Raw genomic sequence first — 144179 nt, forward strand, 5'->3', positions numbered from 1 at the left:
CCATCATAAATCAGTCAGAATTAATACATTGGGATGATGGTTGTTCATGATCGTCCCAACAGTTGATTTCTAAGAAAGTATGATGGAAATTTCTTATGGTTCAGCAAGAACAGACCATCAAAACAAGTTGATATTTTTATGTTGAACCATCATAAATCAGTCAGAATTAATACATTGGGATGATGGTTGTTCATGATCGTCCCAACAGTTGATTTCTAAGAAAGTATGATGGAAATTTCTTATGGTTCAGCAAGAACAGACCATCAAAACAAGTTGATATTTTTATGTTGAACCATCATAAATCAGTCAGAATTAATACATTGGGATGATGGTTGTTCATGATCGTCCCAACAGTTGATTTCTAAGAAAGTATGATGGAAATTTCTTATGGTTCAGCAAGAACAGACCATCAAAACAAGTTTATATTTTTATGTTGAACCATCATAAATCAGTCAGAATTAATACATTGGGATGATGGTTGTTCATGATCGTCCCAACAGTTGATTTCTAAGAAAGTATGATGGAAATTTCTTATGGTTCAGCAAGAACAGACCATCAAAACAAGTTGATATTTTTATGTTGAACCATCATAAATCAGTCAGAATTAATACATTGGGATGATGGTTGTTCATGATCGTCCCAACAGTTGATTTCTAAGAAAGTATGATGGAAATTTCTTATGGTTCAGCAAGAACAGACCATCAAAACAAGTTGATATTTTTATGTTGAACCATCATAAATCAGTCAGAATTAATACATTGGGATGATGGTTGTTCATGATCGTCCCAACAGTTGATTTCTAAGAAAGTATGATGGAAATTTCTTATGGTTCAGCAAGAACAGACCATCAAAACAAGTTGATATTTTTATGTTGAACCATCATAAATCAGTCAGAATTAATACATTGGGATGATGGTTGTTCATGATCGTCCCAACAGTTGATTTCTAAGAAAGTATGATGGAAATTTCTTATGGTTCAGCAAGAACAGACCATCAAAACAAGTTGATATTTTTATGTTGAACCATCATAAATCAGTCCGAATTAATGAATTGGGATGATGGTTGTTCATGATCGTCCCAACAGTTGATTTCTAAGAAAGTATGATGGAAATTTCTTATGGTTCAGCAAGAACAGACCATCAAAACAAGTTGATATTTTTATGTTGAACCATCATAAATCAGTCAGAATTAATACATTGGGATGATGGTTGTTCATGATCGTCCCAACAGTTGATTTCTAAGAAAGTATGATGGAAATTTCTTATGGTTCAGCAAGAACAGACCATCAAAACAAGTTTATATTTTTATGTTGAACCATCATAAATCAGTCAGAATTAATACATTGGGATGATGGTTGTTCATGATCGTCCCAACAGTTGATTTCTAAGAAAGTATGATGGAAATTTCTTATGGTTCAGCAAGAACAGACCATCAAAACAAGTTGATATTTTTATGTTGAACCATCATAAATCAGTCCGAATTAATGAATTGGGATGATGGTTGTTCATGATCGTCCCAACAGTTGATTTCTAAGAAAGTATGATGGAAATTTCTTATGGTTCAGCAAGAACAGACCATCAAAACAAGTTGATATTTTTATGTTGAACCATCATAAATCAGTCAGAATTAATACATTGGGATGATGGTTGTTCATGATCGTCCCAACAGTTGATTTCTAAGAAAGTATGATGGAAATTTCTTATGGTTCAGCAAGAACAGACCATCAAAACAAGTTTATATTTTTATGTTGAACCATCATAAATCAGTCAGAATTAATACATTGGGATGATGGTTGTTCATGATCGTCCCAACAGTTGATTTCTAAGAAATTATGATGGAAATTTCTTATGGTTCAGCAAGAACAGACCATCAAAACAAGTTGATATTCTTATGCTGAACCATCATAAATCAGTCAGAATTCCTACATGGGGGTGATGGTTACTTATGTTGGTCAACCATCAAAATAAAATGGTTCATGCTGGAATTATTGATGGACACCATCAAGATTATGTTGTTCCATCCATAGAAAACCATCAAAAATTTTGAGTTGAGTTACATTTGATACAGGGTAGATAATTCTCCAAAGTTAACTAAGTTAAAAACTCAACGTAACTGCCCTGATGTAAGGTAAGTTTCTTTCTTCTCTCAAGTAACAGTTTGCAATTGATTAATCTTATTTTAAATTTAAGCGCCACTAATGAATTCGAAATTAAAAAATATATATTTATATGACTAAAATCCTTAAATATACGATTTTGTTTTTGATAAAGATATATTTCTAATTATGTATCCACAAATTGCAATTTCGAGCTCAAATTATTTTTATTCTTAAAAATTGAGATATGCTATCAAAATAATTAAATTAGACATTGCAAGATTTTAGTCATTTATATCAAATTAAATCTATGCATTAATTCTTTTTCATCTGAAGTTTTATTAGATGAGGAAAAATCACACTATATTTTAATTATTGAAATATGATTTTTTCTGTTTTGTTGTTGCCAAAAATATCTGAATGTTTTTTTAATTTCAAGTTTCTTTGTTTTCTATTTTAATTCCACCGTTATTAATTTATAATTAAAAAAATTGTAGAGTGGAAAATTTGAAAAAAACAAACGCCATTAATCTCGGACCAAAATTTATTTAAAAAGGTATTAAGACGACAACAGTGAAAAATGTGATTAAAAGAAAAATTTTCTTCAAAAAAAAGTTATGGAAGTTGAAGAGTGCGATTTGAGGAAGTGGAAGATGGTAGTTTATAGAATTTGTGCTTCTTAAAAAGTATCTTTTATTGATAAAGCTTTAAAATCTATTCCCAACCAATGGAGATAGTTAAGATATTAACTTTCATTTTATCCATGGAGTAACTATTTGGTAACTGTATAGACAGACAGTATGGATATTTCTGTAGAATCTAAAAAAAAGAACGCTTGTGATCACAGTAGATTTAATTTTGCAAGGAATTTTAACAATAATATTTTCCTCAAAATAAAACAGATAATTTTTAGATCCTAATAAAATTTCAAAAAATACTTTTATTGCTTGAAAATTAAAAAAAAAGCAATTTTATCAAGAAAATTGGTGAGTTTCTCATCAAGAACTCTAAAGAAATCATTGGTTTTAGGTACTATAAAATGCATACACTCTTCACTAAAATAGAATAAATAGAATTTTATTTTTAAAAAATAGCTATAAAACAGCAATAAAAACAAAAGTAGGCTAAATTATCTAATTATCTTTGACTTGAGATTTCTTTCTGAGCATTCTAAAAAAAAAACTCTCAGAATTCATTAAGCTTTATTATGCATAACAATATGAAACACTATTCAAAAATTATTAATTTCTTAATGTATATTAAAGCAACTCTCCATTTCGAAGGGTTTGTCACATAAAATAAAGCTTTTCTTTGCAAATTATTAATCATTTTAATAACAGCTATTTATTGGCAACAGTTATTCATGACAGTTATCCATTTTTAACCAGTGCTCTCAATGCTAAATGAACCAAAAGCGTCATTCAGAAATTTTGTGAGATTATAAAGCGTTTGTGATCATTTAAAAAATTACTCTAATGCAGCATTACCTGGACTCATAAAAATTCTAGATAATTGAGAATTACTACCTGATTTTGATAATTTTCATCTAGGTGAAAAAAATCTCGCCACTTTGCCGATTTTTTTTTTAAAAAAAGGTTAATAACCTTTGACTAATCCAAAAAGAACCTAATTATTTAAGGCAAGATGTACTGCAAGTTAAAAATTATAATTTAGCATCGCTTAAACTGCAACATTTTTTACTGTGCAGTTTAATTTCCTGAGTGAAATCAGGGCTAAAGAGAATAGAAGGGCTGGTTCATTCCTTTAAAGTATCTCTTGCCGCGCCGATCCTCCGACGTCACTCTAGTGACGTCACTTTGGCGCAAAGCTCGCACTTTTACTTCAAGAACGGAGCGTTTGGCCTTGCTAGCTCTAACTAATATTGGATCATTTCTTTTTGCAAAATATTCTAAGACACTTGTTATTTTCTATAATGACTTTCCTCAGTTTTTGCAGTGAATTTACAAGAATTTAAAACTATTATCGAAATGCCAGTTTGCGCGATTGCAACTTGCAAAAATTCTGATATAAAAACAAAAGGAAAAAGTATAATTTTTCGCGTGTTCCCTAAAGTAAATGAACAACTATGTAAAGAATGGATTCCGAAATGACACAGTTAATATAAAACAGCAATACGTTTATTCTGTCGTAAAGAACTTTTATAAAAATTCATTATCTAAATAGAAACCGCCTCGTTACTTCAGAAAGAAAGGCAGGTGAAAAGAATTAAAAAATAGATAAAGTCAAAGAAAATTAAAATGTAAGTAAAAAGTATAAATAAAATATATAGTATATAGTTGAAATTCTCCTAATTTCATAACATATTTTTTAATGTAGTTATTCTAAATATTTATGATTTTTTTTAAAAATTATATTCTCTTCAATTTAAATATCTATAAATTATATCATCGTAAATTTAAATGTCTATAAGCAATTGTAAAATTTCTAATGTCATTATGAACCTAAATTATTATTTTGTTTCTGTAATTAGCGTTTAAGGTTGATGTTTCCTAATGATGAAGTATGAACAAATTGCTATTAACGACATATTTTAAAATCAGGGATTCTAAATTTAACTTAACTTATCTTTATAAAAGAATATGTAGATAAAAAAAAGTGTCGATATATGCCTTCATTTTTCTTAATAGTTAAAGTTAAAACTGAACTTTTTAAAATAAAGTATTTATCGTGTCATTTTCACCAACTTGCAAAACATTTTTATAAGTTTAAAATGGTATTTTTTTAATATAATAACCAAGAAAGGTTTTTTTGAACTATGTTTATGAACGGAAATAATGTGTTAATTACGTAAAGTTTGAAGGCTAATAACCAGAAAAAGTCTAACTTATTTTTACAAAGAGAAAGATGCAAAGTTATCATATCTTTGCTTGCGATCTCCGAGATCTGTGGACACAGTGACGTCATGAGGAGGGAAATCGTAGCTTCAGCTCTAAGAGCGGAGTGAACTAGCCCTTGTATTCTCTTTAGCCCTGGAGTGAAATAGCCTTGGCGAGAGAGCTTGGCCGAAAACACTGTTAACCGAAATCAAATATGCTCGCCCAAACTCGTCATGTCTTGCCTTGGCGGATATCCTTAAAGTGCGCTTCTCCACAACTCTAATCACGTTGCAGTGGAAACATGTGTACAGATCCAATTTTTGTTTTGTTTCCTCAGAATAAAACTATTGAATACAAAATTGAAATAATTTTTGTGTTCTCGTTATTAATAAATTAATCTCAATTATTTACTGTTTGCATTAATAAGTATCCGAAGTATCTATCGAAACAATTATTTGAAAACTAATTATGAGTAAATATAGTTTTACGTGAAGAAATAATATGTTAAAAAAGTAATACGCTGTAGATGTAAATAATTAAAAACTAATTTTTAACCGAAATTTGTCATTTTCAAGAAAAAAAAAAAGGTATTAGATAGCTTTAATTCGAATTCAATTTTAATTCAACTAGTTTTCATAATAATTATATTAGAATTTATTTTTAAAGTATTCCGTAAGTTACTATAAATATCCCCAAAAGAGTGTTTATGTTTAAAATCACAAAAATAATAATTTACTAAAGAAACGTAAACAATTTCTGCCTACTATAATTCCATAATTGCTTTCTAACAATAGACTTCCAAATATTTTTTTATAGTACTTACTTGCATTTATCCTGCCCGGTGGCACATTGGGTCCTCAGTTTTTTAATAGTAAAACGCGAAAAATTTTCAGACTGTTTTTCAAAAGCTTCGTCATCACATTAAATAACGCTTTTTAACTAATAATATGCTGTCTTATAACTTTTTTTCGTTTTATAACAGTCGTCTGTGACTGTAAAGTTTCTCATGTGTTTATACAGTGTGCCTGTATAATGAAAATGTAGTAAAACATAGCTATGAGAAAAGCCCCTGCTTTGTGACAATGAAAAACGTTTTTGATCCAAATTTTCAATTTAGAGATTACTCCAGCGTTAAATAGTTCATAAATGATATTTCATGCGAGTTTATATAAAAAATGATAACTTTGAGAAAAAAATTTTTGCCTCATATTTTTTAAATGAACTTTTTTTTTTTCAGCAGAACATTTTAACGTTGCTAATTTCAAATCTGCAATCGGTTTCTCTCTCCCAGTTTTGACATTCTTAGTACATTTTTTGGTCAAAATGTACAATCGTGTAAATGCTGCGATAAATTAGAGCACATCTTCTGGATTAAAATTGCATAGGAACCCCTGACTAAAAGTGTCGTCATACGCCACTAAGAGTAATTCCCTATTATGGACTGCGTTGTGTGTTTTTCAACAAGTCTTAATAGGGAAAAAGCGCCTAGCTACGTACAGAGACATAGGTTTCTATGCTATTTTAATCCTTATGATGTGCTCCAACTAACTTAGAAGTTTGTCTCCACATTTATGCTGCACCCTGTAATATATAACGTTTTTAAACTACGTTGACAAAAAATGTCTTTTCAAAAAATCTGTAGTTTTAAGAGCAAAACTAATTTCAGATTTCTTATTTCAGTAGAAAAATCTTGCCAAATCAGCAGTTTAAATAATTTTTTTTAGTATTTAAGCTATCTTAAATCGTCCTAAATCCTAGATAATTCTTTAATGCAAGATTCCATTTGCACACTACCCTAAAATAATGGAAAGAACAGTTTCAGTTTTTGAAATTTTTTTAAATTTCACAAAAAATTATTCTATTATATTCATGCTTATCCATAACGGTTTAATATTTCAGAGATTTGAGGTACCAGTAATAAAATACGAACATACAAGAGTGTTTTTGAACACCCTATGCTAGGGCAAATCTGTTTGTAACTAGTATCAATTAATTTAGTTATTATATGCGGTAACTGAAATAGAATTTTGTAAACTTAGCTTAAATGTTCATGCAGATGTGGACGTTTCCTTTTTAATAAAATTTGGCCCGATGTTTTTATAACTTTATTGATAAGTATGCGTAATCGTGTGATCTAAACACAGCTAAAGTTCTAAAATATTCTTTTAAGTATTTTATGAGAATTTAAAAAATGAAAAAAAAACAAAAACTGAAAAAGTTCATTCCATTTTTGTTGGGTAGAACAGTTTAAAATTATAGATTTACATCGAATTTAAGGTACTTTAACTGTGACTTCTTTTATTATTATCAGTGTTTCTTTCTTTTTTTTTTTTTTTTGGCAAGAAAGTTTTGAAAAATATCTCTTAATGGATCTGGGAAAAATAGTTACTATAATATAGGAATATAGTTACAGATTGAACATTTAGAGATTTTTTTTTATTGCTATTTGAAAAACAAATAAAAAATGCTAGTTATAGTTATCTTTCATAACTTTATCATACTATTTAGACCTCTTTCAATGCTAGAGTAGTACTTGAATCCATCTTAATGATCCATCTTAGTTTAGAGTTCCGTTTTTTATTTTGATCGAATTTCTAGTGATGCTCTAGGTTTGAATGATTTTTTCTGTGTGAGCAAGTTTTTCATGTTTTCTTTTTAATTAAAAAAAACAAAACTCTTAAAAATTGAAAGAGATAATACTGAATAATACTGATACAAGATAATGACCTGAAATTTCGAGAAAGTATATTTTAGATATTTTACATTAATTTGATTTAAAAAAAGTGACATTTTATTCAGTTTTGATATGTAATTTTTCGAAAAAATTAATCTAAAGAAACAATAGTTCAGTTTTAAAATCACTTGAAAAACTTTAAATGCTGAAAGCCAATTCACAATATTATAGGAATATTTTCTTTTGTAAAAAAAAAATCATTAGCAAAAAATTTTAAAGCATAATATTTTTAGGTATATAATTAATTAAAAATTTAATTTATTTTTCTTTGATGTCTCAAATTAGTCTTGACAACAAATTTTGCATTTTTATTGTCGAAAAAATTCAAATGATGTATGCATTTCAAATAATAACAATAATAATTCAAAAATGCGTCTCAGACGCCTTAAATAATATTCAATTTATGTTACTTATTTGTATACTATTTTAATTTATAGCGAAGAAAGTGTACCGACAAATCATTTATAATCGAAAATTTTTTTACATGGGTTGAATGCATATTTCTTTTTTCTTTTTTTTGTAGGTGTTTCTATTATATTAATCACTTGATGAAAAGATTTCATCCAGGTTGAAAATATGCTTAAAACTTACCAATTGCTGACCAGAACTTACAAATTGCGTTGAATTAATAACATAAATTTATTTCAAAATCTTAAGGGGATGCTTCAGTATCGTCTTACTGTCTGGCAAATGGGTAGTTTGAGTGGTGGACATTAGCTAAAGCAAACCCCCCAATCGAAAACTATTTTTTAGTCAACGCGACTGCCAAACCAAAGCATTTTCTTCAACTGAAAATAAACAAGGAAGTTCCTTATCATTATGTCTAGTGTCGGGAGCTTACCAGTGAGTAAATGTTTTCAGAAGCCTAGTGGAAGAAGAAATTTAGTGACAATTGTGAGAAAAAAATGTACATTTATTGGAAGAAAATCGTATTTTAATTTTATTTAACTATTTCACATCGATTTATTTTGTGAAAGTTATTAAATTTCAGTGATCTTAGTGGTATTAAGTGACAGTCTTTTATATTTATATATATATATATATATATATATATATATATCCATAGCCTTGCAATTTTGAATCCTATCCAGAAGACAAGGGACTATCTGGATCAAATATTGGGAGAAATTTTGCCTTCGTGGAGGACTGACCCGCATTTGCTTTACATGGAGGGGAGAACCTCCCACGGTTAGCTTGAGGACTCTAACCCAAGATCCGTCTACCACTGTGGTCGGTGAGAGCCTGGTGCGGAATTCATATCGACCTGTGTTTCGATCCCGGTTCAACTCATTGGAAGGCGAACTCTCGTGAACGGCTCAAGTGACAGTCTTTGAGTGGAAGAAGATGGAAAGAGCACTTGACAAATAACCTTAGTATCTTTCAGCTGCAAATTAGAACGCCAATGATGCGAAAGCTGCGACGCGAACAGTTTTAGCGAGTGTTGGAGATTTATTGATTTTGCCCTTTAGAAGTTTGCAGACACGAGATAAAGGAAAGACAAATTATTTATAATCACTTATTGTCCGTGTATAAATTCACTAAAATTTATACCTTTTAGGATTTCTATCCACTCAGTCCTTCATTTGGTGTAGTGGTCAAAAAGCAAACTTTATTTAGTAAGGAGACAGATGATGCAAACTAATAACTACCAAAATAATGATTTTTTCAAATATATTTATTAATTGATGAATAAAAATTATTTGAAAAAACATTGTTGAAACTAGTTTTCACCTGAAAAATGAAGTGATGCGTGATGAAGGGCGATTATACCGAATATTAGTGTTTGTGCAAAGGAGGAGCATTTAAAATTGCTGACAAGGTTCCTGTTGCAACGAACGGGGTGCAGCCTTAGAGGAGATATTAGGGTAGAGAGAGCTAGTCTATTGTTTGGGCTCTGAAAACTTGTTCCAAGATGGGGTTTCCATTTTGGCGAAAAATTCATAGCTGGCGGTCGCATCGTACAGGAATATTTTCAAGAGTACTAAAGACTTTTTCTTCCTTTTATTTTATTTTGAATGCTTTCCCAATTTTATTCGTGATTGTAAAAGATAAGCTTTCAAATAAAAATACATTATAGTATGTGTGCTACATTTAATTATTTACTTTTAATTTCTTAATCGTAAAAAGCTAATAATATGTTATTTAAGTATGGCTTTGCCAGACAATGAAATAAAAATAATGATTTTTTGAATCAAACATACATTTGAAAGCATTTAAAATATAAAGAACTAATTGCAAATGATTATAGGTATTAATAATTTTTGTCAAAGCGTCATAAGAGTTAAATTAAAAAAAAAATAACTAGTTCCTTCAATAGAATTTAAAGAACAGCAAGAAAATATTTGGATATCAATATTTTATTTTAAATAGTTATCATTTACATTATCATTATACATTATCAAAAATACATTATCATTCTGTTTTATATTACATTACGGCTTGAACTAAGAAATATATTTTCATCGTCAATCTTTGTTTAAAAAAAATCATCTTATCCATTTGATACAACAATCTGGCTTGATATGCAAAATATTTTAGTGAGTTAACATAACATGATGAAAGTATTTAAATTAAAATACCAAACTTTTGTTTTGTTATTTGTCCCCTTATCTTGTTTTTAAAAAAAAGTATTGCGAAATTCCATATAAGAACATACTGTCTACCAGTTGTTTGAAACATTGATAGCTCTCGACAGCTACTTGTAATTTTATATTAAAAAAATTAATTGATATTCAAAAAAAGAATGATTCCCTTTTAATTTCTCGAAATCAAAATTAAATACATATAATGATAATAATAAATAGCCACACCTTTTATAATCCTATAACAATTATTTAATAATAGGACCTATTATTAATAATAGAACCTATAATAACCTAGTTAATATTTTCTTCAATAATAAATGTACGGTAATAAATATAAAGCTTCCTTAGTAAATATGAATATCCAAACAATTTTTGCTATATAATAAAATAATAAGAAATATATTCTTCGGCTTATAAATTTTATTTAATAACGGAATTTCTAAAAGATAATTTTAGTTTTGATCCAAAAAATTATTTTTTGCATGAAATGTATTAAATATATAATTAAATCATTTAATATATATAATTAAATTCGCTTGAAATTATTACAAAAAATTATTTTAATGCATCAATAAAAGTTACAGAGCGAAAATTAAAGCGATCTGTTTGCAAACATTGGCGTGAAAGAAATGCGCCAAATCCGATGCACGCGCTTTATCAGAAAAGGAGTAAAAATATCCGAATATTTGTATCAATATGAAATTTAATTGTAATGAAAATGCCTATCAATGTTAACTACATTATAATCTATTAATTTAAATAAAAATATAAAAAAATAATTGCTATTTTGCTAGTTAAAAACCAATTAAATTCATTCCATAACTTGACGTGCTAACATATAAATAGAAAATAAATGTTTATAATTGAATATAAAAGAATAAAAATCTTTCTTGTGAAATGTAAAAGGTCCTCCTTTAATGAATTTTTCGTTGCATCCAAATGCACAGCAGTATACCACCATTTTTTTTAAATTTTATGGTTAAAAACACAGCTTATCAATTCACCTCCATAGGAAAAGAATGGGGAGAGGGTTTACTGGAGGGAAAATCGTCCAGGAATCACGTGACGATGTTCTTTGCAACGAGGGATGGGGGACTGGTTCTCTCTACCTAAATTACTCCTCTAAGGGTGCAGCTGGAGCAGGCGTCTGCGACAAAAGGGAACTGCGGGTCACGCGTGCGGTCACTCGGAGCGCGTGCCTAATGGCCTGCAACACTTTCGGTACACCCCCTTCCTTTCCTGTACCAAAATAGGAACTTCTGTCATCCCTTTCCTCTCTCTCATTCATTTTGATTCAGATACTCGGAAGATATTTGTCGCCATTTCTCCTACACATGACATGTTCAGATGGTTATGCAATGGACACAACCATGTGTTGCACGCCCTGCAGCAACAACAAAACTTATTTGTTATGCAGAAAACGTTACGCAACTTAAAAAACTGATTAGCGCAACAGAATCTAAATTCTTGAAGAGATTAGGTCTCTAACAATATACAGTGTCTGAACATATAATGAGACGTACTATAAGGTTCTATGTAAAATTATAATGATCAGGTGATATACTATACAGCTGTATTGTTTTTACTCATTTGTTCATGCTCCTGTATAGATGGGTTAACAATGTAACGCAATACTTTAAAAAGGAATACAAAGAGGCAGTGCATAAAAAAAAAATCTCTTGAACAAAAACCCATCACATGTATATTTAAATATAAAAGTATTGCGTATAAACTCGTCTAAAACATGTCACTATTAAAACACTACAGTGCGTCTAATCATTTGATCTAATTATTATAATATACTATTCTTGTATAATGCTTGATATAATAAATATTCTATATTTATATAATATATCATCTCATTTTACCAATGGATACACTAACGTAAGCGAGTGCAAATAGTCTCGTAATAACACTAAAGCTGTATAGAGTATAATCTGATAATTAAGATTTTGCATAGAAACTTATACTGTGTCTAATAATTAGGCCAGAAACTGTAGATATTTTTATAGATTGAATTTTTAAGTTTTCACGAATTAGAATTTTTTTTTTTTAGCATCTAAAATTTTTGAAAAAAATTTCATAACAAGTCTGGATGTTTTGTAGTGACTATAATACGTATGGGTGTCCCTCTATTTTTTACGTCAGTACTATTTCATATAGTTGTCCTGATCTGAAAACAGTTCTTATTTATCAGCTCCACTTTTTTAGTAACATTTAAGTGATTAAAAAAGGAAGAAAGAGTGGACATGTAGAAGCAAATGGTTTAAGGTTAGTAATATTGTTGGAATAAATGTAGCAAAATTGCGGGCACAGTTCGCTAGAAAGTGTGAACTTCAGTTCAGTACTCTGATGTGAAAACTGATTTTCATTATCAGCTCCCCGCCAACTATTGGGTGTGCTGATATGAAAATAGTTTATTTTTTATCAAAATGCTTGGTTGTCACTGATATGAAATCAGTACTAATACTGATATAAAATCAATTATTCTTTATCAGTTCTAACCTTGGCCAAAGCCTTGGCCTTTTCTGATTTTAAAAGCAGATTTTTTATCAGCTCCACTTCGACTACTTTTTGGTATTCTTTAATGAAAAAAGTTTTTCTTTATCATCTCTACTTTTTTTTTAACTATATTTTATTTTATTTTATAACCGTCGTTGAATAGCCAATCCAATTTTATGGGTTTACGACTTCTCATGTTCAACTCCGTATCATTCTGAACCCAATCCAGAAGACAAGGGAACTCCTGGATCAAGTTTTGAGAGAATTTCGCCTTCGCGGACAACTTTTTGATGAAACTAACTCGCTTTTGCGCTACATGGAGCCACTGAAACCTCCCATGGTTAGTCTGATTCTAGGGGACTCTAATCCATGATCTGTCTTCCATTCAGAATTTTTACTTCAGCACTGTGGTCGGTGCGAGTTGGGTGCGAAAATCGTATAGTCCAGCCATCGCTGGGATTAAATCCCGGTTCACCTCAATGGGAGGCGAACGCCAGAGCCAGTTTGTCAGACACAATCAATTTTAGTACCCTTAATGTGTAAACATCGCCCACATTTAGGTATATGAAGACAGTTTATCGCAATTATGAGAATCCTCCTGATTTCAGCTTTCATATGACATTTCTTTTGTATCCGATCAAAAAATGTGGATATCACGGAAATGATTTCCGGAGTTATGCGATTGCGGTGGCATTTCACGAAATCAAATATTGTTTCGCAACGCGGAGCTTTTAAAAATGGAGTGAAAATCTGTTTTAATTGCTACCGAAAAAAAAAACGATCGACAAAACCACGCGGATTCACTGTTTAATAGTGGCTGGAGAATTTATTCTTCATTCAAATGTGTAGTTCGAACTACATTACATTGACCTTTTAAAATCTCTATATTTTGAAGACCATGGGGAACTCTGTAACAATAGCTGCGAAAACAGCAACGAACAAATTGGGAGGAATCATCGCTAATAGAGTGAGTCAAAATAAATAGTGATCACTCAAATGTATAATTCGAAACTGGCAATACACTCTAAAATAGTATGAAGTCATTGAGATTTTAAAAGGCCAATGTACACTATAAAATAGTATTAATTCATTCAGATTTTACACGCTTTGTTGGAATGTGTGTCGCAAAAATTGCCAAGCAATGCTAGTGTCATAAAAAAAAATTAAAAATTTATGTTTGACTTTGCTCATTACCATGCATTATGCTAAGTCCCAGTACGTTAAAACAAAATTTCACTAATGGGACACTTGCGAGTGACGTAGTGTGAGTATCTCGATACTGATTGGTTGTTGAAATAGGGCATTTGTTTACGTTAGCAACTGTTCATTCCATTCTATTTCGAGTAAGTCGAGCCTGTCAAGTACCAATTCACTTAAGTAACACAGCCTATATTCTTTCACAAAGATTACAATTCTGTATATTTACACAAAAACTTAATACAAAGACAGGCCACGAAACCATGTAGAACATAAAAAAACTTATTATACATCGAAGTTCACAAAACAAAAATATATCACGTGTTACAATAAAATTCATAAACAAATAATAAATCTAAGTTGAGTAAAAGACTAGAAAGAATTATGTTTGAGCAAATCCGATGTGATATACGGCTATGTTTAAAATTAACGTTAATTAACATGACATGAAAACAGTTTTTCTTTACTAACTCCACTTTAACTATTTAGGTATTTCGATGTGAAAGCTATATTTCTTTATTTACCTCTGTTTAAAAAATAATCTTCGCTTTTTACGATAAAGTACTAGAAGGAATAATTAGATCTAAGCAAAAATCTTTATTGTATTTACAGCTATAGTGTGCGAAACGACTTTAGTACATTTTATACTGTGATTCTCTTTTCACAGATGTTAACTTAAAATATATTAATTTCTTAAGTGAAATTTTCACGACAATTTCACATCGCATAGAACATTCAAGTTTTCGCGGAAAAGTTTTATTTGGCTCATTTTTTCTGGACAAAACTTTAGAAATTAAACAGAAATTGAAGGTATCATTTTTAACATAATCCTGGAATGCGTTGCATTCTGACTTTAAAAATTTAACCTCAGTTTTTTTTTTTTTCAGTAGGAATTTATCAGAAATCAAAGAAAAATATTTTTTTATTTCTTTTTTTTTTTTTTAAGAAAAAAAATAATAATATTGCAATTTACCCATGAGCAGTTCTTCGTTTATCATACCTAGAAAAAATTAATAACTTTTCAAAGTTTTTGCTTTCTTTTCCTTTAAAAAAGTCTTTTTCATTTTTAGCCCCTTCAACTTCCATAAAATCTTTTCCATTTCGCTTTTTTTATTTTTTTTTATTCCTCCACTCCTTGATCAAAGTTCTTTTTTCCCATTTCTTTCTTCCCCCCTTCCAATTTCTTCCCTAGTCATAATTCCACTCTCCGGCACCCCCCTCTAACCCAACATGAACTGAATTTTTTCTTCAATCCTTTTTTTATCAATCACCGCTTTCTTTCTCCCCCTACCCCCCCTTACATCTCTCCGAGTTCTTTTTTATTATTTTTCTTGTTTATTTAAACTCATACAGATATATATATATATTATTCCAGCAGCCCCTGCAATTCTCCGTCGAACGTATACCACATTATTTTACGCGACACATTCAGACGCACATATATATATATATATATTTTCTTCTTTACCCCGTAGTTCAGAACGAAATAAATAATGGGGGGGGGGGCTGAAATAAATAATAAAAAAAATTCTCGATAGAACGAAAAAAAAATATTGTTGGGGGTGTATTTCGTACAGCGAAGAGAAATATACAATAAAACATAAAATGATAAAAGAGCAAGTTACGAGGGGGGTGGAGAGGGGGCGCGAGCGAAAAAGAAATGAGTCGGGACAACCTCGTGCCCCCCCCCCCATCACGGTATGGGACGGAAAATTATTGATTTTTATATTGAAAACTTTATAGCCTTTATAGATTTTCATTTTGCAGTCTGCGTTAAAAAAAGGAGATGTGAGGAGTATAAAAAACCAAGAAAGAGGAGGAATTGTAGTTTTCTTTGCGCCCCTGCTGAGGGGCTGAGAGTAGCAGGTTTAGGGCGCAATCGACCACACAATAAAGCCCTTGGAGTAAAGCTATAAAACTTGATTAAGCTGCGAGCACTCCGCGATAGGGGTGGGGGGTTGTTCAACTTATGGCTTCGATAGCGGAGTGGACCCCACCATCGCTCTATACAGCCGGCAATCATATGTGGGGTATTTTCTTCCAGTCCCTGAGGTCACTTTTGTTTTCCGTTTTTTTTTTTTTTTTTTTTTTTTCACTTTCGTCTCTTTCGATTTACTCCGAAATTTCATTGTTTAGCAAATTTTTTTCTCCGTCGTCTATTTTTTTTAAAAACCCTTTATTTTGCCCCATTGAGTTTTTTTCTTCTTCTTTTTTTGAATCCACAAGCAACGAAAGGATTCATTTCGGAGGCATAATTCCCAAAAGAATTCTTTTTAATAATTCTAACTACTTATTATATAATATATCTGTTACTGTGAATGACCGAAATCGGTGGTTGTTGACAATCACACAGTCGCATTTATAACTGGAATTCACGCGCAGGTCGTTGGGCTGCAGAAGCGGGGGTGGCAATCCCTCTACAGAGGATCAGAATTGTCTTCGGATCATCCTCGGGGATGCTTCCTAGACCGTCGGCAATAGCCCACTATGCAGTTCTAGTGCAACCTAAATGAACTACTACAACAATCGCTTTTATAAATGTCCGAAATATATACTAGTTCTAGTGAACTGCCAGGTATACCTTACAATGATGTTTTTTTAAAAGTTCAAAGCCACAGCCCGGTATACATTTGCCTGGTATTCCCTATATCAATGTCTTTTTTTTAGGTCAAGTGCCACTCCGAACAATGATGTTTCTCCTCATTTATCTTTATCAGATATTAAAAATCGAATAAATATAATAATATCAACAAATAAACTAACATCAAATCGGATATAACGCATATTTCGGACATTCACCAAAGCGACTATGTGATTGTTGACATTCACACGGTGAAAGTCGACGTTCTCTAGATTTCTATCATTCACCATGAAATATTCGTTGCAGATAAAGAGTAGAATTATACAGATTATCAAATAAACTAGGGTGATTCGTTAAATAGTTTCATTTCTCAAATTGACTTGTCATCCGCAAACTACATCTGCACATTGACTCCGTTCAAAAAATTAAAAAACCGGAGCAGCCTTCCCTTACGCTTACTCTTTACATAATGCTATTTATTTATTTTTCGCTATCGACAAAAATCAAGTGACTACAATCAAACAATCAAAAAAATTAGTGGACAGTATTAACACTAAACATACCAACACTTAATCCATACCTATTTCTACCATTGCCTGTCAAATGTTGGGAAGAAACGGATGTTGGGAAGAAAATAAACTAAAAACACTTTATTATAATTAAACAAAATTGTATATTGCTAATTTTTATGTTTCACAAACACAAAGAATAAGAAATTTTTAATTCATCGCTCAACACATTTTTTACATATACAGGGTGTTTCCATTATACATTTTCCGCAAACATATTTCTTCCAATTATCTGCAAAATTTGCAGAATAGTGAAAATGTTTGGGAAGTCACAGAGACCTCATATCCTGGAGACACTGGGCAGGGATTCACACGTGAAATGTTTTTGTGGGATCTGCGAGTTGTTATCAAGTAACTCTTTTGTAACTACATCGCAATTATAACGACGAAGTACATTAGACGAAGTACGGGACGAATATTGAAAAATTTATAAAGGAAATGCGAGATCCAAGGCCTGTAAATATGCTTTGTTAATAATAATTAAATGCAAATATTCTTTATTGAGTATGTGTCAAATGCATTAGAGACGCATATTTTATTATTTTATAGGCATTACGGCTGTGAAAAATAACTAAAGAGGCGTGCGTTTGTTAATGGGCCATTTTCGATGTCTTTTCAATACAGAGTAGTCCATTTTCTTTGTAACAATATTATAAGAAATTTTATGAAATAACAACTTTCAGGTACAAAACTTTCTTCGGGCTTTATAGTTATTATTTTTTTTTTTTAAGTAATGCCCGTCTGAAAATGGGTAATGTTAAAATGTCTATTTTAAAGATTTTTTTTTCTTTTTTTTTTTGAAAAATTACTGAATTAATTTTCAAATACTTTACTCTATTGTGAATGAGAATACTTCATTAGAATACTTAAACTTTTTCTTTCCTTTTTGAATTACGGTTATTTTAACTTATGAATAAGTTTGCAAAACATAAAAAAATATTGCAAAGTTTACTTAAAACTTAAATAGTATATACAGATAGTAAATCAAATACTGAAAATTAAAAATAAATATATTAAACGTTTTTTTTTTTTTTTTTTGGTGCCTTAGTCAACTTTAATGTAACTTTTCCTTTCTTTTCTTTTTGCTAAACCTCATTAGTGCCACTATTAAATGATATCATATTGTTGAAATTTTTATGCTCAGTTTTAAACATAAATTAAAAAACCGACTGCTAAACAATTCAAAAGACGAAAAAAAATGCGTGAAAATTTAATGAAACGAAGAACAAAGTAAAAGTTTTGGGACACCGATGAAGTTGCTTTTCAGGGACGCTAAATTGAATTTTGATTCGAACATTCTCGAACTTCTGTAATGGATAAAATATGTAATTCTGAAATCACATTATTTTTTATCCATTTTTAAATTGTTTTTAAAACTATCTCTTTTCATACGATTTCCGTGTACTTAAAAATGAAGAAAAAAAATCAAGGAGAGGTAGAAAAAGAAGTAAAAAAATTATTACTGTCCTTGTCCGTAGAATTTTTAAAATAAGCATCATTCATCCGATCCTTATTTTGTTTTCAAAACAAATACTATTCACTCGATTTTTGCATTTTTCGTTCGATTTTAATTAAAAAAAGAAATAAAACGTGAACAATTTTCCTGATTTTCTTTTTTTTTTAAGAAAAAAAGGGATAGGTAAACGAAATTAGTATAATTTTTTTTTTCTATTTTATTTTCAAACCTAACACTATTCTTCATTCAGTCCTATCTTCTACTTACAAAACTGATACTGTATATCAAATTTTCGTTTTAATTTCAAAACAAGCACTATTCACCCAATTTTCGTTTTGTTTAAAAACAAATCCACTCCGAATTCGATTTTAAGTTCACTTTCGAAACAGACATTTTTCATCTGGTTATTATTACGTTTTCAAAACAAACTATATTCGTCCGATTTTTATATTGTTTTCGAAGCATTTTTATAGTGTTTCATTTTTGAAGCATTTTGAAACGATAATCCTGTGCAACATTGTAGATAATTTGATTCTATAGTTTCACTAATATGAAAGAAAAATCAGTCGAATTGTTTCTGGTTGAAACAAGGCGGGAAAAGAAAATTTGTTTGAAGTTAGAAGATTCGCATTTGGTCACAGTATTTGTCTAAACAATTCTGCTTGAGTCGCTGTAAATTAAATTTTAATCCAAAATTACAATCCAAATTAAATTCACTGTAAATCCAAATTTCCAGAGACTAAATCCAAGAATTTCAGAAAAAGCAACAGAACATATTTTTTTTACACGCGTAAACATTTCGAAAGGTTCAAATACGGAGAAAAAAATAATCGATTTTTTGATGAAGTTCAACTTTGTACCCCTTCCCTAGTAGACAAAAAGTTTTAAAATTTTCTTTTTTGTGTACACCTCGACATGCACCTGTACATAAAAATTATCCAAATTATCTTTTTCAAAAATAAATTACATCCCCCTCCTCCCCTTCCTCCAATAAAGAAAATTCCTCTTCTTTTTCGGTCTCTTCTTTTTTAAAAAAAGAAAACTTTCCCTTTTCCTCCCCCTCTGTCCCCGTCATAGAGTTTTCGACTACTTCCAGATAAAAAACACTCTTTTATTTTCTCTCTCTTTTTTTCTTTTTGTTCCACGCATATTTTATTTCTCTTAAAACTCTTTCTTCGTAGTTTGTGATTAATTTATTTTAAAACAAAAAAACACCAGGTCACTGAACTACCTCTCCATTTCGATAAATAAACACAGTTAAAAATCTTCTTTAAAGAGATCTGAAACATTTCCATGCTTTAGGTTTAGCCAATGAGCGGCTCCAAGCATCATGACGTAATCGCATCTCGCGCATCTTTGTGTTTTCCTCGCTCTTTTCTTTAGGTTGGTGTGGGAGTGTACGGAATCTTGTACTTTTTTTTTGTTTTATTTTTATTTTTTATTCTCTTCTTCGATTCTCCCGCGAAAAAAGTATTTTAATTTTGGATCATTCGTTTCGATGATGTGTTGTGGAATGTAGGAAGGCCCCATCACTGATGAATGAATTAAAAAAGGAAGTATTTTTTGTGGTAAGTCTCAGTTTTAAACTTACTTTTTATCAGTTTCTTCAGCTGATTGAAGATGCAATTTTTAAAAAAATGAGTCTACTTTTAATCACTCACACTTATAATGTATTTAATACTTTTGTTTTTTTACTTACCGCTATCAAAATGATGATTATTTTTAAATATGATGTACAAAATCATTATTAAAATAATAAGAGTGGTTGTTATAATATTACGAGGGGCTATTTAGATATTGCGTAAGCATATTTCGCACCTCCTCTCATGCTTGCGTAAGTAAGATGAAACTGCCCGCTGTTTTTCTGCTCTTAACTTCGACTTTTTCTATAATAATCGAATTTTAGGATTCAATTAAAATGCCCGTTTTAATTTGCCTTAGAAAGTGTTTAAGTAGATTAATCTTTCATAATTTCTAGTGTTTTAATTTTGCTCTCAAAGCTCTCCATACTTGATTTTCTTTGTGTAATTTGTTTACAATATATAATTTTTTTTATTTTTCTATTTTAAAAAAACTGAAAGTAGGGGGGATTTTAATTGCTCATATCCTCCTCCTACCCATATTAGATCTTCAGCTAATACTTATTTGTATTAAGGATGGGCAGAACAAAAAAACAAAAAGGATATTTAAATCGCCTGAATCACTATTGAGGAAAGAAGAACTGAAAACATCAAAACCAGTTTGATCAATTCAGTAAACTAGAAGGCGTTTTTAATAACCGTCTTCCATCATCAAACCCTTCTACGGTCCACCCTCTACCGTCATCTACCCATCAAACTGGTTAACTTATATACTTATAACCCTTTATAAGTTCTTTTTTCACTTCATTGTTTAGAAGGAAATTATTATTGAAATGTACATTAAAGAGTGGTGATTATGGAACACCATGCTTTGATAAAGACAAGACAAAATGTTTAACTGAATATGTAGAAAGCTTTTTTAATTTCGTATGAAAACGTATTGCCAATATTATTAAAAACATGCTTGTACGAAATTACCTGTTTAACGAAAAAACTCCTCCCTCCTAAGAAGCCTTGCTGTATTGCATCTCAAAGAGGCTTAATCCTCACCTAAATAGCATAACCTCCATCGATCCCCGACAGTGCTATGGGGAGACAGGCATTATATACAACCGCTTTCTTACGAGGCTTTTTATGGCATAATAAACAAAGCTTCACAATATTGGCAATTATAAAATGTTGTTGTTGTTGTTGTTAATTTACGTTGCACTAGAGCTGCACAATGGGCTATTGGCGACGGTCTGGGAAACATCCCGGAGGATGATCCGAAGACATACCATCAAAATTTTGATCCTCTGCAGAGGGGATGGCGCCTCCGCTTCGGTAGCCCGACGACCTGCACGCGAAGTCGAGCACTTTACGGTAGCACAGTTTAACGAGGACCAATACCGCACACCATCGGTCCCCTACGCAGACTCATCCAAGTGGTCACCCACCCGCACACTGACCGTAGCCAGTGATGCTTGACTTCGGTGATCCGCTGGGAACCGTGTCTCAACGATCAGTCCACTGCGGGACGCAATTATAAAAAAATAACGAATTGTAAAAGCAGGTAGCTTGAAAAGTTGGCTGAATTTTCTTGAGAAGAGTTCTTGTTGTGTTTTTGTTCGAGGGCATTCGTGAGTTAGGGAAATTGACCTTCCACCATAGAGTTAACAGGTTCAAATCCTGCCTTAAACTTGAATGCATTTTTGTGCCAATTTTTTTTTCAAATGTGACAAGGATCACTGTTTGTAGTGAGTACAAAATCATGCATATGTAGGGGTGTGGGTGAATATAATAACTTGATGAAAGATTATTTCATCTGCGGTTCAAAAGGCTTAAGTGCTGAGGCTTTCTGACTTGAACCAGCGACCCGCTTTGCCTCGAAAGCACCGAAGAACATGCATTGTTTATTTTCGAGGAAGTTTATATACATGACTAATTGATTAATTACTTAATTCTACTGGTCACACAGTGGACTGGTCATTAAGACACGGTTCCCAGCAGATCACCGAAGTCAAGCATCACTGGCTGCGGTCAGAGTGCGGGTGGGTGACCACTTGGATGAGTCTGCGTAAGGACCGAGGGTGTGCGGTATTGGTCCTCGTTAAACTGTTCTACCGTAAAGTGCTCGACTTCGCGTACAGGTCGTCGGGCTACCGAAGCGGGGGTGCCATCCCCTCTGCAGAGGATCGAAATTGTGATGGTATGTCTTCGAATCATCCTCCGGGACGGTTCCCAGACCGTCGCCAATAGTCCATTGTGCAGCTCTAATGCGACGTGAATGAACTACAACAACAACTTAATTCTACTGAAAGTTGATTTTGATCAAGTTAGATACCTCGACATCCCCTCACCCCGGTATTATTGTGGTCGGTTAAGGCGTCGCTCATAGTGCTGGATAGGGGTTTTGCGTTCGATCCTGGCAACCGACTAAATAGCCGAACTAAAACGCAGCAAGATGCAACTTAAATCTTTTATCCTCGTTTTAATTGTGTTGTGGAGGGGAGAGAGGTGAATCCGCTCAGGCACTGCATACGTCATCTGACTGATTCCTATTATCATTCTCACCTTGCCTGTTTGAAAATAAAGACCCTAAAATGTACTAAATGCTTGATTACGGTGGGATTATGTGATTTTTTTATTATCTACTACAAATACATTTAAAAAAGATAAGAAATAAAGAAACTGAAAGTAAGTTGGGGAAAAAAATCGATAAAGGATCCGATAAAGGAAACTACGTGAGTTAATGAGGAAAATTTATCTCTGAGTGGTTTCAGGTTTGTTTTGAATTTAATAATGAATTGCAAAATAGTTTATATATATATATATATATATATATATATATATATATATATATATATATATATATATATATATATATATATAACCTGGATGTATTCTTAGTTTTCTCTTTCTTTAAATTGTTCTGTCTTTCTACTTAACAAATGTTTATAAGCTTAAATTATTTAGCAAACAAGCCTGCAAATGAATGTAATTTCAATAAAGCAATGTATATACATATGGTATATGTTTGATTTTGGATTTAAAAAATATATATTTCAATCGAAAACTTTTTTAAAAAATTCTGAAGCTTCTGTTTGTAATAATTGTCATTAATTGAGTTTAAAACTTTCAAAACTAAACTAAAATCGTAAGCAAATACATTTTGTTTAAGTAGAATGCTAATAAACTGAAATAATTTCTTAAAATTTCAAGTCAGAATTTAAAGCATACTTTATGCATATTTTAGTTCACCCACATAATTGAAAATGATTTAACGCATTTCACACTGACACGTGCAAATGAAGGGAAATTATAACTTTCTTAAAATTTGCCGTATTGATAATTTTTTAATTTTTCATTCGATTTTATAATAAAAATTCAACAGCATACATATTAATATGGTTTTCATTGCAAGTAGGATTTCTTTAAAAATCGTTTCTCGATATTTTGACTAATTAAATAATAAATCCTGAATTTTAAGGCAATGCGTCCAATAGTTTACAAACTTTCATGACATAGCCCTCTTGAAATTTTAGAAGTTGAATATTAGATTTCCTCTTCTTAATATTTTTTGCTCTTAAAAAATTTAAAATACCGTTAAGCAGAGCAACGCCCCTGGTAGCAAAAACAGCCCAGCACGGCGATGGGCTAACTTGCAGATTACCACAGCATTTGCAAATTACTTTTTTATTTTTTTAATCTCAGATTAATAAAAAAAATGGGGGGGGGAAATAAACTACTGTTTGTCTAAACAAACAAATTTGGATAATTTTGTATATCAGACTTGATAATCATTTAGAACAACAAATTTCTAAGATGAAATGTTTCGTTTAATGAACATTTTTTTAGCATGAATTGAGTTATTTTCACATCTTATGAAAGAATTAAAAACTGATATGTGACTGAAATTATTCCTAGCTAAAAAACTTTGAAATCATATCAAGTGTTCCTCTTCAAAAAGGAACTTGCACTAAATATTTATATTTTGATAACGTTGAAACAGACGAAATTGTTTAACAATTTGTTTATATATATATATATATATATTTGCGGTGTGAGTGTTAATGTATTCCTGTTGTTCATATTGTTAATACACAGGGTATTTCATTATGACCTCCCTTCAATTATATGTTTTAAGTATCCTTGTCAAAAATAAAATCAAAGTAAACGCATAAGGTGATTGAAAATTAATATATAATATAGGAAAAGAATGGAAATTCTATCACTTACAGAGCATTATGCAATTACTATTAAAGACTAAAAAGGGTGAAATGAAGAAAGAAAATCAAAACCAGTTTGATTGATGAGGAGACTAGAGGTGTCCCTAACATTCAAATCCTTTGTTTCAATTAGTGTAGCAATGATTTTTAAGAATGTATATTAAGGGTTGTCATTGCGGAATACTCTGTACCATAATCACTTTAGTTAACAAAAAAACTTTTAATTTCTATAATTTAGTTTAAGGTATAATGTAATTAAATTTTTCATTAAGGGTAACTTAGTGGTTAAGGCACTGAACTGTTATTGTAAAGGTCTGGGGTTCGATCACCAGTGACTGTTTGAAGCCCAAGAGCTTCATATGGATAAGAACCAGTTGTTCTGAAAAGTAAAGCTGGTCGGTTCGTAATGTTGATCATATTGCCGTTATGATGCCGTTGGTTATGAAAGTATGAAGACTTAAACTCCATGATCCACCTTACAAAGCAGAGAGGGTAAAAGTTTTGAGGGGAAGGCCGGGCACATTATAAGGAGTGGGAATTTCCTAGGAACCCTTGACTGGAAATTTTTCCCCACTATGAATTGACTGTTCCTTTGCATTTGAAATTTTACTTTCATTTTAAAAACTTTTCGTAGTTTTACACCAGTGTTACGTTTCCTCCAGGCAAAGTTTTTAAATAAGCCAAAATAAATAAGAATTTTAGCCTAATTTATTAATTTGGCGAGTAACCAGGAAGAGCTCCGAACCACCTGAAGCAATTTTTTATGTGCTTAAAAACGTAAAATTCAGCTGCAGCAAAGGTATCGAAAACTAAAAAATATATATGTAACAAATTTTTTATAGATTTAAAAACTTGATGAAGAGGACACTATGCTTGAGCTTATGTCATTAATTTGTACCTTTAAAGTTACACTTAAGAAACGTTTCTGACTATTTGGACAGCCTCGAAACAGCTGAAAATCCGATTACTAGATCAAAAGTTATTCAAATGCTTCATTTTTTTTTTTTTTTTTTTTTTTTTTTTTTGAATTTTTGTTCTGCCAATTAATCTAAATCTAAACTCAGAATTCTTTTTGCGTAAGTCAAATGGCAGCTCTTAAAATTTAATTTTTCTAAAGCTACAAAAAAAAAAGTTTTGGTAAAAATACAAAAAGAAGTTTTTTGAAGTGCATTTTGAGGTGAAATACAAATTTCGATAGATAAATACATTGGTAATTGCATTAGTTGCGCAATTTATTTATTTTCAAAAAGAAACAAATAAAATTTAATACAAATAATTAAATAAAACTTGTGACTAGTCATTCATGTTAATCTGAAATTTCCCCCGTATTTTAATCAACGTATTTAGTGTGCATTTCTTTTGGCATAGTTTCAAACAATTATTTTCCAGCTAACCTAATGTTTCTAAACTTTTCAAGAAAAAAAAATTGATTACTTTTTCCTTCCCCCTTTCTTTATAGTGTATGCTTCCATATAAAGTAAATGAATTACTCTAAAGTTATTACCCCACTTTCACAATTTTACCATAAAATTCATTTTTATAATTTGGCGTCTTTTTCTTGGCGAAATATTATTGAAGCAACCTCTTTTTTATAAGGATGGGAGGGTGTGGTGGAGACCGAAAAAAATGAAATAGGGGGAAAGGGGGTTAGGAATGAGGGGCCTAAAAAACAATCGTTCCTGTAGCAGGGACTCCTTCCACGAGAAAAGAATATAAAAAAAAATAATAAAGAGAATTGCATAACAAAATACAAATTCGAAATTGATGACAAAGTAGCGCAAGACAGCGTCGCATTTTTTAATATTCTTATTCCATCTATTTTTTTAGCATTTATTTATTTCAAAATGATTTCCCATTTTGCATTCGTGCTTTTTTTATGCGCTTTTCTGTGTACATACGTGGGACAGGGAATGTAAGAAAGGGAGGGGAGCAAAACGCAATTTGTTGTTCGAAACCCTCCAAGAATAGATAAATAAATAAAAAGCGAAGACTTCGTCAAAATTCAACTTTATGCCGATAAAGTCGAAATCTGCTTCGCATTTTTTGTTGTACAAATATAATCAGGAATAGAAATGAAGAGAAACATCGAATGCAATTTTATTTTTTATTATTATTATTATTATATATTATACGTTCTTCGTTTCGTGGAATGAAATAAGCTTGTCTCAACTTATCGTTATATTTTTCACCAAATAATACGAACCTATACGAGATTGCAGGAAAAGTAGTCCAATTAGAATGGAAACCTATATGTTCTTTTTATTTGTAAAAATGGCAATTTCGAATGAAATTTAAAAAAAAAAAAAATTTCGAACATAATAAAAAAAAAGCAGCGGGATTTGTGTTCGAAGGATGAAGCAGTGACGGAGATTAGAATATCAAGCTATTAGGTTTTTCCAGAATAAAAACAGACTACCCCTTCGTTATAAAACCTATTCCATCCCCCCTTTTTTTTCTTCAGAAAAAAAGCTAAAGAAAATTTTTAATGAAGTCTTTGGAGATATGATATCTAATAGAAGTAAATAACAAGATTTTGGAGCTACAAATCGTAACAGGTTTCTATTTTTTTCCTCTACATCTAAAAGCAGGATGATATCGTATTGTAGGATCAGATCAACGAATGAAGATCATGTTGCATATTTTTTTGCTACTGAAGTTTGGATTGAAAACGACTAGGAAAATATTCATCTAAAAACTTTATTTCAATTTAGATTGGGCTATAATTTGAAGTTATTTTTCCATGTTATTTGAAATGTCGTCTTCTATAGTATTTTCTCGTGAATAGTCCAGGAACTAATTCTAAAAATCAAACCGCGACTCAAGACACACAAGGCACGTGTTCCATCGTTTGCGAGTTTCTTTTTCCTATTCTCGTTAACTAGATATAGAAACTATAGATACTCTGGTACAGACATTTTCACATTAAACATCGTTATAAAACAAATGCTAGTGCTAAAAAATTTGTATTACGGATCATAATCATATAATTAACTTATTAAAAACCAAATTGTTGGGAGTTATCGCCTGCTTAATTTTTAACTTTTATCTAGTTCGTTAAATTAAGTTTCTATGGTAACAGTTTGTTTTGCTTTTTTCTGAGATTGTTCGTTCTTTTTTGCAGAGAAGAAGTAAAATGGCTTTGAGTTTATATTTATTTATTTTTGAGCGCTAATATATTTATATTTACGCCATTTTATATATTTAAATTGTTTCGAGTTTTATTGATGAAGCTAATATATTTAATATTTTTGTAAATAGAACTGTAAAATGAATCATTTCGAGTGTTGTAAGCTGTTTTATGGAATAATCAAGAACACACTGACATCGTTAACATATTCTGATTCGAAGTGCAAACGGAATGCAAATTTTTAAGATTCAAAGTGATGATTAAATCAGCGATTCTCTATTTTTCAGCTGTGCAATCCTAAATGATCGAGCTTCTTTTTGCTGAACTCCGGTATTATATTAAAACGCTCATTAGTAGCAGGGAAAAAAAGAAAGAAACTACCAATTATATCGCAAATATTTAATGTGAATAATGAGATAATTTAGCATTTTAAATTTCCTTGGTGTATGTGCAAGTTAAAAAGGAATTAAATAAATTATGTCTTTCAAAAAATAATTTTTGTAAACATTAAGAATAATTATCACAAAAACATAATTTATTACGTTTGAATATAGCAATTTTATTTTGAATTGAATACTTCATCAGAAATACTTATTGACTTTTTTTTTCCTTCAAAAAAATTCATATCCTCTTATAATTTATTCAATACAAGGGGGCTGCTGATCCCCCTGTTCACTGTCGCTCACCAACCCCGATGATTGCCTCTCAATAATTGAACCTTCTTGTCATAAAACAGTTGAAATTATTCAACTAAAAATATATGTACTAAAAAGAACACTTGTGCCCCCATTTCCCACGTTCAAATATTTTCCTTACGATAAGATCTATAAGTGATTCCTTTTTCGAATTTTTTTTTCTCCAATGCCCACCTGGAGAATAACCTAGGTCATACAGGCATCTGAAGGACAGATTTGTTGACCACTTTTTCAGTGGCACCTTATTAGGTGAGCCAACGTTGCTCCCACAATAAGGACAGATAGTACATGGAATGAAAGAACATTCATGCCTTGCCCGGGATTCGTACCCAGAACCTTTCTCATGCCAGCCCCTACACAGGCCGGTCGGCTCATTTTTCGAAATAGCATTTAAAATTAAAAGTATAGTGTTATAACAAATTTGGTGAGTTGACAACTGTGATTTAATATATTTGCTTACCAAACGGACGGATGTATTTTAAATACAATTTTTGCATTCATCACTTTGTGTGCCATGAAGCTGAAAGTTAAGTTCTAAATCATTTATCGAATCTCTTTTACCGTCATTCATAATGGTATTATTAATGTAATTTCCACCAAAAAATAATAATTGTATAATGGTTCATAAGATCAGACACCGGTTTGAATAGCTTTATCTCAAAATGTAACTTAGAATTACAATATTATGACAATAGTAATAAAAACAATCTTCCTAAACTCTTGATTTTGAAATTAAACAAAATCAGAAACGTGATAGCAATAGTACATGTCATTTTAATCTTTAAATGAGGGATACAAAAATATTTATGGGAAAACAATAACTTATACCAATTTTACGCTGATGACAAGCAAACCAATATGAAAATGAATGTTAGAAAACCGAATCGTACCATGTGATACTCTAGACTCTAGACAATAAAAAAGTATTGGCAACAGTGGAAAACTGCCCCACCATCATTAGATTATTATGCATAGTAATATATTGTGACTAAAGAAATTTAAGTTTTGTTATCTTCTTTTTCATTGGTATTTTGCTTAAATAAATTCCTATAAACAAATATTAAATAAATTATTAATCGACGAAAACCTAGGGTTCTGCAGAACCCTTTTTGCGAACTGCTGTTTAACTGTTACCGCAGACTGCAAATTTTGGAGTTCGAAAGATTAACAAAGGCTCCGTATTATAATGCGCCTGTCGAAAGGGGTGGGCAGGAAGAAAAAACAAAATTCAATGTGTTTGAATCCACGGTAAAAAAAAAGATCATTAATGTAAATCAACAAAAAGGATAACAGTTCGCAAAGTGAAAAAAAAAGCGGATACTTTACTAACTTTTGATTTATTGATTGAATTTCACCACTTTCATGCAATAAAAACGAAAAAAAAAAAATTTTTTTTTCTTAATTGGCTAGTTGATTGTACCTTAAAATAGTAATCTCTGCTTATTAGTGAAAATTAGTTTTCGAAATTCTTGGAAATAGAAAATTTTTCTAGAATTCTTATTTATTTATTTATTTTTTAGCGACAAAAAAGCAGTGATGCAACTGATTCCGCGATACAGTAAAGCGTGATATAAATAAGAGATAAACACAATTTTTTTAAGAAAAAATACCGATAACAATGTACACAGTTCCTCGTCTTCTTCTTTCTTTCTTTTTTAAATTTTAAATATTTTAAAATTAAGAGGCTTTTTCCCTCGCTATCGAACTCAGCCGTCAGAAGGACGTAAATGATCGAGGAGCGGGGGGGGGGGGATTTAACACATACTTTGATTTTTACATAACCTTCACAAATATTTTGATGAGATATCTGCTGCTGTTCTAGACAATATGTTACGGAATACGTAAAGAAATTACTATCAGAATGGAAGAGTTATTCTGGAATCTCTAGGGATTTTTCAGATAAATTCTCCCACTACTAGTTGTTTTCAAAACGTTCTTTTTTTAAAAAATAAATAAATAAATATCCGTAGTTTACTTTAAAATAAGTTTTCTGTCGTATTCCAATCGTTTCTATTTGCTTACATAAAAAGATAATTTGAAAACTTTTTAAAACATACAAATAAATAGTTTTAACTTTTTAGATTACTTATCCAACTTTAGCAACCGTAATTTTATTGTTTTAATCCCTGAGAAAAAAAAATCGATATCTTTCGAATAATTTTTAAGTTATCAGCGAACTTATTTTGTGTTCTGTAATCTATTAAATTATTACTTTAAAGCTATGGAGGGCTATTTTTTTTCTCGATCTAATAAAGAAGCATTTTTATTTACCAGCTATTTTGTATTTTAAAAAAATGCTGTTTTCAAAATAAATCAAAAGTTTGATCATCAAAAGTTTGTTAAGATCAAAAAAGATGAAAAACATTGAAAAATCAAATGTCTAAACTAAACTTCAGAAGTGGGCTGTAAAGGAGTGGAGGGAAGACATCATCCCGAATTTTCCCGAATCCAATTTTATTTTTATTTAATCGCGCTTTTTAGTATTCGATGTCTTAATATAAGTTTCTGAAACTAAGATTTATTGAAGAATTGCTGTGACCTATTCAGAGCTTCTTCAAACTGCATCGGTTTTTTTAGTAAACCTATTTTTTAACCCTGTTTCATAGATACTCCTAGAAACTATTAGACATAATTCCAATTTTAATTTAATGAGATTCTAAACAATAACATCCTTTACTGAGCTATGAAGGTTTATTTATTTATTTATTTTTGTTTTGTTTTCTCTCTCTCTCTCTCTCTCTTTTTTCTTCTCAATGTTTGTGCCCAAGTTTTACATTATTTATATTTAACACTAAAATAAAATGAGTAATCTACATCGCATGTCTGTAAAATATATTTTTCAGATAAAAAATATATCATTTTCAGTTTTTTATTGTTACATTGATAAAAAGAAGTATGGTCAAAATTTACCATGTTTATGGCACTATGAGAGGACCAAAAATCACGGTAATTTTAACCGTGAATTTCGGTTAAATTAGTAATAAATTAGTAATAAAATATGGTTTTATTACAATGCTGTCTGATAGTAAATGAGGCATATTTTGTGAATTTTATCATGAATTTTATTATGAATTATTTTAGAGCATGACATAAAAGCCATCATTAAATTTACCTCTCAGTTTTGTATTTTTAGTAAATGTATTGTAATAAGTGTGATAGTTTCAGTCCATGAAAGTAATTTTTTTTCTTATTAAAACAAAATTATCTAAAAAAATTTTTGTTTCCAAATTTTGAAATTTTTTCCAAAAATTATAAAAACTTTTACATGATATTATTTAGAAGACGTGCAGAGAAAAAAAAAAGGGAAGGAAGTAATGGCCTGAAGCATCCATCGAAAAGGGTTCAGTTTCAAATTTTTGAGCCGCGATAGCTCAGGGGATAGAGCTTTAGCCTTCCAACGAGGTGAACCGGGTTCGAATCCCACCAATGGTTGGTTGATACGAATTCCGCACTCGCACAGTGCTGACTTGAAATATCCTCAGAGGTAGACGGATCATGGGTTAGAGTCCCCTTGCCGTCAAGATGACAGTGAAATGATCTCGTGGTCTTCCTCTCCATAACGTTTAACATTAGTAGCCGTAAACCCAAAAAATTGTATCGGCTGTTCAACGAAGGTTATGAAACAAAATAAGTATAGTTAAAAAACATAAAGTATTCTTAGTGGTAGACGGATCATGGTTTAGTGCCCCCTTGCCGTCTATCTAACCGTGGGAAGTTTTCGTAGTTTTCCTCACCTCGTAACGAAAATTCAAGTTAGTTCCATTATAAAGTCCTCCACGAAAGCAAATTTCTCTTAATACTTGATCCAGGAGTTCCCTTGTCTTCTGGATTGGGACGGAGTTGAACATTAGTAGTTGTAAACCCACAAATTGGGACGGCTGCTCAACGACTGCTATTTTTTTTTAAAAAAATAAAATAAAATACATAGATTTGGACTTTTATAAATATATAAATATTATAAATATATAAATGTTATAAATATATAAATGTTATAAATATATAAATTTTATAAATGTATAAATATTATCAATATATAAATATTATAAATTTATAAATATATAAATATCGTAAATATATAAAAATTGCTCTTTTGTGTCTCTTTCAGTGATCATACTACTTTTTAGCGGCATTTAATTCTAGAGTTAATCCACACACCTGCAATATTTTGAGAAAAAGGAATCGAATCTTTTACTATCTTTTTTTTTTAAAAAAACGCTCCTCTTAAATGCTCACAAAAATTTTATTAAAAAATAATCAGTATTAAAACTTTTTATCGCAAATTCATTACATTTTTCTTTTTAAATCAACAGTTCATGCACGAAAAAATACAGTTTTATTCGCGCAAAATTTAATTTATATCTTCTCCTTCAAACTTTATAAGCCTTTTGCAAAATATTTTAATTAAATGAAATAATTTAAAATTATCCTTTTTAGTAAGCCTATTTTGACATTTATTGTAGTCTTTGTTTACATAATTATTGCAATCATATTCATAATTACCTATTTAATATTGCATTCATTATAGGACTTAATGTGTTTTTTATAATGAATTGCTCTGAAATTCATAAATTAATGTTATTGAAATAATTTTGTTTTCTATATTTTAAAATAATTTTCAAAAGTAGAGCGTTTTATTTCCACTGGAAATTAACGAAGTTAAGAAATTTCAATTTGAAAACGTTAAAAATCTTTTGTAAAAACTTTCTTCTGTGAAGGGGGAAAAGTAAGAATCGGCCCTTGAACTTAATTAATGGGTCTTTCGTGAAAATTTAGATCACTTCCAGAAGTTTCATAGTACAATGGAATTAGTATAATGTATTTATAGAATTCTTTTGGTTTAATTTCAAAAAATATGGCATAAATTGCGCGTACAAACAAATCTGTGATGGTTGTTTGTAAATACCATTTATACTTAATTTGTGTTTGCAAACAACTCAAGAGCTGACACAATATTTAATAATTTTTAATATAATTTCCAAAGAGCTTTAACAATTTTTTTAATATGCTATAATTTTTTTTAAAATTTGCTCTTCCCCATCAAATTCCATAGAACCGGGATTTTCAATTCATTATCCAAGTGAGAAGTTTCAAAAATGAAATTCTTTAACAATTTTTTTAAACATTTTATTCAAATTTTTTCAAAAGCGGTGAAAACTAATAAGTGATAGTAATTTAAAAATTCGAAAGGAAAGGTTTCTAGTTATAAAAAAAAAAAATCTCAAAAATGAACGTATGAATAAAAAAACTTAAAGTAATATAATTTGAAGTATTTGCAGTATATAATTAAACAATGATATAATAAAAAGAAGCATCGGTGGTACATTCGATATGATACTATATAATCTTATAATAAATTATGATCTGTCGATTATCGCAAAATATCTTAAAAAGGTTTCCAGAAATTATATATCATTTTATTCTGAAAAAGATTGTTATGAAAAGGACAATAATCTGCCAAGTATGGCATACCTAAGTCTTGATCAATAAAAATGGATAAAAAAATAAAATACGCTAAAAAATACGGAATGGTAGGGAGCTGGAAGAGAGGGGTGAACGGGAAAAAAAAGGGGAAAAAATGATTCCATCGTTTTATTTCGAGACGAAAATATATGAAATAAAAAAACAGAAGTAAAAATATCTATCTTTCCAGTTGTAGCATTGAATCAATATTTAAATGAACTCGAAATAGCGTTTTCAATTTTTCTCTCTCTCTGTCTTATCCTTGGGCAGGTTTTATTTCATCTATTTTATTTTTACTCGTAAAATTGATTCCTTTTTTATGCATATTTGCATAATGTAATGCCTGCCTGCTTCAGGACTGTCTCTTGCCTCACAAGGAAGAGAAAGAAAAAAAAACAGTCTTTTCCAACGCTCATGATGGAACAAAAAAAATTAATAACTATCCCGAAATATTCGTATTTTCTTCCAGCAGACGTTCTCTTCTTGCTTTTTTTTTATTATTTATTGTTAAAATTTAGAGGCCATTAAGAATGGAATTTATATATATATATATATATATATATATATATATATATATATATATATATATATATATATATATATATATATATATATATATATATATATATATATATATATATATATATATATATATATATATATATACAGTCAATTCGCTATGACTCGAAGTACGATAACTCGAATATTACTATAACTCGATTTTTTTATGAGGTCCCGACCCTATTATCTTCAATTTCATGTTAATTATTCTCGATTATTCGAATTTCACTCCCTTTAACTCGATTTTTTTGGATCTTTTTAAGCAAGAAAAAAAAACCTAGGAGCTGATATCTTGCCCCTTCCTTTGCAACACACACACAATGTCTTTCGCACTCTTCATGGAGAAGCTAAAGCTGTCCCTCTTGAAGTATGTGAACAGTGGTTAAGTGAAACGTTACCAAATTTACTTCAAGGATGCAGTTAAAATGATGTTTTCAATATTGATGAAATGGGTTTATTTTTTAAATGTCTTCCAAATAAGACTTTGATGTTTAAGGATGAAAACTGCTCAGGGGGTAAAATGAGCAAGGAACGTTTGACTGCCCTAGTTGGAGGAAATGCGTCTGGGACAGAGAAATTGCCCTTACTTGTTATCGGAAAATACCGAAATCCCCTATGTTTCAAGAATGTAAAAACGAATCCTTTGGATTACAAGTCTTACAAAAAGTTTTGGATGACATCAGTTTTATTTGAAGACTATGTAAGAAAATTGGATCTGAAATTCTTCGCTAAAAAGAGAAAAGTGATACTCTTTATGGATAAATGCACAGCGCATAGTGATCTACCTAATTTGAAAGCAGTAAACTTGCAGTTTCTCCCGCCAAAACACAACAGCAAAGTTGCAGCCGATGGACCAGGGTATCATAAAGTGCTTCAAACAGTCTTCCCGTAAATGGCTTGTCAGAAAAATGATCTTAAATATTGTAAGCATTTAGAAGATTTGTAATTAATAAGCATTAATTAAATAATCCGGCAACATTTTGAAAGTTCAAAACCGAAACTAACGGTAAGTCGAACTTCCGATATGTCGAAGTTTATCGTCAGTCCTATCAGATTCGAGTTATCGCGAATTCACTGTATATATATATATATATATATATATATATATATATATATATATATATATATAGATTAAAATGTAGACAAAACATGGAAAATATTACAGAACAACCGAAAAAAAATTATAAAAATTCGGAAAATAAAAGATACGATCTTTTCAACAACTCACACAATTATATCTGTAAAAAGGAATATTTTCTAATATTGTATCAATAGAGCCAGAGAAAAATACATCAATAAAATAGAGTGAGGAGCAATAAAAACATTTTTTGTACCAATAGAACACATTAAATTTAAAGAAGTTTACAATTAATAGGGTTGATAGTTAATTATACAATTTTTTAATGATTTTAGAAAACTAACATTTATTTAAGAAAATAAAAAAAAAGAGAGGGGGGGGGAGGTTGAATTTGCAGTCCTGTAACTAAATTTAGTCTAGTTATGAATTTGTTTTTGGTGCATATAAAATTTCGTTAATGAATATTTCTTTATAACAAATTAAGTTTTTTTTTTTTTTTTTTTTTTTTTTTTTTTTTTTTTTTTAGAAGAAGCGGGATCAAGAATATAATGTCATTTTTCATGATTTATTCAATACATTTTTAAAAGAATTATACACTTTTTAAACAAAATTTCGTTCCGTTTTTTTTCATTGGCGTTTTACTTTTTATATAATTGACCACTGAAATATTGAGTAAATTATGGATTATTAATTGGATCTAAATATAGTTACATGTTTCCAAAATTAAAGAAGTATCGTAACTCTCGGAACCCTTCCAACTCTTCTACGGAACACAATTTGGGAACCGTTGCTTAGACCACTTTCCGATTGTTCACTTTATCTCGGGTTCATTATAGCGGGAGTTTAATTGTATTATAATAATTTGACCACACGTCCTTACTAATGATATAGATTCTCTATGCAACGTCATCGATATTGTTGACAGACTCATAAAGAGAGTCATTAGGAAAATGTTTTTATCTGTTGCAGTTTAACCTGCAGAACGGTACTGCTCCGCCGCTTGCCATATGGGGAACATTTCCTGTTTTGGGGGGTGAAGGCACCCCTTCTCACCTGTTCAGAACAAAATATAGAATAGAGCACCGAGTAAAAAAATGCATTTTTTTACAACCCCTTCCATCTGTCTTGTGAGCTTCCGGTTCGGCACGCGCTGAAGCCCCCCCCCCCCCCACTCCCTCCTCTTATTCCTGTCTCTTTCTTTATTCATTTATTATTTACTTATAATGCAATCATTTACAAGTGAATTCTCAGCTCAATCCTCGTTGGCTATTCAGAAGATTTGTTTACAGCCTGTTGTGAAGTTTTCTTTCTTCTTCTTTGTGTTGCTTCATGGAATTTTTTTTTAGAAAGATAATAAAATTAACTGTGTTTTTCGGAGCTGTTTCGTCAAGGAAAATAAAAATAAAAGTATTTTCGCTATGCTCTTACAGTAAAGAATTTGCTGAATGTTGGAATGGACAAATAACTTAATTATTATCCATTGGCAGAATGGGTCTTGTTTTGGGTTAGATCATCACACTTTTCAAGCGTCGTCATTGCATGTGTTGCTATGCCGACCGCTGCTGTTTTACTTTTCACTAGCAGGCATTTTTAATACATTTACATAATAATAATTTAAAGTATTTTTATATTCTTTTTTATTATTAACGTATAATGCCTGGCGTGACGGTGATTTTATTATAAATATATGAATACTGACGAAAGTAAAGTATTTTGTGGCGTCTTGAAATACGCATATAGGCAGGATTCAAAAACCAATCCGACAAACATCCATTGAAACAGTTTTGGAACCCATGATTTGAAATGGTGTAGGGTTTCTAGGAGTCAATCCAGGATGAAAAAGCGTTTGACCAATGGGTAACTAAGGCGATCACAACGTCTTCCCTTTTTTTTTAAATAAATTTCAGTTTTCATTTTTTTTATTTAATGGTTCATTTGGTGAAAGTTGCAGATTTTTATGAGCCTATATAATGCAGCGTTGGAATAACTCTTTAAATGTTTAAAAAAAAATTTGAATTACAAACGCTGTTCATTGTCACGAGCCTGTGACTTTTCTTTCTATTGACGTTCTGCGCCATTTTCAAAATTAGCATAACGAATTCTGGCTGAAAATAAACTTGACCATGGATAATTGCAGCATTTATGCAGCATGCAGATTCGCGAGGAAAAAAAATATACATAACCTTCATTATTCCATCTATTGACATAACCTTCGAAAAAAAGACCTAAATAATTAAAATAGCAAATGAGTTGTAAGAACTGACCATCATTGGATTTACAACATCTGGACTGTTCTACTTGTGACAGATGACTAAGCCTAACGAAAATAAAAGTGGTATTTGTGAATCGTAAACAAAAATAGCAAAATAAAATTCGCTGTCAAATTTTCAGATCGTTATCCAGCAGTGTATTCATAATGGCTGATGATGTTTGTAGGCATTCGTAATGATTTATAATTTCGAAACTTATTGAATTTTAGCTCATTCATTGTGCTCACAATGAATTGTTCAATGTGTGAATTCAATGTGTTTCACACAAATTCGTTTTTAATTTTTGCTTAAATTAAATTATTTTACTTACTGTACTTTTCCTTTTTTTTCTTCTTCATTATTTTCTTCTTTTTTTAAAGAAATTTTTATTTATTTTACAAACAAACAATGCATTATGTATTTGCACTTTGCTTTGAATCATTCTGTTGGGTGATTTACAGTTTAAAAGTGCACTACGCAAGGAGAAAAAACGAAGCAGACGAGAATAAAAACGAGAAAAGACACAGAAAAAAAAAAAAGAAGAAGAAAAAAACGATTCTGTAAATCGAATGTCTGAACTGACCAATCTGTAAGTCTAGGTGTATACTATTTAACACAATCAGTTTATTTATTTATTTATTTTTTAAAAGAAGTAAGCTAAAGACAATTAATATATTCAAAGATATTGTTCCTTCTAATTTGACGCGATTTTATTCCTTGCGCAATTCTTGAAATATTTTTTCCATACATTTTTGTACATTGGTAACGGCAGCAAAGTGTGATTTAATGTTATTAAATGCTACCCACTGGACTGAATGAGCAGTTGAAAGAGGGGTTGGTTTTCTACACCACTTCTCACGCTTCCTTGTTTCGTTTTTCCAATCAGCAAAAACTCGCCACTCATGACGTCATTCCATCTCTGACTGTCGTTGGCGACAAGTAAACAGTGATCCTCTCAAACAATGATTTATATAATGATTTATTCCTGCCGATTCAACGACGATTGCCCTCCCCCTCCACCCACTCTTGTGGTTCCCACCCATCAAATGTTCCATTTTCTCTCTCGGCTGCTGAATAACACTACCAGAAACATTTATTCTCCTGAAAAATAAAAATAAAATGTGCTAAAGTTTATTGTACATAGTTGCTCTGAATAAGAATTGAAACTGAAGAGCCTAGGGGAAGAAAGGGTGAAACGATATTCTAAAAATGCTCAAAATAATGGTTTTCAGAGGCTCTTCAATTGTCACTTAATTTTTTTCTTCCTCCATATTATACTTCAAAATTTTGAAAACTCCTAAATTATTCCTAACATTTATTTTGAAGGTTATATTTCATGATTCCAGAGGCTCTTTAATTATTCCTTAACTCTAAGCATACAGTAACCGGCCAAATATGATCGTTTAAGAACTGAAGAATCGAAAATACGCTTATCGTTTTTGCACATTTGACTTCATGACTTTTTCTAAAAATTATATAAGGTTAATATTGTATTATTATTATTTAATTTTGTTTGTTTCGAATAATAGTTGTCGTATACCTATTTCTTCCACAATCGGTCATTTGACAGGGAGAACAATTTATTGCTTTTTAAGGTTATCGGATATAACTTTATAAGGACGTATTGCATTCGATTAGTTGCAAAGACTGCTGCGTAGTTAGATCAATACAATCAGAATAACTGTTACTTCAAATGTCACGAAAGTACTCAAAATTTTAGATTGTCATTTTTGTGTCAGAAAAAGTGACGAAAACTAAATGTTTCGGTAGGTTGCTAATATTTTATTTTGATAGCTTTGCTTCATTTCTAACTGACTGTTAATTTTTACCCAGAAAAATGTCGAAACAATCAAGGCAGCTTCTCTTAGAAGAAATAATATTAATTATACGAGTAATTATTGGAATTATAATTCTTATATATATATTCTTATAATTATATGAATAATTATAAAAATTACAGAAATAATAGTAATTAGAAGAAATATGTTTGCGGAAAATGTACAATGGAAACATATGCGTTGAGCAATGAGTTAAAAATTCTTATTCTTTGTGTTTGTAATACATGAAAATTGGCAATATACAATTTTGCTTAGTTATAATAAAGTTTTTTAGTTTATTTCCTTCCTAACATCCATGTTTCATACATTTAAGTCGAGAAACATAAAGTCCTTCCATTTGACTGGTTATGGTAGAAACAGGTGTTGTGTACATATATGGCAGTACTTTTACTTTCGTTACTTGTACCGCCGGAACAAGTAAAAAGTACGTACTTTTACTTGTACTTCGTTACTTTTTAAATTTAGTACTTTTACTTGTACTTTCGTTACTTTTTTAGGGAAAAAGTACAAGTATTTGTAACGGAAATATCGAACGAAATCGTTACTTTTTTTCTAAAACTCGGTAAGCCTTCTAAAAAAAAATATTAAATTGAAAAAAAATGCTTATGTTTTTTTTTAATTTATAAAATTAATGTGCAATATACATGCATTCACATCTAACTTCGTGTTTAAATACTTTCTGTTTCAACTTATACTGCACATTCAATTATTTTTTACTAGCTCAAAGATCACAAAGTTATCTGAAACCCTGAGTTTGCTTTGTTTATGTTTGTGCTTTTAAAACGCGTCTCTAAAGAGTAAAACAATCTTAAATCAATGGTAATTTATAAATAAAAATAATAAACTAAAAATTAAAATCAATAGATAAAATTTCTTTTTATTGCAAAACCATAAAAAGTTTGAAATTAAAACTATATTTGATTTGAAAATTATATTATACTATTATATTATAAAATTATAGTATAATATTCTTTCAAATTTAAAAATAAATTTAAATCCATAACTTTCAAAATTAAAAATAATTAAATAAATGACAACAATTTGGCTAAAACTTTAAAGAGCATAAGAATATTATTCAATAAAATTTTAGGTTACTTTGAATTTTCGATTTCCTAGAAATGTACTTTTAAATCGTTACTTTTTTTGCTTAGTACTTGTACTTTTACTTGCACTTTTTACTCGTTACTTTTTAAAATATGAACTTTTTACTTTTTACTCGTTACTTTTTTTAAAAATACTTGTACTTTTACTCGTTACTTTTTAAAAGTAACGTTGCCATATATGGTTGTGTATATTAAGTGTTGGCATGTTTAGTGTTAATTACTTTTTTTCCGGGGTAAATTTTATGACTTCAGAGGCTCTTCGAATGTTCTTTTTCAATGTTAAATTACATAGTTCCCTGTTGCTCCGAATTTTCTATAAATTACTAGCTATACTATACTAATTATGCAATATTACGTAACTGTTATCTAAGCAATAATACTTTAAGAGTGAGAGATGATCTTTTAAGAATAATTCAGTTGTGATAAAAGAATTTTTTTTTCGTTTATTTTGGGATCCTTTGGAAACTTGGACAATTTTAAAATTTTATGTCTTAATTATTGAAACTAAATCAAACATTGCAAAGATACGTCTTTAAAGATATCAGATATACAATTTCAATTTTGTTAGGATTAGCACACAAAATATAGGGGGTTTCACTTTCGAAAAAGCTGGGGGAGGGGGGTAAGTGATATGCTATGTTTATGTTTTAGGTCTGATAAAAATAAAAGTGAATATTGTTTTTTTCCTTTCAGCCTGCCTAAAAGACGTGCCTGTAAAATTGCTAGTCTGTACAAAGCTTTTAAAACAATCAATCGTTTGACATTTGTAGTCCTGACAAACATATGAGATAAAATATGCAGCTGTTTGAAAACTTTAACGCTGTTTTTCGAAACTCTGTCTTCAAGGGAAAAGAAGAAGAAAAAAGAAGGCCATAGCTTAAGTGCCTTACACTTGAAGCAATGAGATGACTTTAAACTCGATATATAATCTTGCCGTGAAGAACTATCAGAGCTTTAGAACAGACAAATAACTTAAATACTTTTTAAAGTTATTTCACCTTTTTCAATATCGCCAATTTGGCGGCATTTTCCACCTAGATGAAAATAATCAAAATCACACCCTTACTCTCAGTTTTTACAAATTTTTATGCTCCCAGGTAATACAGCATCAGAGTAAGTTTCTAAATATTAAAAAATTAGACGCTTCTCATTTTCACAAAACTGTGCCTTTTCTCCATATTGACGTTTTGCGCCATTTTCCAAATAAGCGTAGACTGCGCTGGTTTTATATAGGTTAAACTTGACCTAACAAGCATAAGTAACAGTTGTAAACTCACCGAAATTATAAAAATAGCATATTATTCGCAAAAAAGTACCATTTCATTTACGATATAGACATCGAAAAACAGCCTTAAAAGTGTCGAAAACTGAAAAGAATGTCCTTTGTTGTTGTTTATTTTAAAGTTTTTTTTTCCCTCCAGGATTTGGTAATCTATTGTTTTCCAATTCCTTTTATACATTATTTAAAATTGAATTCGCTGTTGATTAAAATTTTTTTCTTCCGTGTATTCCAATGTGTAGACTTTAATAATCATTATAAGGTGGAGTCATTTTTTTAGAAAACTCTCAAATGTCTCCGAAAAACAACCAGCAATTCTTATAAATTTAAAAAAAAAAAAAAAAAAAAAAAACATGTGTTAAATTTTAAAAAATTCAATTTTTTACAACTCAGAAATATAATTAAAATTATCTTTCTAAGATTAAAAAAAAAAAAGAAGAAGAAGAAAATTGTTCTTTTTTGGGGGGGCAGTGAAACATTGGAAACATGACGAGCATGCCTCGTAATATAACAGTCAGAAGAAAAAAATGTTTACGACGTATACCCGTTAATGTAGTAAAAATAATAATGAGTTTGTAATATTAATTGTGGCAACGTAATTCTTTCATTAAGCTGGATTAATTTTTGCGTGAAACCTTTTTGTACCCCAAAATAACTTCCGTCTTCTGCAAATTTATGTCTCAGATAAAAGAAAAACAAAAGGAAGAAATGCTTTTTCGGAAAGAGCGAAATAATTAATTGGCTGTACCATCTCCTTTTAATAGCTCTTTGGACGTGTATATAGCTCCACGGGGTCGAATTATGTACCGAAAGTACTTCTTTTTTTTATTTATTAATTTGTGTTGCCACCTCCGATTGTTTTATCTCGTTGCACTGGAATAATTAATTTGTGTTAGCATACTTTCTATTGAAGTGTTATTAAGATTTATTAAACTGCGGGTTGTGTTACGAAATGAACGTAATGAATGCGGGCATTTAAATTTTATGATGTATAAGAGAAAAAAATAATAATAAAATAATGAGTGAATTGCTTTTAAATTGTTGTGTCAATAAAACTCTTTTTTAATATTCGAAAATAAAATTAATAAGCAGATTAATATATTTCTAACACCAAACTCTAACTGAAAAATATGCAATTTATAATTATCATATATTAATTTCCTTCAATTATTCATTATTATACATTAGTTTCCTCATTTATATAAGTAAAATAAATATACCTAAAAATAAATGTTTTTATATTGTGCTATGATGCTTCGTTTCAATTAAGCTGAATATAACATTAATTTAATGACAAAAGTTTTTATTGATTACAAATATTTAGAAAGCGATAAATTCCAATTTTAGTTTAACGATTTTCCAAAATAAATAAATTGTTACCAAATGTAAGGAATTATTTTAATGCAATCTCACTCTTTAACTGGGGATTTAAGATTTTTTACAGAACCCTTGGAAAATCTCTATGGAACCCTGGGGTTCTGCGATATACTTATTTAGAGAATTCCTGCTCCATGGTAAAGAAAATAATTCTTTGCACGATTCTGACTTCTTGCAATAGATGGCGCTATAATAACTTTCAATACACTCCTTACTGTTGATGCAAAAGATTCACTAGTGTATGGCAGAAAAAGTTGACGAGAGGAGCTGTCTCCTCTATGAACGACAATTTATCTCTAACGTTTTTCAAATTTAGAGTATTCTTTCAAATTTAGAGTAGATCACAAATTTTAACAATTAAATAAAATTATTGTTGTTTACTACACGTTTACTTCTAATTATAAAAAAGAAGATTTAAAACAGATTTACATGTTTTTTGAAATTATTGTAGCTTTTCTTTTCGTTATGTGTACATATTTTATTAAAATACTCGGAGACAAACTTCAATTTATCTCTTTTATTTCTGTAATTTTTATTTATTTATTTATTTTATTTACGACATGTCATCTAATTAGTCTTGAAAAATTAATAACAGATAATAAAGTATAAAAAATTCTGCAATCACGACAAAGTTTCAAGCTTTTTACTACAATTATGCTTTGCAACAATTTGTGAACAAAAAAATAAAAAATAAGAAATGCCTTGATATACCTTATTTTATTTAAAAATAGTGAACTTAAAGGGATAAAAAAAAAATCTTTTCTGGTCTACTTTGTGAAAGTTATTCAATTAATGAGGATCTTCAAATTTGTTTCCTACTTTTAAAATTTTTTTAAAATAAAGTTATCAGAGCAAACAATTATTTTAGATTTAACAATTGAAGGGTATTTTTAGTATATTACTCTTCAACTAAAATATATTCTATTGTATTTATGAAAGGTAGAGATTTTTATTTTAACGCATTTTATATCGAAAATATGGAAATCCATATTCTAACATATTATGACGAAAAAATAATGTACAGTTTTCTTATGCTAAGAACATGAAGACAGAGTTTTCAACATATTGGTTTTACATAAATACAAATATGGAGGTTTCCTATTTTGAACATATTTTATATGTAAAATGCAAATTTTCATTCGAAAAATAAAAATATGAAGAAAGACAGCGATTTCCTATTTAAATTTTTTACAGAAAATATTATTGCAGAGATTTTCTATTTTTTAATACATTTTATATCAAGAATAAGAATGCAGGTTTGCATATTCATACATATTTTTTCAGATAATAATAATTAAAAACGAAGATTGAAATAAATAAAAATTTCTACATGCTCTTCTTGCAGAAAATATGAAGGCATACTTTCCTCTCATTCTAATTTATTATAGAAATTATGAAAGCAGAAAATTTATATTTAATGTATTTCGTAGAAAAGAAAAATTGAATGTAGATTTTCATATTCAAACATATGTCTCATAAAAAAAAAATGAAGAAAAGAGAATATGCAGAGTCTTTATTATATCTTAACGCATATCTTACATAAAATATGAATGAAAACTTTTCTTGTATTCTAACATATATATATATATATATATATATATATATATATATATATATATATACAGAATTTTCTTACATTTAAACTCAGTTCTTATAGAAAAACGAATGCAATTTTTTTTTATATCTATGCATATCAATTTTATATAGAATACAATGTTTTAATTGTACTTTAACATCAGCAGGCCCTTAAACGGAGTGAAAGTTAAAATTCGTTCTGAAAAGTCTCCGTGTTGCATAATAATTCAAACAGTTAAAAGGTGAATGACCACTACTCCTACAACTTTTTCATCACCCTTCTCTAAATTCGAGTAATAGCGGGTGGAGAGACTTTTTTTTTCTTCTTCTTTTAAATCAACCATCTGCGCTATAGCGGATGGTTTTGATGAATGAAACCCCGTTAGGCATCTGCAAAGATGACGTCGGGTAGGAGAACGTGAGCTAGAGGCGAACACATTCAGACGATTGTATTCTTTACTGCTCTAGTTATGTAAACAAGATGGGATTACATTAAGATTATTTTTAAGTCCTTTGTGCGCGAATTATTCGATAATATTTTGTAGAGAAATCATAAATTGCCACGAAACAAGCGTGTAAGCGAAATACTTCAACCAGAAAATAAGAAAAATATATTATAAAACATTTGCTGCGTTGCAAACGATTCTCTTTGAGGACTGTTGTCTCCTAATATTAAAGTTCGGGGAAATTCTAACTTCATATTTTAAACTAGAAATATCTCAGTTTTTTAAATTTGGCATAATCTTTGAACTAATTCTACCAAAATTTAGTACTTTTGATGTCCCTTATTTTCCGAAGAAAAAAAATTTAAATTTTAAACGATTGCAAAAATTTATCGCTTGTCGACACGTTTGCTCCAAAAACTATCCTCTCTCTCTCTCTCTCTCTCTTAGCTTAAGATGTTAGGAAAAAAATTAATATTTCTGTTACATTTCTTTTATTTTAAGTCATAACTAACATGATTTTTATTTATTTTCTTTTGTAATTTCCATTTCCTGCTTTTTACACTCCGTTCTTTTTTTTTTTTCATTAAAAAGACAATTCAATGTTAAATTAGATTATTATTTTTCTTCTTTTTTTAACAAAACTAAATTAAAATATTTCCAAGCCACAACAATTAAAATTTGATAATGAAAATATAGGTTTCCATCATCTGCTTGCGTCACGATACTTTAAGTAACCTTTAAACTGAATTATCTAGAGAAAAAAAAAGTGTTAAATAGCATGAAAACTTCTTTGGAAATTGTACTTAGCGGAGAAGTAGTTTTGCTCTTTCAGTTAAGGAGAAACAACACAGTAAAATGTTCGAAAATTAGAAGAAAAAATAACAGTTTTTTTCTTAAGATTATTGTACCAAAATATTAAATTGACTTTCCTAAAAACATAAAAGTTACAACGTAATTTGTCGGGAGTAGCTGTGACATGTATGAAGAAGTGAACACTCAGTTGATTAATAGATTTGCTCACTCCCATGAAAACATTTTAGTAAAATACTATCATTTTAACTATTTTATTAAAAGAATTTATTTAAATTATGTAAGAAAAGGAGTTAATGGTACTTTCAAAATAAACAGTTGAAATTGCAACTTACTTAATTGCAATAATTTTAATGAGCAGTAATTTTAATGGACCAGCAGCTACAGAATATGCTCAAAATAAAGATTACAGTAGAATTTCAGTTGCTACTCTAGAAACATATGAGACGTCACCTGAGGGTATAAGAAAAAGGGCTACTTACTAGAACTTAGGCCAGCTAAAATTGATGGCGAAGAAGCATCTATTACAAGCTTTCTCTCTCTCTTTCTCTCTCTCTCTCACACACACACAATGTGCACATTACATATAGTTTTCGTTGCACGTAGGCCTTATTTTTAAAATTGTTTTGACTGGTTTAGAATAATCAGTAAAAATGTAACTTGTTTTGTGTCTTCTTTGTTTTGAGTTTTTTATTTCAAAACACTATTGTTTTGTGAAGAAAAAAGTTAAAATTCCTACTTGTAACGAAACCAACATTCGTGTAACTTAAAAAAAATCAAAGCGGAATCAAATTAGGGGGGTTTTTTTTTCACCATATGAGTGCAACAGGACATGGATAGTTCAAAAAATAAGTTTTGAATATTGTATTATATGTGCGCTAGTCTTTAAAATTTTCGTATTTGTAACATGATAAACTGAAGATTAAAATATGAGCGGTAAGATAAAAAGAAAAAAAAGAAGTCATTTAGTTAAGGTTCATCGCTATCATTGCTGAATTCGTTAAAAAAGAAAAAAAGTTCTCATTATTTACAAGCTCCTTCTATGTTGTTACCCCTTAAAAGGAAAATAATTTCCCTCAAATAAAAAAAAAAGAAGTTACCAAAATCCAACATAGTTCTGCATTTTTTACAAGAATATCCTGTGGAACGGTGTGAATAGATTTAATTAGTATTTTTACTTTTTGATTTTACCTCATTTTTATTTCTTTATACTAATTTTTCTTTAGCACTAGTTGGGTAAAATGGCTAATTTTGCCACATTCGTTCAAAATGCAAAATCATCCATTCTTTTTATATTATAAAAAGACTTACGTAAGGATAATTTTCATGTTGTTTATTGAGTTAAATTTATGATTCTGCTGAAAATATTCATGGACGATCAATTTCTTTTAAGTTTTATCATATCATTTTATTAAAGGAACTATAAATGGTCTAAAGCATATGAATATTAAAAAACATTAAAAATAAAATAAAAACTATAAATGGCATGAAGTATAACCTAAAAGAAAAAAAGTTTTGTAAGTGAAAATTTCCGGTAGTTAATGTAAATAGGTAAAACTTTACCTGATTTTGAATGTTTGTTTGCCTGATTAGTTCCTGAATAATAGAGATCTTCCCTTTTGTTTTGTTTAAGAATCCGCCAAGACTTCAGACATAATTTTTTCCTTTTTAAAAAAATCTATTCAAGCAACCTTCCTAAATAGTAAGTGCTTAAATAAATAAATCTAGTAAAGCAAACTGAAGTGTTTCCTGAAATTTAGTAAAGAAACATGAAGAAATTTAATTAAAAAAATTAACATTGTATAGTCAGTTCGAGAAATATTATTAATTAATTTTGAAGTTAAAAAAAATTACATGTGAAAAATATCCGTTCTGTAGTTCGTAGAAATGCAATTACAAAGATGAAATTCGATATGCTGAAAAGGCCATTTTCAGTTATAACGTAACCTCGAGTTTTTTTTTTTTTTTAAATCATCTTTTAATTTTAATTCTAATTTGTTCGAAAGTTTACGTGCCTTTCTCACATATTTTTTTAAAACTCTTTTTGCTTTAAATACCTATTTATCCATTGTTGAAAAAATTCAACTCTCTCGTAATCTTCATTTAATAAGCTCGTGTTTGACTTCATATCATAAGTTATTTTTTAAAAAAATGAATAAATACAATGAAAATAAGGCAAAAAAATTTTCTAAGTTTAACTATTTTTTCAAGCACAGTTGAATATTTTTCAAATCCAGATATCCCTTGCTGTTAACAAAACGTTCTTACATAAGGTTATATTTTGTATAACCTTTTAGGTTATAGGTTAGGTTATTAGGTTAGGTTAGGTCTTTTAGGTTATATTTAAGTATATATTTAAGTATATATTTTGAAAGGAAAATAAAATTTCGATTTTTAATTAAAATTAATCGACTTATAAGGGACAAAACAATGATAAATGATAGGCAAGCAGGGATTATTTTTTTTACATGGAATTAATTATCTTTTGATAAATGAATTTCATAGAATGTTAAATATTTACTTATTTAGTAAAAACAAATTTTAAATTTCTTTTGTAGTCCCTCCAGTCCTTCGTGATATTATTTGTGTAGTGGTTCATTTCATTAAACTTTTATTAAATATAATAATAAAAATAAATTATTATTATTATTATTTGAATAAATGAATTTTATAGAATGTTAAATATTTACTTATTTAGAAAAAAAATTTACGAATTTCTTTTGTAGTTCGTCCAGTCTTTTGATATATTAGTCCTATTATTAAACTACAGTTTATTTGCAAGGGAATCCACGTTAAGTAGTTTGTTTATTGTTTGCGTTTTGCTAATAGCTGTAGGTACTTATTATTTTCCAATTCAGTGACTCAGAATGAATTTATTCTTTCCACCGGTTGAATAAAGTGAATAAATCTTCGGGATGCGAAATAATTCCGTGAATAGAGAGTGAGTGACATTATTAATGCGCATTCTTGTCACTCAACCCGGGTTCATTCTGTTATGTGTGTGTCACAGAGTTGACCGGCTGCGGACATTTTTGTTTCTTTTGTGTGCAAAAGTTCGTAAGTGGACGCATCCGTAGAAGGAAAACAAGAATTCTGTGCTGAAGGGGAAGATCTCATTTCGGTCATCTGTTCTTGTTTCCATGACAACCTATGCCTTCATCTGGGATGATTTCCTAGAGGATGACTCACAGATTTGGTGCCTAACGGGTTGAGCGAACACCGCGATTCGTTGCCCAGGGATACTGGTCAACGCCCCCTTTCATCTTCCCCCCCTTTCATTCTTTTTCTCTGGAATCAGGAAAGCCGGTGTGTCCCCCGATTGGTTTAGTGAGGTCGAAAATGCCAGAAAAAGTTCTACCCGAGGGTGTCCCAGAAAGACATTGATTAAGTTCCTCTTCATTCTATCATTCTGCCAACCGAGGAATATTGTCTTACTTATTAAGACTTTTCGATTTCGTGCTTTTGTTCGAATCATAAGCCATCTCCAAGAAACTTTTGCCTCAGAAGAGTCTTTCGATTGGTCTGAGGGAGGATGGAATCGTATTGTTCTTTCCACTCGAAAAGTATTCTATCTCGTATTCCACTAGTACTATTCGAAAGTATTCTACTTTCTATCTCGAGAGAGAAAGAATTAATGCAGTTCATTCTGATGAGTTGGGGGGAGGGTGACACTGTTGGGGAACACACCAAAGTTTCTTTGACGATAGAACAACTCTTTCGCATCTATAGTATTCAAATCGCTGTATGATAAATTTGAGTGAAAAAATTTTTTTAAGCGATAATAATACAAAAACAAGTAATATGAAGGGAAAAAAATTTAAGTCAATTCCAACTTAAGTCAACAAAGAAAAATTTTATTAGCTTAAAAAAGTGGCTATTAGGTGACGAATGGCTGTTAATTAAGTTAATCTATAATAATTAATGATAGTTGAGTTAATATATCGGTACCCAACATTCCAAAATTATTGCCAAAGAATCAGTTTTCCGTGTTAGCATAAGCAGAACGGGTATGAACGAGTTCTTCTAAAGAATCAAATTTCGTGTGCTAATGCTTCAAAAATAGTTACCTATGGCTTCAATATTTCTAATGGAATCCATATAAAATTAAAATTAACTAGTGGGTTGCCCCCCCCCTGCTCGCTAACGCTCGTCTACCCCCGAAAATTGCTACGCAATCTTATATGGTTTGCTTTGCAAACCAAGATCGCTTCGCTCGCTACTAACTTAGGTACATTGCAAATGCACAAAATTCTAAGAATTCAATACAATCATTCAAATCCATAAAGCAACTTTTTTTACAAAAAAAATTGCATCTTTTTAGTAAATACTAAGTCATTAAAATAAATTTGAATTCAAATAAATGACATGTAGTTCGTTAAGCCTATTAGAAATGTGCTATAGTATAAAATCTGAAAGCGTAACAGCACGACTGAGACTCATTTTTCAATGAATAACTAATAACAATAATAAAACAAATAAATTCGTGATATAAATCAAAAATAGTCAACTAAATTCGTGAAAAAAAAAGCGCTTTCGACAAAATACTAAAATAGAGATCTATCGACAAAGACTACTCACTTCTACCTAGCTTAATAGTATGATGATGAGAATAGACATTTGGTGAGAATAGACATTTGGTGAGAATGCTCTCTCTGGTTATTGCAGTTTCCGTTTTTAAAAGCGCTATGTGTTGAGCCATCTCAGCTAGATTTGGCATGTGACATTTTTAGCGGCAATCATGGGTCGATTTTCTAGCGTTGCCATTCGCGGAGTCGTTATGAGACTTTTTTCTGTCACCGCGCAAGAGAAATATATATATAAATAATGATTAAATTTAATTAACTCTAAGTATAACAACACTCAATAAATACCTATTTCTACCATAGACGGTCAAATCACCGGACTTTGTTTCTTGATTGGATATATGAAGTATGGATGTTAGGAAGGAAAGAAACTAAAAGAACTTTATTATAATTGAACAAAATTTTTATGTATTACAACCCCAAAGAATAAGAATTTTTAATTCATTCCTCAACGCATTTTTTTACATGTACAGGGTGTTTCTTTTGTACATTCTCCGCAAGCATATTTCTTCAAATTATTATTATTTCTATAATTCATATAATTATTCTTCTAATTGTAAGAATCTATACGAATTATAATTCCTATAATTATTCTCATAAATGATATTATTTCTTCTAAGAACTTGGGCTGTTTTGATTGTTTCGACATTTTTCCGGGTAAAAACTAACAGTTAGTTAGAAATGAAGTAAAGCTGTCAACATGAAATATTAGCTACTTATTTAGTTTTTAACATTTAGTTTTTATCACTTTTTCTGAAACAAAAATGCCATTCTAAAATTTTAGGTACTTTCTTGTAATTTGAATTCACAGTTGTTCTGATTGAACTAACACACGTAACAGTCTTTGCAGAAATGTGCAACTCATCGAATGCAATACGTTGAACACGCATTACGTCGTCATTTCTGATGCGATAACCTTATAAAGCAATAAACTGTTCTCCCGGTCAAATAACCGGTTGTGGTAGAAATAGGTATACGATAAGTATTATTCGAAACAAACAAAATACAAAAAAAAAGAGAAATAATAAAAAAAAAGGGGGAATATTAATTGTATATGATTGGTAGAAAAAGTTACGAAGTCAATTGTGCAAAAACGATAAAAGATGATAAGAGCATATTAGAAACAAAAGTTCTTAAACGGTCATTTGACCAGTTACGGTATGTTTACAAAATGAGTACAAATTTTAAAAATTTAAATTATATTATATTATATTATATTATATTTTATTACCCGTTGGCAAAATGGGTCTTGTTTTGGGTTTTATGGCTTGCGCACTTTATTTAGACGTCACCACACTTTTCAACTGTGTTCAAGACTAATGGTAAACAGTGCGCATGCATCGTCATTGCGTATGTTGCCATGGCGACCACCACTGCTGTATGATAATTTTTTTAGAATTCTTTTTTTCTTCTTCTTTTTTTTTCACCAACAATCAATTCTAATGTATTTATATAATAATAATTAAAAGTATTTTTGTATTATTTTTAATATTAACTTATAATGATTGTCTTGACGATGATTTTAATATAAATATACGAATGCTGAAGAAGGAAAAGTATTTTGTGACTTTTTGAAACACGTACATAGGTAGGATTTGAAACGACAAGCATCAATTGAGATAGTTTTTGCAGCCCATGATTTGAAGTGTTGTGGCGTTTAACGGAGTCAATCCACAAAGAAAAAACAATTGTAACCAGAGATCGTAATAAAGTAATCACAATTTTTTTTTAAAATTTTGTTATTTTGCTTTGTTTTTGCATTACAATTTTTGTTTTAAGGTTATCTAATCGACGAGTCTAATCTGCGTCAAGAGTATCGTTAATACCGTTCGTCACCCTATAGGATGCGAGGAAATAAAACCCGTTCCTTTTAGGGTCCTTTATAAAATCAGGCATCGAGAACATGCATATCTGAGAAACATCTGAGGGTGTAGCATTCTTGCCATAAAAAGAAGAAGAAAAAAAATCTTGGGTACAAAATGACGGATGATGGGAAAGGCGACAAAATGACAGAGAAAGGAAAAGTAACCAGATTTTTTTTTCTTCCCCTATCCAGTTATGGGCAGTGGGTCATTTCACTTCCTTTTCAAACGGCAGTTTACCCCCCCCCCCTATCGGTCAATCATGACCATTTCATAAATGAAAAATTCGAGAGCAGCATCCAACGGTACCCTACTAAGGCACTTAACCCTTTCCACCCTGAAATCATCCCTATTGTAAATCATCACAAAAAGTTCGAAACTCCCCCCTCTTCTTTAAAAGTTCGATCTTATCCCACCTGGTATTCTATCCGACCTCAGATGACTTAGAGGACACGTGTCCAGCACGCGCTTCAATTTTAGCGGATGAAGGAAAGGGTTGGTTGACTACATTTAGTATGTACTACCAATCCCTCTGTCCCTTTATATGGGTATCTTTGGTTATGGGTCACCATTTCACTCCCCTTTAAAAGAGAAATAAATTAGAATAATATAACGCTGCCAAAGATCTAGTAGGAAAGAAGTTCTGATAATTTTGAAAATAAATGGGAATTTTTGGATAAAGTTATTATTTTAGTCTTATTTAACTACACAACAATTAAACAACATTAAGCATGAGCTATACAGCCTGAACTTAAGCTCAATTATTACTATTGACAACAGAATGATTTCTGAAGAAGAAAAAAAACTATCTGGCAAATAGGGCTATCTATGGGCTGAGAAGATTTATTAAATCTAGATTTCTTTCTAGAAAAACGAAGCTCTTATTCTGCAAAACTCTTGTCAGGCCAGTCTTGACATACGCTTCTGAGGCTTGGACAGTGACAAAACTGGAGAAAAATTGCATCGTAACATTTGAGAAAAAGATTTTACGGGGTGTAGTTGGTTGTGTAAATGACAATAATTACTGGAGAAGGAGATTTAACTTTGAACTGTACAAGATTTATAAACAACCCGATATTATTAAATACAGTACACTCTCGATTATCCGTGCGCGGATTATTCGGTTTGCGGATTATCCGTGCTCATTCCGGAGTCAACAAAAAATTTAAAGAGAAACATTTCAAGATTTAAAAAATTTGATTCATGAAAAGTTATAACACTACCCAATTTTTGGAAACAATATTCATTATTGGATTGCAGTATATGGAATATCAGCAGCATGGTCAAAGGTAAAATCGGCTACGTTATCACGATCGTGGAGAAAGATGATACCTCTTGTTGAACAATCTTCTTCAGATATTCAAGAAGAATATGATTGCAGTATTCTCGAACAAGCAAAAGAAATCTGAGGTTTCGAAATTCTCGATGAAGAAAATTTAGAAGATTAGTTTCAAAGTGATGCATGTGAGCCTGGCTTCCAGTATTTGACAGATGAAGACATTGTTATGTTGTTAAATCAAATAATGATGATAGTATCTGATGCAGAAGATGTAGTAAATGAGGGAAATACAATTTCTCATTCTGCTGCTCTGTGGAAACTTTATTAGTTTATATGGGAGTATTTGATTACGGTGACATTAGTGCGGTTCGTAAAATATGCGACAATAAATGGTGCATTACACATTTTTTTTAAAAGGAAAATTCCTAGTTTGATGTTATACAGCAAGCAAATGTCAGTAATATTTATATTTTTTGTATTGATATTGATTTTTTCTTTAAAAAAATGAGTTTTCGGATTATCCGTGTTTTTCGATTGTCCGTGCGACCTGTCCCGGTGATTAACCCGGATAATCGGGAGTGCACTGTACATAAAAATAAATAGAATGAATTGGATGTCCCACGTGATTCAAATGAGTGATGACAATAGAATGAAAAAGTTACTGCTTTTTAGACCCACTGGAACAAGAAAGAGGGGTGGGCCATGGTTGAGATGGGCTCACTCGGTGGAGTCTTTCTTGCTATTAATGAAGAGAATTGGAGATGAAAGATAAATCGGAAGTCGTTAAGGAGAAATCTTCAAGGGACGGCATTGGCCCACAGTGGGATGTCTGTCCAACTATGATGATGATGATACAGCCTTACTATATCGTACAAAATCAACAGTACAGCATCAACAATACAACAATTGTGCAACATTAACTGTGTAATAACTTAACAAAGTCTTAAATTTCGTACCTCTCATTAGATCAAGAAACTAAATTCAGGAATTTTAAAAGAAGGCTCTGAATGGATATGGAAACAAACAGACGACGTGTAACTTGTAATATGAAGAAAAAGTACTTTAAAGCTATTTTTCTCTAATTCACTCAAATATCGTTTAACCCTTTCAATGATGAAATTTAAGTAGAATTTACCCAAATTTATCAAATGCTGCAACCATTCTTACAGCAGATTCATATATTTTTTAAAAAATAGTACTGTGATTGAAAAATGCGATTTCTGTAGAACTTATGTGAGAGTCAATTAAGCAAAAATCAGGTTCAAAAAGAAAGTTGAAAAAACTACTTTGGGGCGTTTCTTCCACTTTCTTTTTGAACTCAAAAGCTATGTTCAAAATACAGTTAACTCAGTATACAGTTAAACAAACTCAAAATACGAAATAACCTCTTAATATTCATATCTGTCAAAATAATTAATACAATTCAAAACATTGAATTCATTCATTCATGCTGAAAATACATTAATGATTGGAGAAATTTGCCACCATTAGAGCGGTTTTTCCCCCAAAACAATAAGGAAACTAGAAGTGCATTGCAGGAAGAAAAACGTCCTGACTTACGTGTCTGACGGGAGCCTGGTAAGTTTTGGTTCATGCTAGGTTTGTGAAGGACATATTCTCTGCTTCCGTTTGAATCTAGAAGTCTAATACGGAAGATTTATTTCTGTGTGCAACAGAGGACTAATACGAAAAGGCCCAACAGAAGTCAAAAAGCGCCACGATGAGATTTTACTATAATATGTGTGTGGACTATGTGGCAGCAACACCAAATGGTAAAGGACCAAAAAATTTTGTATTTTAAGGATTTGACGTTTTATCGCATCTTTGATAACCCGAAAAGCAAATTTGGTGGAAAAATTTTATTACAGAGGGTGTTTGAGTGCTGCAAAATAAAAAGCAAAATTATTTGTACAATTTTACGTTTGATTAAAAAAAAAATATTTAAAAAACATCTAGGTTATACTTTAGAAGTTTCCTAATGAGTTAATCTGATACAATGTAAAGGTAAAAATTCTTTAAAGCACAACGTCCTTAAGAGGACACTATACAGTAGGAGAAATTTTACACAACAAATTCTGTTTCTCCTCCATTGCTATTAGAGGAAGGGTGTGTTCAAGAAACGCTAAAGTAAAACATGAAGTTTCAAAAGCTGACAAAAAAGGGAAAAAAAGTGTTTGGCTAATATAAAAATGCAAACAAATTATTGCAGGATAACTTCCCCAATTACATAATCTCTAGCCATAATTTGTTTGCATTTTGATGTTTTGAAGGAAAAAAATTCGGCATTTGAAACTTCATGATTTGTTTTAAGGTCATCTGAACTCTCTCTCCTCTAAACTCTAAATTTTAAAATCAAATTAGATAGGTAAAACAGAATTTGCCATGAAGAATTTCTCGCACGGTATAGCGTCCTCTTAAACCCTATATCTTACGAAATCTATATCTCATATATCATATATCTTATAGATACTATATCTAATATATCAACTGTTGTAAGCCTTAATGCCAAAAAAGAAAAATGAAAAATAAAAATAATAAAAAAAAAAAAAAAAAAATGAAAATAAAAAGTCGTAACTCTTATGTTCTTCAATCTCTGTTAGTGTACTGCAAGTCACTGTGCTAACGAATTTTTAGAGGTTTTTTTTTTCTCTCCAAAAATAGCAGGAACATGCCATGCACTGTTGTTTCAATCTCTTCAGAAACCTAAACAAAAGAAATCCTTTAAGTTAAAACAGAATTTGCAATAAAGAATTTCTCGCATGGTATTGCGTCCTCTTAAACTCTATATCTTACAGAACTATCAACTGTTGTAATCCTTAATGCCCAAAAGAGAAAAATGAGAAGAAAAAAAATGCCGTAACTCTTTTGTTCTTCAATCTCTGTTTGTGTACTGCAAGTCACTGTGCTAACGAATTTTTAGAGGGGTTTTTTTTTCTCTCCAAAAATAGCAGGAACATGCCATGCACTGTTGTTTCAATCTCTTCAGAAACCTAAACAAAAGAAATCCTTTAAGTTAAAACAGAATTTGCAATAAAGAATTTCTCGCATGGTATTGCGTCCTCTTAAACTCTATATCTTACAGAACTATCAACTGTTGTAATCCTTAATGCCCAAAAGAGAAAAATGAGAAGAAAAAAAATGCCGTAACTCTTTTGTTCTTCAATCTCTGTTTGTGTACTGCAAGTCACTGTGCTAACGAATTTTTAGAGGGTTTTTTTTTTCTCTCCAAAAATAGCAGGAACATGCCATGCACTGTTGTTTCAATCTCTTCAGAAACCTAAACAAAAGAAATCCTTTAAGTTAAAACAGAATTTGCAATAAAGAATTTCTCGCATGGTATTGCGTCCTCTTAAACTCTATATCTTACAGAACTATCAACTGTTGTAATCCTTAATGCCCAAAAGAGAAAAATGAGAAGGAAAAAAATGCCGTAACTCTTTTGTTCTTCAATCTCTGTTTGTGTACTGCAAGTCACTGTGCTAACGAATTTTTAGAGGGGTTTTTTTTTCTCTCCAAAAATAGCAGGAACATGCCATGCACTGTTGTTTCAATCTCTTCAGAAACCTAAACAAAAGAAATCCTTTAAGTTAAAACAGAATTTGCAATAAAGAATTTCTCGCATGGTATTGCGTCCTCTTAAACTCTATATCTTACAGAACTATCAACTGTTGTAATCCTTAATGCCCAAAAGAGAAAAATGAGAAGAAAAAAAATGCCGTAACTCTTTTGTTCTTCAATCTCTGTTTGTGTACTGCAAGTCACTGTGCTAACGAATTTTTAGAGGGGTTTTTTTTTTCTCTCCAAAAATAACATCAACATGCCACGCACTGTTGTTTCAATCTCTTCAGAAACCTAAGCAACAACAAAGAAAGTTCTTTGGTTTTTCTAAAAGCCATATTGTTAACCCTAAACAATTTGCAATCTAGGATGAATAAATAAAAAGGGTTTCTGTAGAATAATAAATATGGAATGATGGATGGCTCGAGTAAATTGTCACCACGCGTCATTCTTATTAGTGAGGGAAGGGTTAAAGGGAAAGGAGTGAATCATCCCCCCTTTAGAATTCAAATGCTGGACATTCAATATTTTATCAGAGTGCTTGCAGTAGGATCTATTCAAAAATTTATCCTCCCCCCCCCCCTTATTTAGACTTGATGAGTGTGATCCTCCCTCTTTCAAGTGGACCAGAGTTCATTAGATGAGTTGTACAAATGATGACTCCATTTTCCAGTTAAATTTTGTACCCCGTCTTGGAAGCCAACCCTACAAAATGTCAAAGGTTTTCATGCTTTGCAATTGTTACATGTTGGGTGTTCCGTAAAGACTGCCCTTAAAACTGTTTCTTAAAATTATGTAGTTACACGAAATGACGCTTTTCAGCGAATAAAGCACTATTTTTAAAAGCTTGTAACAGTCATTGAGGAGTGTACCTATCTTTAGAAAGCAATCTGCGTGTAAAAATGTAATAGAAAAGTCATTGCCTTATCTCGAAGAAGATGTACATAACAGTTGCGAGATTTCAGCAGTTATTCGTCGCTGTTAGATTAAGTCTTACTTATCTTTAGTAAGCGATTTCTAAGCTGGTAGTTAAAATGGCGCAAAATTGTAAAGTATGAAGAAAAGCCATAGTTTTATGAAAAAGAGGCGTAGTTTTTATTCTATTTTATAACCGTCGTTGAACAGCAGACCCAATCTTGGGTTTACGATTACTAATGTTCAACTCAGTAGCCTTGTAAATTCAAGCCCAATTCAGAAGACAAGGGAACTCCTAGATCAAGTATTGGGATAAATATGCCTTCGTGGATGAATTTTCGATGGAACTAGCATTAACCTCTCCATGTAACCGCATTAACCGATGGAACTAACATTTCCTCTCCATGTAACCGCATTTGCGTTACATGGAGAGGAAGACCACGAGAGCCTCCCAGGGTTAGCCTCACGGCAAGGGGATTCTAACCCATGATCCGTCTACCACTGAGGATATTATACGTCAGCACTGTGGTCGGTGCAAGCCGAATGCGGAAGTTTTGCACAGCTTTAGACAGCGCCATTTATTCTGACTATAAAAATGACGAAACATGTCAATTTGAAGAAAAACCATCATTTTGTGAAAATGAAAATTATATGTGAGCAAGGTGAAAAGCAAGGTGAAAAAATTTAGCAAGGTGAAAAAAATCTTCAAAAGTGTTTAGATCACGCGATTTCTCTTACTCATCAACGAAGTTTAAATTTTCCAGAGGTTTGAGGGACCGACAAGAAATTACAAACGGAAAATAGTGTTTTTGAGCAATTTATGCTGAAAAAATATAGTGTCTCACTTGTAACGATTGCCTTTATTATGTACTATAAATGCACAACATTTCGTAAGCCTAACTTTATAGAGATATGGGCATTTTTATAAAAAAAATTTCTTACGTTCTGTTGCTATAATATTAAATATTCAGTGAAATTAAGCAAAATTTCTGTAGCAATTTAAAATTAATCACAAAAGTTTTGATTTAAAACTTGAAGAAAATTCGTTGAAACTTTGTAAGATGTAAGCAATTAAAGCAGTTCTTTTATACTGCACATGCGCGGAAAAAATTTAAGATGGTTTTTTCTTCATAATTTTGTAGTGAATCATATTTGGCAATTAATAAAAAGAAAAAGTCCGATTTGAATATCTTATAAATTTAAAAAGTTCCAATCTCAGAAGTTTCAAGCAATTTCCTAAGTAGTTTTTGTATTTATAAAAAAGGAAACTTAAAATAAGGGGTTTTCTACAAATATTATTTTATATCTTAAGAGAAAATTAAATAACAAATGAAAATGTTCTCCTATAAACGCCCATACAGCGAAATATTGTACAAGGAAAGAAATCATGCAAAATAAAAGATTTTTAATAAATTTTTCTTAATAGTGCAAAATAAAATTTGTGGAAAACCCCTTTCATTTGCTTTCTTTTAAAAATGAAAACTTTTTCGAAAATTGCTTCTAACTTTTAAATTTTTAAGATATTCTAATCGGTCTTTTACTATTAGTTATATTTTGTTATATTATATTCTCTTGTGTATTCTATTTTCTAATTGTAGCGAATCCCATTTTTGCAAATATGATTCACAACAATATTAAGAAGAAGAAAAAAATTTTACATTTTCCCACGCATGCGCAGTATAAAAGAATTAGTTTCATCACTCGTATCTTGCGCTAATTTGAAAGAAATTTTTTTCAAATTTTGAAGCAATAATTTCGTAAATAATTTTAAATTTCCTCAATGATGTTTTTAATCTATATATATATTTCTCTTACACGGCGACAAAAAAAAGCCTCATTATATCACCCCGAATGGCAACGTTAGAAAATCGACCAATGATTGCAGCTAAAAATGTCACATGCCAAATCTAGCTGAAGTGACTCAACATATAGCGCTTTTAAAAACGGAAACTGACATAACCAGAGAGAACTGAAATAACCAATCTCATACTATCAAGCTAGGCATAAGTGAGTAGTCTTTGTCGATAGATCTCTATTTTAGTATTTTGTCGAAAGCGCTTTTTTTTACGAATTTATATATTACGGTTTTATTTGACGATTTTTGATTTATATCACGAATTTGTTTGCTTTATCACGAATTTATTCTAAGACTTATACTTATGTTTTTAACAAAGTTGTGAATCGTTCATGGTTAATACTTTTTTAAAAACATAATGTTTTGTTTATGCAGGTTTTTCCATTGCAATTCACTTATTTCAATTTTTAATAGACTTAATCATAGCCAAAATTTTAACCTTTTTAAAGAGATGTAAGTTTTAGAAATTTTATCTTAAGATTTTATACTATAGCACATTTATAATAGGTTTAACGAATTGCTTGTCATTTGTTTGAATTCAAATTTATTTTAATGACTTAGTATTTACTAAAAAGATGTAATTTTTTTTTTTAAAAAAAAAAAGTTGTTATATGGATTTGAATGATTGTTTTGAATTCTTAGAATTTTGTGTATTTGCAATGTATCTAAGTTAGTAGCGAGCGAAGCGAGCTTGGTTTGCGATGCAAACCATATAAGATTGCGGAGCAATTTTCGGGGGTTGGCGAGCGTTAGCGAGCAGGGGGCGCAGCCCACTAGTTTTATATAATATTTTTAAAGTTGCAGCAAAAAGAAAGTAGGAGAAAAAAATTAGTCTTTTTTATAAAAGTGTCCATATTTCCATAAATATTTAAACAGGTTTACGAAATTTTGTACAATTTTTGTATATAATAACCAAAGTAATTAAAATTAATAACAAACTTTTTGTACTATTTTTTTTTGGCATAGGGGTTTCAAAAACGCTATTTTCCGTTTGTAATTTATTATCGATCCCTCAAAAGCTTTATTATTTCATTAATAAGTATGAGAAGTTGCATATCGTAAAAATTTCTAAATTAATAAAATAATTCTCTTAAATTTTTTGAGAAAGATCAAAAAATATGTTAATATAGAAATGTTTCAATTAAGGTAATACGCCTTTTTTTTTCTTGTACTAAGACAAAAGAGTTTTAAAAATATCCTTAATCCTTTTTCGCCCCTTTTTTTTCATTCCTTGCTTTAGCTGATTCTTGTCAAAGAAGAGGGGGGGGGGGAGGAAAGACAGATTGATTGTCTAGTAATGACACCTTGAAGTGTTTCAACCAATCGCTTTTCTACTTCTTTCTGTTTCGTCAGTCAACCAAACGGGTTTTGATATTCTTCAGTCTCGCTTCTTTTGTTCTGATTCGTTAGAATACAATCGCGTTTTTTCCCTTACTTAAATATAAACTTGCAAAGCATCCTCCCATTATGTAAACATTACTTTTCCTATATTTTTATCAAAGGTTCTAAAAATAGTAATCAAGGGTGGTCGTTGAACAGCCAACCCAATTTTTGGGTTTACGACTACTAATGTTCAACGTACTAATGTTCTTTCTCATTTTGAATCCTATCCAGAAGACTGTTGGTTCAAGTATCGGGAGAAATTTACCTTCGTGGTGGACTTTTTGATGGAACTAACCGGCATGTGCGTTACATTTAGAAAAAAAACACGAAAGCCACCCACGGTTAGCCTGATGGCAAGAGGACTCTAACCCATGGTCCGTCTATCACTGAGGATATTATACGTCAGCACTGTGGTCGGTGTAAGCCGGATGCGGAATTCGTATCGACTAGCCATCGCTGGGATTAGAATCAGGGCTACTTTATGGGAATGCGAACGCTCTATCCCCTGAGGCATCGCGGCAAGGGTGGTTATTACAGAAAACTTATATAATAGAGATTCAAAACCATTGAGAAGGAGGGCAGCAGAAATTTTTTTTATCATTTAAGGGCAGCAGTGATCAAGTTTTTATGTAAAATAGCTATAACCTTATTATTCCTTAGGTTAGTAAGGAAAATATTAATTGGTGTTGAAAAGAAAAAAAAGACAATATGCAGCAAATTATACTTACAAAATATATCGCTATTATTTTGGAATTAAAATTTGTTAACAGTGTCTAAAAAATACATTAAATGCAGAAAAAAAGAGTGTTGCACTCATTTAGTATTATTTAATGTCATTAGAAACATGGCATACCACGTGCAAATGTGCATATTATTTACAGGCTATATTTTTGTACAGAATGGAATGTAAACGAAATGTTTAAAAATCATGAAAAATAGAAACGAAGATGCTTTAGATCTGTATTCAAACCTTCATTCATAAAAAAATAGTTCACAAAACTTCAAAATTGAGTACGTGAAATGCTCTTATGTCATAAAAAATAACATAAATTCATATATACTATAGGACAGCATCAGCTGCATCCGGTGAAAATAAAATAAAAAAGGTAACATAATGATTTCACATTCTGCACTAAACGACAAAGACGATGTAACCCTAAATTCTAAAAATAGAAAAGGGGACCAAAAAAAGCAAGGTTGATAAATAAATAAATAAAAATGCACACGTTTCCTCATGGTCATTGTGTTCTAGTTGCGTCGCTGCGAATTTTCCTGATAGATCAATGGTCATTTTTATGTGTCTGTCCCCCTCCGTATTGAATACAGCATGAAAGGAGGGGTGTCCACCCCTTACTGACCACTTTCACACTGGGGGAAAGGAGAGAAAAAGTAGGGTTGTTTTTAGCAAGGCACCATAAAAATGTTTATTTCGTCGGTGTGGTGCATTTTTTTCCTTTTTTCAGATTGAATTCAAGGTCAAAGGCTACCGATTCTTGTCAGTTCTCTATAACGTGTGGCTGATTTGGATTCTAACTTTTTCGAACAAACATGTTTTGGTCAGATATTACATCACAAATTATTCGGATTTGATGAATATCGGGTTTATGCTCAATATGTCGTTTTCAGCTTTAGTCGAATGTTTTTCGTAATATGATGAGTTTAGCCATGATTCTAATAACACGAGACCACATTCTTATTTCATTCTCAGCAACAAAAAAGCACTGAACTCTCTTCAGGGCCCGCACTAAAGATTTCAAATTGTTAGCCAAATATCCGAAACTTTTTGCCAAATGGAAATCTTAACAATTTTTTATCATTCATTTTTTCCCGATACAAAACTATATTACAGTTGTTCGTTTTAGGTTTATATTATTCTATTGGGTCATGAGGCTCGTCTAACGGAAATTATTGTAATCGAATAAAAAATACTGATTTGGTTAGAAAAATTCATTTCGACGTAATTTTAAAGATCGAGTTAAATATATATTTTTCTTTCCAGTGAATAAAAATCATTCGAAAATACTTTCTCCAAAGCACCATTTTTTCGCTATATTTACGATTTTATCGCATTTTGGCGAGGCGGCGACTGCTTAACGCGGGTCCTGCTTTTTTTTTCTTGCTTAATTTTTATTTGAAAAGTATTTTCATGAATTTTAATCCGTTTAAGAGCATAAAATCAGCAAGTTTGGAAGTTCTAGGCTCGATATTACTGTACGTGAATCAAAATAATATTAATTAGTATCATCTAAGAATTGACGTACCTTGAGCCAAATAAATAATAATAAACAACGTCAAAAATTTTGTGATCTAGACAAATACTAAGATGCGGTTTGAAAGTCAACCTTAAATAGGCTAACAAAATTAGTACAGACGATATTTTAGTTTAAGATATCGGACACAAAGCATACTTTCTCTAAAGAAACATTTTATCATCATTATTATTATTGTTTTAATGGGCTAGGAATAACATCTTGTACATACAAGATGCCCTGTCTTTAAACAGCTACTGATAGTCAACAAGATATCTTATGTAAATAAAATGAAGAATGGGAGAGTGATTTTTATTACTGTGTAACGACAGTATTTTGCAATTACAATTAGTTTTTTTAAATAACAATATTGAAGTTTTAGAATTCTTTCATTTATTCTAATATTTATTTCAACAAAAATAATGGAATATTTACATAGTTAAGCGGTGTTAATTCTTGTTACTTATTTAAAACAAACCTTTTCCGGGAATTAAACTGCAATGAAATATTTATTATTCAATCCTTAAGAAATACGTTTTTTCGCTTTGTTTGCGTACTTACATAAATAGGGAATACAGACGGTGTGCTTTAAGGCTTATTTCGATATATGCCTGAAACTACTTAAGCGTACCAAAATATTTTTCAACTCAATTGTTAAAAAATGCATGCAGAACATTTTTGATCCAAAGATATTTCTATGCAGGGTATAATTTTTTTAAGAATATTTTTTGCTTTTTATTATTTATTTTAATAATGGTTGAATTTTAAGGTTGAATTAGGCTTTTATTCTTTGTTCATTTTTTTCTTTCTTTCTTTTTTTTTATTATTTTAAACTAAATAATTTCAAATGACAAAAAGCGAAATAGGGATGAAAGCAACCGATTTGCGTATTGATACTTCAAAATAAAAAATGGTATTTTTAAATTTAAATGAGCCAAGAAGAGTACGACCCATTTAAATGACAATTTGGATCTTGTCATTTAAAATTGCATAACGATGTAAAAATGTGTGCCTTATATTTCCTTAAATTTAAAGAAGAAAAAAGAGTTTTTTCGTTTGCATTTTTAAAGAACTATTCGACCTATTCCGTTAACATCTTTAATTTTGTCCCTCAAGATTATTTAGTTGAAAAATATTTAAAAGTCGAGGAACCTTACAATTGAAAACAAATTTCTCTTGATCATTATTAAATTATATAATTTATATAATAAAGAATAACAAAGCAAAATAAGTAAATCACAACCCCTCTCCCCCGTTTGGTGCTTATGTCATATTTGAAAGGCCCCCGATTGGATCTTAGATCAAAAGTTATTAAGGTATTCCGTTATTAACTTTTCCTAAAATGACTCAGATAAATCAAAAACTTACATACATTTAAAAAAAAAATTCCATGTGTTTATAGTATCAACGTTGCACCCTATTAATATTAAGAATTTTCCTGTGATATGGAAAACAGTAAAATCCTTCTCTCAGAGGAAATTATGTAACGCGACTTCCTCCCAAAATCGTTTATTTATGTTATTTTCTTCTTTTAAAAGTCTTTTTTTTTTTCCTTCCTCTCTGAGGTCGGGGGAGGGGGCAGTTCTTTTGTCAAAGAGAGGGTTGTAAAAAGTGAAAAGAATCTTATAAAAGATCCACGTCGGAACGGAAGTCTGTCGCGACCACTGGTCAGCTGCCCTAGTTTCTATGAATAGTCCACCTTTCAACACAATCGTACTTTTTTTTTTTGTGCTCAATCCACCTTTTTTGCAGATTTCAAACAGCTGCATTCATTCATAAAGTTATTTTTTTTGTGTGTGTGTGCCTGCATCAAGTACTCTTTTTTTATTGGACTTATAATTTACTTATGCGCCGGGAGCGGAGAAGGGTCAAAAAAAATTTGCCCTTGAAAGGACAACTGTTGCCAACATCTACGCTGAAAATGGCATTACAAACATATTTTTTGCAATTTCTCAAGAAAATGTTCGAATTTCTTCGAAGATTCTGTTGTGGTATAAAATAACTCTTAATGTGTAATTAATAATATGTTATTAATAAATAATACGCTATTTTTATATGTGCAATGAGCTTGTAATAGTTACGTTATTCCCAACTGTTAGGTTACGTTTTGCCTATCTTTAGAAAGCACCCTCCATGATGACTCTGAAAATGGCTCAAAATGTCAATACGAAGAAAAGCAACAGATTTGTTAATATAAAAAAGGGTTTGTGATCGTTTATAAAGGTTCACCAACACTACATTATCTTGACTCATAAAAATTTTCAGAACCTGAAAATGACTTATTGATTTTGGAAATTTTCATCTAAGTGAAAAAATCACACCGAATTAAGGACTGTCATAATGTTAAATTACTTTTAAATAAGTTCTAATTATTTAAAAGCAATTTTAATTAAGTTCTAATTGGCCAATTTTAAAAAAGCTTGGTAATTTTTTTGAATAAAGTATTTTCGTCCGTATTAAGGTCCAGAAAATTCTATGAAACGTGATAGTGAAGTTTAGAACTCTAGCTTAGCTATAAGTTTAAGACACTTTAAATAAGGTTTTAATTATTTTTATTTATTTATTTGGAGAAAAAGTGAAAGAAACTAAAATAAAGTTTAAGGAAAAAAAGTTTAAAAAAACGCTTGAAAAAAGAGTTTAAAGAAACTAAAATAAACATCTACGAATAGAACTTTTACCTAATTTTGCAATATGTTACGGGATTATAACGTGATTTTCTTATTTCAAAACATGGAGAAGATATGCTCTTTTTTTTACCCCCTTAAGTCAGAAATATATTTAAACTAGCTTTCGCATTTCACTCGCTACTTAGAAAATATTATTCTTAAATAATTATTCGCTACACCAAAAGTGCAGCAAATTTCTATTGCCAATGCGCTTTTCCAAACTCTCTAAAAAAGTTTAAAGAAACTAAAATAAATATCAATGATTAGAATATTTACCTAATTTTACAATACTGTTGGAATCTATAACTATAGTTTATTTGCGAATTTCCAAGGGATTAACTACGAGACTCCAATCTCCCCTCACCAACACCCAATATTGCTGAACTCTCTCTCTCTCTCTCTCTCTCTCTCTATATATATATATATATATATATATATATATATATATATATATATATTGATGGTAAGTAAACTGTTACATCAAAATTAAAAATCATTCTATTAAAAGATAGCTTAAGTATTTAATTGAATTAAAATAGATTTTTTGTACCCGATTCTATTGGGGGAAAAAATTAAAATCAATTATTTTTCCGATTACCATTGTATGATCTTCAGCTACAATTTGTATAATTTTTTTTTTTAACTTCAGCTACAATACCTAATTTTTTTTTTCAGCAAAGAGATTATTTAGTATAATTTTGCGAAAAGCTGTTTGTTTTTTACAAATTATTTAAATTGCATACTTTGGCTGGACTCGGTTTTACATGACGCTCATCATTCATGTAAATAAAACTTATTTATTTTATTAAAAATTGTAAAAAAATGAAATAATCTAAATTCGGTTTTAGATATAATAATCATAAAATGTTGCGTAATAAGGCAATTTCATAAGGTTACTTTATAAAAAGATACAAAATTTTTAGTTTTAAGCTTTTAACTAAGAGTTATAATCAAAATCAAAACCGTAATAATATGTTAAAATATTACTACAAAGGAATGACAAATTATTATTACAGGTGAATACTGCTAAGTAATTGGTAAATAAATACTTTGAAAGTAAAAAGTACCTTTGAAAACCTTTATTATTTTATATAATTGTAAGCTGAGGGTAATATTTGTATTTTTGTTAATCAAGCAACTTATGAGATTTTTCTAGCCTATAAAAATGCGTCCACAAAGTAAAAATCGTTTCAAACCTTTATATGTTGCTGTGAGTGTCCGAAATGGGTGATTGTTGACTTCCACCATCAATTTTGACAGTCACATAGTCGCTTTGGTAAATATCCGAATGAGTGCCACTGCCCGGTATGCCCTACATCCATGTTTTTTAAGGTTTAGTGCCACTGCCCGGTTTAGATTTGACCGGTATGCTATACATGAATGTCTTCTTCTTCTTCTTCTTTTTAAGTCAATTGCCATTGCCTAGTGCGCATTTAACCGGTACTCCAAGCAATGATGTTTCTCCTAAACTATCCTCAGCAGATATTAAGATATTAAATTAAAATAATAATATCAATGAATTATGCGCAAATGAGGATTAGCTCCCGCAGAAAGTCTTTTGCGCAGGCAAATTTCTCTTAACACTTTATCCGTGAGTTCCCTTGTCTTCTGGATTGGGTTCAAAGTGACAGGGCTTAAAAATTACGGAGTTGAAGATTAATAGCAGTAAACCCAAAACTGTGTCGGTTGTTCAACGACGGTTATTAAATATTATAAAATAAAAACGGAAATAAGACTTGTTCGTTCAAATATAGCACAAAGCGTGAGGAGGTGTTTCTGATATACTTGCTGACAAGGGTGTGTGAATAATGCTTACTTAAGACATTAAAATCACCTTATTTTCAAAGTTTTCTTAAATAATAATAATTTAATGAAAAAATTTCTCGGGGGAAAAATTTTAAATTTGGAATACAAGGTCATTTCGAGGGGAGGGGAGTGGGAATGGAAAATGCAACGTTTTATCTTTTATTTGAATTTAATCCTAAAAAATTAGATTTCTTCTATTTTATTTTAATACCGTCGCTGAGCAACCGACTCAATGTTTTGGGCTTACGACAACTAATGTTCAACTCCGTAACCTTGAACCCAATCCAGAAGACAAGGGAATAAACTTTTTCGGAATTTTTGATGGACCTAACCCGCATTTACGTTACGCGGTATATATGCGGGAGGGAGACCACGAGATCCTCCGGGTTAACCTGACGGCAAAGGGACTCTAATCCATGATTCGTCTACCACTGAGGGTATTTTACGTCAGCACTGCCGTCGGTGCAAGCCGGATGCGAATTCGCATCGACCTGCCATCGTTGCGATTCGAATCCAGTTCACCTATAGGAAGGCGAGCGCTTTATCCCCTGAGCCATCGTGGCTTTAAAATTGGATTAGTAAAAATGAAAGATACAGCAAAAAAACGGAGGATGGGGTTGTATGCCTTTTTTTTTCTTCTTCTTTTTCTTTTTTACGTAAGCATGGGAGGCTATTTATGATTCGCATATTTTTGCTAACAATGGGAAGAGGAGTCCGAAACTGAAAAAAAAAGAAAAGAAAAAAAAAGATTACCCAATATTTGAATTGCCCCAAATTATATAATGATTATTAAAAAAAAAAAACAATAGAAAGAAATTTTTATTAAAATAAAAAAAAATAAGTTAAATTAAATGTGAGCGGTGGCTTACATATTGATCATATATTTTCTGAAATATAATTGATATTTTTTTGAAACTTTAAAACACATTGCAAGCAGTAAAAATAGGGTGAAATTTTTTCGTGCTATTTTAACTTTTAAGGAGGACATTAACGCTTTTAATAAATCTTTTTTGACAATTTTTAAATTACTTAAAAATGAAGCTAAAGTTTAAAGTTTTAGTGTTTGATGTAACTGAAAATATTATGTTTTACTGTGAACTATTTTTAAAATTATTTGGCCAAAATAGACACGTTAAATTTTTTTTTTCTGCATTTGTGACGCTATACAAAACCATTCATTAATTTTGTACTTTAACTGTTTTTGAAATTCAAATAGCATTATTTTTCCCATCACATTATTCTTTTATTTTGTTTCATTAATTTCAAAATGTAATTCCTTTTTTCAATTTCCTAAGTAAATCTTTAAAATTAATAATATTAAATCGAACATTTCTTAAAATTTTTGCTTCTTGAACCTTTATTTACTTTTCTTTTACTTAAGAAATTCCAGATCAGTTTGTTTATCGTTTTCATTGCAGCGTAGCAATAGTATAGGTGCAATATTTTCGAAATCGGTGGCAATACTTAGAGTTAGGGGAGAGGCTAAGGAAGGAGAAAAAGAAGAAGGGGGTAGTGCGGTCTACGGATAACAGAGAGATTAACAAGGTTTACGATGGGTCATCTAGGTCAGAGATTTTTTACTGGCTGCAGAGAGATATTAAAAAATTGAATTTGGAGACAGTCCACGATGACTGAACATGCACCAAAAAAGAACAAGCATAGCAAACCCATTAGTATCACTTGCAAGGGTATCCACGCACCTGGGACCTGCAAAGTCATGGATTTCGGTATTGAACGAAATTTGTCATGAAATATCATAATTTGAACTTTTTTCTTAAACAGAAAAAAAAAATCAATGAAAGTCATGGATTTAAGTTGCCGAAAAATCTTAAAATGGAATTTACCCCCCCCCCCCCCTTCATGGTGTTCGAATATCTGAATTTCTAACATAAACCCCACTCACAGAAATATTTTATTAAAATATAAAATGTTTTTATGGTGTTCTTTAAAAATTACGGTGTTCTTTCAGAAAATGAAAGAGAGAACATCAATTCTAGAGCGAATTATCTTTTAAACTTCTGTGATATCAGAATTTTTTTAATTATTATTTACTTTTTTTTTTCTTCTTATTTTATTAATTTAGAATTCTAGCTGAAGCAAGCCAGGCATTAGCAATTTTTTTTTAAATTCCGTTATGAGAACAGAAAAATCACTAGTATTTATTTTCTTTGGGATGAACAAGAAAAGTATCTTCAGAATATAAATCTGCAGGAAAAAAAAACAGCAACATTTGCTTTGGTATTTTTTTAAGTTATTTTACATCTTCCTTTACTCTGTTTTTTAAATTTAAAATCTGTAAATATGAAGATGCAGATTATAATAATTTTGGTTATAACTATCATTTCAATTAATGTTATTATAATGCTTTTTTAAATTTTTTGTTGCGTTTTTGTCGGAGAAAATAGTAACTTCTTTAAGTCATGAAAAATTCTTGGAATTATTCATGGAAAGTCATGAATTTAAAATGCAGCAGTTACCCTGCACTTAGCCCTGGTGTAGCCCTAGTTTTCACAATCCCTTTTTAGGAAAGGTTCTAAAAACCGTGCATTAACTTTTCCGTATAAATTTGACACCGAAATAAGAACTTTACAATTTTACAATGGCAAAGTGTATTATGTGTTTTGTTTATATTTCAACTCTTTCTCCTTTTTTTTTTTTTTTTTAAATGTTTTTACTATCTTTCTTTCTTGTCTGGAATGGTTGAAATATTACAATCGAAATTTCGAACACTTTGGGGCTCCAAGCTGCGTGCTTATCGACAATGCAAATTTCAAAAGTTCACTCGCCATTAAATGCAAAATGTTACCCACAAAAATATTACAAAATATGTATAAAATTTATTAAAATGTATACAAATACATATAAAATTTATTAAAAACGATAATAATAAATTTAATTTTGTGTCAAATTCATTTTTTTTATTATTTTTCTAAGAATATTAAATTCTCAAATCTCCACTGGGGATACGTGCCCAGAGAAAATACAATTTTTAATCGTTTTCTAACTAGCAAAATATATCATCCGTCAAAATGGGTACCCCTTTCTGATTTTAAATGGAGCAATTTATAAGACAATAAAAGTTTCAACTATCACTTTCATAGTAATCTTCTATCGTCCATAAAAATCTCCGCATGCTTTTCAAAGGCACCCTAGTTTAGGTCAGACAAAAATAAAATTTATGACATCAAATTATTTGAAAAACGTAGTTTTTAAAATATTTATGTGAATGTCCCACACAAAAATTGTTTTCCGAAATTCCCAGGGTAAAGTTAGATTTATATTTTAATAATTGATTATTAATTAAAGCAATTTTCTAATTTCTTATAAATTGAATGTAAGTCAATAATTTTCGCTAGTAAAAGAATATCAATTTTTGCAAATTGGTAAGAATATGATAATAAAAAAGCGATAACATCAGCAAAATAAAATTTAAAAACTGGATAAATAGGAGGATGGAATTGTTGTTGTTTACATGGGGGTAAAAACAAGACTGAGTCAAACCGGAAAAATAAATAACTATGATGAATTGTATAGTTAATTGCAAAACTGTTACTTCTTCCTCTCTCCATAAAGATATATATGGTGAGAGCATCTGTGATTTGCTCTGCATCGTCAGGAGGGGTGCAGAGAGTGGGTTGACGTGCCAATATCCCTTTGTATCCTAGAGGTTTATTTGCGAATCCATGACAAATTAAAGCAGCCGTTGTTCCAGAGGACATATTGGACTTCCTCCTCTCATCTGCAATTCCAACTCTTCTTTTTGTTGCATAGTTATGGCATTATTAAGACCTTTTAGGGGTAAACTTTTGTCAGATGGGGGATAATTAGCTGACTATTTTCTATTTCATTGGGTTCGACGATTTTTATTTATTTATTTTTTGGAATTTAACCTTTTACATGGAATACTAATTTCTCGCCACTAAAAATCGTCTGATAATTGTTTCTAAAAATTGTCTTTTATCGAATACACCCATCTTTTTTATCATTACCTTATTTTATTTATTTATTTAGTTACTTTATTTATTTATCTACTTTATTTATTTATTTTATTTATTTATTTACTTTATATTATTATTATTATTATTTTGTAGTCACCCTCGTTTTTCTAATCTGTTTATCAGATCAGGACATGATTTCATTCTTTTTAAAAAATCAATAGCAACATTTGCTTGTGATAAAAATTTAAAAAAAATACACTGGTAGCAAAACTAGGGTTCATACTCGCGTTTTTTAGTGGTTGCGTTTAGTGAAGGCGTTATTGTAGTACATTTTGTAATGCAAGAAAATAAGACAAAATCATGATTGTGCAATCAGGCGATTACTGTTTTTGTAATATTAAATATATATGCATGTGTGAAAATTCAAATAACATTTTAGCGCGAATTTTATGCTAAAAATATTTGTATATGTTTCAGGAAACCGTTAGTTTTATTATTGATGCATTGTTGAGTGAAATAAGTTATAAGATGAATAAAAAGACATTAATCTGCATAGTTCTGAAAGAATTGTATCATTCTTAAAATTTGTACTTTTAGGATAAAAGTTTTAATAAGAACCATACCCTCCAACTTATGAGGATTTTGAAAATAATTCTTTCTAGTGGTAGCGAACCAAAGTAGAAATTTTTAAAGCAAATGGATCTCTCATAAAACTGTTATCAGAACTTAAGAATCTAGCCATATGGCCTGCACTTTTATAAGTAATAGTGGACAAGTTACGCTAAAATTAATTTTTTTTAAATATTAAGACATTAATTTTGCTACCGTCTGAAAAGAAGATTTCTGAAACTACGGAAATTCCGTAGCAGTTGGAGGATATGATAGAACTATTTTTAAGCATTCAACTAATCAAAGCAAACTTAGTTCTTCGATTCACCCAAAATAGGTTTGCTGTATAACTCAGCTATGTGAATTACAGTAAAGAGTTCATTTTGAACCCTAAAAAGGGTAGATCGTAAGAAAATGAGTAGGACTCCTCAAAAACAAGAGCGTTTTATTTCATATAAAAAGGTGTTATTCCCTTAATATTCAACGCTTTTAATACGCAAATGACTGCTATGAATTTGCTCATTCTATGAATGCATTTTGAAAGTGAATCGAAAATCCTCGCATTTTTAAAATTTCGCTTATCGTAATAATGTATTAAAATCCTCGCGATTTTAAAAACACTGCTAATATCTGCCAAAAATGTATTCTACAAATCTATGAAAATTTAAATCAGAAATATTACAATTCAAAATTTAAAAACTTTAACATTGTCGTCAGTAAAAATATCATATTTTAAATATCGGGACTTCAAAGACGGTGGAGAAATAGCAAATAAATAAATAAATGGATAGATAAAAAAAAAAAAAAATAACTGTAATCATGACCGTAAAAATTTGTCGGAAATAGTCGATGAAATAATAAAAAATCAAGCTAATCAAAGAATGATTACTACAGATCTGGGGTGTCGTAATTATATAATGTATATTAAAAATATTGGAATTTGAAAGAATTATGCAGAAATGACAGAATAACGATCGGAAAATCAAGTGAACTTACGACGGCATCGTCACAAATGAAGAGCGTTTAAAAGTAATGATTCAAATTCGAATATCAGATGTTGCAATATCGTATTAAAAATATCGGAGTCTGAAAAAAACACGATAAAAAAAAGATATTTAAATGTTGAAAAAGTGATCGGAAACTGAAGCAGATTTAAAACGGAATAATCACGAAACGATCGGGTCATAAAGTGAAAAGTACTCAAACACAATAATCGTGTTTCCTAATAACATCGTCATTAAATACCGAAATTTAAAAATCCTCGTCGAATTGGTCAAGATAGCGGTAAATCACTGCCGTTAAAGTGATCGATAAACGATCCGGTATTACGATGGAATCTTCGTGAATAGAATAAGTAAATCGTGTCTTAGAATTATAAGCGACTTTTGATATTTGAGCGTTTTAATAAAGTCGAATTAATATATCAAAATTTGAAAAACCACGAGGAAAGAAACGAAAAAGCGTTAGAAAAACCAGATCAGCAGTGGCTACAAGCAATTTTTGCTACTGCGTTTTTCTGTAACTAGCTCTTGATATTTTTAACCAGCAATTAGTTTGCTATCTGGTTGTCGACAAAATCGCGCGTTGGTTTATATTGTTATTCATTATTTAATTTTTTTTTAAAATGTAAATAAGTGGAAAATCAGAAATTGTTTGAAATATAAAGTTGAGTACTGATTCATCGTTTCAAGTTATAGACTTAACACTGTTTCAAACTAAGTGTTTACTAACCCGCAATGATTTTTAACCCTTTATAAGGTCAGGGTAAGTATACTTAAGATCAACTTCATTAGTTTTTAAATGCCGAAGGGAAGTTATTTTACCACCTATGAATTGCGCGGTCATTTACTGATTACTTCAGAAAATACGAAAGAGGAAGAAACTATAATAAAAAAATAATAAATTTATATAAATGTGGGTAAGATTCATAATACAATAAAAATCGCAAAACGAAGAAAAAAACGTGGAAAACTTGGTTAAAATAAGAATAATTATTAGAATGACGTTAAATAAAAATTTAATTGGTTAAATTTACGTGAAAAATTGGTTAAAAAATTCACCAAACTCAAAATAAGCCCTAAAAAACGTTAATATACTATTGGTAAACAAACGTAAATCGTATAATGGAAAAAATACGTTTGTATCTTGACTAAAATAACGTAAAAACTACGCTATAAAAGAAACCAACTTGGTCAAAGTGACATGGTAAACTTGGTCAAAAATTGGATACGAAGTTCACTATAGTCGAAAGAAGGGCAAAAAATGGTCATTCTAGCCTAAAATAATCCAAATTTTAACGTTTATTTAACGGATTTGAGACGACTACTTGAAACCAAAATAAAACGTTTGGTCGAAACGTTAAAATGCTCCAAACCTTGTGGCAATCTAACGTTATATTCGCATAATTAATACTTATTTCTGTTGCATGAGGTAAAAAAAAGATGCCAGCACAAAACTGAAGAGCTATTTTCTTTAGTGCGTTATGCGCTCCTTATGCACACAATATTTATAAATTCGGTTATTTATAAGCACACAAATTCAAGTTCATGACCAATTCTTTACAGGAAGTAGAATTTTTAAAAATTTTGCAAAGCAGATCTGCTTTGTAATATAGAGTTGAATTCTAATTCTTAGTTTCAATTCATCATTTTAGAAATATTACAAGTTAAGTTTTTTTTTAATAAAATTCGCTGGTTTGGCAACATTGGAGACAGGGGAAAAACAGAAATGCATTCAATGGAGTGTTGGTTCGTTGCTTTGAGTAATCGTTGAAAGAATGATTTAATTTAACTTTATACTAAACTTCATGGATTTAAAAAATTTCATATATCAGCTCATTTTAAATGGTTAAAATGAGTGTATTAATGATTCAAATATACGTTGTTTTCAGTTTGCTAATTAGATTTGTTTCCAATATTTATTAGATTTTATTCTGTTGATTCGAATTTAGCCAATTAATGATCCATCTGAACATTATCCAATTACCGATCAGTCTATATAATTAATTTATACCGTCTTTAGCCCCCCTTTTTTTTCATTTGATACCATTAATGTTTAAATACACCAATTTTCCATGGTTACTTTTACTCATTTCTACCATTAGATGTAAATCTGATGATTCGAATTCCAATTCCCGATTGCTGACATCGTCTGAACAATTTCCAATTTCCGATCCATCTGAATAATCATTTGATACCTGTCTTTAGCCCATTTTCATTTGATACAACTGATACTTTTATGCACCTATTTCTTTATGGATACTTTTAATTATTTATACCGTTATGTTTAAATCTGTTGATTTGAATCGCTTTTAAAAAATTCTCGTCTTAATAATTCTCAATGACTGACCCGTTGAAATCGTTTTAATACAATCTTTAGTAATTGTTTTTTTCATTTGATACCAATGATACAACCATTTTTAATCATTTGGATAGTTAAATTTAAATTTGTTCAATCCTTATGACCGATACCGTCTGAACAATAATTGAGTAATCACCTCTCATTTGATGCAATTCACTTTGACCATTTATTTTTTCCAGCTTCGTTAGTCATCAGCAAGTTTATTGCCGTAGTTTAAATCATTCTAATTTTGAAAGTTACAAAACCATTGAGTTTTTTTTCAAAACTCGTACTTTTTTTGATGTAAAAATTGTTATTATTATAAACTTTATCATGAACATAACTTAAATTGTAAAAAAATAGCAACTATAATCTCGAAAAAGATACACAAGTTGAAATCATGTACGCAATTTATGGAGCAAACCTGTTTCAAATTCCGTCTTCAAAAAGTCTATTAAAAATTGCCATATACTTAAAAAACACTTTCAAGAAAGTATTCTTGTCTGTACACGAATGAAAAAAATCTATGTGCAAAGTATTTAGTTTATTTTGTTTATTTTTATTCCTTTGTACCACTTAACATAAGGGATAAAATTTACGTTTTTCCGTGGAGCGACAAAAAGAATTTTATAGTTCTTTTTTACTGCATGTCTTCTTTTTAGTAGTAGGATAATTTGATAGAATACGAAAGATAAAATTTCCTTTACACAGCTTAAAAAAAGTTTTGTTTTCTTCTTTTTATCAAGAAAGTTAATTTATTTGGGACGAGAGGAAATCTTTAAATAAGAAAAAGAAAATGACCATTGGTCAGGTCGGAATTAATACATTACATTAATAAATCCATTTTAGTTTTATGTTTTAAATATTATCCAAAAAAAGGTTTCCTTAATAATTAGTCTTATTTACGAGATTCTTTATAATTTCATTTGAAAAATTTAGCTTTTTTCTTTCTGTTCTCATATGTAAACGAAATCGGAATGAAAAATACGGAAATTTTTCTTTCTTCCGTATGTATAAATGTTGCATGTTAATAATATGAGTGCATTCTTTTGAGTGTACAGTGAGCAAAATAAAAATATATCACCTTAAATAACTTTTTGCTTTTATTTTAATAATCGGATTTTCACAAATTAAATGCCGATCTTAATACTAGTTCAGATGAGATCGACTCAAAAAAAAGTTCTTTATCTTAATAAACATAACCTTTTTCTCGACAGATTTGGGTTTTTGACCATCAAAATAAAGTTGTAACCACAATCTGGAAAATAGGGTTCGGATAATTTTGCCAAGAGAGTTGCCAAAAGTTTACGGCCCTTGATGTAAGCTCCACTCAAGCCATATCTCATGCCTTCTCAATCTCAAATGCTTTCTAGCTGCATGAGCTTGTGCTAAGTCACACAATCTACTAGGAACTTTTATTAAGTCACTACAAAATTATATTTAATTACCAAAAATTATTAAATTATTAATTACTAAAATACCAAAATTATTATTTCTATGAGTTTTGTATAAATTCTATAACCATTTTTTTCCCCTTTTTAAACAGAATTTTTTTTTTTACCACATGTCATTAAACTCATGAGATTAAACATGAGAAATATGCTGCTGGGTAAAATTATAAGCTTAGCTTAACAATTTTTATTTTTTATTTATATAATTAAATAAATGCATTGACGGAACAAAAATAAAGAGTAAAAAATTATTTTAAAGTAATGCTTGTGTGGATTAAATAAAAAAATACGAGACACGATGTGCTGTTTCATTTTAATACTGTGCTTGTAAAAATTTGGGTGGAAAAAAAAATCGAATTTTAACCGAACCACAAAAAAAAAAAAAAAAAAAAAAAAAAAAAAAAAAAAAAAAAAAAACGAATTTCAAAAGTTTTTTTTATTAATAGTTAATAGTGCAAAATTTCACACTGAGCAAAATTTGATGCGCAAAATTTTACAACTGTTTATATCTTAAGGAGTCGATGTCGTCGCAAAGTTATATTTTGTTTTACATTTACATTTCGTGTCATAAAAAATATTGTTTTGAACTTGTTTCATGGTATTTTCCTGATAAGAGATGAAATGAGAACAAAATAGTGGCGCACCAGGCTCAGCATCTCTTTAAATTCAAAGGTTTTCTAGAACTTACTTATGTCAAAAAGCTGGAAAGCTGGACAGCAAACCGCTTCCTATGCTTCTTCATATTATCTCTCAAGTACGTATCAGAATTTATTGAACAAGGAATGAATGGGGTATCTGTAACGCGTACAACTTGATTAACAAGATGATGCAGCTCTCAAGTATGTATCAGAAATTAATGAACAAGGAATGAATGGGTATCTGTAACGCGTACAACTTGAATAACAAGATGATCCAGCTCTCAAGTACGTATCTGAAATTAATGAACAAAGAATGAATGGGGTATCTGTAACGCGTACAACTTGATTAACAAGATGATGCAGCTCTCAAGTACGTATCAGAACTTATTGAACAAAGAATGAATGGGTATCTGTAACGCGTACAACTTGATTAACAAGATGATGCAGCTCTCAAGTACGTATCAGAATTTATTGAACAAAGAATGAATGGGTATCTGTAACGCGTACAACTTGATTAACAAGATGATGCAGCTCTCAAGTACGTATCAGAATTTAATGAACAAAGAATGAATGGGTATCTGTAACGCGTATAACTTGATTAACAGCTCTCAAGTACTAAGCTAAAACGTTACTTCTTGTTTGCAGTTTTCTTATTTTAATTACTCTTCCGTTCTTCGCATTTCTGAATTCTCTGGATATCAATTCAACTATCTATTCAATAATCACCATCAAGATATCAATTCTATAATTTTCAAGATATCAATTTTAGTTTTCACCTTTTAAAAAAATCGAATCTCATCCGATGTAAAATTGAGTCAGACTCAAATAAGCAAAGATTAATTGAATATGTGTGCAACTTGATTCTGAAACAGCCGTTACTTCTATTTTCATTTTACGTATTTTTAATTATTCTTTTTTTTTATTTTCATGGTGCCATATGTTGTTGTTCCAGGTGTTTAAAACTACTAGTTCATCATTGGCTTAACCCTTTAGACCTCTGCTTGTCATCACCACGCGTTCCTCTCTCTCTTCAACAGAAATAGAATGAAAACCAACAAAAAAAAAAGAAAGGGTAGATGGCGTTTCGGATTACAACCAACTGACCATAGGTCACCGTTTTCGTCGAAAGCGTGAAAGTGTTTTCTAAACGCCAAACACAATTATCGTCAGGCGAATGCTTGGAAAGGCAGATGTATTTTTAGTCCACAATAAAAAGGTTCTTCTCTGTTATTTACTTTCGATTTGTAGTTTGCCTTGTTTATATTTTCACACAAAAAAGCAATGTGTTAGATGTGGACAAAAGAAGAAAGTGTTGTAGTTTGAATGGTTGCACTCAAGGAGGAATTATTGTTGGGTTTATGTTGCTAAAAAAGAAATCTATTTAAGGAGATTAAGGAGCAAATGGTTTGAAACTCAGAATACTATGGGGGGACTTGCTTATGAGTTGAAGTGTCATGCTTTGTTTAGACATGTATGCGAACTGAAATGGCTGACATTCTATTTTACCTGAGTTTTGTTATCTCTGGAAATCTGAGTATTTATAAGAAGCTATGCTTAATATTTTATGCCAGAGGAACCATTTCTACATGAGAGACTAGATTTTAAATTAAGCAGATGTAAGTTTATATAGTACTTATAAATACAGTCAAATCCCGCTATGTTTTGATTGACTGGTTCAGTCGTTCTCCTGATCCTAATTCTAATCAATCTGCATTAAATGATAATGATTCTGAATTAATTTTACCATTTACTGATATAAGTGAAGACCATGTTATTAATACTTTAACTAATGATGATTCTCTTCTCGAAATTTCTTTAAACACGTTTAAAAATGAACAACTTAAAGATGAAAATGTTCAGGAAATTGTTTCGCTCTTAAAAAATCCAACTTTAATCAATCACTATAACCGGGAGTTCACTATCTCCGTTTCGCAAACAATTTTAACTAATAGTCCCCTTTTTATTAGACATTATTTAAATCAATAACCCATAAAAAGAAATACAAAAATGATTAAAAAACAATATGTAGTAATTCGAAGTTTTTAGATGTAGTTAGATTAATTTAAAATGTAGTTAAATTTTTTGTTATGACTCTTTGTCTTGCGTAAAAAAATTTAGGGATGGAAAACTGAGATAGAAGAAGCAAACAAGAAAAAAATGTCTATGGCTACAGTCCACTCAAAAATTGGTTTAAAAAATTGGAATATGTATTTTATGTTAAAACTTCAAAATGATCAAAAAATGAAGAAAAAAATCAGTCGGAGACGGAAAAAGTTCCAACTATCCAATTTGCTCTCTTCTTTTAGTTCACTCTATTCACAAAAAAAAAAAAAAAAGTTATATGTGTATAGCAAGACACGAGAGCGAACATTTCGATCAGTATATCCGGAAGTTCACTATAAACCATGTTCACTATAGCGGGGTTTGAGTGTGCTACATTTGCAAAATTATTATTGTTTTTGTAGTTTTATCACTTTATTGCATTAAATAGAAATAATACAAACAAACAAAAACATATAGTTGGATAATATTTTAATATGACATTAATAATTTTTATTAAACAACTGCATATTGTTAACTATTAATTCAAAAAAAAAAATAACAAATGGGTAATATTTTTCAATAAATACTCCTAGTTAAGGTTCACCTTCCAAATTGAAATATTTCTGCTCTTTATGAATCAAACATAATTTATATGCATTTATATATATATATATATATATATATATATATATATATATATATATATATATATATATATATATATATATATATATATATATATATATATATATATATATAGCAGCAATAGGGACGTATATCGTATATTTCCTCCCAGAGGGGATGAGTGTGAGGGAGGATCAAAGAAATGTTAAAACTCTCTTGAAATAGAGGCTTTTTTTTTCGAATTCCCAGACGCAAAAAATTGAAAATTTAATGACACGAATATTGAGTGAAAAAATTTTAATCTTTGAAGAAGCTGTGCATCATCATTTATAAAATGTGAGGTGGCCCCATTTGCCCCCCCCCCCCTCCTTCTGGTTCCGTAGTTCCTGCTGATTTCTGTACGGAATGGTAATTCTTGAAATGTGTTAAGTACCTATATGAAAATAATACTAAGAATGAATCAAGTGCCAAAAAAATGTTCACCTTCGGCAAAGGTGTTTTTTATCACTCTTTTTCTCAAGCTTTTCAATTTAACACCTTAATAAAACTCGAAGTATTGATATCATGGATGAACTTTTAATCGATTTTGATTCAAAGTTGTGTAACCCCCGATAAAGGAAAAAATGTTCCACGCTTTATTAAAATAAGTAGAAAAAGTTACAGTCTGTGAAATAGACATCAGGTAAAGGGATATCTGTTCAGTTCTTGTTGTCAAAAGAGAAATAGGAGAGATGTTTATAAACCTACACAGTCAGGTAAACAAGTCCTCAAAAAGTGAACTATGAAGGGATGTTAATGAGCCAAAACCTCACCCCTCGCCCCCTTGTTTAGTCCGCCCTCGCCCTCTACACGTGCTGACCTCCCAGGATACATTCCAATTATTAGGCGCAGGAAAAATTCCATGAATTCTTGGGCACGTCAAACACTTTGATTCGAACCAAAACGAGAAATGGCCTGAAAATATTAATGAGAAATGTATTGCAATTTCTTACGCATCTCATATGGAAAAAAAAATGTGTTATGTATAGTTAATTGAAGTTTTATTACAATGTAATAGTTACAACGATGTACACATTTGGGGGTGATTTAATTCGTTAGTATTGAATTTTTGTAAACCTGCAATAGCTTCACTTTGAAATTTAGATATCCTTCTTCCCGCAAAATGGATATTACAAAATCAGGTCCTCAAAATGATTATTCAATCTATATGACGAACTTGGAACAAAATAATGATAAGTTCCATTTTTAAATTGCTCAGGAGAACTTTTTTTTTAAGAAGGTTTTGTTGAAAATACACCAATGTTTTCATGTATGGGACGTATGTTTCAGTAAAGTATTGTGGTGCTTTTTGGTGGAAATCAGGCAAAAACTTAAATTTCCTATCTGAAAGCAATATTCAAAATCAGTTAGTTTGTAAATTTACTATTATTAAAAAATATTTATCTTCTCACTTTGTTGCCACAAGTAATTCAGATTTTCAAATCAATTTTTAATCTATGAGGGTCATTCAAATGAAACCTGGTCAGTGCTTCTAACTTTGCATTACGTAATGGGACGCCACGTGACTGCGTACATGGCGGCACCATATATCGGTAGAGAGTCTAGAGAGACTGACGCATGCGCATTGTTTGACGTTAATAGCGACAGTGTGACTGCACGCTAAAGAGAAGGTGGTCGCGCAAGTTATCGTCCACTACGGAACATGTAAGCGAGTAAGCAGGAACAAGGAGTGGTGGAAAACGAGATACGCTGGAACATCCACCGTACAGTCCAGACCTTTCATCGTGTGACTTTCATGTTTTAGGACCTCTGAAACAAGCTATTCGCGAACAGCGATTCACAACGGACGACGACATGTGTGATTGGGTCCAGGCCAGGATTCGACAGCAGCCTGCAAGCTTCTTCAAAGATGAAATCGACTGGATAGTGTGGCAATGGGATAAATGTGCCAACAGTTTTGGATGCTATTTTAGAGTATGCGTACTATTTTGGAGTATAACTACATTTGTGAGTTAATAAAATCGTAACTGTTACTTTACACTAGTGACCGGGTTTCATTTGAATGCCCCTCATATTATGTAGCTCATTTCCAACTTTTTTTTTTTTAAAAAAAATGATGCATTTCTTTCATTTTTCGGATCCTGACAAACACTTTTTTTTTTTTTTTGGAATCATTTATATTTATAAAACAAAATGTTATTATATTTTGTCGTTACATTCTGTCTATTCTATATTTATATTGCAAAATAATCTATTAATAATAGATATTTACTTGCATTTGTTTTCTAAATTATTATCCAATCCTAAAGATAAATCATCTAATAAATCTAAATCTAAAGATAACTTAAACATGCAAATCTAAAAATAATCTGAAGATGTTAGATGCATCTAATATCTTTAAATTATTTAGAAAGATACAACAGATTTATCTTTAGATAATTATCTTTAATTTATCTTTAGATTTTGTTAATTAGATGTATCTTTCTAAAAAATAATCTAAAGATAAATAATTTAATTCTCTATTGTACTAAAAACATATTTCTAATACTTTCTGAGCATTATGGAATCCTTCCGTATTCTTCCTTAACGAATAAATAAACAAATGAAAAGGCTGCAATTATTACTTCAATCAGGCCAATCTCAAAAGCAAGGATTCAAAACAATTTTCAAGTGTTTTGCAGAGGGAGTATTCTATAGCCTTCACTTTCAGTTCTAAGGGAGCAATAAGAAGGGGTTCTAAAAGGCTTCCATAACCCCTTATCACGTCCATCCAAACAGTCTGTGTCCAGAGAAAGGGGGTGGAATGGCTAAAAGAAGGAAATCAAAGGGGTTGGGCAGTAAAACAGAGCTACCAAAGGTGGCGGAGAAATATTTCACAAAAAAAGGGGGGCTGGTTGATAAGGAAAGGGGGACCGGGGATCACGTTCTGGTCACATGAGTCATGGTTTTTATGGAACCTAAAAAGGGAAAGGGTTGCGCTATCAGGGAGGCCATGTCAATGAGGCCATGTGAGGCCAGAAATTGTGTCATTCAACGTTCTTTTCTTGTTATTGTGCAAAGGACCATGTTATATATTTCTTGGGTTGTGTGTGTTCGAGAGCTATTAGAAAGGATTTTTCCTAGTTCAGTGGTTTTTCTTTCTCAGTTGTTCGGTTAAATGTTTTTATGGTCTTGTTTGTTTCACATGGAAATTTCACCCTACGTTTCCTAACAATTGACTGCATGTTCCTAATCTAACTTTGAGTTTATTATCCTTCCCAAGTAATTATAATTTGCGAATATAGTGTAGAGGCTGGCACGTTAAACCATTTAATGAATAAAAAATATTAATGATAAGAACTTTAATAATAATAATTATTATTATAAAGTATTCTATTATTATTGTAGTAATGCATGTGTCCAATCCATTCAGGACAGAATTTTGGGGGCAGTTGGAAGTGTTGCTATAGTTTCGTACAGATATATAATTCTTCTGAATGGCCGTTCTAATTGCTTAATTATTACGGCGATCTGCTGCATCGAATGTACTTTGTGTAGGAAACTGTTGAACATCCCCCCTCCCTCCTTTACGATCAATCAGAGACTGCCTTTACCGACTAAGATTTTCAAAATTTCACTATATATATATATATATAATAAAAAAATAAATACAAGAAAACACTAAGAAAGTTAAGAAAAACAATAAGTAACATTTATTGCGCTTAAGCTGCAAGTAAACAGCACTCATTAGATAAGTTCAAAATGAAGAATAAAACAATGAAAAATTATAGACATATGAAAAAAAAGGGGGTGGGAAATAATAAGTAGAAAAATAACAACAAACAACATTTTATTAAAAAAAAAAAAAAAAAAAAAAAAAAAAAAAAAGTGAAATTTTAATTAAAAAACCGGAAAAAAGCCGGAAAAAAAAGATATAATCTTTTCTTCAGCCCACACGATTATATCCGCAAAACAGAGTGCTTTCTGATATTGTATCAATAAAGCCAAAGCAAAATATATTAATACAATAGTGTGAGGAGCACTCAAAAAAATGATCTATTTATGATCTATATTATATCTTTCTGATCTATATCTTTTTATGATCTATTTTTATGTAGTTATTTTTTTGAGTGCTCCTCACACTATTGTATTAATATATTTTGCTTTGGCTTTATTGATACAATATCAGAAAGCACTCTGTTTTGCGGATATAATCGTGTGGGCTGAAGAAAAGATTATATCTTTTTTTTTCCGGTTTTTTAATTAAAATTTCACTTTTTTTTTTTTTTAATAAAATGTTGTTTGTTGTTATTTTTCTACTTATTATTTCCCACCCCCTTTTTTTTTCATATGTCTATAATTTTTCATTGTTTTATTCTTCATTTTGAACTTATATATATATATATATATATATATATATATATATATATATATATATATATATATATATATATATATATATATATATATATATATATATATATATATATATATATATATATATATATATATATATATATATATATATAATATACAATAGTGGAAGAAACACTTCCAGTTTTTGACATTTTCTTAAGATCTAGAATAAAATATTAAAGAAAACAAGTATTTTTGAACACCTTATTGCAAAAATCATGCAGTACGCTTGTATCGATTACTTAAGTCGTTACTTTTTTTTAACAGCATAAAATTTCGCAAATCTGCCTTAAATATGAATATTATCATACCATCTGCAGATTAATTTTAACCTTTAATATGACAATCCTCATACCTTCACAAAATGTACACTTTAATACTTTTAAGCGTATACTGGAGCAGTAAATACTGAAGATTCTGTCAAACTGCAAGTTTTTGATGCGTGAAAGTGATGCACAACAGTGCTAAATAATATGAAGAAGAAGAAAGAGGACCACCCTGAATAATTTTTGATTGAATGATCGGATCTTCACTTTCTAAGACTCATTCTGAATGGTTCGAGGAGGTGACCTCAAATAGGCTTAGTGCCGACACTATTTTTAAAGTACGAAATCAGACACAAATACGTATTTTCGCTGAAACATACATTTTTTTCGACAGATTTGGTTATCTGACCCCCAAAATATAGGGGGTAATTGCAATCTGAAAAATAGGGTCCAAATGGGTTGGCCAAGAATGCGGTTCGAAGTTTGGACTTCTTAATTTTACTTTTTCCTTCTCTCGCCATATCTCGAGAAATTTTTAAGTGAATCGAAAAGTTTTATGGAACATTCGTTCATAAAAAGATAAGTCTATAAAATAAATGAATGCATATTTCAAATTCTTTATTATTCTATTTAATAATAGTCAAAAAACATATTTGCATTATAAGGTACACAATTTTTTACATCAATTTAAAGTATGTAATTTTACATGGCAAAATACAAAATTTGAGCGAAATAGTTCTTTAGAAATAGAATTTTAAATTAGTAGAATGTTTAAAACTCGATTTTTCAGGAACTCTTCAATCCATTTCGCCAGAAGAAAATCGTAACAAGAAGTGATAAATGTTTTCACGTGCATTCTACAAAAATATATATAGGGGAGAGTTGGATAAAACGGGATACGTTGCCTTGGGACCAGACTATTGCAGCTATCTAGTGGACAACGACAGAAACATGTTATTCGGCCGTGATTATATTATTCTCGGTGCGTCCCGTCTCGAGATCACTATTCGATAGAAAGTTGTAGGTCTCAAAACTTTTTTATTCTATTTTCTTGCCATTTTCTACATTTACGTGCGTTGTTTTTTACATTGTACTGCCTCTATATATGGGAATAAAATTCCGGTGAGTATTAAATTTGATTAACCATTTATTATCAATATTTTTATGTGCAATCTATCTAATTTTCTTTGCACATTTAGGCAGCAGCCATGTTTGTTTCAAAAAGTGTGTGGGTCGGACAAAACGGGACACTTATGAGTTGGATAAAACGGGATAGAGTTTTTTATGTCCCGTTTTATCCACCTATTTAATTGTTAGATTATTACATTTTAAAATAGCCATCGTATTAATGTAGGCCTAGGCTTTTTGAACAGCTTATTTATATTATCCATACATATTTTTGAAAAATTTAGTCTCTTTATATAGTAATGCAAAATTTGTTTATTAACGTTCATTATTAAGCATTTTATTTTCGACTCTAGGATTTCACATCTTTCTTTAGTGCTAATTGTAATGTATTCCCTGCAAAAAATGACCAATAGAAATCAATAAAAAAAAATGTATTGATCTGTACGGGGAAATGGAACACTAATATCAATAGAGTAGATCAGTACAATGGACTGGTCATGATATATTGATATCAGTAGAGTAGGTCAATACAATGTATTGGTCTATATCAGTAGAATGGACTGATATCAGTAGAGTGTACTGGTCTGTACGGGGAAATGGAACATTGATGTCAGTAGAGTGTACTGATCTGTACGGGGAAATGGAACATTGATATCAGTAGAGTGTACTGGTCTGTACGGGGAAATGGAACATTGATATCAGTAGAGTGTACTGGTCTGTACGGGGAAATGGAACATTGATATCAGTAGAGTGTACTGGTCTGTACAGGGAAATGGAACATTGATATCAGTAGAGTGTACTGTTCTGTACGGGGAAATGGAACATTGATATCAGTAGAATGGACTGGTCTCTACGGGGAAATGGAACACTGATATCAGTAGAATGGACTGATCTCTACGGGGAAATGGAACATTGATATCAGTCGAATTTACTGGTCTGTACAAGGAAATGAGACATCATGGTCCCATCAGAAAAATAGACTGGTCTAAGTTAGGGAAAACAATATTAATGAAAGCATATTAGATAGGTTTAAACAGGAAAGTTTATCTTTTTTAAAATGCAAGATTTAGCTGAATTGGTCAAATGCTCTGTATGCACCATAGTAAATTTTCTACTAGCTGCAGCCAGTGGAAAATTTAATATAAATTAATAAAATATAACAGGACAGTATAAAAAAATACTTATTTAAAGCATCTAAAAATGTTTTGAATATTTAAACACTGCTTAAGTGGAAGGATAAAAGAATTATATTCTAAAAAAACATACTTCTTTATACCTACACTATGCTAGTTTTAAAGTTAACTTTAATTTCCTTTTCATATTTCCAATTTAATTTTAAATATAATTTATTACTAAATTATATTTTATTGCTTAATATAACTATAAAAATAAACTTAAAATGTGAGTTCAAGAGGGTACCTTATTGGAAAAAATTCCTGGTATAAAAAAAATCATGCCGGCGTATGAAACACCGGTTCTGGTATGATAATGGATCGGAAATTATACCAGACCCAGCGTTTCATCAGCCAGTATCATACCGAAGCTGGTGTTTCACAAGTTAGCAGGATACTGGCTCCGGTATAATACCTAAATTGTAGTTTCATTATCTAGTATCATGCTAGAGCCAGCATATACTGGTACTAGTGTACTGTGCTCAGCATACTGGAATAGTGTTTTAAAAACCGGTTTATTCTTAAAACAAGCGTATCAAACTGTGTGTTACTACAGTTTGATACAGGATTGTTAGTGAACAGCTCTGAGCGGGAAAATAAAACATTGATACACAATTGGGTAAATAAGTTAAGTCACCTGATCTATACAAAGAAATAAAATACTGACATCAATTAACACTTTATCAAAAACTATAGTTTGCATTATGTTTATAAAAACAAATTAACTTTTTTTTAAGCTTCTTTATAGTTAATTAAATTTTTTTAAACAATAAATTAAAATGTTAGAAAATTATTGTCAATAATTTTTGAATCTACAATACTACACAAAAAAATGTTTTGGAGATGGATGGATGGATTAGAAATGTTACTTTATAGATAGCCAAAAACCTGACTAAAATAAACAAGTCAATTTATTGTCATTTCAAGACCCCCCCCCATTGTGTTTGACATAGCATTCTAAGAGTAAAAAGTTTCAATATTTAAGAAAGAAAAAAATGACAGAACAATCTTAAAGTATACCATAGGCTTTAAATCCTTATACACACAAATGATATACCATTTATTTGATTTTTATCTATAGATAGCTTGTGCTAAGCATTTGTCATCTTACCAAATATGCTAAACTTGAAATTTGGCAAAACAAAAATGTTATTTTGGGGAAAGTATTGGCGAATGCTGTTTTTGAACAAAAAGAAAAATTTATCCATTCATTGTTCATTTACTCCTCCCCAACAGCAAAATGATTCTTAATTTGTAGTTGCATTTTTATAAAATAATTCAATTTATAATAAATATGCATTTTCCTACAGAAAAAATCAATCATAAAAAAATTGTTAAGATTTACCTTTAGCTTAGAATTTTAAAAACTGGCTAATAATTTTAAATCCTTAGCATGGGTTATGTATATATAGATAGTAATATCTTAATTAAAGGTCAGTAATTAAAAAGAGCAGGTAAACAAATAAAACACAACAACAGCAGCAAAATTATAATGGAAAATCATACTTAATACAATGGGAAATTAAACAGTAAGAATAACCTAATCCAAATTTTCAAAAAATTATAGTTTAAAATTAAATAAAATTAGCATTATTAAGAGAAAATAATAAAACGTCATAGTAAAAGGTAATAATATACAGATAAATTTGCTATACAGAGTGAAGAGTATATTAAGACTCGTGTAATGTAGGTATTTATAAAAAAAGTTCACATGTTTCGCACAGAACTTTTAAATTAAAACATATTTCAAATTTCGAAAAAACCGAATCACACTCTTTTTCAGTTTTCACTACTTAACACAGTCAAAATAATTCAGAGCAATAGTAACGCATTGCAGAGGAGGCCTAACCAAATCTTTTTCGCAGCATCCACGTCTGGCTTTTCATTATATTTTAGTCTATCACTCTTACAATGGTGGAGAAGATATCATCAAATGGTGGAGAGTAAAAACGAGTGGAGGAAATTAACAGCAGTATTTGTGAAGTGATCAGCTTTATCATATCCAGAAATGTCGCAATGGCTCAAGGAATAGAAAGTTTGCACTGACCACAGTGCTGACGTAAAATATCCTTAGTGGTAGACGGATCATGACGCCAGACTAACCGTGACATGTTTGCCTGGTTTTCTTCTCCATGTACCCCAAATACAAGTCTTGTCATGCATTCCATTCAGCTAGAAAATTTTAAACAGAACTTATCAATGTAAAAGTATTTTATTTGAATAAGTTGTAAAAAGTTTTCATCACAATGTACACATATACATTCATGAAGATTTTATTACATTAAGAATAGGTTTAGCCAAAATAATTTTTAAATTTAATATTATTGATAATTTAATATTATTGAACTAATTTAACACGTTGAATGCCATAGGGGTCACCAGTGACTGGCGCTGAGTTTGTTTGTAGCGCCCCAGGGGTCACCAATGAACGGCGAAGCCTAGATTATTAGAAACGCATAATTAGAATAAATTTTTAATGCTCCTAATTTTTTTTATATTATTATCATTACTAAGAAGAAGGTTAGAAGAAATTAGGTTGGAAGAAATTAATGCAATACATACTGAAAAAATCATTTTGGCCAGATGGGCAAGCCGTGTAAAATTAGCGTGGCATTCAACATGTTAAAGAAAAGAAAAAAAAGTTAAATCCAGCTAAGATTAAATTCATAAGAAAGTGTAAGGATTGTTTTTAACCCATAACAAAAATGGAGTAAACAAAGAAAATTTAAATGCAAATAGAAAAGTAATTATTTATAAAAATAACTACTTATAAAAATAATTATTGTTTATAAAAATATGTAATAATTTAAAATTTTTTTTGCATTTGCTTGAACACAGTCAAGACAGAGTAGCAAAAAAATATTTAATTATATCATTTAGTTATACTAATAACATAAATTTTATGTAATTAATTAATTATACTAATAATATAAATTTAGATTACCCAAACATTAAATTGCCTTTCAGAGAGCAAAAAAAAAAAAAAAATTCACTGTATATAAAGTTTTTACACATATCTTTACCTTAAAATCAATATATATATTTTTTAAATATTGTTATCAAGCTTCGCTTCATATTTTTTGGCTACAGTTCAGGAAAAGCATTAAAAATAACAAAAGAATTTGTGATTAACACTTAAAATATAATGCAAAGTTTAAAAATATTATACACAACTAAATAAATAATTAATTTGTTACTAACGATGATATTAATGGGAATTTATGTAAATAACATGTGAACAATGTGCTTCTATTAAAGTCTCATAAAGAAACCCAGAAAAAAAAACATAAAAAATACTTTCTTCTCATGCAATGGATGGAATCTGTATATGATATACGAGTATATCGTAACCCTACCTATGCATGCACATGCAGTAATAATTCAAGAATAATATACATGTATAGATAGCTTAAAATATCAATAAAACTCAAGCATACGTTTTAATATTTCTGAAACTAACAAAGATGTAAATAAAAGTAAGAAATAAAGAAAAAATTACACTTACTTTCTCTGATGAAGACTTGAGCTTTTTTATATATAAACTTCTTAACTTTATGGATTGCTCAATTCAATCTACATTCAATTCTAAAATGAATCCTTCTCTTTGTAACTGAAGAATTTAAATGCTTGATTATTAAAGAGTCTTTCAGGGATGTTACGACATCAATGGAGTGAACTAGAAATAAAAGTGAATTAGAAATGGAAGAAAAGGAAAGGATTATTAAACTACAAAAAAGGAACCAAGAGAATTGAAGAAATGGCTGCTAAGAAATCTCTATTAAGAGCACAAGCACATCTTGACAACGAAAATTGCGGAAATAAGCCTTCATGTTGGAAAACTCAGTCTTTAAAAACAAATGTAGCATCATATTTTTTTGTGAACTTACTTATAAAACAGCAATCTATATAAAGGTGTTAGAACAGTAAAATCCCATGAATATAATTTATAGAAATTTTGCTTTGCAGTTTTCTGTCTAATTATGCTTTTCACTTAGTTTTATGCACAAAATTAAGCATTGTAAATCCTATCCCGTTTTATCCAACCCAGGTATGCTAAAACGGGATATGTAAGAGTTTGGAAATTAATTTTTTTTCCTCTTTCACAGTCATTGAAACTAGTTTAAAATATGTTTTTTGTGTGCTTCAATAAATGCTGTAGCTACAAAAAAATAATGTATGGTTTTCCTTAACTGATATTCCGTAGTAAATAAAAACAATAATGGTATCCCGTTTTGTCCAACTCTCCCCTACGCTCTTTCTCTCCTTTATTTTTTTTTTTTTTCAGCTTGAAAAAAATGCATGAAAAAATAGTTACGCAAAAATTTATGAGCCCGAAAAATACAAAAGCGATGTGCTGAAAAAATAAAAAAAACTTAATAAACTGATTTGTTTTTTCTATTTTTTTTAACACAAAGCTATCATTTTAATAAGCATTTTTTATTAATATATGAATATTTATTAGTTAAAAGAACTGTTTTAATTAACTCTGAGAGGATAGTTTACGTCAACACTTTATTGCTTAATTTATAATTTTATCATAGTTAACAATAAAACTAATTCAGTTTAAATTAAAATAAAGGACGAAGGTGAAATCTCAATCGCTGCCCTTTCTCTTGACGCCATGGAAAAAGCATGCCATTCCCGACTTGATGTAAGAACAATCTTAGGGTTAATGTCCATTAGGAGGGGCTACTTCTCTCGAAAGTGTGGTCACTCACTTTCACTTACCATTCCAAAAAGTGTTCTTTAATTTGAATGCTTTTCTCTCGTAAGAGAGAATGTGCTCGTAATTTATATTCCTGGTACCTCATCAGAGGAAAATGTTCCTTTTCGTCAAATGACGGGCTCTCTCTCTCACCGAATCATCATCATCATCACTTGGAATCAATGAATCTGAACCAGGGATGGCCGTTTAAATGGCCAAGGGTCAGTGGATAATGTGCCTGCCTGCTGCACTCTCAGTTTCATTTGCTTCCAGATAGTTGTCATTTTTTTGTAAGCTGAGTTCTAACGCGAAGCTCTCAATATCCTTCGAAAAACCTTTTACAGGTATCGCGACATTTTGTGCTTTAGAATTATTTTTCCCCTCTCTTTTTTTCAACTACGCTTAAAGTATGGATGGCCAACCGCTTTAAGTTCTGCTGTTTTTTCAAAAACTCTGTCTTCACGTGAAAAATAAATGTATTTATTTATTTATTGCGTAAAATCTGTAATTTTTATAACTGCTGTGAGTTTGCAATGGATGGTGTTTTCTACACTAGGGAGCGCTGCAAGCTCGGTACCGCCTAATTTTCCGGGTTACTGTTTCCGTTGTATTTTAAAGCCATTTGTCATCATTTTGTTTTGAGATTCTTACAAACAATGTATTTGATTACTTATTACTTGTGTTTAAAATGCTAACAATACTGGTGTTTACAATGCTAAAAGTGTTAACACTAACGTAAGATGGTGCACAGCTTGCAACAAGAACAAACAGTAATAAACTTATAGAAATAGGCCATATCAAGACTGCCAAAAAAGCGAGTTATTCAAAATCTAGCAACCATGTCACATTTTTTGACAATATATCTCTAAACAACTAAAACAAATTTTCAATTCAAACTCACCAGAATTACATATTAACATCTTATGAAATATGGCAGATTTGAGCTCAGAAATTATCAAATTTATTTCTTTTATTGAAAACAAAATTATACGTTTGAAAACATCGCCTATCAAAATAACATGTAGTAAGCAGCTGCAAACTTTTTAACCGGAACTAGAGTAGGTGCCGAGCTCGAGATGGTTATTGTTTACACTTCTATTGAAAACACCATCCATAGTTATTCATGACTATGAGATCTAGTTTAGCTTGTCATCAGCTCCCTCTATGCCTGTTCTGAAAATGGCGCAAAGCGTCATTATGACGAAAACCCACAGTTTGGTGAAAATGAGAAGTCCTTATGATTTATTTTTGTTACATAATTTTTCATTATATAATAATTTTTTTATTGTGTCTAGTTTTTATTATATACTGCATTATCCGGGCTCTTAACACTAAACATACCATAATCAGTCAAATGAGCGTTTAAAGAACTTTTGCATCGAAAATGTGCTTATCATCTTATCGTTTTTTGCACCTTTGACTTCTTGACTTTTTCTAACAATTATGCACAGTTAATATTCTATTATTATTATTTTGTATTTTGTTTGTTTCGAATAATACTTGTCGTATACCTATTTCTAACACAACCGGTCATTTGACAATTTATTGCTTTATAAAGTTATCGAAACAGAAATGACGACGTAATGCGTGTTCAACGTATTGCATTCGATGAGTTGCACATTTCTGCAAAGACTGTTTCGAAGTGAGTTCCATCAGAATAACTGTGAATTCAAATTTCAAGAAAGTACCGTCATTCGGGGCTACTTTGTGCAGCGGGGGCTACTTTGTGCAAATTCGAATTTGGCATTTTTCAAGTGCTGCTATTCAGTATTATGTTTATTTCACGTTAAAAATGTGTGGAATTTGAAGATAGAAGTCTCTTCTATTACTACAAACATTTTTTTGAATTTTAAAACAGTCTCAGAGTGTGTTTCGTTCATCCAATGTCAATAACTTTCCGAGGACGTCGGATGTCGAAAAGTGTGCGTGGAAACTTTAGCTGTGAAATGCAAAGACGTTGATAAAACAATTGTTGTAAGTGCAAAATTTTTTATTTGTACATTAATAAAAAATTATATCATGTTAGCGTTAAAAAAATTTAAAATTAATAACAAATAAACGGAAAATGAAAAAAAATGCACTGTGGGGCTACTTTGTGCAAAGTTTCATTCGTTTTTTTCTTCGACAGAAAAATGGTCAGACGTTATAAAAAAATACCTGGAACGAGAAACTACCGTTATTACACTTTGAAAAAGCTGCAACAATGCTTGCAAGCAGTTGCTGGTGGTATGTCGATTGCAGAAGCTTCTCGGAAGTACAAAATCCACAGAAATACTATCTCCAATAAAATTCACAAGAAACACGTAAAACGTGCTGGTAAACTATTATTTTTCTTCTAAAGAATTAATCAAACGATTTAACACATAAAAAAATATTTTATAGGACATCAAGTGATTTTGACAGAAACTGAAGAGCAAGTTCTGTCGTGTTCATTCAAACATGTTATGTTCAAATTTATTAATATTATAAATGTTAATGAATATGTAATAATTATTATTTTTGAAATATCATCCATTTCAATGTTAAAAAAAGTATATGGTTTCTTTTTGTTTAAACTTAAATGTTTTGAAATAAACATTCTTTTTAAGAAAAAATTCTTTAAAAAAAATGGTTTTTTAACGCTGAAAATTATTTTCAAACTAATATCTTTACATATCTTGATGTTTTTGTCTTTAAAAATGTCAACAATTAACTTTTTAACAATTTTATATCAATATTTTACTAAAAACATGATAATTAAACTGAATTCCTATCGCTGCACAAAGTAGCCCCATTTGGGGGCTACTTTGTGCAAGGTATGTTTTGACTTATAATTCGTAAATATTACATACAAATAATGCCAATATTGATCAAATTCACTCGTCTGAGTTCAGTTATGAATATAATATCAAAAAATTTTACTAAAGTTTGAATTAACATAGTTTTTTTACATGTCAAAGTTCAAAAACTGCGAAATCCTGCACAAAGTAGCCCCGAATGACGGTACCTCAAATTTTAGATTGACATTTTTGTGCCAGAAAAGGTGACAAAAAACTAAATGTTTTGGTAAGTAGTTTATATTTTCCTACGATAACTTTACTTCATTTCTAACTAACTGTTAGTTTTTACCCAGAAAAATGTCGGAACAAGCAAGACAGCATAAGTTTTTTAGGAGAAATCATATTAATGATAAGAATTATTATGAGAATTTTAACCCAATCCAGAGAACCCAATCCAGTAAACAAGGGAACTCCTGGATTTAGTATTCGGAGAAATAAGCCTTCTTGGAGGACTTTTTGATGGAACTAACTAGCATTTGTGTTACATGGAGAGGAAGACCACAAGAACATCCCTCGGTTAGCCCGACCGCAAGGGGACTCTAACCCATGATCCGTCTACCACTGAGGATATTTCACGTAAGTATGGCGGTCGGTACAAGCCAGATGTGGAACTTGTATCAACCAGCCATCGCTGGGATTCGGACCCGGTTTACTTTATTTAAAGCCGAACGCTCTATCACCACTCACGCCCACCATGACTCCTCTAGAATGTATTTTTTATAATTTTATAGCCGTCGTTGAACAGCCCACCAAATTTTATGGGTTTGCGACTTCCAATGTTCAACTCCGTATCCTTGTCATTTTGAACCCAATCCAGAAGACAAAGGAACTGCTGTATCAAGTATTGGGAGAAATTTTACCCTCGTGGAGGACTTTTTGATGGAGCTAACTAGCATTTGCGTTACATGGAGAGGAAGACCACGTTACGAATCTATTGCTCATATCCCTCCTTTCAATCTCTCAGCAAAACAAAAAAAAAAAAATTAACCAATCACAAAACCCCTCTTGTTAGGTGCTTACGTAATATTTGAACTGCCTCATAAATGCCTTGCTTTTAAGACTAACTGGCTATAATGACAATCCCATCTGTTTGTGGATTTCCGTTCTAACCGACTTTTACTGTGTTACATAGAATTAATAAGTAGCTTTTTTCATAGTGAACCCACGTGACTTATCCTAGAAAATCCATTAGCCGTGAAAATAAAAAAAGTGAAAGGCAAACCCTGTTCTGTGTCCGAGAGATAGTTTAGTACAAATGAAATTGTTACCCTCCACCGGAAAAGGAGAGAAACGCGTGCCGGACACTCACCACACCAGGACTCCGCCAAGCATTGGTCAGTGAGTCTTCAGAGACCATCGTAATGGCCAGTGGGAGAGCAGACTGATTTGTGGATGACCATCGGTCAGAGAGCACTCTCTCTGCATGAATTGCGCCCTTCTTTGCCATTACAATAATTACTGAGACATTTCTGTGGGAAATAGGCTTGAGAAACTGGACATCGGTTACTACTTTGGCCATGACTCATCCATCTACGTAAACAGTTGTTTGGTGGGCAACAAAGGGGGGGAGGGGTTCACAGGTTCCCTTAATGGAGTACATGGAATGACTGGTTTAAAATTGAGACATTTGATTCATTGATTCGATAAGCTTTGTCCAGTAATTCGTCAGCATATGTGATGCATCACTTAATACAATTAAGACATTTTTATATGGAACATTGAGAGAGTTTGAGTGGTATAGTCATTCTCGTTCTGTTTGGTTTTAGAAATGCTGTTTTCAATATATGGTAGAAATGAAGTTTTTTTTATTACTTTTTTTAAATTGAATAATCACTTATGAACATCGATAATACATAAAAAGAACAAAAAATTAATGAAATTGGATCGAAACATTGAATAGTAAGAATTAAATTCAAGTTATGGTGAATACTAGAGATAACAGTGATTCTAATTGGGGGTGGCTCCATGCCGTATAACTGCATAGATAAAAATCAGGTTAAAATAATAGCTGGTTCGCGAGTTCTCACGAATCTGAGAAGTGAGATGGGGCGATACATTTTTGTCACCTGCAGATCCAAATTTTTTTGGTGGTTATCAGCATGAAATAAATAAAAGTTATAAAGTCGTTACCTAACTGTAAAATATTTTTTTATCCCTAATTGGGTATAATATGAAAAAAGCACAACTACTTGCACTTACTAGGAATAACATTTACCTTTTAGTTTAATTAATAAACTGAGTTTTAAATATGTTTACTAAGTTCATAAACTTCGGTAAAACAACAATATAAATTATTTCCAAAGGAACTAGACTAATACAATTTCAACCTGGCGAGTAGCGACTTATAAACAAGACACTTCGTTTGATGCTTTTACTTGTTGCTAGAAATCAGGTTCGCAGAAAATGCTGTTTACTAGTTAAATTTAGTAGGAATAACACGATCTGTGACGTAGGCTATTGTATGCCCAATTAAATATTATTTGCCTATTTTCTGCTACTATATTGATTTTGCTTCGGGTTTGATTTTGAGTATTAGAATTTATCTTATGACATTACCTTATTACGCAGAATTTTTATGATAAGCATATTTATTAAGTTGTTAAAAAGTTCTGCAACGCTGGCGAACATTTCAATTTTATATGAATTTTTATTTTCTGTGGTTATTTTCTTGATGTTCTTAGTTTAAACTTTCATCAATAAGCTCTAAATGATTTTGGAAAAAAACTGTACTTCACGTTTCGATTCGTTATCGCTATAAACGAGATCTTTCAGCGAGGGATGCCGCGAGGGTGTTGCTGGACTTTTTTAACAACCTAAGCAAACTGTATCTAAACCTATTATTCGATTTACAATTATTAAACTGTGGTATATATGTAACATATATACTTTTGGTATAAGTTTTGTGTTAAATTATAACCAGTCAATTTATGTCATTAAAAAAACGAATGATAAATCATAAAACAATTTTAAGGAATTAAGTTTTCGGAGACTATAACTTTATGGAGAAAAATATTTAAGCAGTTTTTATAGTAACCAATATGAATAAAATATTTGTAGTATATTTATAGTAATAGTAGTAATATTCATAGTAGTAATTTACAGTAACCAATAATTAAGTAGGATTTTATATGACATGCTAATCGAACAAAATGATTTGGTTCAAATTTTACCCTAATAAAATCAAAAAATTAAGGGACCATTCAAATATTGCGTTAGGATCTAACCGGGGAGGGGGTTTGTGATTTGTTTATTTTTGCTCACCAGGGGAGTGGAGGGATATGAATGATAACTTAAGTCCCATTATTTTTTTTTTAAAATTTAAGTTTAAAAAAAATTCTAATCGGGAACGAAAAAATTATACTTTGAATTAAATTTGGTAAAAAGAGTTAAAAAATGTCTTCTACGATCTCATATATCAGGAGTTTTAACCACAAAAGAAAAACACAAAAGATTCCTAAAAAATATTTTACTCAAAATTGTATGAAATAAGCGAAAATGTAAATTTTATTTTGTGCAAAGTCGCATCTTTTATTTGAACTCAATCCTTAAAGTTAACTTACAATTGTAAAAGTCAAAATTAAAGCGAAAATCAATGGCTTATTGCGACTTTCTTACATAGGAATGGCGGGACTTGATGATTTGTTTGTTTTTACTAGCAAGTCCAAAAAATGCTAAAATAATAAATAAATAAAAAATAACATGCATACATATTATTTGATCGCTAATTTGCGATAAAACCTTTTTTGGAGATTTGATGGAAATTCTGCTTATCGTGAAGGAACGTAGAGATAAACGAAGCGTTTGAACTCCCCCCTCCAGTAAATAATAAAATATTTTATTTCTTGTAAATTTTAAATATTTTTGCAAATAAACAAAACTTTATTTTGATAAAAATCAAGAAAAAAATAAGGTTTTGACAATCGTAAACGGTAGATGAACTAAACGAGCATGGATCAAAGCCACCTAAGAAATCTGAAGTATTAAAATATTTTTTTTTTAATTTTATACTTTTTTATTTTTAAATTAAGCAATAATTTATTTTGTGTTACCTAAAGGTTTTTTTACGAGTGTTGCAGTCGCGTATATTAATCTTGAATTTATATGTAAACATAAATTTGTACGCAAATAGAGATATAAAACAACCCTGAGTCTTGATACATTTTTAAAAATCGTTTACCAAGAAAAAAATGCTTAGATGACAAGCACTCTCTCTTCAAAATATTTATACGCAAAATGAATTGCACTAAAATAAAACGCTTACAAGTAGCAATCGTGTTATATAGTTGTTAACTGATAATTGATGAGTAAAAAGATGAACAAAGGACAATCAGAATGAATTGGGCCGTTGTGGCTCAGGAACTCATGACTGGCCTCCCAATGAGGTGACCCGTGTTCGAATTCCGTACCCGGCTCGTTTCGACCACAGTTCTGATGTAAAATACCCTCAGTGGTAAACCGATCATCGGTTGGAGCCCCTTACCGTCAAGCTTACCATGGTTTTCTTGGTTTTCCTCTCCATGAAACGCAGATGCGGGTTAGTTTATCAAACAGTCCACCACGAGGCAAATTGTTTTTCAATACTTGATCCAACACTTGATTTTTTCCAATACTTCTCCAATACTCCTTTGTGTTCTGCTTTCGGTTCAAAATTGCAAGGCTACGGAGTTAAACATTGGTGAATTGATCGACCAAAATTGGGTCGGCTGTTCGACAACGGTTACTAAATAAAGTAAAATCAGAAAGAATTTTAACAAAAATTGCATCTTCTATTTTACAAATAGAAGATGGATAAATAAAGATAATAGATTTCGTTGTAACATACTTAGTTAGTTTCCCTGCTATCATTTGACAAAAATATCAGTTTGCGTTCTTTAACTTCTTGATTAAACTGCGCCATTTTGTTTATCGAGCCGAAAATTCGACAATCAGACACATTATGTTCTTCAATCGTCTGCTGACATTGGCTATCGGAACGAACCATATTACTCCATTAGATATCAGATTACGCTTTTTTTCTTTCTTTTCTTTTTTTCTACTAGTGTTTCTTGTAATCTCGTGTTTGTTTGTTCATGAGTTAGAGTCCCCATATAGGGCTAAATGGTCGAAACACTGAAGTGTAAACATGAGTACCCAGAGAACCCTGACCCACCTGCGATAACCCAGATATGAAGTCTAGACATTCTAGCAAATAACACCGAATTGTAGATTACAATGTTTTCTTTATTAAGAAAATGTGAAAGCGTAAATAATGACACATCATATGCAACGGAAACGAGGTACTGTTTCTACTGTTAGAAAGAAAAACTGATCACATGACCCAAAGCTGCTACAAGAGGCAACTTCAGCCTCAGAGCCTAAAAATTGTTGGTTCAAAAATCTCGGGAAGGAAGAAAAAAATGATTTATTTGTTTATTTTTTGAGTTTAATATTTTAGTCATTATAGTAAATGCACAAAATTCTTTTTTTTTTCTTTTAGAATCTTTAAAAGAAAACATCACTGATGTACTCTATCTCTGTATAATCCAAAAAGTAGTTTATTCGCTCTTTCTTGCATACAGTATAATCTCGATTGTTCGAGTCTAGATGCCCATAAATCCGAGCTAGTGAAAAAAAAGAATGAAAAAAATGAGTCTTGCTCCGACCAGGAGGCCGAGTGGTTAGCGTGTCTGACTGCGGAGCCATTGGTCGAGGGTTCGAATCCTGCTCAGGGCATGGATGTTTCTTTCTCTCTCTGTGTTCTATATCCTTTCCTCTTTGTGTGAATGTGATCCGCCCTCTAAACGGGTTTGTGGTTGTGTGACGTGGGCAACGCTGCTCCACCGCCGTGGCTTCGCCACAAGTGCCCACTGGTTAACGTTGCTGTTGTTGTTAATTTACGTCGCACTAGAGCTGCACAATGGGCTATTGGCGACGGTCTGGGAAACATCCCGGAGAATGATCCTAAGACATGCCATCACAATTTTGATCCTCTGCGGAGGGGATGGCACCCCCGCTTCGGTAGCCCGACGACCTGCGCGAAGTCGAGCACTTTACGGTAGCACAATTTAACGAGGAACAATACCGCACACCCTCGGTCCCTACGCAGACTGATCCAAGTGGTCACCCAACCGCACACTGACCGTAGCCAGTGATGCTTGACTTCGGTGATCTGCTGGGAACCGTGTCTTAACGATCAGTCCACTGCCGGACCACTGGTTAACGAGAAGAGAGTTGTAGTGCTGGCATTTCTGTGGAAAAAAAGAAGAATTCGAAAAAAAAATCAGTCTTGCTCCTAAGCGATGACAGACGCGCACACAGCACGTCAAACGATTACTGCTATCGGATTTACGACGATTGTACTACAGAATTTTATTTTCTATTACTACTGATTGGTGAACAACAAATGTGTGTATTAAATTCTAAAACATGTAGACAATGTGTTTAGACAAAGAAGAAAAAAAAGCATTAGACAATTATCTGCTAAAAACTATAACTTCTGGTTGCATTCGGACAAAGCTAATTTTGAGAATGAGATATTTGAATTTAATTCAAACATAAATTGAAAACTACAATACATATATATATATATATATATATATATATATATATATATATATATATATATATATATATATATATATATATATATATATATATATATATATATATATATATATATATATATATATATATATATATATATATATATATATATATATATATATATATATATATATATATATTCAGAAAAAAATATAAAAAAATACACTCCCTTGATTTATACGAAAAAAAGATATTGTACCGAAATCTCATCTCCATTTATGGTCGGAATCGATACCCCCTGATAAAGAGCCATAAAAAAGATTTACTGCTTTCATATTTTAGGGGAGGGGGGCACGTGCCGTCTGATCCGGGCATACATTTTAATTATGTTTTCCTCAGCATAGTCGGAAAAAAACTACTGCTTCTTTTTTACAACTCCTGTATTCTTCATGTGTTCGCTTACCTGCGATTACTGCTTCATATTTGCTGATTGTGCATGATGGTTTAGTGATGATGTTTGTGATTATGATGATGATAATGATAATTGTGAACATGTATGAATTTAATTACTGTTTGATCAAATGCTTAGACAGCATTATTTTTATTTATAGCAGGAGTGATTTTTAATTAATTGAACGAAAATTTGAAAGAAAAAAAAATATCTTACAAATTTGAAGAATAATTTATAAATTGCTGTTTTTTGGAATAAAGATGCAAGCATTTTGTGCAGGAGAAGCATTTGGTTCTGATAATTGCATTTCGAATGCTTTATTTAACTTTATAAAATTCATACGTTAAGTATTTTTAATTCGTTTAAAGAAAATTATAATATGGTGAACGTTATGCTAATCAAACTTTTGAATGAGAAAATCGAGCAAAGAATTCAATAAGTACATAATATTTAAAAAAAAAAAAAAAGTTCGTTGTTTTACTTCTTTTGTTTTATTTCATATTTCAAGGAAGAACAGATTTCACATTTCGCAGGTTTTATGAACGGGCAGAAACTACTGATATTTTGAGATTGTACGATATAAGATTTTACTTGTGCGATGTAAAGTAAAATTTGTTCTCAATGTGACAATCCTTGTTAAAACGTGAATGTGACACAATGTTGACACAAAAGAGATTCAAAATTTTTTTTTACAAGTCATCCTACGGAACGTATTTTATACTTTTTATGAAGAAACTAATTCAAATGCTGATTTTTTTTATTAAAAAATTTATCCATTGAAGTGTGTTTTATTAAATTTAATTACAAAAATTGTGAATTTTAAGCTTGTGAGCTTCTTTTCAAACTTATGAAAGCTATTATATTAATTTTACGGTCTAAGCTATTTACATATTTGTTGATTCAAAGTTTATTTGACCATTATTAAATTTAATATTAAAAAATAAATACAAAAAAAATTTTAAATTTTTTTTACATAAAACTATTTTTGGACAAAAGATTTTAAGAATTTTTCTGATCTGCATGGTTACCATGTCATCAAACGAAATAATAGAAATAAGGTACCTAAAGTCTCTATTACTTTTCTGGTATTTCATAAACTGTATATATTTGGACCCTATTTTCTAAGCTACTGCTTTATTTTTATACGGTTAGCACTTTATTCAGATGAAGTACGTTTTTGTATCTTACATGGAAACTTTATTCTTCGATAACCTTAATTAATATTTTTAAAGAACTATTAAAAAGCCTTCGCAACCTTGAATTGTTGGTTAAATGTATAGTTTTCTCTGCATTCCTTTACAAACCTTTGATGATCGACTACCAGTCGATATGAATTTGAGGTTAAATTTTTGATTTTCCTTTATCCAATGTTTCCCTCTTCTTCTCATGATAGACTATCACTAGATTATTTCTTCGCAAATCTTAGTTTAGTTTACTTATTTATCTATTTATTTTTTCTCCAGCAGTCTATAGAGGAGGAAAAATAGCACTTGATTACTTCTAGAACAAGCATGAATTTTTTTCTCTGAAACATAAATCAATAAGATTACGTGGCTCGTACTGTTAAATTGATAATTGTACAGTTATATTGTACAGTATATTGTACAGTCATTTGTATTTTGATTTATTATTTATTTATTTTTTTTACTTTACTTTTATTATCAAAACTAGCAGCTCCCAATTTTTTTTCGGCTATGGAACTTTAAATAATCAACCTTGTAGCAGCTGAGCATAAATTTTAGAGCCAAAATTTTATAAATAAAGTTTAATTGTCCTCCATGTTCTCATAACAAATCAATACCTCTGAGGGTACTGATCCTGGAGTTTCCTTGTCTTCTGGATTGGTTCAAAATGACTAGTCTATGGCGTTGAACATTAGTTATCGTAAACCCAAAAATTCGGTCTGCTGTTCAACGACGGATATAAAATAAAATAAAATATGAAATAAAATAAAGTTTGAGGTAATTGTGAACGTTATAACCTATAAAAAAAAAACTAATTTTAAGATACTTAATGAGAGGAATGAAGATTTTTCATCGTTTTATCCTTAAAAATCTGAAATTAGGTTTTATGTCTGACAGTTAAATCTGCAGTCCTTGTGCTATATCTGATTTAGTTATGAATTTGTTTCTGGCGTATATACATAAGCTGAAAAAGATTAATATATGCCGAATTATGGTTTACTTGGAAATGAAAACTTAAAAAAACTGTTGTAAATGTTGAAAATGGTTATTATGGAAACATATTTCTTCATTAAAGAATTTAGTTATTTTGATTTGGAAAACGCTGTAGGAAATGCGAATGGAATATTTTATAAATGTTGTTTTTTCATAACTTGTACAATATATTGTTATTAGAAATATTATATTATCTTTTGAAAATACTATATCATTTTCATTGGCATTTTACTGAAAATAATTTAAAAAGACAACTGCTAGATTAAATAAGTTATGAATTGTAGGTAGGATCTAAATATAAACAAGGGTTTTAAAACTCATCACTGGTTATAAAAAGTGCCAACTCGCGGAACCACTTTAACTCGAATACGGAAACCCACTGAACACCATTTGGGTACCGCTGTTTTAAACTGATGAAAACCGATCATAGATATTTAATATTCATCAAATATGTAAAACAGACAAACGTGTAATTCTAGTCGTGGTGGCTTAGGGAATCGAGCGCTCGCTTCCCAATGAGGTGAACCGAGTTCGAATCCCGGCGATGGCTGTTCGATTCACATTCCGCACCCGTCTCGCACCAATCACAGTGCTGACGTAAAATATCCTCAGTAGTTGATGGATCACGGATTAAAGTCTCCCTGCCGTCAGGCTAACCGTGGTAAGTTTTCGTGGTTTTACTCTCCATGTAACGCAAATGCGGGTTAGTTCTATCAAAAAGTCCTCCACGAAGGCATTTTTCCCAACAAGAATTGAGCAAATCCGACACGCCAAATTTGGGCTCTCGGAGGGTATGACCCGCCGCCGCGACAGCCCAGTCGAGGGGGCCGCGATCCGACCGCTGGCATATGCGCCCACCAGATCGGCTGGGCCACATCCGTGGCATTTATTAAAAACTAAACATTACATACATATAAAGCTGATGGCAACAGCAAGAATACATTAAAACCTCCGAGAGGTCCGCCTTATTATGCAGTTTGCGGACGAGACTTCCCTTTAAACCTACAAACCATTTCGTTGCTGTATAAAGTAAAGTGAAGGATTAACAAAAGGCAGACCCAGTGGAGACAAAAGGAAAGTCTTGCATAACATATCGTAGGTTGCAAGCAAATGAAAATATAAAAATTCGAACACAGAAATAAGTAAAATTTACAAAACAAAACAAAGATCTCATTACACCAAATATACAATGAATCAATAGTTGGCAAGTGGCCGCAGAGGAAGCTTTGAAGTAAAAGCAACAGGAACAATAAAACATGGATTTTTCCCAATAGACCAAAAATTAGGTCGGTTGTTCAACGACGGTAATAAAAAAGAATATTAGATACTAAGCCACCTTTCATGAAATGTTGTATTCCAAATTGTATGGGTATAATTTTGTTAGATGAAATCAGTGCATAAGTTTAAATACCACGTGCTGCATTTCTCCGAATCTAAATTGGGAGACGATCTTGAACTGTCTCCAAAGATAGTGTAAAAACAAAGAATTTCTGAAAATTAAATAAAAGTGAATAAAAGAGTACTTGGAATTTTCCCCAGCAGTCTCTACCCTTTTAACAGCTGATTTCATTTGAGAGAAAAGTGTCTTTATAAGAAGACGCTATATTACGGGAGAAACTCTTCATAACAAATTCTTTTTCACCTGCATAAAGTAATTTGAAATTTAATGCATAGAAAAGAAAAAAAAGAGAGAGTTGAGGTAAACGTAGAATGAACATTTCAAATGCTTAAAAAAAAAGTTTTCAAAATGCAAACAAGGCAAGATGACGCAGTAGGGAAATAATCCTGCCATCATTTGCTTAAATTTTCATATTTTAAAAACCTTTTCTTAAGCATTTGAAGCCGAATGATTTTCTCACTTTTTTAGACGAACTTCAAATTTCAAAATGACAATGTGGGGGAAACAAAAATTGCCATAAAATGTTTCTCGCGCTTTATAATAGCTTCCTCTCAAGGTAGCATTTTAATCAATGCAAATCCGATCAAAAAATTATTTAACAACTAAAGAAATGATCTTATGAATCGCAAAATTTGTCATTATTTATTTCGTTAATTGTATAGGTTAATGTGATAATTATTTTTTAGTTTTATACCAAATATGTTCTTCGATCTTCACGTCGAAAGGAGAAGAAAAAAATATCCAAAATATATTTTTAGATTTCCAATAATATTATTCAATTTGGATTTTTTTTTTACCCGAAAGCTTACGATTTTCAACAATTCCCGAAAAATATCCTATTTTCAATGAAAACATTTCACATGTTTAAGAACTTCCCCTTCCCATGGTATATTACGTCACTCCCACCCGCAATAAAAGGTCATTCGCTTCACTCACTCTCCCCCCCCCCCAATTGCGGTTTTCACCTCAAAATGGCAAAAGAAAGTAAAATGAAGTGGGGGTATCAATTCTCCCATTTGGGGGGGGGGGGTGGGGGGAATGCAGAAGATATAAAAACGTAGTTTTTAAACTAAAATCGCTAAAAGTCGCACTTGTGAAGAACCTTTTTTTTTTTTTTTCCGAAATCGTTTGCACACTCCTCTCACAGTCCCCCGGTATTCTTATTTGCAACTAATATGCTTAGTTAATCTAACTGTTGTGGATGGAGGGAGGGAAAAAAATACCGTAGCTAAATGAAATCCGTTTGTAGAGTGAAAATGAATACGTCACACTTTCATAAAAACATACTTATCAAAGAAAAATCCCTGAGTAGGGGGGAGTTGTAAATAATAAGGGTTTTTAGTATTTATAACTTTACCCGTTTTCTTCCCCTCCCTATCAACGGAATTTTTTTTTTCCTTTTTTTTTTGAAAATTATGAATATTAGCAAAAATGTCTGCCAGATGTTTACGATATTGCGTAATTCTTTCTCTTTTTATTTGAAAAATGCGGAAATCGGATAAAATGATGATTTTTTCCCCTTCTTTCTGTAACCTCATTCTGCTGTTAGAGTAGATGAAGAACTCAGTGGACGAGTTCACAATGGTAATATTCTCAAATGACTGAAACAATGGGATTTCTCGGGAAAAAGATCTTCTTTAAATCTAATTTACCCTAACAACATTTGATTTATCTTTCCGAATTTTGAAGATCTCAGTGGATAAAGGTACTGAAGAACATTTTTTATTTTTATATTATAACTGTCGTTGAACAGCCGAAACAGTTTTAGGTTTACGACAACTAACGTTCAACTCAGTAGCCCTGTAATTTTGAACCAATCCAGAAGACAAGGAAACTCCTGTATCAGTACCCCCAGAGGTATCGATTTGCTATAGGAGCCTGGAGGCCTTTTGTGCCCGATAGATTTAGCGTGCACCAGTCATCATTTACTACACAGTCTTGGGCCGGTCAGGGATGGAACCCACGAACTCTTGGACATGGGCCCATTGCCCAACCAACCAGGCCATCCCAGCCCTGAAGTACAGTTTTGGAGTTGAGGTGGAGGACGTGCATTTAAAAATAAGCAGTTAACGAGTAATAATAGAACACCTTGGCAGAATATTAACACGCCATGATTGCGACCTGTTTAAATGATTGTTAAATAATTGTCCGAAAGCACAGTTATCATATGAAATGATGTTTTTTTGCCCTTAATAAGCTATTTTCACAACTGCTGCGAATTTATAACAGTTATTATTTATGACTGTAAGGTAAAGTTAAGCCTGTCTAAAGCCAGCGCTGTCTATGCTTATTTTGTAAAAGTTGCAAAATGTCAATATGTAGAACCAGTGAATGTAGTTACGGTGAATGACCGATGTCTCGAAAATGTCGAATGTTGACATACACCGGTGAATGTCAACATTCACGTAGTCGCTTGGTGTATGTCCGAAATATTCGCTATACACCCTTATTTCTGACTTTGACCGGTGAATGTGAACAATCACATAGTCGCTTTGGTGAATGTCCGAAATATTTATTACATTCGATTTGATATGAATTTATTCGTGGATATAATTACATTTATTCGATATTTTAATACTTACTGACGATAGATCAGAAGAAACATCAGTGTTTGGAGTATCGGGCCATACATTTGCATTTGCCCGGTATACATTTGCTCGGTATACGTTACACTGATGTTTTTTTAAGGTTAAGTGCCACTGCCCTGTATACACCAAGTATCAGGCAAATATATACCGGGCAGTGGCACTTGACCTTAAAAAAACTTCAGTGTAGGGTATACCGGGCAGTGGCACTTGACCTTAAAAAACATCAGTGTAGGGTATACCGAGCTACTTAAGGTGAAGTGCCACTGCCCGGTATGCCCTACACTGATGTTTTTTTAAGGTTAAGTGCCACTGTCCGGTATACATTTGCCCGGTATACCTTGCACTGACATTTTTTTAAGGTCAAGTGCCATTGCCCGGTATATATTTGCCCGATACTCCAAACACTGATGTTTCCTCTAATCTATCGTCAGTAAGTTTTAAAATACAGAATAAATATAAATATATCAAATAAATATAATAATGTTAACGAATAAATTAATATAAAATTGGATATAATAAATATTTCGGACATTCACCAAAACGACTATGTGATTGTTGACATTCACCGGTGAAAGTCAACAACCACCTATTTCGGTCATTCGTCGTAACATACATATATATATATATATATATATATATATATATATATATATATATATATATATATATATATATATATATATATATATATATATATATATATATATATATATATATATATATATATATATACATTTTCATTTAGGTGGGCAAATGTTTCCAAATAGACGATTGTTAAAAGAGTTCAGTAACTTTTAAAACATCTGAGTTTTTGTCTTTTCTCAAAACTCAAATAATTCTTAGGAACATGAAATACTGATATACATAATTTAAAATCATCTCTTTGGTTAGAGTGCTAGGCACTTAAACTGTGGCTTTTTTTTTTCTTTTTCCCTTTATGACAGATTTTCATAAAAAACCTTGTTAAGGATTTACTGGAAACTTCTTTAGAAGTAATAAAAGCAAAGTATAAATTCCTATTGGCAGCATATGAACAATAAAGCTTGTTTCTTTCAAATGTATTAAATTGTCAGTTATTACCTACATTCACTCAGTGCTGCAACTTATCTTTTAATTGAAATTTTTCTGTTTAATAGATTCCGTTCAAATAATAGGTAATCATGTTTTTGACACTCTTGAGACTCCCTTTGTCAGCAAGAATAACCAAAATACTCTTCCAATGCAAAAAGTCTCCTCTATCAGTTTCTGCTTTCATTTTGACTTTTACTAATCTAATTTTAAGATTAAATTTAAATAATATACGGTATACTCTCGATATCTGAAGAGATGTTAAAAAAAAATCGAGATAGTGAGTTTTCGAGAGAACAAGTTCAGAACTATATTTGTTTTAAAAAGAAGAAAAATATAAAATATAATCTATGATAGTACTCTAAAAACTAGAATCCATGAAACGTAAAAATAACTACTAATCAATATGTATTTAATGATGGTTCACTATAAGTCTAAATACGACAATTATAATTTTATTTTCAAAAGTAAGACAAAAATAATGATGCATTAAATAGAAAAGAATTGATTTACACTGTGATTTTTCTGAAATATTTCATTTTCCATTTCGAAAAATATTCGATGATGTAACTAGGTTTTGAGAAGAAACTCTTCGACACGGGAAATCAAACTAACATTAGGTGGTTATGTAATGCCCAAGGGGAAAAATATTTTTTTGGCATAACTAGGTTTTCGATTAATGTAAGTTCGCGATATCGAGATTATACCGCGTAACAGCATTTCTGCTTCAATTCATTTTGTAAGTGAATATGAGAAGAAGAGTATTCTATGGAGTAGAATATTCTTTAGGTGTCTTTTGTGTTCAAAACTATTCTGTAACTCTTAGAAGACATTTTTTCTAAACTTTTTCTTCCTCCGAATTCAACCACCTCCCGCCCGCATTATTTGCTTACGCAATATTTAAACGGCCTTCAACAAAAAGTAAGGTATCGACAAGAAAAACACATCACAGTTACAAATACAAAAATAACAACTATTTATAACTACAAATCGATATTTAATTATAAAAAAGAAATAACTTGAGGGTTAAAATAATGAGTTATAAAATAAGCTCAAGAGATTGGGTTATTTAGAATGGATAAAAGTTTGATTATTTTGACTTTTGCTTATGACTGTTGAGTATTTTTTATTTATCGAAATTTACGATTAAATAAAGTGTTCATTAACCCATCATCTAAATTTTCTTTTATTTTAAAAGTTCAAATCGAGGCTAATATCCTATTGCCTATCTTTAACGCTAATTTACCTTTAAATTTAAACACTTTGAACTTTCATCCAATTAACTATTCGATTATTGCATGTTTAAATGCTGATTGATCAAAGAAAAATTTACAATTAAAACTGTAAGCATGGTTGCTGAGAGCCCAAAAGGAGAGTCTGACAGTTTCGAAAAAGCATTATTTGACTACATTATTTATATACATATTGTTATACATTTTTTCCTCTTGTGTTAGATTTTCCTTACTTATTCTTTTTTAAAAAATGAGGAATCATAAAAGCTAGAAATATAAATTATAATTTTTTGTAATTATTTCTTTCGAATGATGATATTCCAATAATTTCGAAATATCTTCGAACTGCCATTGTGATTTTTTTTTTAATTTGTTACATATGCGTAACGAATAATTCTGTTTAATAAATGCTTATATTTTCACCTACACCTGGCTCTGACGGCACAGAAATTACTTCTCTTTTACATTTTTTTTATAAAGAAAAAAGCATCTGTTTGCAGTTGCATGAACAGGAACAAGGTTACAGGAAAATGTGTATGCGCTTTATTCGTTATAAAAATATGACGCAACAATAAATATTAAGGTGAAGAAAAATAATCTTGACTATTTGGCACAGTTTTCAGAAAAATAGGCACGTTACATTGTTAAACCTCCCTCCTTCTTCCACTGCTCTGTTTACTTCCCCCCCCCCCATAACTCAATGTAATAACATCTTACCCTCCTTTATCCGAAGTCCATACAGTAATGTAGTGTAAACAGCAAAAAGAACAAAGATTACAACAGTTTATAATCGCTGTTGATATTTAGATCTAACTTACTAGGAAGGTATGCTAAATCAAAATGTAAAATAAAAGAAAATAATAATAAAACAATAAAATCTATTTCGCTTTTCCCAGAACATAAATCGGTGTTGATATTAAGATCAAACTAACAAGGAAGGTAAGTTAAACAAAAATGTTAAAGTTTACTCTGCTTTGGTTTTCATAACATAAATATAAATGTTTAACGACGAAAATTTGGACGATGAAAAAAAATTGAAAAGAAAAATCGTTTTTTTTTTAAAGCAAGCTTATTTAACTCATTTTTAAAATATTGAAAAATGCGTTGTTAGCGCAGAAAAATGAATTTTATTCTAACGGAAAATACCAATAATAAATTTGATGAGCGTTGTTACATAAATCATACTTTTGTCAATATTTAAAATAAGTTTGTTCATTATTTTTTTATAGTGAAAACAAAGTTTATTCTTAAAAAAATAATATATATATATATATTATAACTATTACAAAAAGGTGACTATCATCGTTTTCTGAAGAAAGAAAATTTCTCACTTTAAAATAAGAATGAATTTTAAAATTCTTTTTTTAATAATAATAATATTTTAATGAAAATAGCAAAATATTGCATCTTTTCACACCTTTTCGAGTAAATACTATATTAGAAGATGTGTTAATGCTTCATATTTAACTAAATGAATCCCATGTATATAAAATGCATCAAATTTTTCAGTAAAATAAATTTATTGATTTGGTCTTAGAGCCTTCTTTAACAACAAAAAAACAACTTTATTTTATACTCACTTTACCCCACCTGCACCTGACCCGATATAATTATAAACCGAAAATCAATTTCTCAGAATAATGCTTCAATGTAGATTATTACAATTTTGAGCTCGATTTTCTTTTTGAACCACTTCGATTTCGGAATATCTTTAAAATACTATCATATCTATGATTATCGTTTTTATTGTTTATTTATTTATTTGTCTATTTATTAAAATAGTCTTTCAGAAACCTTATTTATGCATCGAAATTCCTCGTTTAATAAACGGTTGGTTTGCGATTGGCGAACATTTCTGCTGAGTCTTATGAAACGAAATTTCTGCATTGTAAACGCGTGAAGATTCTCGAGTACACGAAACGATTTTCCCTCCTGACCTATATTTTAAACACATGGTACAAAACTCAGAGATGTAAGAAATAATCAGCATTCACACTGATAAGGGATTATTTAAGAAAAATGCTTCCATCATTTATTTCGCTGATTACCTAATGAACAAACAATGAAGTTTCTGATTATATCCTCTTTTCACGATGCAACATTCCTTTTATTTTACGCAATGGGATACCTGGAAGTGACGTCATAGCAGGTAAATCGTGTCGATTCAGAAGCCAATCAGACTCGAAACACACGCGTGACGTAGCTTACCGGTATCCAATTAAATCTGATTTAAATCACATGGTTAGGCCTAATCAGTTCATTTCTTCTCAAGTGTCGAGTACTCAGTCAAGTGCTGACAAAAATTTAGTAAACGAGATTTTAGATTTGAAATCACGCAATTTATTTTTAAAATCATGCTCGTCATCTGAATCCCAAACAGTTTTCTAAATTTTTAATTTTTCTCCTATGAATTAATAAATGTTCGAATCAGTAAATGAGTTGGTGTAAATACCAAAAAGAACGAATTTTATAATCAATGCTTGAATAAACTAGTTAATATGCGCTTTTATAAAAGAATAATGCTTAAATAAAAGAATGAATTTATGAATGAAGTTAATATTTCATAAATGATTGCATAAACTAATGAAGGTCTAAATGAATGAACGCTTTAATGAACGAATGAGTCAATAACTGCTTAAGTCAATTAATATGTTAATTGCTAAAATGAAGGAGAGAATTAATATATATATGAAAATGAATGGGTTCAAAATGTTTGTCTGAAGTTATAATTCCTTAAATAAATGAATGTGTTAATAAATTCATTAATTAAATAATATATTGGAAAATATTTGAATGAATGAGTGCTTAAAAATATATTGATAAATTATTAACCGAACATGCGGTGGGTAAATAAATGAGTCATTGGAATTATTAAAGAACAAATGAATTTATGAAATAATTCAGATAGTCTTCGATAAACCGTGATGGCTTAATTGATAGAGCATTCGCCTTCCAATGAGATGAACCGGGTTCGTATCCCAGCGATGGCTGGCCGATACGAATTCTGCATCCAACTTGCACCCACCACAGTGCTGACGTAAAATATCCTCAGAGGTACACGGATCATGGGTTAGGATCTACTTGCCATCAGGCAAACCGTGGGAGGTTTTCCTCTCCATATAATTCAAATACGGGCTAGTTCCCACAGAAAGACCAGTTCCACGAAGGCAAATTTCTTTCAATGCCTCTATCCCTTGGTTTAGTTCAGGAGTTCCCTTGTCTTCTGTATTGGTTTCAAAATGACCAGGCTACGGAGTGGATCATAAGTAGTCGTAAACCCGAAAAATTGGGTCGGCTGTTCAACTGCGGTTATAAAATAAGATAGTCTTAACGATCATCACATTTTTCAACTTTAACTAAGTTTTTCAAATAATTTTCGTTACATGTGAAAAATTAAAGAGTGAACCTCGGTTATTCATTACTTTCACAACAGACCAACTCAAAAAAGCTATTTTATTTTATTTTTTCATTGTCTCGCTTAAAGCATTCAAATAAGTATTTCCTCTCCATTTTCAGATTGTGATCTTAAATCACCTGTGAGGGGAGGGAGAAGAAAGAAAAGGAGAGCGTTTACAAAAGAGGGAGAAAGGTGAAGTACACACGTGGCACACACGCGACTTCAGACCTTCTCCATTTCATAGCCTGTATTTCCTCCTTCAAGAAAAAGATTTTTATCCCCTTCCACTTCTCTTCAAAATATAAAGATGCAGGAACAGTAGTGAAAAATGCTGCCCCTACGCTATAATGAGGGATAAACCATGCATGACAAATTATGTTCCACATTTATTAGTAATTTAAAATTTAAAGTATAATGAAATGACTGTGTGAATGTAAACACAGAATAAATCCTCAATTTTCTCACATTATTAGTAATCACATTATTAATATCAAAATACAAACAAAATACTTTCCTACTGCGTGTTTATTTCGGAATGTTTATTCGGTTTCGGAATATGTTTATTTGTGCATTGGAAAAATAACTCTGTCATAATTTGTTCGCATTTTGATATTTTGAATTTCTTTTAATCATTTAAGACTTCATGGTTTACTCAAGCTTGCCTAAACAAAAAAACTATATATATATATATATATATATATATATATATATATATATATATATATATATATATATATATATATATATATATATATATATATATATATATATATATATATATATATATATATATATATATATATATATATATATATATGTCGATTTTGACCGGTGAACGGTCAAAAATCACATAGTCGCTTTGGTGAATGTCCGAAAATATTTGTTATATCTAATTTGATATTTGATATTAATGTAATCGTTGATGTTATTGTATTTATTCGATATTCTACTATCTGCTGAGGATAGATTAAGAGAAACATCAGTGTTCCGAGTACCTGTTAAATGCATATGTACTTGACCATAAAAAACTTTAATGTAGGACATACCGGGCAGTGGCACTGAACCTTAAAAAACATTGATGTAGTGCATACTGGTCAAGTGTATACCGAGCAGTGTCATTTAACTAACTTGACCTAGTATATATTTCGAACATTTACCAAAGCAACTATGTGATTGTCAACATTCACCGGTGGAAGTCAACAACACCCAATTTCGGTCATTCACGGTAACATTGCATGACTTTATGTAAAAATTAGGAATTAGCCATCAAATAATATTTTTTCAACGTATTTTTTAGTAAGTTGGAAAAGTTTTGTTTCTTTCATCTGAAAGATTAGCCACCACTGATTTTATACTTTAAGGGAATCGATAATTTATGTTTAGAAAGATGGAACTCTATAAAAGTGTTAAACTAAGCTGCATTTTGTTAAAAACGTTTTCAGTTTTTCTTTTGGGTAACAGCTCTTCCACGCGGACATCTCTTATGTCACATCATAAAAAAATTCCACCAGACTGACCAATTTATTCCTTTTTTTCCCTCTCCTCAGCCACTATCTTCCATCTTAACCCTATCTGGAAAGGGTAAAACTAATCTGGGGGAGAGCTACGGTTATGAGCAAAGTTTGACGAAGGGGGGAAATAAAGGACGTAATCCTTTATTCTAACGCCGGGGCGCAAACCCCTTCTTGTCCAAAGTCCCTCTAACCAGCCCACCCTGTTATCGAACTGTACGCAGTGACTTGTTTTTCTTCAGTGGATAGAAAATCGATTTCTTTGAGGAGAGAGGGGAAGAGATGTTCCACAGAATTTTCTGCTGGGAGGGGAAAAAAACGGAACATCCCTTTTAACATTTACCCCTAAAGATCCCGAGATCTAGCTTCAAAGTGGACATTAATCCCTGTGGGTTTTCTTTGGTAGGGAATTCCTAATCTTGGTTGGATGATAAAACTAATTAGGGGGATCCACGACCCAAAATCGTCTTTTGCAATGCGATGACATATCCTGGACTTGGAACAAAGTTTTTTTCTGAGGCTGTAGATTCGTTATAACCAAGATCATAACCAATCTGCACTGCATAGCAAAAACATTAGTTAATGGACCGTAGATGAGTCGTAGAGCATCGTAATTGATCTACATTCTATAGCAGAAAACTTACACTGTTAGAAATTCTGGAGTGTATAAAACCTTGCTGTCATTCAAATTCGCAACAATGTTAGTATAAGTTGAACTACATTATGGTTTTCCTTAAACTTTCAGACCTGGTTCAACTTGAACGAAACTGACACGAATCTTGTGGGTCATTCTTTGGTAGGGTATTCCTAATCTTAGGTTCCGCGGTGGACTGATCGTAAAGACACGGTTCCCAGTAGAACACCGTAATCAAGCATCAGTGGTCGCTGTCAGTAAGCGGGTAGGTGACCACTTTGATAAGCCTGCGTAGGGTGTGCGGTATCGGTCCACGTTAAATTGTTCTACCGTAAAGTGCTCGCTCAGGTCGTCGGGTTTCCAAAGCAGAGGATCAAAATTGCATGTCTTCGGATCATTCTGAGAGATGTTTCCCAAACCGCAGTCCATTGTGCAGCTCTAGTGCGACGTCAATAAAGTCCCTACCATCTTAGCTTAAGGATAAAAGTAATTTGGCAGATCCATGACCACAATCTTATTTAACAATGATATCCTTGACTGAGTACTACAGTGAGGGAAAAAAATATAAGGACAACATTAATTTGAATTAAAATATGCTTTAATTTTCCTTCACCTAAATGAAACTTTCATATATTTCACTTCTGTTACATAATTTTGTATTAACACTTATAGCACATAAAAAATAAAATTTGACTTCAAAATATGAACTTATAAAAAGTAACGTTAATAGAAATATAGAAAAAAGAAGATGTTCTAAAATGCTTACATTTTCGTCAATAATCTAGAAAACTACTTTTCTTTTTCAATCAGATGAATAAGCCGAGTGGTCCTGAAAGATCACTTAAAGAGTCAATGGACTTTTTTTCTCAAGCATCTTTGATAGCGAAGACAAGATCCAGTTTGCATTGATATTGTGTGCCATTTTTATAAACTTCTTGGATTAGAAGTTCTCATAAGTTTTCGATTAGATTAAGATCGGGACTCCTCTCCGGCCAATGTATTGAATTTACAGAATTAGCTTCAAACCAGAGTTTCGAAAAGAAGCATTATCCAGTTGAAAAATGTAGTCCCCTTAATTAGTCAGTGGTGCTTGGAGGAACAAACTTTATCCTAACAAATCAACATATTTGTCGGAATTTATTTTGTTGCTAATAAAGACTATTAGAGTGGTTTTATTTGCCGTAAAAGAACCCAAAACCATCCCTAAGCCACTCTATTGATGTTTGGAAAACACTTCTTTGGTTTTCGTATATAATGTAAAAAACCATAAGGTACATCCATGACCATAATGAAAACCCCCAGGTTCATCCGTAACTATACGAAAATCATCAGGTCAATCTATGACCATAATGTAAACCATGAGATATATCCATAATCATAATGAAAATCATCAGGTACATCCGTAGCCATAATGAAAACCATCAGGTCCATCCATAATCATAATGAAAAACATCATGTCCATCCATAACTATAATGAAAACTATCAGGTCCATCAGTCCATCAACTTTTTTTCGTCAGAAAAACTGACATCTGTTCATTTTTTGACCGAGATAAATGTATTTCTTTTTTTTTTTTGCAAAATCAACTCTTATTTTCTTCTGTTGATTTGCTAGAAGTGGACGTAACACTAATTTCCCATTAAAAAAAGACGCAGGATGTTTGCTTAAAACATTTTGAACAGCCCGCAATGATTTGCAGTTTCTTTTGTCTGGCAATCTCTCCTGACAATCACTCTTTTCCGTCGACGAGGACTAATTTCTGGCGACCTAGTTCGTTTTTTCATGCCATACATTCAAGGATTTTTATGAAAATTGCAAACTACTGTCTTAAACCTCTTGATTCTTTTTGAAATTTCCCGTCCACTCAAATTCACATTCTCGAAAAGCAACAATTTTCAGCATCAGAAAGAAGAGTTCCTTTGGCCAAATGTGAGTGCAAAATTTCCTTCACAAACCATTCTTTTAATCTTGATTGTCATTTTCTATTTTCAAGTATGCAAATTTTTCAATAATGAAGGTAGAAAAAACTATGTCCTTCTATTTTTTTTCCAATGTCATTCGGATTTAAAAATCAAACATTAAATGTAAACAGGTTTATATTAGGAAATTTTAATAAGTTAACACAAGAAATAATTTAATTCCACTCCTATTTTTACTTCAAAAATTTGCCCACGATTCTGTAAATAAGACTTCCAGAATTGACGATTTTTTTCGTGTGTCCTTATAACTACTTCACCACTGCATGTTAACGCAAACTTTGCTTGGCCTGTAGATTGTGTGACTTAATAATAATTAATATGAATATAGCAATTCAAAATACTAGTCAACGGAATGCCCATTGATTTTAACATAGATTATAATTGCACGTTGCGTAAACTGATTATAACTTACATCATAGCATAAGGTATTTAACTGATTGTAGATTAATTTTTATGCTGATCCTCGATAATGAGTGAAAAGATTGGATGAAGGATGCAAGTGACATTTTTTGAAGAAAAATTAGAATTGTGGGTTAATTTTTATTTCAGTCTTATTTAATGATAGGACATTTATTTTTCTAAGTCTTTTAATTTCGAAGATCTCAGTGGATGAAAGTGGCAGCCTCAGCGTGTTTCCAGATCTGCATTTTCCAACAAACAGTTGATGAGTAACTTTAAAAAACTGTATTTCGACAGCAAATTAGAACACCGTAAACATGAATGCCATCCAGAGAACAGATTAAATGAAATGCAGGGAATTATATAGATTGAGCCAATTGGAAACTTTCAGGACAAGAAACAAAAATGAAGACAATAGTCTTCATTTCCTATACTTAACACTTTAAAACTTCAAAGCTCATTTACTTCCTCAGATCGTTCATTCACTGAGATAAAACAATATAAATGAGATAAAACAATATAGCTATAAAACAATCTATCGGTAAAATTGCATAATGAAAGCTAAAACTATACTCTTAGAAAGTTTGGTGCTAATTGAACCATAATAATTGCAGAAAACTTTTGACTTTGCCATGTTGAACCAAATTATCGAGCAAATTAATCTTTCTATAACTCGATTAAACGATAATATAATTCTAAAAGAACTAAAATTGATTCATGTTTGCGGCAAATTTGCACTATTGTATTGTTCAATGTACCATTGATTTAGAATTGATTTCTCTTGGTTCAGAATTGTAGTGTTGAATTCAGTCAATCTAACTGAACTTGTGATATTTTTCTAAACGTTTACATGCCAACTTGTGTTGGTTAATTGAGTGGAAGCAACAACAACATTTTGAAACTGGAATGGAATCGTGAAAACTTCCGGTGTATCCCTTCGCTTATGTTATGTTAACAAGATGATGTGTGACTAAGTAGTTTTTTTTAAAATTGAGATTATATATAAATTGAGATTGTCGATTGCATACGTAATGTTACTATTCATAAGATTGTTCTGCATTTTATAAATTCTAAAAGATTGTGAGACGAGAATCGATTTCAGGAAATTAATTTCACTACGTAAATAAAATGTAATGGTTGCACTGTATTAAGTGTTATCTTCAATTTCTTATATTCTTAGCTTAAGTTTGAATGAGTTGATAAATTAAATTGTAAGTAGCGCAAACAATACAAGTAACAATAACAATGAAAGATGATTTTTTTTTTAAAGGTTAGACGTTAAAATGAATCGGTATTAATAAACTGTAAGTCTTATTACAAATTTTATCCACTAACGTCCCCTTGTTTAGACCATGGTTATAATGTTAACCATGGCGAACTAAGGATAGTAGTCACTAAATGTAGGCCTAGTGGTCAGCCATCCATTCCATGACATAAGTGTCGGCGACGAAGGTTCAAATAGTAATGGTTGAGAGAAATTCCTGCCAGTTAACACATTGAATTCTGTGTAAAGTTTCGAGTGTTATTGCAGGTGGACAATTATTGGGGTAGTTCCTTATAATTTTGTCAAACAAATCCAACTAGATTTGCCAGGTTTTTTTCGCCCAAAATTACAAGATTCAATAATCGATTTAAAAGCCCTTTTCTTCTAATTTCATTCGAAATTAAAAGGATTCAGAATTAAACACCAAAACAACATGTTACTGTGAATGACCGAATTTTTGGATTGTTGACTTCCACAGATTTGCCCAGTTATGCCCCGTGTCAATGTTTTTTTTTAAGGTCAAGTACCACTGCTCACTATGCATTCAACCGGTATTCCAAACACTGATGTTTCTTCTAATCTATCCTCAGCAGATATATCGAATAAATATAATAATATCTAAGAATAAATTAAGATCAAATCTGACGCAACAAATATTTCGGACATTCACAAAAGAGATTGTTTTCATTCACTGGTGAATGTCAACATTCTCTTGATGTCGGTAATACACACATATATTTGCAATTATAACTATCACTATTTCCTAACCACTTCCCCTCGAAAAAAAGCTGTAAAATCAAAGCAAGCTATAATAAATTCAAAATCGTGTGCATTCATAAATACTAAAATGTAAGTTTAGGATGGAGTGGGGTAGGGGTTCTTAGATTAGAACGTGCAACTTTTAAGTTCTAGCAGTTCATTAATATAAGTGTTTATTACTTGGATAATCCAGGACCGTATTGCTATGTGGTTACTGTGAAATGAACATTTTGCTTGAGAGGTAGTTTACTATTCAATGCCGACTTTTCGAAACTACCACTTCATTTCTTTTTTCTTTCTTACTTTTTTTATTATTCTTTTTTAATATCCAGTGATTGAAAACTTAATTCAATCATTCATTTGCTATTTGTAATTATTAAACTAAACCCCTATGGCAAATTGCTTAAGGTGCTATTATTGGTGAAAGACTAGGGTTCTATTGTCGGTGATACTTATCTTCAGATTGCTGTGTACCAGCTACGAAAACAGGCTGTTGCGAAGCTACCCTTTCTTTTCTGTCTTTCCTTCTTTTCTTTCTTTTTAATATCAATAAAAGTTATTGAAACCTTTTTATTCCAATATATTCATTCATTTGTTATTTGTAATTATCAAACAGAACCACTATGGCACAGTGGCACTATTATTAGTGAAAGACCAGGGTTCTAGTGAAGGTCATACTCATCTTCAGATCGCTGTGTACCAGTTACGAAAACTGGCTTTTGCTTAAATACATTACTTTACTGTACAATAAGAGTTTATTTAAATAGTTTAAGATGTTCCGGGGCGTTTTCATATCCCCTCAAAACGATTAAACGGAGTACTTTGCAGATAAGAACAAGAAATGAAAAATGATTTTTTTAAAAAAGCGCTATATTAAATTGGATTAAATGGTTAGTTAACCGTCCCATCCCCAAATGCGGCTATCCTGCACCAAACTACAAGAAAAGATATAACTAATTTAATGAAAATCTGTTGTCTGCCACAAGTATATAAAAGAGAGGAGGAGAAAATTAAGATCAGTAAGCACTTCAGATTGGTAAAACAAAGTTTCTGTTTTTCTTTTTTCTGTTTCTTCTCTTTTTTTAAGAAAAAAACAAGAGCAGCTAACTCTTTCCTCAATTAAACAATAACGTTCCTTCAAAGATGTTAGCTTTGATTAAAAAAAAAAAAAAAAAAAGTTATTTTCTTCTATTGACAATTTTTCTTAAGACAATTTAGTAATAAGCTACAGTTTTCCCAAGGATGATATTTTTTACATCTAATTCTTCCTTTGTATTATGTTCAGAGCGATAGTTTACAAAGTTTTGGTGAACATGTTTTTGAAATTCTTTTATGTAACATATAGTTACTTAAATGCTACATAATAATACGCTACATAAATATACACTTAAAAGAAGAAAGAAGGAAAGAAAAGGATTCCTCTTAACTTTCCTATTTACGCCAATTTCTTTCACTCTGCTCATTATAACATAATTGTCGACACGTGGAATTCCGTTTTATTCCTACACTCCTTCCATTCTATCAGCCAATGATAAGAGAGTATTTCAAGTGACGTCACATCATAAACACCAATGGGAGGAGGGTCATGAGTGTTCACAAAGGATGAGGATCAGACGGAGGAAAAGAGGAGAGGAAGAGAGGAAAACAAACGGCGATCCCAAAGAAGCACGTGGCTTTTTTCTTCCCGATGGAACCTTTTACTTTTCTCTTCAAAGGTAGGTCGGATTTTTCCCTTCTCTATTTAACTTAATTTACGGAGCATTTTGTTCGTTAACTAGAGAAAATTATTATCATTTTTGATCGTATATAAAGTAATTTTTTTTTTTATATGTGTGATCTGAGAGGGGATATTCTAGTTAGCGAAAACAGTACATGAATCTTAAACAAAAATTATTATTTTCGATTTTGCCAATGCTAAAAAAAAAGGAAGTTGATTTGATGGAAAATGTTGAGTGCAAAACAGTGTTACAAAAAAAAAAAAAAAAAAAAAAAATATTTCGAATATCTGCAGTGCTCAAACTTATATGGTAAAAATAATAAGAGATTGCAGTTAAACAGCATTAAAAAAACATTGATTCAAACTTCTGTATTGTTTATCAAAAATAAGCTGTCATTATAATTTAAGTATAATGTAACGAAACACTAATATAACAAAAATACTCCCTTGTTTTCAATTTTTGTAGTTTTGAAACAAAACGTGACTCTTCTAATTGGAGAATTACAGCGTATAACACTATTTCAAAAATACTATCTCTAACTTTCCCAATGTTACAAATGTGATTATTTTAATTAGAAAGGTACTTTGATATTAACCCGACGACCTTTCAAGGATACGAAAATGAGTTAATTCTTTGGCGCCATCATAATGAAAAGGAATTTCCAAAATAACACATTCTAAGCACATAAATTTATCACATGATAATAATAATAATTTAGCGATAATATCAGGTTTGGCGAAAATGGTCGACTGGATAATCCCAAAGTACCATCAGAAATTACGGAGCTTAACACCTTTACAAAAGTACTGTTAATCATTCGAATGTTAAAGAATATGGCCATTTTGTTTAGATCATACAGTTTACTATACCAGTATTAAAAAAAATTCTTAAAAGTAAAAATAATCAATCAATCAATCTGAAATCACTAATAATTATTCTTATCACTAATTATTTCTTCCGATTCTAAAAAAAAGTAACTAGAAAATACAGTGTAAACTTCAAACTTCTGCAATATATGTAAAAAATCTAACGATGATGTCAAAGTTTTTGATTGTTGTCCGTACATTTTTATTAGAGCCCCTGAATGATAGTATAGGAGCCTTAATTTTTATGGGTCGGAAAATCACGTGGTAAGATCCAGTTTTTCCTCATTCATTTCCATATTGTTTTGGTTGTCATTAGCATCAAATTAATAAGTCATAAGTTTTTTAATAAATATTTTTGTATCCCTAATTTAAAGTTATTTTCCTGTACTGCTATTATTACGCTTTTAGTACAAGAGTTTAGCTGTTATAGAATATCTAGGTAGATTTTTTTAACTATATTTTATTTTAAATTTTCATCTTATTGAAATAAAAAATTCAGAGACTTAATGCAAAATAATAAAATTATGCTTATATATTTGTAAAAGTATACATAAAAAGAAAGTAGCATTTTCAATTTATTTTAATATGTTCTCCTCTTAAGCTTTGAGTTAGCTTCTTTAAAAAAGAAAAAGGTTTAAATTTCAATGGTTGAGAAAATTTTGATGAATTATGCTCACACTATCTAGAAAGCAATTGTAACTTGAATTGGAATCAGGAACAAAGTTTCCTGTTTAAAATTACGAGCCTCCGTTAGTCTCCTAAGCCGTAAATTCTAACTTTTGCAGCCAGAAAACAATTGAAACTAATACACTGCTATCATAAACAAGACTCTAGAGGAGATACGAGTTCTCTAGCTAATGATGTAGTGATCGCAATTTCAATTGACGCTAAACATCAAACCTGTTTCGATAATATGCCGATAAAACCTGCTTTGTAGTGATCAGAAAAGATTGAAAGTTAGCATTATCTTCAAGTATAGAGTGATAAGCAAAAAGAGGTCGAAATTCGAATTAAAAGATTCCAGCCCTAACAAAGACGAAAGTGAGTTAGTAAAAACATAACTAATGTATTCAAAATAATATATATTCATTCAATATAAGTATTTTTAGAGTCGTTCTTAAAACTGTAGCGAGGACATAAATATGTTGCCCCAAAATTGATAAGTTAATTTGCTTGCAATAAAAATTTCTGACTTTTGTTTTCACTTTCTAAAACTGATTTATCTTTAAAGCTATAAGAGTTGTAAAGTAAAAGAAAAACTATTATTAAACTTTGTTCGTACCAATGACAAATTCATCATTATTACTACGATTTAACCACACTAAAGAAAAGAAGTTATTTTCTCTTGTGCTTACTGTACGAAAATGAGCCATAGATAACTCATAAAGAATAGTCATGTTGAGTTGATTTTAAGTTTAATGCTTGAGTCGTAGATAACTTCAGAATGAATTCAAGCTTTGTTGTGGACCAACCAAATTTTGAATTTACGACTACCAATGATCAATTCCCTAGATTTGTAATCTTAAACCCAATCCAGAAGACAAGGGATCTTCTGGATCAAGTAGTGGGAGAAATATGCCTTCGTGGAGGACTTTTTTTAAGGAACGGACCCACATTTACGTTACATGGAAACGAAAACCACAAAAAACCTCCGTCATTTAGCCTGACCGCAAGGGGACTTCAACCCATGATCCGTCTACCACTGAGGCTGGCGCGAGGTGGGTGCGGAATTTGTATCGATCAGCCATTTCTGGGATTCGAACCCGGAACACGTCATTTGGTGGCGAGCGCTCTATTCCCTGAGCCACCATGGCCCTGTTTTAAGTATATCATAGTTTTGAGTATTAAGTTGACTTTAAGTTAACTACACGGAGGCGAGCAACATTGGCGACGCCTCAAATACCCGTTCATAGTTTAAGCACATTCATAAATCACACAACAGGAGATAAACACAAAGAGACATCCATGCCACGAACAAGATTCGAACCCGAGATCATTGGCTTCGTAGTGAGGCATCCTGACCGCTCAACCAACTAGCTGGCACCCTAATAAAAAAGGGACGCTTTACTATAGAATATTTCATTCCGTTTAAATCAGGGATGGTCAGCCCTGTCATAAGTAAGAGTGCCCCTGTCATAAAAAAAAAACTAATTTTAAATGACATTTCCTGAATTTTTAATACATTAAAAATATTAAAAGATGTTATCTAAGCTTATTATGGTACTTTTACGATAATGGCGCTTTTTTACATGTCTACAAAAGCCTGCAAATGTATGTAATTCCAAAAAATAAATAAATCCATGTTCGTCGGAGTACTGAAAATTAAAAAAAAACGTAACATAATAAATAAACTTAGAGGTTAATGATTTATGTATATTGTTAATAAGAATTTTAAAGGTTCAGTCAGTTTTATATATTGAATAAAAACTAATTACTTAAGTCATTTAATTCTAAATATTGTTTAAACAGTCAGTAATTAATAGGGTATTTAATTATTTTTTAAACCAAGTTCTTGGATTAGTTCTTGATGATACAAACAAAATTAAGGGGTGTTTCAGTTACCCTTGAAGGATATTTTGATTTATGTTCATCATAATAAAACAGTAATTCACAATAATGCTTTGATCAAAACCTACAACAACCAACCTACAACAAAACCTACAAACCAACAAAACCTCCTGGCAACCAAATCGTGCAAAATGCTTGTTTGTACGATATTCCAAAATTCAGTATGGTTTGAGTATTAGGATTTTTAAGGACTTTGACAAAGTTCCAGAGAGTGCCATTTTTACTTTTTCAGAAATAAATAAATGTTTTAATTAGTTCCACTGTTAAAACACCTAAGTGACTCGCGTGCTGCCGTCTATGATTTACTTGATCAAATGCGAAATGTATCGGATTAAAAAATAAGAAAACTGACATCGATTCTTTAAAAAATGATTTGATAACTTTTTTATGGATTCATAAAAAAAAAATTTACACTCAAACAAGCATTCAGAAAATAGCAAACGATGGTTAGCTACTGTTTGTCTACGATAGGTACTCTGTCCGCCATTCGTCTGGAGGGGTGGCGGGGACTATGGTAACGAGGTATGATTATTTCAAGTAGGGGTGCGGGGTCCCTCTTTAAGACTGGTTTCGGTGGGAGAAAAGGAGACTTCTTTCTTCGATCTATTGTATTAGCCCTAGAGTTAAGAGAAATGAGCATTCGCGCCTGAAACATCGTTTAGAGCGTGTGATTCCTTTTTTTTTAAATCTTTTCTCTTTTTCAAAAGCTTCTGTTTTAGAAAAAAAATTAAAAAAATTTATATGTATGTATGGAATATGTATGGAAATTGTATAAAATTGTTTAAAGCAGCTCAATGTTTTATTAATAAATAACTCATCTATAAATTTATCATACATAGTAAATTGGTTATTAAGAAAAAAATAAATTTGCTAATAAAAACTGTTTTTAATAAATAGTGAAAAAAAACTGTACAGGTTACAATAAAATATGAATAAGAAAACGTAATTTAAGCAAAAAAAAACTTCAGATAATTTCAGATGGTTTGATGGGTGCTGATAAAAATCATCGTTGATAGTTTTAGATTTCATCCTAGTTGCGGTCTCTTGCTTTCAGTTTCAAAAATAAATAAATAAATAAAATATTTAAAAATTAATAATCAAAACAAAGATATTTAATATTTCTCCGGCACAGATAACGTGAACTATTTTTATTTTATTTATTTCTATTTATATTTTAAAATCAGAGTTATTAAGTTTAAGCTCTTCACTTTTTCCAGAAAATTCAAGTAATAAAAGAAATTAACTGCTTTAAAAAATGTGCAAGTTTAGAAATTAAACCATCTAACAATCAATGAACATTCATAATAAATATCGTAAAATTAAAAAGTAATATTTAAAAAACCTGTACTACCCTTAATGTCAGAATTTGTTCACTTTTTTTCCTTTGTATTTAAAAAATAACAACTGATTGAATCGAGAGAACTATTTTAAGTAAGAAAGAAATATTCATGCGAATCTTAAAAAAGTTCTTGAATCAGATTAAATAAGTCTCCTACTGGTGGCTGAGTCAGCCAATCTGGTATACTCCCCATTCAAGCTATCATCGAAGGCGAAAGAAAAGGAGACCTCTTCATCGAAGCCACCCTCCCTAAAATGCTCTCTTCTTGTTTCCATAGCACCAGACTGCCGCAGACTTTGTGGCGGACAGAGTACCTATCGTAGACAAACAGTATTTTCTGTTCATGACACAAACTATACTTTTGCGTTTTCTAGACAACCTAGACAATTTTGACTATACTATTTGTCCTGAAGTATATAATAGATATTTCTATTTTTTAAATATTTCTGTCATTAATATTTCTTTGCAAAATTTGGTGGAAAGTTGGTTTAAAATTGCCGGGAGTAAAGACGCATTAAATTTTGATAAAAGTTATTAAGAACTATTGAATGAAAGTTATTAAAAACTAATTGTGAGAAGCAATAACGCACTAAAAAAGACTTTAATACATTCAACTCTGTCAGTGAGATTTTTTTACATCCGTCGAATACACGTTTTTTATTGCTTATTGCAAGTTTTACTTTTCACATGCTAGAAATTGTCATCATTATTTAATTAATCTAAAAAGAAGTTCTCAAATTAAACTCGGGTGCACATTATGTTAAGATTTTTAACATAAATATGCAAAAAAATAGATTTTACTTTAAAATGGTATTGGCGAAAAAATAAATATTAAGTGTAATAAAAATAAACACTTTTTTTTTTCATTCCCTCATTATTTCTTTCCATTACAGAATTTGCTTTAACAACGTTGAAACTAAATGAATTACATCTTTGACATATAATGATCGAGAATACTTGCTTTAGTAATTATAGAAGCAAGTGCTGTTGTCAAAATTAATAATTCTTTCCTTAACTGAGAAAGTTACATTTATTTGAGGGTATAAGCCAGAATATTTAACGACTACCCTATTTCTATTTAACAAATGAATGGCAGAAATATCAAAATATTGATTTAAAATAGCAGAAATGTTTAATTTGTATTGAAATGTCCTTTTCAGTTATCAGAAAACGGTTTAAGGATGGTTATTAAATCATTATTTATCAATTAATATTGAAATGTTTAATCATTTAAATCAATAATTATCTTTTATTGGTTTGCATGATTTATTTGAATAATATGAAATTACAATATGGTGATTGTGGTACTTCAGTTACCTGCCAGAAGCGAATTAGTGCACGTCATTTTCGTGCAGTAAAATAATAATACTAAATTAGAAAATCCTTCACTTAATTCTTTATAACGCAGTGGGAAGTATGCTTCCCACCATTCATTTTTAACACTAGAAAGACTGAAGTACCTATATTGTCGAAAAGCAGTCAAAATATGAATGTCATTGTGAAAAAATAAGTAATGTGTAAAGAAATTTGTTTAAAATTAATTTTTAATATTTTTGATATTATTTTCAGTTATATAACAAGTTATTAGTAAATATCAACAATGAAAATAATTATGAAAGTCACAAAATTCTAGAAAATTGTGTCACTGTACATCATTGTTTTTCTAATTGAAATTAAAAGGCAGTCAAACTGACTTCCTTGGGCAATCTAGAGTTAAATGCCGAAGAGAACTATTTTTCAACTTCTGTTTTCTGTTACGATCTGATAAAAACTTCCGAACGTAAAGAAATGGCTTTGTTTATATAAATGGGGGATTACATTAAAGGTTTGCGTAGGGTCAGGAAGAGATGCCAACACAGAAAAAAAGCTATTTTCTCCTGCTCGTTATAAATTCGTTCATTTGATCATTTCTCATCCAGTTTATTTGTATAATAAACACAATACTTATAAATTAGATTATTTATTAGCGCAGAAATTCAAGTTTATGGCTAGTCATTAATAGGAAGGCTAGTTTTGAATGTTAGTTTTATGGCTAGTTTTGAATGCTAGTTTTATGGCTAGTTTTTGAAAATCCCACCCACCTTCCCACCAGAAAACATCTAATTTAATTTTGGTCATAAACTAGATGAATTTCTTTACATAAATCAATCTCAATCACAAAAATTTTTTAGCATTAGGGCATTAGAAAAAAAAATTTCTCTTTAAAAGGATTAAAATAATAATAAACTATTAAAAGAGCTGAAACTATCAGCTCTCTAATATCGGTACCGACCATTATGGTTTAAATGGTCTGGGTAGGCATCATGGCATACCGACCTTTATGTGCTCTATAAAGGTATTCTCTCAGGTAAAGGGACGAGATCCTTACACCCTATGGGAGACTTTTCCATGGAGTATATGGACCGAATTTCATCGTTATGAACAATAACCACTCGTCCACACTGAACAAATCCCCGCAATCGGAGAATATTCAGCGATTAGAGAGGCCTGCGATTTCCCCTGATCTTAATCACATCGAGTATGTAAGGGACGCTCAGGACCAGCTCTATTGAGCAGTTTAAAAGTGCTTAGGTACAAGAGTGGGTGCGCTTGTGCCACGGAGATTAATAAGAACTCTGGTAAACAGTATAAAACACCGATGCGAGAAATATGTAGCTGTTAGAGGCCATCATACACCCTATTAGACATGTTTTTCTCTGACTCATAGTATACCGGTCAACTGCTGTGCTGGACAACTGACCAGTTTTCTTATTAAGGGTACATGTTTTCCCAATTTTGTTTACTTGGCTTTAGATTGGATGATGTTTTGGCTAGGATTAGTTTTATTTACGTTATTAATTTCTTTTTACTGCAAAAGAAAAACCATTATGTCCTTTCAATTGTTTTCATCGTTGTATATTTATTCAGATTTCGATTATTTCTAATGGACAGTCCATAAATTATGTCACACTTTTTTTCAATATTTTTGATCCCCTCTTCCCCAGTGTCACAAAGTGCAACACTGCACCCTATTGTCACTCTATACATTAACAAAGCCGACATTTAAACATTCAAATTCGTTCGATTTCGGTTGTCAGAGGAAGCAGAGACAAAAATGAAAGGTAATTATTAGACGTTTCATCAGACAATCAAACTGGTTTTGACTTTTTTCATTCCATCTACATGTCTAGTGATTCGACAGTCTTCCATTAGATGTTTTTTTCATATCTTATCCCTAGGGAGATGATTTTTCCCTCTTCCTATCTCAGATATTGATTTGCACCCTTTAATGTTTTTAATCACTTTTGACAATAATATATATTAAAGGGTGGTCATTACGGGATACCCTGTATATTGATTGAGAGCCCTATTCTACGGCCCGAGTTTGGGTGGGAATCCAGATAGAATCTCTTAATTCTTTTCTGTCTTTTTCCTTTTCCATATAATCATCGGATGAAAAAATAAACGAATAGAGGCTCATAATTCATAGAAAAAAAAGGGGTCCCCGAGACTATGTCATCGTTTGAGATCTCCCGTCTCACTGATTAGGGGAGAGAGGATCCAGTGTTTTTCGTCTGCCTCCCCCTCGTTCTTCCAGATTGCTCTCCACCCCTTTTCCTCCTTCTATTTCTGGCAAAGAACAAAATAAACAGAGAAGAGAAGAAAAAGAAAAAAAGATCTCCGAGATGAGAGTGTGAGGGAGAAAAAAAGGAAGATTTGGACCTCATCTCATCAAGAAAAAGTAGATGGATCCTTTGCTGTTTCTGATGAGGGAAATTAAAAGGGCGTTTATTGGGGATTCTTTTAGCAATAGAAATAGCTTTCTCCTTTTTTTTCTTCCTTTTTTTTTATCCCTAAAGAGGGAATTTAAGCACTCCGATAATCATTTTAGTTGCAACCTGTTGGGGAAAAAAAAATACTTTTGCTGTTTCCGATTTGTTGTCAAGAAACTGTTACTTTCTTGTATCCAAAAAATACCATTTATATTTTCGATAAGATGTGTGATAAAATTAGTTTTCTTATATTTTTAAAAACTCTAATTTTTTTAAAGGCATTTTACACATTGAATAGCTTTAAAATCTAACCTCCTTTAAAAGGCAAAATATTTTGTATATTTGACAGCTTTAAAACTCAACTTTCTACAAAAGACAAAATATTTTGTAGTCTATGTTTGAAACTCAGCATTAGTCGTGTATTTGATAGTTTTAAAACTCTGCGTTCTACATAAGACAAAAAAATTTGAAGTTAAGGTTTGAAACTCAGTCTTTTGTATACTTTATAGCTTTAAAACACAACTTTTTACAAATGCCAAAATATTTTGAAGTCTAGCTTCGAAACTCAGTCTTTTGTATATTTGACATCTTTAAAGCTTAACTTTCTACAAAAGACAAAATATTTTGTAGTCTGGCTTTAAAACTTAGCCTTCTTCAGTAGATAAAATATTTTCTAAGTTGGAGAGCTCAGAAAATTGCCTTATTAAGGAGAAAATATTTTGTGAATTAAGATAGATTTAAAACACAAGCTTCGTTAATACCTTTATTGTATTACTCTTTTAAAAATATCCAGAATAATAAAAATTATACTTTATTGAAAATATACAGATCTCCCTTCAAAATATGCATAAACAGTCGACATGTTCCAAGAACTGAAAAACAGGTGCCCATTTTCAAAACCTGCCAGACGTAAATGAAAAGAATCAATTTTTTTTTTTTTTTAAATATAAAATGTTAAATTGCGAATGAAAAATGGAAAAATGACGTTGAGAAACATAATTAGAAAAATCACAGTAGCCGGGAGAGAAAAAAAAAAGATGAAAGTCAGATAAAGAAAAACCAGAGTGTCCCAGCAAGGCGAATCAGAGCAAAATCCATTGCTTTGAAAAGGTGTTGAGGAATTAATGTCGTTAACAGGGGAATCAGCATTCATATGGAAAAAAAAACAACAAAAAAAACAAGATTCCAAGGTATTTAAGATGAGTTGGTGTGATTAGGGTGGAAATAATTTTGGCATTGTCGAAATTGAAATTACGTTTAAGATTCCAACAATGTGCTGCAATTGATGATTTCTCGTATTCTTGATAATGGACGTCTACTTTATCCGATGTAGTAGAGGTCGAACTTACAAGAAATATGATAAATACCAAACCGATTATCAAACTAATAGGATCTTTAAGAGACTTAAATTTAATTTTGGTAACATACCTTAAAAGTGACTTTAAAACCAAAACTGGAAAGGATATTTGCAGTTTTATAACATACCGGAAGAAGAAAAAAACGATATATTTCGCATAACTCTTGTTTCTTCTCATTCACATTTGGCAAGTCTTGAAAATGGGCGCCTGTTTTTGAGCGCTTGAAACATGACGACTTATACCTCCAATTTATATATTTTTTGAAGTAAATGAAATTTTTAATCAAGTAATATTGTAAAAAATTTATTTATCAATCAACTCAAATAAATTCAATAATAATTCTTAATTAAAGGTAAAGGTAAAATTACCTTACCTGCAATTTCTGTTGTTCTTCAATTTTCCCGGTGAGAAGATGGAAAGCTTTTCTTTCGCTTTAAAAAGGATCGCTACTCTTGTAAAAATAAAAAGATGTCAATAATAAAAAGTAACAAGTTCTGCCATTAAAGGAGTTAACTATTTCTTTTTAAAACATTTAATATTTAACACAAAACGTAACAAGAAACATAATTGATAACGAAACATTAAGCTTTTTTGAAAAGAGCATTACATATCAACCTCTTCTCTCTGAGGCGATCATTCCCCTACTGTTTACAAAACTTCCGCCTCGCTACAGTTACAGTTAAAATTTTAAAGTTAGATTGTTCATCGCAGTTTCTCGACAAATATCTTACAGCTACATTTTATTGGGATTATTTTTTTAACCTTTATTGTACATTACCCAATTCTTACTGTGTGTTACATAGCCTTTCTTATAAAAAGCAACACGGTCTTTTTTCTTTTCAAAGTTTTAACAAACACATTTACAAAATAATAACAGAAGGACACGAACAATAATATATATTCTCTGTACCAAATTTCAAACAACAGTTTTTGTTTTACAAATGAGATGCATATTGCAACTCAACTTAAAATCTAGGATTGAGCGAGGCGTTCAGAATAAAAACGGCACTCCAGCGTATGAAATATAGGATGCCGCGAACAATTCGTCGTGGGCACAATTCGTCACGGCAACAATTCCTCTAGGGCAGTATTCGCCGCAAGCACAATACGTCGTGGGCACAATTCGTCGCGAGCAGTTCTTATTTCATTTCAATGAAATACATCTATTTACGAAAGCCATAACTCTTTTCTATTGTCTATGTTACTGTGAATGACAGAAATAAGTGGTTGTTGACTTCCACCGGTGAATCTTGACAATCACATATGTCGCTCTTTGGTAAATGTAACAAATGTATACTAGGTCAAGTTAAGTGTCACTGCCCGGTATGCCCTACACTGATGTTTTCTAAAAATCAAATGGCACTGCCCAGTATACCTTACACTGGTGTTTTTTTAAGGTTCAGTGCCTCTGTCCGGTATACATTAGCCCTGTATGCCTTAAACTGATGTTTTAAGGTCAAGTGTCACTGCACGGTATACATTTGCAGGGCTGATTGTGCTCCGGAAAAAATCCGGATTTCCGGATTTTTCGTTAACCGTGATCCGGAAGTTTCCGGAGATCGAAGGTTCAGATGTTTAAAAAAATCGGTGATCACAAAAGATTTCGGAAATCAAATTTTCAAAGGTGGAACTTAAAAACGCAGTTGTTTATAAGAGAGCTACTTTATAAGCTTATATTCAAGATTAATATTCATTTTTTATCAGTAAATAGTTATTATAATCATAAACTCAGGAAAGAAAGACGTATTTGTAAATTTCAATTGCTTCTCCAGGTCATCACAGGTATGTGTAAAATTTTAAATATATTTTAAGTAAACTAGGAAATATTGAGAAAAAGGAAAAAACCTTGTTTAAATTTTTTTCTAATTTTTCGGTTTAAACTTTTTTATTTATTTATTATTTTTTTTACTCAAGAAATTTTCCGGAATTTCGACTGAGGCTGTACTTGTCCGGTATTCCTTACACTGATGTTTTATTAAGGTCAAGTGCCACTGCCCGGTATACACTTGCCCTGTATGTCCTACACTGATGTTTTATTAAGGCACAGTGCCACTGCCTGGTATACACTTGCCCGGTATGCCCTACACTGATGTTTTATTAAGGTCACCACTGCCCGGTATTCATTTAATTGGTACTCCGAACACTGATGTTTCTCCTAATTTATCCTCAGCAGATTTTAAATTATCGAATATATATAATAATATCAAAGAATGAATTAATACCAAATCGGATATAACAAATATTTCGGACATGGTTGCTGACCTTTAGAAGTGGACATTCTCTTGATTTTGGTCATTCACTGTAACATCTACAAAAGCTAATCGAATATTTAATTCATTCAAATATTATGAAAACTCTTAAAGGGGGTAGAATTTTGTAAATTGTTTATCGTTACTTTCAAGGGGGAGGAGGGGGGGGTGCGAGCAATGCATGCACGAGCATTTTTTCTTCTAATTTAACTTTTCATCTCTGAAAGTAAATCATTGACAGCATCGTTTTTAGTGGACTCCAAAATGAGGTTCTATCTTCAAAAAGAGCTCTCTAATACATTTTAATCTATTTATTTGTTTTCTTAAATTTTTTGATTTTATATTTTTCCGTGTTTCTTTATTTGGCCGCATTTGGGACAGACGTTTTCCAGGTCTCTGGGATAGGTTTTAATGGCCTAGGTTTTCTTCAACATAATTTCCAATTCCATGCTTCCCAAAAGTGGTCGTAAACAGAGGTGGTCACTTCATAGAGGTAGTCTTTACTGGAGGTTTCCCTGTATCTCTAGAACCATTTTAAAAAATCAAAAAACATTGATACAGAATTTTAAAAAAAGTCATTAGTTTTAAAGTAACTTAATAACTATTTAATAATTAACTGTGCTTACTGTTTAACTAATAATTACTTAATTTAACAATTAATTAATCGGATAATAATTGAAACATTTTTAGCTCGTAAGAAAAATGAAATTTAAAATTATAATTTTTACGTGATGTTTTACATTGCAAGATTATTCTTCTCTACTTTAAAAATTCCAGAAAAACGTATTATTTATTACCAAAAACATTCGAAATTTTCCCGACATTCAAATCTAACTTTTTCCCAATATGTGGGGAAAATGCAATAATTTCCCCACTTGGCTGTGTATATAACTACTATTTCAAACACTAATAGTTTGCTAAGTTTGTAACAGTTATAGTTTATTTTCAAGATTTCACACAACATTTTAGTATTATTTATAAACTATTTCGTAATATTCATTAATCTACCAAACCCCTGCTGTCGCAGTGCCTTATGAAAAATTAAATACTAGTAGAAGAATTATGATAAATTTTACTAATTTTTAGCTGAAATGGAGAGTCTAGTTCTAAAACTGAAAACTGTCTTAGTTTTAGGCTAAAAACTGTCTTAGTTTTAAACTAAAGACAAATCTAAAAAGGGACCATTCAAGTACACGTCGACATGTTTTTGACAATTTTAAGCCCATTCTCTGCAAAATTGGAAAATTACAACACATTCCCATGAATATGAAAGAATTTTCGGATACTCTTTCCTTATTTTTTGCAAAAAATGTTACTTTAAGTTATTTTATAAAATTTTGAGTCGAATATTTTCTTTAGGAATTTTTTGTTTACCCACAATAATTAAAGGATTTTACCTTTAAAACTTACATTAAAATTTTTTTCATTTTCCTTGCCAAAATGTAACTTTAATTGCAAATATGAATCTTTTCAAGTTTTGCACTATTCCAAATTTTTTTTTTGTTACACTTTTTGCATTTAAAAAAAAAGGAAAATAAGGGGATTTTAGCGTCTTACGCAAGCATTACTCATACCTTTCAGTGCTCAAGTAAGTAACAGTAAGCAAAGCAAAAAACTCTTAACCATTATTTGCTTTCGTAATTCTTGAAAGGTCTCAAATTAAGTTTTTAGTTAGATTTTGTAAACAATGCAAGAGTTTTGTTTTCGTAAATAAATAGTCCAGTAAAATTGAAATTTTCTTTGGGAAAAGATATTTTTACACAGAAAGCTTTGTTATGTCCTTTATAAATGATACCTAAAAACACCCCTATTCTCATTGGTATGCTTCCCCCTTTCTTTTGGGAAATCGAGGGATTTGAAGGAAAAAAATTCAGGAAGGCATTATTTCCGAAGTATTTTTTTTTTTCTTCACAAAATTAGATTAAATCAATCTTCAGACGATCTGACTCATAGTTCAGAAGCTATCAGTGTTTTATGTGAAAAAGTGAAAATTTGTAATATATTTACGCAACTGACATTGCTATCTAAACAAGTGAGGTTTCTTTAGTATTTTTTCTTCTCACGTTGATTCGAATACTTTACACAAATTAATAAAACGATTAGTTTGAAATTAAAAAGAGCTCCTATGTGCACTTTTCACATAGCTATGTAGGAGCTGTCTGAACATTTTCAGGTGTAATTTTTTAAGCTGAATGGATTGATATAAAAGAGGAAAATATTAAATAAATAATGGATAATTACTTTCACATACATTCAATGACATGTTTCTAAAATCATAACTGGTTTTAAAAAAATAGATTCGGAATCCATGTGGCCTTTCGATGGAACCCAAGTGTTCCGCGGAGCATCATTTGGTAACTGCTGCTCTAGACCAGTGTTCCCCAACCTTTTTATCACCGCGGACCTGTCAACGTTAATTTTACCGCGGCCCGTTGGGGGCAGAGGGGACGTGGGACGTCGATTGTTTATATTTTAGATAATTTGGATTTATTAACTTTAATTTAATTGTACTTAAACATGCCTTCAAAATAAAATACAGTTAGTCCAAAAAATTAATATAAACTTACTAGAACGTTAAATCAGAACCCTGAGCTTGTTTCTTTGCAATGAGACTCCTCCATCTGGGGGTAATCGGAGACAATGATACATTATAAACATTAAAAAATTTATGTCACTACCTTCGGGGCCCCTTTTTTTTAAATAAATAACATTCTAATGGAACACAGATTTGGGTATAAACCTAGGAATTTAGATTTAATTTCAATGAAATGGTTGGCCCGGTACCATTTGATCCACGGACCGGTACCGGTCCGTGGACCGGTGGTTGGGGAGCACTGCTCTAGACTACTTAAAGCAGATTTCCTCTGTCTACCTAAAACATCGCTTAAACTTTCAGATCTCCGATTCGTATTAAACATAAAATCAGAATTTGATACTAGTCGCACTAGTTATCGCACTATTTACGTCGCACTAGAGCTGCACAATGCGCTATTGGCGAAGGTCTGGGAAACATCCCTGAGTATGATCCGAAGACATGTCATCGCAATTTTGATCCTCCGCAGAGGGGATGGCTCCCCTGCTTTAGAAGCCCGGCGACCAGCACGCGAAGTCGAGCACTTTAAAGTAAGACAGTTTAATGAGGACCCATACCGCACACCCTTGGCTCCTACGCAGACTGATCTAAGTGGTCACCCACCCGCTTACTGACCACAGCCAGTGATGCTTGACTTCGGTGTTCTACTGGAGTGCGTGTCTTTACGATCAGTCCACTGCGGGACCATTAGAATTTGAGGTGGATTTATTTTTATAAATTCTTTTTTATGACCCATCTACAACGGAATCCAAGGGTTCCACACATTAACTTTTGTTAAATTACTGCTCTAGTCTACTTAAGGCAGTTGTACTAAAACGTCGCTTAAAACTTTCAGATCTCCAATTCTTAATAAACATAAATTTAGAATTTGAGACGGAGTTATTTTTATCAATTCTTTTTTTTTATCTTGATTAAATATCACTGAAGAATCAGAACAGAGTCAACAACAACATATTCTATAAAAATCGGTGTTCTTGAGTACACAATAAAATATGAAATGGTGCGTAGAATGGACAGCTACTGAACTCATAATGACCATGACAAAGACAAAAAATCGTTCCTATAAAAACGCGCGCTGGGTGGCGCCATTTTTTTCCTAATCCATTTTTTCTCCCCTCCGTGCCCTCTCATATTCCCCCCCCCATTGGATATAAGAGAGAGAGGGGGGGGGAGGACATAGAAGGAAATGATTGAGACATAATACGGTGTTTATCTGACGTCTATAAATCAGGCACACACGACTTAACACAAGGGCTCCTATAGGAGAGAGAGAGAGAGCAGGAGTTTCTTTAATACCAGATTTATGGGCAGCATCACATAAAAGAGGATTCACTATCCACAAATTCTATGGCCTGTGTTTTACCCCCAAAATGTATGCTTCACTTCCTCATTCTACTATTTATTTATTTTTCTTTTTTATGAAAGGGCGATATCAAGACTACATCGATTTTTATACGTCCTAATATTATGATGAAATCACTAAAAGTGATTTTTTTTTCTTTCCTTTCTGTTTCCTAAAAAAGTACCGCAAATTCAGCAAGATTTTTAATCTTTTAAAAAAATGAGCGACGAGAATAGGACGGTGCCAGTGGTCCTGGTTGCCAGAAACCCTCTGCAGATTAATTTACCCTTTGAAAAAAAAATTTTTTTCAGTATCATCACACGCAAGTTCATTATTTATAAAAAATATCTTCGGATTTTTTTTTATCGTGCTTGATGTGCGTCTTCTTCGCTTGAGCAGGGCAATTTATTATGTTTCTTATTAAAATTATAACTGAAAACCGCATAGGAATTTATTCCATTTCTGCATACTTTTGTCAATTTAAAATTTAATTAACACAACGAGCGATTGTTAATTATCTTTAATTTTATTTATTTATTTATTTAATAACCGTCGTTGAACAGCTGACCCAATTTTTTGGTTTTACAACTACTAACGTTCATCTCCGTAACCTTGAACCCAATCCGGAAGACAAGGAAAAGATTGTTTTTAGCAACGTAATAAAATGTGTTAAATAATACTTTTACGTACTGTAACACAGAATCCTCTATTTGTAACAACCAATTTGGATAAACCCGAGTCTAAGCACACTCTCAATATAAAAGTACTTTCTACTCCAAAATATAGTTTTTTTTATTTCTCAATAAATATGATTTGTTCTTAGAACTATAATGGTATTGTGTAATTGAAATCGCAAGCAGTTTTACTCACGTTGTTGATTAGGAAAAAAATAAAAACTTAAGGACCTGTTTGATTCAACTTTCTCCAAAAACCAATACATTTATAATATTTCTTAATGCAGGTGGGAATATCACGCACAAAAGAGGGTATGCGACTCGAACCCGCTACCTACATGCTTCCAAAAGACGGATGACACCTTTCAGTCACTCAGGTCCCACGCTCAATTCTGAAGCTCAATTCTCTAAAACTATCCCCCTCCTTTTCATTCATAGCGAAAATTAGAGCTATTACCCTAAAAGTTCTCTCTGTTTACTAACAGTTTTCAAAATGTTTTAACACAAAATTTAAGAACTCTATCAAATTTTGAAATAAAATGGGTTTCATTCGTAAGATATGTTAAATAAACTCTTCAGAAACAAACAGGCAATTAAGATTATAGCAGGTCTTGAGTCCTCCATTAGGTTGTAGTTGTGGTTCATTTACGTCTCACAATAGAGCTGTACAATGGGCTATAGGCGACGGTCTGGGAAACATCCCTGAGAATGACCCGAAGACATGCCATCACAATTTTGATCCTCTGCAGAGGCACCCCAGCCTCGGTAGCGCGACGACCTGCATACCTGCATGTGAAGTCGAGCATTTTACGGTAGAACAGTTTTAACGAGAACTAATACCGCACACTCTCGGTTCCTACGCAGACTGATCCAAGTGGTCACCCACCGGCACACTGGCCGCAGCCAGAGATGCCTGGGAACGGTGTCAGACCGATCAGACCACTGCAGGACTAATCCATGAGGAAAAACACAACAAATCTGTTATTACTTCATCAACTTACGTGAGCGGAACTCGAATTCAGATAAAATAGGTTCGGAAGCCATTTCGAATAAATATAACTTACAGAGCTGTAAGCTTAAGCCAAGAGCTCCTCGCATATTTCTACGAACTAAATAAAACTTTTTTTTTCTTTGTCTCTTCAATAACTTAAAACTTGTTGCCGTTCGTAAAATATTGAAAAAGTGCATGTAGTTGCGAAAGAATGAATTAAACTGAAAAGCTGAAAAGATCTGTTGCGCACCAGTCACGATGATTTTCATAAACACCCATTATAAAAAAAATAGACAAGAAAAAGTGAGAAAAATTATATGTTATCATTTTTTCTCTATCGTTAGTTGCCTTCCGAATCGAAGATTTTTTTCGTTAATTCTTACCAAACGCAAATTTTGAGCCATCAGATAAGAAATGCATAAAAAAAGAAGTAAGCAGTTTTTTTTAATATTTATTTAATTTGATATCATTTTTGAAATTTATTTATTTTTAAATGCACGCATTGCTGTATTTTTTTCCTATTGTTCGTGAATACGGTTTTGAAAATAGGATTTTATTAATTCATTTTAAAGTTTATAGAAACATGTACTATAATGCCATAAATGATGAAAAGAAGTTGAGAAATGATTTTTTTTTTTTTACTTTCAACTAATGTTTTTGTTTTTTTCTTTCTTTTTCTTTTCTTTTTTTTTCAAATTGTAATGCATTGTGCTTTCCGAATAATGCTTAGGAAAGCTTGTTTTCAAATAGAATGTGAATGAATTTAAGATTCATATTTATATATATTTTTTTTTCATAGAAGTTTTAATAATTTAGATTTTAAAAAAAAAAATTATTTTCTTTTAGTATTTATACAGAAATTATATTGCTATAATTGCTTTTTCATCCTAGTCGACATTTTTTTGTTCTGCATCGAATGTAAGAAAATGTTCATTTTTTTTTCAATATTTAAAAAAAAAAAAAGAAACTATGAAACAAAAAAAGCATTTTTTCTATGGACTGTGAGATAAAAGTTTTTGCCTATAAATATATTATTAAACTTGTAAGAAGTTATGTATTCTATAAAGATAATAATAATAATGAGTTAAAAATATTTTAGTATAAAAGTCTGCATTATGACAATGCTAGATATTTCTTAAACTCTCATACGCTTTTATAAGGCGGAAAGAGATAGAATGATGTAGAATAAGTCTTCGTTTGAAGCCTAACAAATGCACTATCTAAACTTCCAAAGTGCTCATTTTTTTCTTTTTCTTTGTGTTTTTCAAAGTAAAAATACGTTGAAAATAAAACTTTTTTTTCTTATTATTAATAAAATCAATAGTTTAACTATCCAAAAAGCATAATCCTAATCCTAAATATTCTATAATATGTACTAAATAGTATGTTGATTTTCTAAAAATTGACTAAGATACGGTTTTTTAAGGTATAAATAGTAGTGCAAAAACATGATTTGGGGCAAAATTTTTGAAAATGAGTTTTTTATAAATTTAGAATTCCGGTACTTATAGCTTTCTAAAAATACTTTACTTTTGTTTGTACTACAATTATCTACAAAGTTATGGCAGTTTTTGTGCAAGGTTGATAACATTGGATAGACTAGTGATTTTAAATCTTTAAATGCTTTCTTTTATCTCAAAATCAGATTTTTTTTTCACATTTTACACCACCTGATATCTCAAGTTGTTTTTAAAATAATTGTCTATAATTTTTTATGAGTGATTATGATTATACCACGGATGTTTTGAACTACAAACTAAGAGAGAAAAAATTTCATTTTTTATGCATATTTTTCGTGGAAGACAAGTGCGGAAATTAGCCCTTTTTAACTACAGGGTTCCTAACTCAGTAGTATATACACTTGGTTTTAAGATAATAGTTCAAAGCATAGATGGTAGTCTTCTAAATAAAAGCTCCAAAAGGATTTTTTGTTTTAGGTGATAGAAATTTTTTTACAGTGTTTAGGGTATATGCAAATAAATGGTCATATTGAAAAAAAACTAATAATAATGATAATTTTTTTGCTGGTTTTATAAGTTTTTACACATAATAAAACAAATGAACTAGTTTTTTAAAAAAATTGTATTAATATTTAAAAAAAAAGTCGTCGAAACTAGTAGGATATCTTAAACCAGTGTTTCCCAAAGTGTGGTACGCGTACCCCCGGGGGGTACGGGATCAGTTTATCGGGGGTGCGCTTTCTTATGCGAAATATCTTGCAACAAAAGAACATTTCAAAACATTTTATTTAAAAACAAAGCTAGCCATGAAAATTTACGATTATGTATTTTTCTAGTGGCTATTTTTTGCAGAGTTAACAGTTAATAATGAGTGGTGCAAACAAACAGTTGTGATTTTAAACTTTTGTGCAATTTTTTTATAGTGAAGGTTTGTAATAAATTTGATTTATTTTGATTATTTTTATAAAATATAATTTTTTTCTCTAGCATAGAATATGGATAGCTGGTTAGTATTAATAAAAACTTTGTACCAAAAAAGAAAAATAAACATATTTTTGGAAAAATACATTCATTTTTTTATTGGTGGTACACAGCGTCATACGAAAAATTGAGAAAAGGTACACAAAAGTCATAAGTTTGGGTAACACTTGCCTTAAACGATTAGGAAAAAAAAAGAGCAAACATTTTTCTCATCACAATTTTTCAAATTAATGACATTAAATAAAATTTATTTAAAAGGGGGATTTTTTTTTTAAATGTAGGGGAATCGAAAACTGTTGTCATCGTACCAAAAAATATTTTTATTGTTTTTTCTTTCTTTTTTGAATCAAAAGTCTAGAAGTTTTTGTAGAATTTCGATTAGATTTATAAAAATGATCTAATTAATTTGTTTAAAAAAAACTGCTTTAAATAATTACCGTTGAATGAAAATTTAAGGGATCTAAAAGTTCGAGCACGTGTTTTTGATAGCAGCTATAAAATATATTGATCCTATCCTAGGAACAAAAATGCACGAGTATTTTAAAAAAAAAAAAAAAAAAAAAAAAAATTCTATGTAAGAACGTCAATATGAATTTCTATCGGTACTAAACTTCTCTAAAATCTAGTAGATAAGAAATGCTATGCTGCGATTATAATTTTAATCATTACAATAAACAATCTTAATTGAAGCGATTAATAGGAAATGGCTTGGTGCCATATGATGATAAGCTACATTTTTAAATTTCTCAAATCAAAGTTTCAAGGTGAATTCAGTTACTTATAGAGACCACGATGCCAATAAGTAGGAACAGTTCTAGATTGTATCTTATACGGGTAACCCTATACAGATAATACTCGTGGGTGTATCAAATACGCATAGAACACGGAAATATCGTTATTGTTAACTTTAATTAATCCATACGTTGATATCGAGATTATTATCAGTAACATAACATATTAAAACGGTAATTTCGTATAATAGTGTACATAAAGATAATTATTGAATAGGACATTATTGAGAGTATTTAAAAATCTTGAGTTAAGAAAATAGTCATAAATTTTTTTTTAAAAAAAAAAGAAGAAAAAGCACTAAATTAGTAATATGGGGAAATTTTGCGATCGATCGTTTTACATCGATGTTCTGTTTTTTAACGCATCGTGATTATAAAATTCGGAATAATTAAAAATAGTTCGGAATAAATAAAATTAGGATTATAAACTCAGAAAAGTAGTCATCAACCAAACTAGATATATCTGAGCAAAATGTCTTTTTTTTAGATTTAGTATGAGAAAAAAATTATTTGATTAAAAACGATTTGCAAGTTTTTCTCATCGTTACTTTTACTTTACTGTTACTTTAGCTTTTACTTTTAAATTACGTAAAAAATTAATATTTTAAAAAAAAGTGTCGGTAAGATGTAAGTGAAAAAAAAGGTGTTATTGTATTATTGAAAGATATCCTACTTTTTTTAAGTTATACTTCTTATGCGACTTCCAACAAGGTTGCGTTAAACGTTTAACGCTACGTTTTTATTGGCCGGGAAATCACGTAGTAGGATCCAGTTTTCCCTCATTCATTTCCATATTGTTTTGGTTCTCACTAGCATAAAAATAATAAAAGTCATAAAAGTATTGTTTTTCTATAAATATTTTTTTAGTTTGATTTGATACACATATAATTTAA

General features: G+C 30.9%; 1 protein-coding gene and 1 long non-coding RNA gene across 3 annotated transcripts in view; both read left to right on the forward strand.

The window, feature by feature from the left end:
* The first annotated feature begins 22381 nt into the window (after nt 1–22381).
* LOC147816088 (uncharacterized) lies at nt 22382–42772 on the forward strand. Its single transcript, XR_015431670.1, has 2 exons — nt 22382–22898; nt 41149–42772. It is a non-coding gene; the product is annotated as an uncharacterized LOC147816088 (long non-coding RNA).
* A 79423-nt stretch (nt 42773–122195) lies between these two features.
* The window catches only part of LOC107455742 (protein hunchback-like), a 71703-nt gene continuing 49719 nt past the window's right edge, over nt 122196–144179 (forward strand). Inside the window, exon 1 of one of the 2 annotated variants that reach the window (XM_087155045.1) lies at nt 122196–122319. The gene's annotated coding sequence lies outside the window, so the exon portion shown is untranslated. Of the gene's footprint in view, nt 122320–140401; nt 140485–144179 lie in introns of those variants that run through there. The other variant, XM_087155068.1, reaches the window with a different exon arrangement.

The sequence above is a fragment of the Parasteatoda tepidariorum genome, chromosome 2 (genome assembly GCF_982258835.1).
Source record: "Parasteatoda tepidariorum strain Cologne lab strain chromosome 2, Ptep-v5.0, whole genome shotgun sequence".
NCBI classification, from domain to species: domain Eukaryota; kingdom Metazoa; phylum Arthropoda; class Arachnida; order Araneae; family Theridiidae; genus Parasteatoda; species Parasteatoda tepidariorum.